Below are 144179 nucleotides of genomic sequence, written 5' to 3' on the forward strand. Positions count from 1 at the left end.
ATTTTTGTTATTGACCAAATACTTATTTTCCACCCTGATTTACCAATAAATTCTTTACAAATCCTACCATGTGAATTCATGGATTTTTTTTTTTTTCACATTCTGTCTCTCACAGTTGAAGTGTACCTCTGGTGAAAATTACTGACCTCTGTCATCATTTTAAGTGGGGGAACTTGCACAATCGGTGGCTGACTAAATACTTTTTTGCCCCACTGTATATAGCACCAAATCACAACAAGCTGTGTCACGATGCTTTACCATTTAACCCTCCACCATTAAAATGAAAAAAATTATCTTTTTGTGAAATCTGGAAAAGAAAAGCATGACAATTTGTTCTATCAATTGTGGGTCATTTCTCAGAGCTTTGAGAGATATTAAACATCAAGATTTTAGAGGAGATAATAATAATAATAGCAATAATAATGATAATACTGCCTTAATATATTACAGCACTGTAACACTAAATAATAATTTAAATGGTACTAGCATTATTTGTATTATTATTAGTAGCAGTCAGTTTAAAATATATATATAGTTTCCAAACATTTTTGTAATTTATTTCTTAACCCTCAGCCCTTGTCCTAATAACTAACAGAAAGAATGAGGCAAAAAATCTACCTCTGTTTTGTCTGACTTGCTGACAATTTGAAATTTTAATATCATTATACGTGATGTCATCTTCTCCAGTTGGTTCTTGATCTGCTGAAATAAATCATAATGAAGAATAATATAGATGAAATGTATAAATAGAAAATACATATAAGAGAGCTGGAAATTTGGGTGAAATAATGCTCTTCCAGACGTTTGTAAATGATAACATGTCCACAGAATGGAGAAAAATTGTCACACTGAACATTGTATATGCATAATCTGAATCTCACCGTCAGGTGTCCTGTGTTACTGCACATGCTCACACCTTTTCAGCACAACAGGTGCAGTTTGGTGTGTTACTGCCTCCTGCTGGAACAATGATGTCATTGTTAATGTATCACTAAACTATTAATTAAACTTGATCTATGTTACTGTTGTCATGAGACCTGGTGTAGAAAGAGATTGAATGCCCTCCGTCGCCTTTATATCACAGCTGAGAGGTTAAAAGGTCTTAACATTTCACCTTCTGTGAGTAAAAATTGCTAAAACAGAGCTTTTCTCTATTTTGTAAAAATTATTTAGTCTTATCAAAGATAAATCAAAAAATAAGTTTGATCAATATTTTAATGAGAAATGTAGTGGTGTGTGTGGTGTAGGATGGGATGTTTGATCTATAAAACGTTTGATTTAATAAAAGACATTTAAAAAAATTCAAATTGATCATTTGAATCATCATTACTATCATTTCTAAGTTTTATTTCTTATTTTAATTTTACAACTTTTTCTGGTGACGTTAAGCTTCTTGTTAATGCTTTTAATGAACACAGCCTTCCAATTGTCAGTCAGGTGGCTCTGTACAAAACCATCTTTGCTTTGTCAATTTCTGCAAACTCTTTATGGATAAATAATTAAACTTGTGCTATTTGATGTTCCTGTCAAAAAGCAGAACATCTATGGAAGTCCACGGGTCTGATTGTCCACCGTGAATACTTCAAAGAGCTTCTTCACTTTTATAATGAGTCAGTGAAAGGAGCGCTGTGTCGTCCATCAAGTGTGTTCCACAAGAAAGGTGAAGGGATGGCAAGTCAGACAGAGAAATACATAAATCGCAGCAAAAAAAAATTTCTGGCACAACTTCACCTGCTTCCAAGGTGCATGGAGAGGTTGAAAGAATTCACAAAGCAGGAACTCCAGCAACACTTGAGGGAAGATGAACAACTTTAATAATTGACCAACGCGTTTCGGCTTGTGGCCTTCATCATGGTCAATTATTAAAGTTGTTCATCTTCCCTCGAGTGTTGCTGGAGTTCCTGCTTTGTGAAGATAGAGAAATACTACAGGAGAGAAGAGCTGCAGAAAGATTGAAATCGGATGGCTTCATTTAAGCAGTAATGAATATCATCTGAATATCATCTTCCTGAATACTATTGTTGTTTATATTTACTGCGGGAAGAAACGGTAAAAACTGCGTTTTTCAAATAATTTGTGTGGCATCAGATTTGATGCAGAACACCTGATTGTTCTGTAAATAGTTTGAAATGTTTGTTTAAAAAAATGCATCAGCAGCATTTTTAGGTAAACAGCTGCAAAAATCTTTGTTGTTTGCAATACTCAGAAATAATAATAAATTGCCCAGCATTGGTCATTATATACTATATTTTGCAGAGAGAGAGTTACAAAGTTTCAAAGTGGTGCTCCATGAGAGTCGTGCACACGGGCAGGGGGGAGAACACATCTGCAAAGCGCTGTTGCAATGCAGGAACATCTGCTTTATTGGAATATGTGAGATGTTAACCACAATGACTCTTAAACACACTGTCTGAAAACTTCATGCCAACAGCACCTTTTTAAGAAAAATCAAACATATAATCCTTGAAGATCATTTTAGAGTGTTTAATTAGCTGCAGGATCCTTGTTCAGTGTGAGTGGAGAACAGCCAAGTCTCTTCCTCTGATATACCTCCACATGTACCACTGAAAACAGTTAAATTACTTTGAATCTGAAATCATGGCTCAAACTACTTGTTCTGAGACCATTTCTTTATTTTTCACACCAAACTGTTTAATAAGATAAACTCTACACAAACTTCATCAAATATAACTAACACTTTAACATTATCAGGATTTCATAATATAAACTTCAAATCAACAAGAAAACAGCTGCAGAACATGTGGATCAAAATTCATTAAAAGACAACATGTGGACTTCAAGGACTAAATACACTAAAGTGAAAGGAGGAGCCAAAAACAGAATTTGAATTAAGTAAAAGTAGTCACCTGTGATCTTTAAAATGGTCCAGATGTGTGCTGCTGTTTTTAACTTTCAACATTTCTTTGCTGCCACTGTGAATACAAATGTGTTCTTTTCCTAATTAAATAAATGTTACACTGACTTATTGCTCCATCTTCTGGTACAAACTGGTATTACATGGAAGTATAGCCCAAAACCAGTTTAGCTTGAGTTTCTTTTTTCTGGACATAAAGTCACAGCAGGTGTTGTTTCAAAGCTGGTGGACAGATTTAGTTCATTTTGGAGGTTTTAAGAGCAACTGCTGTGAAAATATTTGCAGTTTTGGGAGAAAATAATTTAAGAGAAGATTTTACCACAGCAAACGATTAAATATGAATAAAGGTTTGAAATTTAACTGAGGTAACACATAAAATGAATACAACTACTAAACACTACTGTGTCCTAAGGGAACAAAGAATAAAATGTAACAGGGATAACATTTTAGAGAATTAAAATCCCTCAAAGGAAAAAACATAAACTTGATATACATATCTATACATGCAGCTTCCTAAATGTAGCATTCAGGATTATTCACTGCAACTCCAGATATCAGAGCTACCTCATCAGATCCAAGTGTGACATCAGCTGACACTCTTTACAGGAGATTCCATCTGAACTCTGTGGAGCCTGATCTCAAGGTTTTTAAGTCTGACCCTGAAACCAGAAGAGGATCTTTCTCTCTCTTCTGATTCATTGTGATCCAGTGATTTCAGTCCTGCATGATCAGGCTGATGTTTGCACAGAGCAGATAATGAAGGATTTTGCACATTGGTAACAGTGAAACAGTTTATTTACAGCGTGGAATCGTTTGTGTTCGGAGTATGAACTGAGATTCCTGAAGCTCTTGTCACAACTGAAGTTCACTTCCATGTGTGTACGTTCATGTTTGTTACGATGACCTGATTGTGAGCAGCTTTTGTCACAGTGTACGCACTTGTATGGTGTCTCTCCTGCAGTGGTGAAGGATGACCCACACTAGTCACAGATGTGCTTTTTCACCCCACTGTGGAAGAGTTCGTGTATTTTTAATGTACTTGGTGTGTGGAAGCCTCTCCCACATTCCTTGCAGTAGTTCATTTTGTCTCCAGTGTGGCTACGTTGATGTAGTTTTAGGTCCCATTTATGAAGTTTTTCCACAAAGGTCACAAAGAAACTCTTTCCCACCACCACAGTGACGACAGGGTTGAGAAATGGATCTATCTGCGTCGCTCTGCTTTTTTATTTTTATCCTGAATGTCGCCTGAAATAAAGAGCATCTCTGCCAACGTCCAATTACATTTTACTGTTTACATTATAACACTCAGCTTACTGGGCGAAAATGAGTCTTCATTTTTCCAAACAGTTCATTCAGTATAACTCCATAAGTTTACTGAACAAACAATCAGGTTAAAAATACAGGATAAAAAGATAAATACATCCTCACAGTAACTGCTCTTGTAGAGTTACTTTCTGATGTGGATCTGTTGGTGTTTATTCAGGTGATGTGGAGATTTAAAAGTCTTCTCACACAGGTCACATTTGTAAAGGCTCTCCTCAGTGTGGCTAAACATGTGTTGTTGTAACTGTGCATCTATTGTAAACAGTTTCCCACACTGATCACAGCAGGAAACATCATTTCCAGTGTGAATCTGTAGGTGAATATTTCGGTCGTGTTTGTTGCTGAAACTTTTTCCACAAAAGTCGCAGCTGTACGTAGTGATGTGACGTTCTGTATCGAGGCTTCGAAGCTTGTGTCGAGTAATGGAGGGGGCGTTTCCGCGATGCGCGTGTCGAGGCTTGCTTCATTTATGGGAGGAGCTGAAAATGATGACGTCCGAAGCCTCGCTGACCGGCTGTACCACGTGACTGGTTCAGGAAGTGGTTCGAACTTTGCCGCGAGCTATGACAGCGATATAAACCCCTCAGACTTCATTCAAAATGTGGGTGTTTGATGGAAAGTTGTGGTTAGTGAGAGTTTGGAGACAGTTTGGAGGTTTATGAGAGTGAGGAGAGAAAGTCAGGAGAGAATGGAGCCAGCTAAGAAGAGGAGGGTGTCCTCCCCTGTGTGGGAACATTGTGAAAATGTTCACGTCATGTTTGTGTGGATTTTAAAGAGACGGTGGTGTCAGAGGTCAAAGGGCACCTTGATTCAGCCATGACTGTCATGTTTCTGTTCACAGCACATTCATCCTGCTGCCCACAGAAACAAACTCCAGCAGTGAATTAGTAAAATAATACATGGAGCACATGATGAACAGAGGTCATACATGTCTGACTCTACCGCTGCTGAAGTGGATTCTGGGTCTCTGACTTCCTCCCACAGTACAAAAACATAAACGGTTGTTTCTCATTTATCCGTGTATGCTGTGTGTGAATGTGTGGTTCATACAGAACTATATGATCAGTAGGGATGGGTATTGTTTAGGTTTTATCCGATACCGGTGCCAAACCGGTACTTTTGAAACGGTGCCGGTGCTTAAACGGTGCTCAAACCGGTGCTTAAAGAATGGAAAACACAAAATTGGTCCAAAAACCTCTCATGTTCAGCTGTTTTTTTGTAAAAAGATAACAATGTTAGCCTTTTCTGCAGCTATGGGGCATATGTGGTATCATTCTTGGCTGGAAGCAGTGCTTAAACAATGGAAAAAACACAAACTTTGTCCAAAAACCTCTCATGTTTAACTGTTTTCCACTTTTTCTTTGGTCATTTTAGCCTTTTTGGCCAGGGTGAAGGGAGTATCTGCCAACAAACAAGAAGGCAGCCGCATGTAGCTATGATGGTGTTTGCTGGTTCACCTTACATGCATTAATGTAATAACGTGGTTAGCCTATTCAACGTAAATTACACACGAACAACATTAAGCTACTCACACAGAGAAGAACGGCTGCTGCTGCATCATCATCCGTCATCATTTCTGCTACACTGGCAGGGGTAGGGGCCAGGACTCTCCTCTTCGGGTTTTTGGGGGATGATGCTAATTCCGGGTCCGATAACAGGCAACCCACAAGCAGTAGATGTGCTCGGTGTGAGGTCTCGCAGCAAGCTATCAAATACGGCGCATTTCTCGGCTTTAAAAAAAAACCACTATTCGTCGCCAGGTGTTTCATCAGATTTGAGGTGTTACCTCCTTTGACAGTGTCACAGTATCAGCTTAAAGCACTTGTTGCAGCTGCTGAGTTTGCATCTTTTGCTGTGAAGTACAGCCAGACTTTTGACCGCTTCGCCTTGGACATTTTAATCTGTAGCTCTGCTCTAAAAGAACATACGTACCTGGACCCGCCTACTATTCTCAGAAACTTAAAATGATTGGCTAGAACCTAAAGTGTATCATTCCATACCAGTTGGTGGCGGTAATGCACCTTTCAGTTGTTTGCCAACCGCCAATACAAAAAAAAACGAAAGTGTATCACAGCTCAGGAAAAAAAGCACCGAAATGTGCGCTGCTTTTCGGTCTGGTTACTACCGTTTATGTCAGAACCGGTGCTATCATGGCACCGGATACCGGTACCCATCCCTAATGATCAGTGACACTAACATATGAGCATGAGTACATCACATTAGCACATAAAAGAACAACAGTGTGGCATGAATCATTACAGCAGTGAGGACAGTGTGATGAACTGATGCTCTGATCTCTGGTCTGACCAAAGCTTTAACTCTAAACATCTCTCCACTGTTAGAGCTTCTGCACCGACTGTTTCAGGTTCAGTTCAAATCATGGTTCTTATTTTTCTGGCCTCACAGTGTGAAGCCTCCACCTACATCACTGAACTGCTTCACCCTGCTTGACTTCTGTACTCTTCACTCTATGGCCTTCTTTAAACAGCCTGTTTTTGTGTTTGTGGTGTTTTGTTTGGCTGTGCCTTTATCAACACTGTTTTGTTAACTTTGTTTTTTTATATCTCTGTAATTAAGTCTTAAAAATAAGACTTTTCAAGAGAAAGACTTAAAGACTTGTGAATTCCTTCTGTAGATGAATGAAATATAACCAGTATGTAAGTGTTAATAAAGAGTTACACGTATACCTGTTGAATGCTCTTTTCTGAGTCTATCCCTGTGTGGCAGCACGAGGTGGGAATAAAGTAAATACTCTTCACAGTTTAAAAGACAACGCCACCCTGGGAATTTCACCCAAAGAATACTGGAAGAAACACTAATCACCAAGAAGACACTTAGCTTCGCTATACTCAGTACAGAGACGAGGTTCAATGATAAAACAGTTTGACAATTTATTGATAATTATTAAAACAACATATAAAAGCACAATCATAAATATCAATGTACAAATATGCTTAAAAAAAGGTATTCAGAGCTAAGGCTTACCACTGGAGGGGCAGGGATACCACGCACAAACTCAAAAAAAGAAAAGAAAACATCCCAATACACAAGTGCAGCACACTCTCACACACTTACACTGATAAACTAAAAGAAGACAGGTGCGTAACACTCAAAAGTTCCCACCACCAAGGCGCCCCCCAGTCTCCTCCACGTCAGCCCTCTGCATCTGAATAAAAGAAAAAAAGAAAATATAATATATTACAACAAAACTAATATGTAGTGCTGGGGGATAACCCAACTGCAGGACCACACTGGTGATCTGCAGCTAGAAAAAGGGCCGCCCACCAGTGGCGTAACAAAAATCCAAACCGCAAATCAAAACAATAGAAAAACAAAATACAATCTAAATAAAATAAAACTAAATAAATAAATTTTTAAAATCTTTAAAATAAATAAATCAAACTTTAAAATCTGGAGCAGACGGAATCATCGTATTGCTCCAACTTGCCGTCTGCCCGAGTATAAGTTAATCATCCAGTCAATCAATGTGCACACCAGCCGACCTCCACTTTAAAAGGCTGGCAGCAGCAGGAAAAGAAACCTCGCTACAGGAACAGGCGGTAAAAGCAAAGCAGCAGCACTTCAGTTAGCGTAGCGTGGTGTAAAAAAGCTGTAGCGACGTTTCGGTAAAGCTACTGGTCGCTCAATAAGGCCCACACTTCCGAGTAAACAGTGTCACAAATCATGAGCAGAGTGGCTCATAGGAGGCTTCTACAGCTACGACCAGCCGCGATGGAGGCTTCAGAAGGGTAACCGGCAGATGATCTCTGCAACACCAAAGGGAAGTCAGGTGACCAAAAAGGAGATCACAGGTAAGCGATCCAGGAATGCTCAAATGGCCACTATTTATACTAGCGCCCCCCTAATGTGCCAGGCCGAAAGTGGGTTGAACCGAGACATAACATTCATCCTGCCACACCTGCAATAAAGACAAACCTCTATCTTTGAAGTGCCTTTGAGCAACTTAATAGACGTCTTCCTCCGTAACTGAACGCTGTGGGTAAACCTGTCTGTTCTTTATTTCTGTGTCTAAAAACAACTCTGATGTATAAAACAGTGAATGGATGTGATTATGAAATTATGAACCTGTATCTGCTGTGTGGCCAGACCGGTCCCTGGAACATCTTGAGTTTAAGTTTTATCCCCTGAATACTGAGTTTAGGCTCCGCCTCCTACCTGCCAGCTCATCTTGTACAAAAACTTGACTGGATTAGTGAGAATTACAATTTTAGAATAAAGCTGAGAGTCACTGCCTGTAAGAACACATCATGTTTTCAGCAGCTTCCTGTAAATTGCATGACAATCCAGTGTTGGGAAGGTTACTTCTAAAATGTATTCCACTACAGATTACAGAAAACATGATCCAAAATGTATTTTGTAACGTATTCCGTTACGTTACTCAATGAGAGTAACGTATTCTGAATACTTTGGATTACTTAATATATTATCATGCTGTTTACAACTACATGAATGTGATTTATTACTATTACTGAAGGTTACTCACCATACCAATAACAAATAGATTTTTAAATCTTAATATAAATGAGTAACAGTAGGGTGGACATTAGGTAAGGCTGCCCTTTTTACAGCGATCTCGTATAGAAAAGTATTCCATGCATATATAAAACAGGTCCGCGGCTCTGAACCGTAGTAAAGGGACCTCTGGCTAATACGGTGGGTTCTGTGTCGGCTCGTAGCTGAAAACTAGCTTTACTTTGTTGTCTGGGTCAACTTTGCTAGCGAGAGACAGAGAGAGGCGTTGAAAGGCTGCTCCAACAGAACTTATTGTTTTTGGAGGAAAACACGAACACGGTGTACAGTCGAGTCTTAATAGCTTACTTACAACTGGGCTCGTCAGGCACTCTTCTTGGCTGCAGTGGTTATTATTATATTTATATGCTTCCAGCTGATGTTTTTGCTCGATGACAGCTCGTACTTTTCCTTTTTCTCCCTCCCTCGCTCACAGACACATAACGTGTATGGCAGTCCATTCTCCCTGCAGCACGGACTACACAGCCCATGAGGCTACATTGTTTATTTAGTGTTTTTTAACACTCTGCTCATATTGCCTTCATGTTAAATCATTTTTGTGAATATTTTTTTTTAATATTTCTTCACGTCATTTTGTAATCACAGTACAGGAGAGTAACTGAGTACACTTCCTCTTTGTGATGGAGGTGATTTTCTTCTTTATATTGTGTCAGATAAAGTCTAACAGCTTTTCTTGAATTCATTTCATATGATGTGTTTTCAGAGATGAAACCAGCCAACAGTAAATCAGATGTTAACCCCACTTGACCTTCATCTGGAACCAGGAACCACTTCCTGTGTTACCAAAGGATCTCTGAAATCCTCAGAAACTTTGAGTCCATCTACCAGATTTCAGGTCAAATTGTACAGCCACACACCCCATTGTGTGGCTGTAGCTGTATTGTGTTTGTATGTTGTTGTTGGATAGAATCAGCATCATTGTGTCATGTTTTTAAGTCTCTAAATGGATGAGCTGCCTCGTACCTCTCTGATCTTTTAACTAAAAATACTGAAAATAGAACTCTTAAATGAGCTGATAAGTTGCTTCTGATTTTTCCTAGTAGCAGACTAAAACATAGAGGAGACCAGGCCTCTGTGATTGCTGCACCTAAACTTTGGGCCAGTCTGACTCTTCAAATTAGGGTCTCTCCAACACTCAACATTTCTAAATCCTGTCTGAAAACACATCTTTACTGACTAGCTTTTAATTGTAAATGAGTTTTTGTTTTGTTCTCATTGTGTGTTTGTTTTACTTTTTATTTTGTACAGCATAATAATATTGATCACTTGATCTTACAATGCTGTGATAGCAGCCATTCACCAACTCTCTGTGAGTGGTACAATTTGCATATTAATGATCAGAAACTGACCTCCCAGGCCATTGCTCATTCAGTGAGCTGGTTTCAGTCATTGTAAAAATCTACTGTTTATAAGGTTGGAGAAACCTGCAGTCAGCTGAGACTGAAGAAGTCACTTGGATGAGTGACGAAAAGTTTCTCCCACAAAAAATGAACAGAATCAACCTTTTTGGGATCCTTTTACCATGTTAAACATGATTAGTAACAAACAACACACTCAGTGTACAAAACACACTGTGTGCAGGACTTTGTTTGGTGTTTGCATAGATGAAAATTATGCAAACCGCTGATCTGTTGAACCAGCTGACCCAGCCTTTTGTCTGAGCTGGAGTCAGCCACACAAACAGGTTGAACAGGATGTGCTCTGTGCAGCACCTGCATGTAAAACAGAAGCAAAGCTGTTCCTGTGAAATGAAACTGAAAGCCTCTCTGAGCGTCTCCCTGTAGAAAATGGAGGCTGAGCTCAGTCAGATCACTCAGGTTGCAGACAAATGGAGGAGTGTTTGAGACGTGCAGATAAACAGTCACAGCTTTGTGTCGGCCTCTGAGGGCTCAGGGCCATCCTGTTGTCATGGTATCAAGTGCATGACGACTCTCTGCACACACTTTGAGTCCTTATTCACATTTTCTATAAGTCCTCATCAGGACCATGTAGGTTTGTATTTGTCCCCCTTAATAACAAACACCTTCATTTAGAAACTGCATTTTGTGTTTTCTTTGTCTAATATTTAAATGTGTTTGATCTGAAACATTTAAGTGTGACAAACATACAAAAAACAGGAAACCAGAAAGGAAACAAACACTGTTTCACACTGTATGTGTTTGTTTCCATCTTATCTTCTTATGTGTTGTTTGTTTGAAACTTATGATTAGTATTTTAAAGTTCTTAAACTGAACTCAGACATATAAACTACAAACTGGTCAGACATTAGAAATGAATTGTACCTCTGAGTATTTTATCCTGCTGTTGTGTTGCTTTTGTGTGCTTTTGTCACTGATGGCTGCTGCAGCTGCTGTGACAACAAACACAAACAATTTGATGTCATCAGATATAATAATATATATCTGGAAATACTCAGAAAAAAAATCGGTTTATGGTTTAAAGTAAAATTTACTTCCACTCTCCAACACTGTTATTATGTCCTGCAGTCTGAGTGTGTAACAGCACTGCCCCCATGAGGTCAAACTGGAGCATTGCACATGATAATTCTCATCCAGCAAACTGCATTTCCTCCATACACGTCTAACCCTGAGTTAGACAATGAAGTTCACACTATTTAGCTTCTCTGCCAATGACACAAATTAAAAAATGAATAATTTAAACTAAAGTAACGAGAAACTGAGAGTCATTCATGAAATAAAAGAGGTTGCTCCTCTGCACCTTATGTACATTCAGTGATATTCATTTCATTTCTGTCATCCTGTATTTTATGTATATAAGATTAAGATTGGTTATTTATGGTTGGTTTACACAGTGTTGTCTATGTTTGTGCAAATGTATATATCCACGTGTGTGTGTGTGTGTGTGTATTGTGTTGTGTACATATTGTTGTGTGTGGTAGGACTTGACTTAAGCGGTCAAAGTGGAGGAGACTGATGCTGTCCAGTGTAGCAAGTGATTTATTCACCATTTTGTGACCCAAACAATATCAAACCTCCACTACTCCTCTTTACTGGCAACATAAACTCTGTGGTGTAATCAATACATATTACATCAATAAATCTACTTCTTCATAAACCCTCTAAAATTAACTTTATTAAATTATAAGAGTTCTTCCCCTTCTGCACTTGGTCTCTTCCTGTGACCTCAGATGAACCCAGAAGCTATAAAGCAGGAAGTAAAACTACATTTCCTCCTTTTGTTTCTGGAAGACAGGTAGGTAAGGTAAGTTCTAAACAATACAAATTAACAGTTGAAATAAATAACATGTTAACTTAACAAACTTGTAGGGATTGATTTAAACCAAGATGTTATATTATATAACCTGTAAAAGTGCAAAACATAAACAAACCCGGGATAGTAGACGTTTGCCTATTGCAGATTACATGTGAAATATGGTTAAATCAAAACAAGAATGTTAACTAAGAATATGGACAAATGGTCTTCTCATCCACTTTACACTGCTGTGCTTGAGAGTCACCACCTACCAGAACCAAATTCCTCGTATGTGTCTGCACATATCCATGGACAATAAACGCAATTCTGATTCTGATTTCAAACTATTTAAAGGACAATCAGGTGTTCTTCAAATAAGATGCCACACAAATTATTTGTGCCACACTAACTACACTCTAAACACGCAAAATGTCAAACATCTCTCACATCTCAAACTCTCCCTCTCTCTCTCTGTTTTTTTTTTTTTGCTCTATCACTGCAGTCACTACTAAAGCTTCCCTCTCTTCCCAAACACCCAAATGACATGGTTGACATTTTTTTTTTGTAGTATTTCTTTGTAAATCTTATCCTGGTTTCCTGCATTTAGGTCTTTGTTCTCTGTGACCATCAGAGTGAAGAGAAAATCAGCCTCAGAACATCTTCTGGTTTATAACTAAAACTGTTTTACACACAGAAGTAAAGCCTAAGACTCGCCATCACGTTGCCTACAACACTTATTTAAATAAGTAGAGATCTGTCAGTGAGACTCACAGCACTTTTTTAGCCTGTGTATAATTAAAAAAACATAAACATCACAAAAAAACACACTCGTTTCACACTCAACGGGTTTACATGTGAAACGTAGTAAATCTCTAAGGGGCTCAAGGGGCAACCATCCATGACTTCAAGTTTCTTTTGAAAATATTGACAAGTGTGGTCTCCACAGAAACCTTAGAATCTAAGCTAAATGCCAATTTAACTATTTCTACAACCACCAAAAGACAGCAAAAACAAGAGATGATTAGAAGAGTGGTTAACGTAATTGTGCAAAAGTCCGCTACGAAGCCATAAAAATATAGAACTTTACAATAGCTACAAAATTTATATATTTTTATTTTTCCTGCAGCAGAAGTTACGTAGATGATGTTGGAAAATGTCAGAGTGTCAGGATCAGACTGAGAGAAATGTCTGAATCTATGTTGGATTAACTCAAACTAACTCTCTGGATCAACACTCAGTTTGATGAAGCTGTTTGGAGCTCAACATGTCAGAGTGACGTCTTCGCTGTGATGGTTATCTCGTCTGAAAGAGGAAACAACACAGAGCAGAGAGGTTAAAGGTCAAAGTACGTTTATGTTCAGAATGATTGACTTCAAATATTTTTTTTATTTCCTTTGACATTTGAGTTTTTAGTCATGTTGCTGCTGTAAGTGCAATTCTTTTCTGACAAAGTTGTACTTTGTATTTTCTTACTCAGTTGTATATAGCATTTGTATTCTATTTTATTCTATTGTATACATTATTCTATTTTATTTTATTGTATATAGTATTTTATTTTATTTTATTCCATTTCATTTTCTAATTTCTGCTACATAACTTTGCACTTTTGCTGTAACAAAACAAATTTCCCACCTGTGGGACTAATAAAGGTCATCTTATCTTATGTTGGATTTAATGAACCTCTGAACATCCACCAAGTCACCAGTGACCCACTGATGTTGAATGTGTTAGTGAGCTGTGTTGGGCGTCTTCTCTGTCAAACCTGGTTAAATCACCATGGTAACGTATGCTGAACACATAACATGCATTGTAAATATGGAGCTGTACATTGTTACAGAACAAATATAAATAAAGTTTCAATAAAAAGTTATCAGGATAAAGGATACAGGAGAGTATCAGGATCAGACAGAAATCTCTGAGTGTGCAGCTCCATAAATCTGCAGTTTGATAACAATCATAACACTGTGACTGTAAAACACTCTCAGCTGTATTTAACCCTTTAAAACCGGTCAGAGCGGGCACGCTCCGTTTTGCGTAACTATTTTTAAATCCCGGTAGCACTGCAACCACCTGAGCTAGCGCAATAATTTTTTTTGCATATGAAACCGGAGGAGTTGTACTTACATCTTATGCCATCAGCTTGTCCTCGGTCACAGTTTCCTTCCACATATAGCTTTGCAAAAACTGCATAAAAAGCGCTTGCAGCAACAAAAACATAATATTCCAGAAACACGCTTTGCCAATCCGATCAGCTGTTCATAACACTTCCTACGTCCATCAGCACGAACTATCGCATGTCCGCCATGACCTGCCCGAAACCGGAAGTGACGTCATTTTGCGGAAATGTAGTTTTTTACCATCAAGGCCTCATGAGCCTATACTGGTGTTTTTAAAAGTTATGTTTGACTTTATGACTTTCTGTGTCGTTTCTGGGATGCTTAGGACTCATATTGCACTGCTGGAAATAGTTTATTTTGATGCATATGCTGCTTTTTTGCAAATTTGCAGTATAATATTTATTTTAGTTTTTCCTGCAGTATATAAAAATTGGTGTATTTCAAAAATAAAACTATGAAGACTCTCAAAATAAATTTCCTGTGGTGGGAAACTATTTTGTGCAACTTTTTTGTATTTACAGTTTTGGGGGATAAGCCTCTTAAATTTCTCTAACTAGAAATATATGTTAAAAAACAAAAAACGATTTTCAATTTTTTTGTAGTTTATTGCACTTTTTTGCAATTTATGTAATTACTATGCCCTTAATGCATACATATTATTAAAATTTAGGCTTTAATGGTTGTATTGATGTATAGCAACTTGAAATGCTCCCAAAAATGGCTCTACAACATGTAAAAATATAATATAAGCTCTGGCGGACTTGGTTCTATGGTAGGTCTTAAAGGGTTAATGAAAAGATGATGAAACCTACTGAGTGTAAAAATAAGCAGCATCAGTTACAGAGAGGGTTGTTATACTTCCAGTCTGCTGCATTCAACACACAAACAACATTTCTACATCCAAACGGAGTCAAAGCTCATTCATTTGTAGCTGATCAATGATCCTGAACACAAGCAGGCAGATTATTGATCGTCTATAATCCACAGACCTTCATCTACACTCAGATCATCACACAGCGTTTGTGTTGTCACTTCATTCAGTGTGTGTAGCAGCTGATCTCAGGTCTGTGTTGTTCATCTGTCACAGAACAAGTTCTTACAAACAGCTGAAGCTGAAGCTCCAACACAGAAACACTCACTGACTCTGAGATCAGAAATTCATGTATGTTTGTAACACAGTTTGACTTTGTGTCAGTAAATCTCATGAACAGCCTGAAGATGAATAAACTGTAGTTCAGAGTCACTGACAGACAGCACAGACACACACTGTTGGTCTGAGTCTGAACATGATGATCATCAGAGAAATAACATCAGACTCTGAACATCCAGCTTTCTACTGCTGGATGTTCACCATCATTTATTTATCTTTCTTTGTGTTTGTTCATCTGACTCACATTTGTGCTGTTTCCATCTTCTGTAGATCAAAAAACAACAAAAGCAGCAACAAGAAGAAGCAAAGCGGAAACTATCAGACCAACGATCAATCCAACAGATCCTCCTTCCCTCTGACTTCATTTCCTCTATGTCTGTGTTCTTCATCTTTCTCTTGTCCTCCTGTCTGACCTGCAGGTGAGAAACAGGTGTGAGGTGTCAGCTGTCAGGTAGGTGATGAGTGAAGAACAGAACAGAATCCATTTCCTCTTCAAACTGCTGTCAGACATTATCTACTGCACTCTGATCACATCACTCAGACCAGCTGCTTTCTACAAAGTCTCATCAACAACATCTTTAGAAACAAACATCAACAACCAGGAAGCAGCTTCACCTCTGATCACACACACACTCAACTCTACTCACTCACCTGGAGGATCAACATGAAGGTAGATGATGCTGATGAGCTCCCGAGAGCCCATTTCTTTCATGAAGACACGACACTCGTATGTTCCATCATCATTAATCGTCACATCCTTCAGAATCAAAGACACGTCTCCATCCTTCATCTGTCTGTCCTGCAGATCCACCCGGTTCTTAAAAGATGGATGCTGGTCGTCTGGAACAAAGTCACCATCCTGGTACAAGTAGACATAGCCTGATGTCAAGTGAGCTTTGCTCCAATGTACAAATTTGGTGTTGTTTTTTGGAGCTCGACATGTCAGAGTGACGTCCTGTCCAGACTCAGCTGTGATGTTTATCTGGTCTGAAAGAGGAACCAACACATAGCAGAGAGGTTAAAGGTCAAAGTACAACTATGATCAGAATGATTTTCTTTAAATATTTTGTTTATTTCCTTTGACATTTTAGTTTTTAGTCATGTGGGACTTAATGAACCTCTGAACATCACTCAGCTCTAGATTACAGCCCACACAGACTCCATGTATCCTAATGAGGTGGGAGGAAAGAAAGAACAAATACTTTTTCGGGTATCTTTACTTTTGAGGATTTGTTATTTTCTGAATACTTTTTATTTTAAGTCCCTGTATTTTTAAAAATAACAGTACTTTCTAATTCCTTTCAGACAGACTAGCAAGGGTAGGCAACTCCAGGCCTCAAGGGCTGGTGTGCTGCAGGTTTTAGATCGCACCCTGGGTCAGCACACCTGAATCAAATGATTAGGTCATTACCAGGCCTCTGGAGAACTTCAAGACATGTTGAGGATGTAATTTAGTCATTTAAATCAGCTGTGTTGGATCAAGGACACATCTAAAACCTGCAGGACTCCGGCCCTCGAGGCCTGGAGTTGCCCACACCTGGTTTAAAGGCTAAATCAGGTCAGGGTTTAAAGGGTTAAAAATAATTCCTTTTTACGGTTTTTATATACACATTGTGATGTGCTCATTAAAGACTTGGCGCTACGTGTTTTTAAGGGTCAGATTCATTCAGCGCTATGACTGAAGTGAAATAATGGCTTTTGCAACATGCTTACACATCACACTAGTTAACAGTCAGGATGATATTTTCTGGGCAAAGGGAGTCTGAACAGAATGTCACGAACTTTGATAATAAATATAATCAGTAGAATAATATTATTAATCAAAGCTAGGCAGGAATTTTCTCTTCATTTTCTCTTTTCATTTCTCTTCCAGGGAAAGGAGCAAATACGAGGTGAGGTTGGACGTGAATGGAGAAGAAGACTCGTTGGGAGTCAGCAGGACTGCCATGTTGCTTCCAGAAAAAGACAGTCATAATAATACTTGTTATTGTTGAGGTATAAAATGGCCCAATCCAGGGGGTAACTGTCCCTGAGACAGTTAATTAGATGTTGTTTGTTTTACGTGTTTCTGTGATAGACTTATTTTTAATTTAGTCAATTTGTTTATTGGATAAATAATAAAAATGTGTAGCATTGATTTGTTAACCAATCCTCGCTGTCAGTCCGTGGTCGGGAGACGCAAGGGGAGATGCTTCCTCCAGGGCCGAAGTTTTATCCTCCCTTCACTTTTGTGGAGTAGTGAGGCTGACAGAAATCAGCCGAGACACCCAGAAGTAGAAGACATGAGGCTTTAATACCGGTACTGCACATTTCAAAACACACTGCATGGGCTGTAGCCCATTAGAACGCTGCTCCCGGTCGCCGCCTCTATCCGTGACATGCTTTTCACTCACCGCGTTTTTCAAGCGCATGCTCACGTGTGTGTGAGCATGCGCGTGAAAAACTCCACACACAGCACCCAGCCACACACAATTCTGCAGTTCCCACAACAGATTAACACATATCTGATAAATGTGATTAAGAAATAAGGGTTTGTTAAAGGTTTAAAGTGCTGTAAAGTTTGTTTGAGGTAGAGTTTGTAATGGTCACATGACCAGAGTTTAGTTGAGAGCACAACTATGGCATTGTGGGTCAGAACTAGTATGGATACGGAGCTACAGATGCTGTATGTTCAGCATCTGAACATTTTCCTGCTAGCTCAAGACTGTTTATGGGCAATAATATGTGAGACTTTGATAAGATCAAAGACATTTACGTTGCAAACTTTGTGTTTTCTTCAGTGTTCATGGTTTCTGAAGAGAACGAGAGAGAGAGAGAGAGAGAGAGAAACAAACTTGAAAACATCAATATAATGTTTGTTGGAGCCCTGTAGTTACACAGGGTCATCTTTTGTGTGTAGACAGATGGCTGATTTCACAGAGAGGTCCAGTGCTGAAACTTGTAATTTTTCGAAGCAAATTAAATCATTTAAACAACAGAAGTTTCTCCTGTATTGCAGGTGTGCTACATAACAGAGTCATGATAAGTAAGTTCATTGACATTAGAATTTAGATTAAAATATTTGCATCCTCATGTACTAAAGTGATTTTATTATTATATTAATATTGTATAAAAATGGTTAAAATTATTCTTCAGAGTTAAATATGCTCTTTGGACTTGGACTGTAGGACCATCACTCACTCACCTGGGGAAACCCTCAGGTTGATGATGCTGAGGAGTTTCCATGAGTCTGTTCCATTCACAAAGACATGACACTTGTATCTTGCAGCATCATTAATCGTCACATCCTTCAGAATCAAAGACACGTCTCCATCCTTCATCTGTCTGTCCTGCAGATCCACCCGGTTCTTAAAAGATGGATGCTGGTCGTCTGTAACCAAGTGACCATCCTGGTACAAAAGAACATCCTTATCTCTCAGGTCAGCTCTGCTCCAATGTACAGCTGTGATGTTGTTGTTTGGAGCTCGACATGTCAGAGTGACGTCCTGTCCAGACTCAGCTCTGATGAGTTTTGGGTCTGAAGAGGAAACAACACAGAGCAGAGAGGTTAAAGGTCAAAGTACAATTATGATCAGAATGATTGACTTTAAACATTTTGTTTTTTTCCTTTGACGTTTGAGTTTTTAGTCATGTTGGATTTAATGAACCTCTGAACATCCAGCAGGTCACCAGTGACCCACTGAGGGGGAATTTTAGCCTCATGCTAAACATGCAAAGTGTCAGAAACTACAAGATGTTAGCTTCCACAGAACAACAACATGTGCTGATAATAAGTGAACATGATGTGTGAGAGAAAGCAGCCTCTCATTATAAGACACTGTGAGTCTCTTAGTGGCAGATTTAGATACATTTTCTTCAAGAACACGTGTGATTCAAATGTAGTAAGTATACACATGTTTTGTATAAATATGTCACAATCAGCGGGGCTGACTGTGTGTAGAGTGAAAGGTGGACCGAAATGCAGACGAAACAAAACATGAAACGTGACTTGAATAACCAAACACGAGCCGTTTATTGTGGCTGGCAAATTAACTGCAAACAAAAGGCAAGGCTAACAATATACTAAACTGGGTGAGCTAAATTAAATTAAAAACCTACAACAGGAACATGGACCTGACATAAGAAAACTTGACATGAACTCTTGGCCTAGAAACAAAGTAGCCAATCTGACAATGACACACTGAAAACAGAGGACTTAAATACACAGGAGGTGATTAGGGGAAGTGGGATCACATGCGGGAACAGCTGACTGACATGAGGCTAATGACAGGACAGGGGAAGTTAAACTGAATACGATGAACAAAGAACACACAACTCCTTCAAAATAAAACAGGAAACATGAGACACAGACATGACAATACAAACTTGATAACATAAGACATTCAGCATGAAACACAAAGGGTGAGGGAATACAGGGGCAGAAAACACAAGGAGTCTAATAACCAAATGAACTTCACTAATCTAACGAACTTAAACATAAACAACATCCAAATAAACTAAAACTTAAAACGCTGGGTCAACAGAAACAGGAACCTGACAAAATACAGTCTATAATTTATTTATTTTTTCTGTACCCCACATAATTAAACATTCAAGTTGAAACTTGAATGTTGCATCCATGGAACATCCAAGAAATGTGAAACTGCTATCAAATAAGGGGTGCTATGTTAATATGTAACTTGACCTGTTAAGGTGTTTTTTGATGGAAATAGCTTTTGATTTCAGCAAAAATTGATCTATTAATACTGCAAATTAAACAAATGACCATTTTCAATTCTCTACAACCTATAAAATGTTTTTTAAAACTCTGTGCTTATTAATTTGGTTTTTTATTTTTGAAAAACACTGTTTTCATTGTGCGGTTTGTTCAGTAACATTTAAATTATACTCGAATGGTTGACTCAAAAATTATGCTGACTGAATCGACTTTTTAGGAAAATCACAGAAAAATATAATTTGCATAATAATTTAGAACACAGTGTAGATTTTTGCTTTGTATGTCTAACCAGACCTTAACAAAAAAAATATTTGTAACTTGTGTAAATAATTGTTTGTTATTTTTACAAACACGCAAATTCTAGTCTACAGATGCACAAGCATAACATTTTCAGATATTTTGGTTTAAAAGGTTACAAAACTCAGTTCACAACTTTACAAGTACAAAACATTCATGAGCACAGTTTGAGCCCATCCACACATTACACTTCTTTGTCACAGCTGGATTACAGATGTTAAATCCACACAGACTCTATCTAACCTTGTGTCACTTTCACACACATTATTATTAATATATAACCTTCACTTTCTCACATAAACTCACCTGCAGAGACAAACACAAAGACGCTGAAAAACAGGGAATTGTGGCAGAGTGACAGAGTTCCAGCAGACATTTCTGTTTCTGTTTTAAAATCAGAATCTGAGATTCAGAAGAGACTATATGAGATGAGCTTTGAGGTTCAGATAAAGCTGAAAGTCCCTGAGTGAGAGAAGAGAGAGGTCTGTAACGCCACACTTATGAGTTAGAGAGAGAGAGAGAGATGGTGGGCTGGACCGGAGTCCTCCAATGGAAACACAGAAATGGTTCTGCATTAGGTTAACATTAGGACTAACGTATATTAAATTATATATTAAATTATATTAAATTAATGAGGAACAATCTGGATTTATGGCAGAAACATATTTAATAACAGTCATTTGCTTGGATATGACTGATTATAATACACTGGATAAAAGCTTTATTGTCATTCATTTATTGTTCACCAATTTGGATTTGGAAATTATTTTATATTATTTTTAAGTCATCAGTATATATACTATATATAAAGCTGAGAAGATAATTGAAGCTGGTGCATGGAGATTAGACAAAGCTTTTCTTCAAGCTTGTTTTTTTTTCCTGTGTGTCACAAATTATGGCAATGAATATTAATAAAAAAGAGTATTTAAAGGGCATCACTGCTTTAGGTAAATCATTTAAATTATCACAACTGACACGTGTGTTTGTGTAATCCATCTTAGATGATTGCAATGGCTTTTTTTGTTTTCTTTTTTAAACGGGCTTAGAAAAAATCTCAGTTTCACACCTCTGAATGGAAAGCAACCATCCTCTGCCCCTCACACTGGTACAGTAACCCCACCACTTTTTTCCCCAGCATCTTCTAGAATGACATCCTACCTTGGTCAAACTGAACCTCCTCTGCTGCCACCTGTTGGATCTTTACATAGTTTACATATAGTACCTCACACAGGAAACCTTTCTTACACACACACTTTTTTTAGAGTGAAGAAAATAAAATAAAAACTGCTTTTGGAGGAGGAGAACGTATTTGAATATTTTTGTGAATTTTTTCCAAAAGATCAACAATGTCTGATAACTCATCTCAGCCTCCAATAATACATCATCATAGATATTTGATTCCAGTTTTGTGATCATCTGGATTGATTCTTTGGTCATAAGGCGAGCAGGACTCACTAAAGTGATGCTGTTCAGCAGAGAGGAAGTGTTTGTTTCTGTTTACCGGAACAACTGCATTAACCACTAAGATGTGGTGAGACAGATATGTACACTCCAAAGTTCCTTTGGTTTACTTAAGTCTATTTTGTCTATGTCTGTGAAGGTTCTCAGTCATCCAGGTCATCGTAGTCTAAGGAGCTTGGAAAGAAAAGCGTCTGGACTTCTTTAAGTTGCTTGATGACGTTTCACCTCTCATCCGAGAAGCTTCTTCAGTTCTAAGGTCAAATGGTGGAGAGTCCCAGATTTAAACCCAGTGGGAGTTATCCCCACAGAGGGACAATGAACCCCCTATTGAACCTCTACCTAATCACATGAGCCAAGGTGAGAAAACGGGTGTAGCTCACAATCAGCCAGGGTTTTGGGTGAGCTCATTGTGAAACCTGGCCCCACCCTATTATGTGATGTCCTGAGGTCAGATGGCCCAGGATGTGAGTGGGCGTTAAGGCGTCTGGGGAGGGAACTCAAAACTGGATTATAGATGGCAGAGAGTTGGTGTCGTAAACCACCGCCTCTGTTCAAAGATGGTCGCTCACAGTAGACATAGATGCTTCTTTCACTCCTCTTTCAAACCATCTGTCCTCTCTGTCCAAAATGTGAGGTGGCTCTTCTATGTTGTGCAATGCGTTTGTGAAGTTGCTGCCATTTCAGAAACGTTGTTTGTTCACAGTTAGAATAAAAAAAGTTCACAGCTTAGAATAAAATCTATAATTCCTGCTTCATGACTTAGTGAACTATGGTCATACATGGTTGAACACCCATTAAGTTATCAGCAGGCATTCATATATGTAGTTAACTCAAGAGGAAAATACACAGTAATACACAGAGTGGGTTGAACTAACTAGAATGAAAAGTTTGCTATTATTGAACTCAGAGATCAGAAGCTATTTTTCCAAATCTTCCTTCTGGAACTGTTTTTTCAGTACACCTCAGTTATACTCTGTCTGTATCATTTTATGTTGCATTAGAACAAAAGACGCAAAGCAAAACTGGCTGCCCAAGCCAACCTGTGACCATGAGCTGTGGGACTTTTTTACCCAAAATAGTTTTGCTTCTCCAAGTTAGAGAACTGGATGATGACTTTGACCTTTGACCTATGATGACTTTGACCTCAGAGAGGCTTTAAGCTTCATTGAAAGTTTAACAGGACTGAGCTTTGTGCTCATTCAGGAAATGTGATTCAAAAGGAAGTCCAGTCTGAGCTCATGAATTTGTAGTTTATCAGACACTACAACACTCAAGTCTGTGTTTTAATCTTATATTACTGAGTGAGACAATATAAATGTTTCCAAGGACAACAACGGGATACTTGTTGTAAGTTACTGAAGACATAAAACATCTGCATGCCAATAAATTAAGTAACTGATTTCCATTAAGTAGTTCTGCATCATCAGAGTCTAATTCAGTGATAAAAAGACATAAAATCTGTAACATGTGGATGTCCTCTGGTCTGAAGTGCTGGGGGGACCAGTGCGAGACCAGCAGCTGGATGTCAGTGGTTGGACTGGTGGACTACTTCAGTGAAGAGTAGACGACGTCTGGCTCTGGTTTAAAGTCTGAACACAAACACACACAGTTCAAACAACAGGAAACATGATTACAAGCTTTGTAGGTTAACCAATCTCCACCTCTCTGCATCACACACAGTTCCAGTTCAGACTTTACTGGAAACCAGTTTAGATACAAATCAGAACGTCCACAGTGCTCACACTTTAACTGCTTCTTCAAACCTGGAGCCCACAGATCTGTGCTGATCTTTAACTTTGATCACATGATTTCTTCTAGTGTAGGTTTAGTGTTTCTTTCTCTCAGCTTCAGTTCTTATTTTGTGTTTGTCATTAGTTCCCTCTGTGTTCCGTCTGTAGTTTCTCTGCTTCACCTCTCAGTGTTTCATGTCTTACTTCATTTATGCTGCTGTTTCTGATGGTTGTTTGTGTCGATCTTCATTCCTGTTTTACTTTGTCAGTGAGGTTCAGTCTTTGACTGAAAGAGCTGCTCAGCACCCTCACAGACTCATACAGAGGGAGATGTGGGTTGTTCATGATGGACTACTGAGTGCATACATGTGTTCTCACTATAGCAAGAGTAAGTATAGATACATCTAGCACAATATATACCTGGATGGTCTACTGATAACCAGCGGTAATGACAGATGTATGTTCTATAGTTATTCAGCTGTAGTTAACTGGACTGTCAGACATCTTGCTAATATATTTCAATTTATCTCAAAGTCCTAGTGAAACATTTATGGACAGTATCCTACTGAAGACTAGTAACATTTTGCTCTCTGGGTACAAAAACAGTGCTCTGTTTTTTTCTCTCATGCTCAGAGGTTTTACTTTGTAGGTGAACTGTTGTGTGCAGTTTTAGAGAAACAAATAAAAAAAATCTACTGTTTCTTGCAGGTTCAATCAAAAATAGACCCTGCACTATTGTCGGTGTTATTCTATTGCACGTCAACTTCAGCCGCCTGCCTGATGTACCAGCAGGGTTATAAGGAGCGTCACAATTATATGTTGCACCATTTCCTGTATTCGAAGCAACACTATGCTGTTGAAGTTCATGCACTATAACTTGTGTTTTCACTGTACAAGTTTATTTTTGTTGAATCAGATTGTGAAGATTTGTGTTCTGTGTTCATTTCCAGCTCTTTATTTTTATTCTTGGACTTGACTAGAGTACCTCTGCATGATTCACAGTTCAGGGTAATATTTCATTAGCTTACACTGAGCTTTGTTTGAGCCCCTTAGTTCATCCTGTCTAAGACAATCTGTATTAGCTCCTCTCCCTTTAAGGCAACTTTCTACTGATTGGCTTCCAATTACTAATAAAAGGTTGAAATAACAGGTGGCTGGAGCATATGTAACTGAGACCATATTAGGTATCTATGATATCATACAAACCCAAGAGTAGAAAAATCGTTATATGTTTAGAGCAATCTGCAGCCTGCACTTTTGGTTCTCATGGATTACTTTAAACTTTTCTTAGCTTAGCTTAGCATAATGACGGTAAACAGGGTGAACAGTCCAGCTGTACCTGAGCTTTCTTGTCCTGATGGTTGTTTGTCCATTACTGACATCGTCAGAGCCCACTGCTGGGTAGACCACAGTTGTATCAGTCTCTGCAATATAAAGCATATAAAATTACTAAAACTACAGCAACACCATTGATATATTATTACTCAACAGCTGCAAAGTAATTGACAAGATTAGGTGATTAAGCGATTTTTATAATCTGCAGCATTTTTCAGCTTTCCTATGTTAACACCTCTGCTGTGAAACTCATAATGACGAGAAATAGCTGACGGCTCATTCTGTGAAAAACAAGTGTGGATGACCACAAGGCTGCTATAGTCTAATAATACAAACGCACACACTATACCACAAAGCACAAAGCAAAAGGGTTCTCATGACTTCAACACTATCATTAGATCTTGTGGTGAGACGTCTAAACCTTAACCTGGTTCACACTAACTGGGGTCATCAACATGACGTAGATGCTGTGGTTTTACATGCAAGTTTAAAAATGGTTCAAATGTCTGAGAGGCTGAAAACACAGCTAAAGGTCTATGGACTGTTCAATCTGTAACTTAATTGGCTTCACACTAAACAAAAAAAAATTATCTTCTAAAGAACTTTTACAGGCACAACTTTCTGAGAAGATGGAATGATCTGCCTGCAGTCCTGACCTCAACCTCACTGAACACTTGTGGAATGTATTAACAGACCTCTCTGCATTGAATCATATCTGTTATTAACCTCTGTCTCTCTTCCACAGCATGTCTTTATCCTGTCTTCCTTCTCTCACCCCAACCGGTCGCAGCAGATGGCCCCGCCCCTCCCTGAGCCTGGTTCTGCCGGAGGTTTCTTCCTGTTAAAAGGGAGTTTTTCCTTCCCACTGTCGCCAAAGTGCTTGCTCATAGGGGGTCATATGATTGTTGGGTTTTTCTCTGTATCTATGAAGCGCCTTGAGGTGACTTTTGTTGTGATTTGGCGCTATATAAATAAAATTGAATTGAATTGAATCAGCTTGTGAGTACTAGTCATGCCATCATGAACAACACAACCACATACAATCTACATACCTGACTGTGCTGCTCAACTCACAAATTTTCCTTACAAATCTTGTGCCATTTAAGAGAAGAAACAGACTTTCCAGCAGTATAAGATTTATTGCCAAGAAGCAATAAATTGGTGTTACAACAAAGAAATCAAAGAGAAAGTTCCTTACTAATGTCCTATTTCTGAAATATCCTCACCCCTACTTTGCAGTGTTCCTTAATTGTAAAGTTGCAAAAAAGTTGTTTTAGAAACAAATCTAACAACTCAGCAGCCATTTGAAACACGTCACAAAGTTTCGCAATTATATTTAAAATGTTAAATGTCAACCTCAACCCTTTTGATGGAAACACAGTACTACCTTTGCTTTTTCTGATTGGCTGTTGAGGATCTGATAATTGGATGTAGCTGTACATGACATAAGTGATGATGTCATCTTCTCCAGCTTCTTCTTGATCTGCTGAAATGATGCAAAATTAAAAATAATATAAATTAAATATCTAAAAACAGGTTGCATTTAGGAAAGTCGTAACTATAATAATAATGAATGTGAACTTCATTCTTCTAAACAAACACAGACATGAAAGATCAGGAAGTCTGAGTCTCACCTTCAGGTTTCCTGTGAGCACATCGTCTCACCAGCAGAACCAGTAACACCAGTAGAACCACAACACAGGATGATCCAACAGAGGAGACCAACATCATAGAGAGAAGAGGATGAGAGTGTGATGGAGGAAGAGTGATGGAGGTTGAACCAGGAGGAGAGGTGAATGTAGGTGGAGGTGTAGATGTAATGCCATGAACAGTTATTGATGGATATTTGGTGGCAGTGAGTGAATGTGAGCTGGTGGGTGGAGGTGTATAGTTGGGTGGAGGTGTGGTAGTGGTGGATGTAGGTGGAGGTGTGGTTGTCATGCATGGAGCAGTTATTAATGGAGATTTGGTAGCAGTGGGTGAGGGTGTGATGGTGGGTGGAGTTGTGGTGCTGGATGTATGTATAGAGGTGGGTGAAGATCTGACAGTTGTGGTGGTTGTGGTGGTGGGTGTAGATGGAGGTGTGGTGGTGTGTTTCTCTAAAATAAAGCAAACACAGTCATTAAGCTGTTGTCACATTGTGAATGTTGAAAGCTGCAGAAACACAGACAGGTGAGTGTGTCACCTGTGACAGTGATCCAGCTGGATGGAGACTCTCCATGACCGCTGATGTCACACTTGTAGAGGCCTTCATCAGACCTGGAAACCTGCTGGATGGTCACGTGACCTGTAGGCTGCTTCCTGATGAGGGAGCCATCTTTATAGAAAGCAGCTGGAAGATTGGAGGGAGTGGTCTTTGTTTTACAGAGCAGAGTGACGTCATCTCCCTCCATCACAGGGAGGACAGGACTCTGCAGGATCACTGATCCACCTCAACACAGAGACAAACTACAGCATTTCATCCATTTACACACAGCTTCATCAACACTAACTTCACACTGAAAAACTGAAAAACCAGTGTTATTTGTAATCTATCGTCCACCTGTCATGGTCCTGGGTCATTTTATCTAAGCGGTTTGAGTTTTATGTGTTTTTGTCATTTTTGTATTATGTTAAGGCTACTTTGTTATTTTAAGTGTTATTTGGTAAGTGCCTGGGTTTTTCAGTTTAGTTTTGGTTTATTGGATTCTGCTTTGGGGTCATATCTTACATGCACACAGCTGGATTCATGACACCACCTGGAGAGATACTCACAGAAATACTCTGTAAGTCTCATTTTTCAGACTTTATCTGATTTGGTGATCAGCTTAGATACAATAATTGTTGTCATATGCCAGTAATAGTTGTCAAACAGCTAACTGATAATCTGCAGAGGCTTATTTGAAGAGTTTCAGAACCCATTACAGCAACTAATAGACTCCAATTTGTGCATGTAAATGGAGAGTCCTCTTCACACGCTGATGTTAATTATGGAGTTCCACAGGGTTCAGTGCTAGGACCAATTCTGTTTACATTATACTTATCCATAACTTCTTATAAAATACACTGCTGCTCGTCATCTCCGCTCACAGACTCAGAGTCTCTTAGTTGTTCCCCGTACACGACTGAAGACAAAAGGCGACAGAGCCTTTCAGTCTGTTGCACCAAGGCTGTGGAACAGTTTACCACTACAATTACGTTTGCTTGACTCTGTGGATTCTTTTAAAAAACAGTTAAAAACTCTTCTGTTCAAACAAGCCTTTTGTTGATATACATATTTTATATTTTTTACATTATTTACATTTGATCTTTTACATTGTATATAATGTTTATTGATTTTACTGTTTATTTTAATATTTGTGTACAGCGCTTTGTGATTGTCTGTCTGTGAAAAGCGCTTAATAAATAAAGTTTACTTACTTTACTTACTTACATTATACATGCTTCCCTTAGGCAGTATCATCAGAAGACAAAGTATAAATTTCATTGCTATGCAGATGACACCCAGCTCTATCTATCTATGAAGCCAGATAACACACACCAATTAGTTAAACTGCAGGAATGTCTTAAAGACATAAAGACCTGGATGGCCGCTAACTTTCTGCTTCTTAATTCAGATAAAACTGAGGTTATTGTACTCGGCCCTGAAAATCTTAGAAATATGGTATCTAACCAGATTCTTACTCTGGATGGCATTACCTTGGCCTCCAGTAACACTGTGAGGAACCTTGGAGTCATTTTTGACCAGGACATGTCCTTCAATGCATATATTAAACAAATATGTAAGACTGCTTTCTTCCATTTGCACAACATCTCTAAAATTAGAAATATCCTGTCTCAGAGTGACGCTGGAAAACTAGTTCATGCATTTATTACTTCTAGCCTGGATTACTCTGATTCATTAATGTCAGGATGTCCATAAACTCCCTGAAAAGCCTTCAGTTAATCCAAAATGCTGCAGCAAAAGTCCTGACAGGGACTAGAAAGAGAGAGCATATTTCTCCTGTTTTGGCTTCCCTTCATTGGCTTCCTGTTAAATCCAGAATTGAATTCAAAATCCTGCTCCTCACATACAAGGTCTTAAATAATCAGGCCCCATCTTATCTTAATGAACTTGTAGTACCATATCACCCTATTAGAGCACTTTGCTCTTGCACTGCAGGCCTACTTGTTGTTCCTAGAGTATTTAAAAGTAGAATGGGAGGGAGAGCCTTCAGTTTTCAGGCCCCTCTTCTGTGGAACCTCCCTTAGTTATGCTGCAACAGACATAAGCTGCTGGGAGATTCCATTGAGTTTTCAGGCACCTTTCTCATTCAGCATGTGTTAATAGACCTCTCTGCATTGAATGACACTTGTTATTAACCTCTGTCTCTCTTCCACAGTACGTCATTCATCCTGTCTTCCTTCTCTCACCCCAACCGGTCGTAGCAGATGGCCGCCCCTCCCTGAACCTGGTTCTACTGGAGGTTCCTTCCTGTTAAAAGGGAGTTTTTCCTTCCCACTGTAACCAAAGTGCTTGATCATAGGGGGTCGTTTGATTGTTGGGTTTTTATCTGTATGTATTATTGTAGGGTCTACTTACAATATAAAGCACCTTGAAGCAACTGTTGTTGTGATTTAGTGGTATATAGATTGAATTGAACTCGGGAGCCATTCTTGTGAATGAATCAGAAACAGTGTTTGTTTGTTTTTTTTCAACTAATAAATATTTCTAAGTGTCAAACAGTTGTCTCACAAGCTGAATTAGAGGTAAATTTTTATGCTTTTATTTTATCACAGCTTGATTATTGTAAGAGCTGTTTATGTGTTTGAATAAGAAGGATCTTGACCTTGTTCAATCAGCACAGAATGCTGCTGCTGCTAGGCTTTAACAACACAAAAAAGAGACTGCACAAAATTAATATAAAAATCTTTGTCTTTACTTTTAGAGACCTGTGTGGTCAAGCCCCACCATATATTTCTGACCTTCTAGAACGCAACACCTATTCTTGTAGTCGAAGGCTATTAATGGTCCCTGTTACTCATTTTAAGACCAGGGTTGATAAATACTTTGGAGCTGTGGATTCTTTTAAGAATCAACTAAATTCTCATTTATTCAGATTAGCTTTTAACTAGTTTTAGGCTGTATGATGTTATATGTATGCTGTTTTATATTTTTGTTCTCAGTTTTTTTTATTGTAAAGCACTTGGTGGTTTTTGATCTACTTACCAGTGACTCTCAGGTTAACCATGTTACTGATGGTGCCTTCTCTGGACTCACACCAGTAAACTCCACTATCAGATGGGTAAGTATATCTGATGTTACAGGAAGATCCAGCTGGTTTTCCCCACCCATCTGCACACTGAGTCCTCTGTTGTTTGCTTGTGTTTCTCCTCAGAGTCCATCCAGCAGAGCTGTCGTCCTCCTCACAGCTCAGAGACACAAAGTCATATTGAAAGAACTGGGAGCTGCTGGGACTCACAGTCAGACGAGCTGTGAGGATTAAAATGAAACATTTATTATGTGTTATACTCAGTGTTGGGGAGTAACGGAATACATGTACCGCCGTTACGTATTTAAAACACAAAATATGAGTAACTGTATTCCGTTACAGTTACCGTTTAAAAAGGTGGTATTTAGAATACAGTTACTTTGTTGAAATAAATGGATTACACGGCGGTACTTCCCTGTTTCATATTGTGGCGGGTCAGGCCTGTTTGGGTTTTGTTTGACAGCTACGTTCTGTTGTTCCAGGCGGTTGCCATGGTTACAGGGTGACGCTCTCTCTCTGCGTGTTTCCTGGGTGAGAGAGGCCTTTTTGTTGTTGTTGTGCTAAGCTAATAGGCAGAATGCTACAGGTATAGCTCTAAAGAATGTAGCATCATAGGCAGTGTAGTCCGTGCTGCAGGGAGAATGGACTGCCATACACGTTATGTGTCTGTGAGCGCGAGGTGGAAGAAAAAGGAAAAGTACGAGCTGTCATCGAGCAAAAACGGGAGCTGGAAGCATGTAAATATAATAATAACCACTGCAGCCAAGAAGAGAGCCTGACGAGCCCAGTTGTAAGTAAGCTATTAAGACTCGACTGTACACCGTGTTCGTGTTTTCCTCCAAAACAATATGTTCCGTTGGAGCAGCCTTTCAACGCCTCTCTCTGTCTCTCGCTAGCAAAGTTGACCCAGACAACAAAGTAAAGCTAGTTTTCGGCTACGAGCCCGACACGAACCAGACGTATTAGTCAGAGGTCCCTTTACTACGGTTCGGAGCCGCGGACCTTCAGTAACAGTAATAAATCACAGCAATAGTACATTCATGTAGTTGTAAACAGCATGATAATATATTAAGTAATCCAAAGTATTCAGAATACGTTACTCTCATTGAGTAACGTAACGGAATACGTTACAGAATACATTTTGGGGCATGTATTCTGTAATCTGTAATGGCATACATTTTAAAAGTAACTTTTCAAACACTGGTTATACTTGATAAAATGGTCAAAATGGTTTATTGCTTTTATTATTTTATAATTTTCATTCTCAAAACATCAAACCAAACAGATCATATGAATGAGCATCAGAGTTGGCTGTAATCCCATAATTACATTACATTTTCCATTAACACAATAAATTATACTGTACTAAATTCCGTAATTACATTACAGTTACAGTTATGGTGTTGCTTGCATTACAAATGTTCTTCAGTTTTCTGCACACCAGGAAAAAAGAAATATGGCATAGAAACTGAACATTAACAGTGTTGCCTGAAAACTTCTTTGTTTGATCACTTCTTAATGAAATTAATGAAAGCTAGAATAATTGGCCCTAAAAATCTTAGAAATGTGGTATCTAAGCAGATACTTATGGCATTATTCTGACGTCCAGTAACACTGTGAGGAAGGTCTTGTTTTTTTTTTACAGGATATGTCCTTCAGTGAATATATTAAACTAAAATGTAGCTGTATGCTGCAGCAAGAGCACTGACAGGAATTACAAAGAGAGAGCATATTTCTCCTATGTTAGCTTCTCTTCACTGGCTCCCTGTTAAATCCACAACTGAATTTACAGTGTTGTGAAAAAGCATTTGTGCTCTTTCTAATTTCCTGTTTTTGTATGTTTGTCACACTTTCTGTAAATGTTTCAGATGATCAAACACATTTAAATATTAGACAAAGAAAACACAAATGTAGTTTATAAATTAAATTACACCAACGCCACCATGGAAAAAATCCATGCTCACATGGCCCTGTGTGGAAAAAAGTGTGACAAACATACAAAAAAGGGAAATCGGGTAGGGCACAAATTGTCATGGTTCTGGGTCATTAGACTCAGCAATGTTTTGTTGTGTGTTATGGTGATTTCTTTTAGTTATAATGTATTTTTGGTTTTGCTTCAAAGTTTAGTTATTCCTGATCTATATTTTCTTGTTGCTTTGTCATTCCCCATTTCCTGTCTAAGTCTGTCATGTCCTCTGTCTTCGTTCCTTAGCCACTGCATTTAATATTTAGATATTAAATATTTAGATTTATTAATCTCTGTCCGTCTTCCACAGCATTTCTTTTGTTTTATCTCCCCCAGCTCACCCCAACCAGTTGTGGCAGATGGCTGCCTCTCTCCGAGTTTGGTTTTGCTGAAGGTTTCTTCCCACTTTAAGGGAGGTTTTCCCTTCCACTGTCGCCAAAGTGGTTGCTCAAAGGGGGTTGTCTGATTGTTGTGGTTTTCTTTTCATCTTTGTAGAGTTCTCTCTCTCAATATGAAGCATATTGAGCACCTTGAGGTGAGTGTTGAGTCTGTGTTTCCACAGGCCCCGCTAGTTTAGAGAGTTATTCCTCATGAAGAGCGAAATCAAGAAAGAACACCTTCAACCGGTCTTTAACTCGCTAACGAGGAAAGGCTTTGGTCAGAACCAGGCAGTGGAGCTCCTCACCTGTCTCTAGCCCAAATACTTCAAAGAGCAGCTGTCCTCGCAACTTTTTTATTGACAAACTGTTACAATACACATCACAGCACCTCCCTCCGTAAAACCCCCCTTGGTTACGAAGACAAGGCACTATGTGTGTTTATGTGTGTGCACGTGTATGCATGTGCAAGAACTTGTGTGTGTAAAGCAGCAGACAGGCAACCCTCCCTAACTTGTGTCCTCCTGGCGGTTTCTGCCTGAGTTATTCTCTCCCAAATGCTTGCTCAAACGGGGTTGATTGTAAGGATTTTCTTTGTATTATTGTAGAATCTTGATCTTACAGTATAGGGTGGGCCATTTATATGGATACACTGTAATAAAATGGGAATGGTTGGTGATATTAAAGTCCTGTTTGTGGCACATTAGTATATGTGAGGGGGCAAACTCCTCAAGATGGGTGGTGACCATGGTGGCCATTTAGAAGTCAGCCATCTTGGATACAACTTTTATTATTTCAGTAGGAAGAGGGCCATGTGACACATCAAACTTATTGGTAATGTCACAAGAAAAACAACTGTGTGCTTGGTTTCAACGTAACTTTATTCTTTCATGAGTTATTTACAAGTTTCTCTTTGTTCACAGCCATTGACATGTCGATGACATGTTAACACGTGAGGAGCGGATCGAAATTGTGTTAATATCTGGTGAACGCAGTAACCGGGTCATTGCTGCAGATTTCAATGAAAGACACTCTACGAGACCACCCATCTCCCATGCTACAGTTAGCAAACTGCTTGCTAAGTTTTGTGAAACTGGTTCAGTGTTTGATTTGTCAAAATGTGGATGCAAGAAAGCCCACAGTGTAGCACTCGCCGCATGTCACTGGAGAGTGGCATTAGTCGAACATCCCTTCGGCGGATATTAGCTACACACAAATGACACCCTTACAAACTCCAGCTACTGCAGCATCTCAACGAGGATGACCCAGATCAGCACAGAATTTGCAGAATGGGCAAAACAAAATTTGGAACAGGATGATGAAGTTAACAAACAAAACCACTGCTATTGGTCTGACACTAACCCACATTGGATGGATCCCTCCAAGACTGTTGGAACAACAAAAGTGATGGTTTGGTGTGGTATATGGGGTACAATGATAGTGGGTCCATTCTTCATCAATGGAAACCTCAAGGCCACTGGATATTTGAACTTGATACATGATGATGTGTTTCCCTCTTTATGCACTGAAGCTGGCACTTTCCCTGAGTTTTTCCAGCAAGATGGTGCACCACCACATTATGGGCGCCAGGTCCAAGCATTCCTAGATGAACAGTTTCCTGGAAAGTGGATTGGTCGTCGTGGGCCAGTTGAATGGCCCCCAAGGTCTCTCAATCTGACCCCCTTAGACTTTTATCTTTGGGGTCATCTGAAGGCAATTGTCTATGGTGTGAAGATACGAGATGTGCATCACCTGAAACTACGGATACCGGATGCTTGTGCTGGTATTTTTCCTGCGGTGTTGCTATCAGTGTGTGAAGAGTGGGAGAAGAGGGTTGCATTGACAATCCAACACAATGGGCAGCACATTGAACACATTTTATAAGTGGTCAGAAACTTGTAAATAACTCATGAAAGAATAAAGTTATGTTGAAACCAAGCACACCATTGTTTTTCTTGTGACATTACCAATAAGTTTGATGTGTCACATGGCCCTCTTCCTATTGAAATAACAAAAGTTGTATCCAAGATGGCCGGCTTCTAAATGGCCACCACCCATCTTGAGGAGTTTGCCCCCTCACATATACTAATGTGCCACAAACAGGACTTTAATATCACCAACCATTCCCGTGTTATTATGGTGTATCCATATAAATGGCCCACCCTGTATAATGTGCTTTGTGTTTTGACTCTATGGGATTAATATAAAATTGAATTGAAACAGAAAAAACAATCAAAGAATGTTTTTTTTTCTATTAAATTTTCTTTATTTTTAAAGAATTCAATTTTTTTGGCACATTTGTGCTACAGTCAACTAATTTCAGTCCATGGGCAGGAGGAAGAGAATAGTTGTAGTTTTTGAAAACTGTGGCGATTTAGCCAGGAATCCAGAGTAATGTTATAGCTGAGTGAATGCTGACCCCAGCCCAGCAGCCAGATGCTGAACTTCAACAGGTAACAAACTGATCAGCAGTCAGGCTGCAGCCTCCATTTCTACCTGTTCATGTTTCCACAGAGACGCTGTGGTAATCACTTTAAAGTGTCTTTGCACCGGTTTTCATCTTTATTTTGTGTTGTATTTGTACATAAATGCTAAGTGAAATATCACCAATACAAATCACTTAATGTGTCCTCATTAAGTGTATTGGTGTGTGAGGCTGTAGCCTTAGCTTTTATCTTTGTTAAATGGTAATTATGAGACTGTGTATTTCAGGTCATTTTACCTGGTAACATGGTATTATATGGTATTGGTATATACATGTATTGAGTATTATAACAAACTACAATCTGTAATGTGTAATGCATACATTTTTTGATTAACAATCTCAGGACTGGCAAGCATTTCTAGCAACATTTTAAAAAATGACCCACAATCAGTGTTGGGAAGGTTACTTTTAAAATGTATTCCACTACAGATTACAGAATATGTGCCCCAAAATGTATTTATAATGTGTTCTGTTACATTACTCAATGAGCGTAACGTATTCTGAATGCTCTGGCTCGTAGCCCGAAAAGTGTCTTTACCTTGTTGTCTGGGTCAACTTTGCTAGCGAGAGACAGAGAGAGGATTTGAATGACACGAACACAGTGTACAGTCACGAGATCGAGACCCCTGCATTAGAGTCTCTTATTGCATAAAATAAGTAACTGTATTCTAAATACCACCTTTTTAAACAAGAACCGTAACGGAATACAGTTACTCATATTTTGTATTTTAAATATGTAGCGCCGATACATGTATTCCGTTACTCCCCAACTCTGCCCACGAATACTGCGCAAGTTCCCTGTACTTATGTGCATTTTGCGGGCAACAAATCAGGTTTTTGCAAGAAACAATGAAACAAGTACACTGTAAGTACTTACGGGGTTGTGGGCCGTGTTATGGAGTCACTTAATTTCGTCTATTTTAACTTCCAGGTATTTTAAAGGGAAAGAGATACAGATTGTTCTGTAAATAATTTTAAGTATCACAGCAACCCGAGTAATTACTGGTTCTGCTTAAGTAATTTTCTGCATAATGGAAGTTTCACTATTCAGTCTGTCTTATATATTACCTATAAAATTAAAACTATCATAATCACTTTTCTTGTTGCAGGGTAGTTGCGCCTTGTTGCCCACAAATTGCATTGCATAAAAGTGTTACCACATTTATCAGGTTTAAACTGTGACAGAAGAAGGTTACTGACCTTGGTTTGTTGTGCTGCTCAGCAGTGAGATCAGAACTAAAGAGAAATGACACTCAGGTTGATTTGAGGTGAACATAAAGAAGAACTACACACAAACAGCTGACAAACACACAAACTCTGGTATATCTGTTCATTTTCTATTTGATGACAGGAATATGTTTCAAAAACATTTGGACAACAAAATATGGGAATGTGTGTAATAGTAAAACAGAACATCCCATATGTATATTCCTACGGTTTATGCTGTTCATACTCCTCTACTCAAATGTAATCTTTTTTTTTTTTTAATCTCAGAAACAGCACTGAATGTAATTGTTGTGATCATAAATATGTGCACTGACTACACTGTTCATTTAATACAAAATGTCCTCTACTCCTAAAATAAACCCACAGTAAAGTCATGTGTCCACTGTGCAGCTGTGTTGATATAATGAGTGAATGATTTGATCTTTTCACTGCCTGCTGTGTTTCCTCGACTCCTGAGCAAAGATAAAGAGTCAGTTCAGACCTGCAGTTGGTCCTCGTGGTGTTTTGAACTTGAATTCAGCCTGATTTGTTTTTCATGTCTTCTCCTCCATCATCAGTTATCAGGAGAGCAGACAGTCAAAGTACAAGAATTCAAACAAACACAGAGATTCTACTTACAGAGCAGACACAGCACAGATGTTTCCTTCATCGTCCTTCTCACTCATTTGAGCTTTTTTTCATTTCTCTCACTGACACCAAGTAAAGCCCACCCTCTTCCTCCGTTTCTTCCTGTATTTGTACACACAAGGTTGCGTAACTAATGTCTTTAAGATTTATACAGTTATTCTACAATATACAGACAATCACATTGCAGTGCCCCAGTTTTTGTAACATTGTTTAAATGTAACACGCTCATGAGTATAAAATTGTGTGTATGTTAAAGTCATTACATGCCTGTTGTGGTTTCTAAGTTAGAGAAACCAACAACACTGTTTTGATGTCATTTGAGGTTTAACTGAGATGTTTATACGACATTTAAATGCAGAGGATGAATTTTCTATTATTCAATTAAGCTCATCCTACTCAGTGACATTTCTGAGTTTATTAAAAGAAGACTTTATGGAGGATGAAGTCCCCTCTGCTCTCAGTGATCTGTAGTTTGGTTGATGAACAAATCCATGTCCATGTAGTGGACGTCCCCCTCAGTGAGAGAGGCAGATATGAGCTGAAACACAGGAATCAAACCAGGGACGCTGCTGTTATGGAGCTGAACTGGAACCATTCAGACACTGAGGCCCTCTGAACACATTTTAATTACAGCTGTGCAGAGACACACTGATGACTGACTGGAACACTATGATTCACATTTTACATTAACACCATTCTCACACATGGTTTATATATGGCCAGTAGATGGAGATGTTTCACTATAAATACTGTAGGACAAGAGAGGCATTATGGACAAAAACAACACATCCACCATTTTATTTACAATATAATATTTATTTAAAATGTTCTGATTGTTCAAATATGTTATTTTTTATTGTTGTAAAATATTGTGTGCCCCAGTCTCCAATAAGACATAGTGCTGGAAGGGTAGTTATTCCTCCGTTACACCACAAAAGGGAGTATCTCCTGAAATGAGCAGCTCTCACAGTAGTAAACAAGCCCGGCCACTAACCATAATGCAGTGCCTAACAAGAGCTGTGTGAGACTATGTACAAAGGTGTAACAATGTACTATGTTGTTACGTCCCCTGGCTAGTCTAGGGGGTTGGAGGGACGAACATAAAGGTGGATAGAGAAGGAGGAGTCAAGATGGTAATTTTAGTAGGTTTATTGAACACTGGTGATGGGATTTGAGTCCAGACTGAGGTGTAACGTCAGGGAGAGCCAAGGCCAACATAACAAACAAAACATCCCTGATGTAGAAATAAAAGAAACTTACCTAACTCCAAAGAAACAAAATATACAACCTATAACCATAACCTACCTAACAGCACATAAACAGGAGAAAACAGGGTGTCAAAGCAAAAGGCAGCTCTCCCCTACAAGCAGTCTGGACAAGACAACAACAATGCTCATACCAGCTACAAAGGCATGCAAGCCTGCTCAGGTATAGCAACCAAAATGGCCAGAGGGCCCAGAAGCACAGCTCCACAGGCCTTAAATAGTGCTCTGCTGATTACCAATCAGCCAGACTCTGCGCAGCATCCAATCAGGACAGAAGAGGTGGAACCTGGACAAAACAAAGGATTAGTAGGGAGAAGAGACATCCTCCTGGGGGATGTAACAATGTCTATACATTTGCAGGTAAGCAGATACAAGAGAGTAAATAACTTGAGCTGTGTTTAAAGATAAGTCAATGGGGTTACAGAGAATGTAGGACAGTTGTACACTTTATGTGTCATTAGTATATATTCATTGGGAGCAATAACCATGAAGCTAACAATTAGCAGCCAGAGCTAATTCGCCAGTGTGAGTTGAAAACTCGTGGCATTGTTGTTTGATCTATACCTGTATCGGCTGTAATCTCAGTGGATGAAGACTGGGTATCACACTATCTTTGGTTTATGTTTATTTTACTTATGTTAGTGTAAGGAGTATTACCGTTTAAGTTTAAAAAACTAACTAGAGAAGAACTCAAGAAAAGTGTGATGGTAATAGTAGTCCCAGTGGTAATTGGAGCAATAGGTGTGGTGACTCCCAAGCTAGGGGGTTCCCAGGAACAACATTGGAAATTTCTATAAGAGCTAAGATACTTCACATGACCCTCAAGCTCTCAGGCCTCTGGTAGAGGACCAGCTTCTGTGGATCTTGTGCTCAGAACTTTTTCCTGCCCTGCCATGATTAGTGCCTCCCTTTCAGTCGAGCTTCGTCCAGCCACTGGTAGAACTTCTGGATACCACTTCTTCTATCTGACCAAAAGGGTGCAGCAAGAGTACTGACAGGGACTAGAAAGTAACACTGTGAGGAACCTTGGAGTCATTTTTGACCAGGATATGTCCTTCAATGCACTTATTAAACAAATACGTAAGACTGCTTTCTGTTGGGTTTAAGTCAACCCTGCTGGTAAACAGAAACTGTTACTGAAAGCAACCACACAGACACCAGTGTACGTTTCACTTGCAAGGGGAGCATCAAGGAGGGCAGTGTTGCCACTCGCCTGTCCAAGCAACTCCAATTCCTGCATGTCCGCCTCACTCTTTAATTGATAAAAGAGGGTACACACAATTCAGTTAACCACGTGACAGTTTTTGGCCATGTCACCCACATCACTTTGCTGCAAAGGAATATAGTTAGTGAATGTATTAGCAATCATTGTACTCATCATTTATCTTATACATGGTGAAATGCATTCTTCAGACAGACAAAACAATGTCAACTGTACAAAAGACATTATCTGATAATTCCCCAAGAGCACACAGGTCTCCCTTTAGCTGCTTGTCTCTCTTAACCTTTATCTGCCAGATTATGTACATTATTTTGCAAGCTTGCTCCTGTGTTGAGCCATATCTGTTTTTCCGCTCTAGGGGTAGGGGCAGAGCACGTCGTACACCCCTGTAGCCTTCCTCAATGTTACTGCAGGATCACTTTCCAGCTTTTCCACATTTCACTGTTGTTCACAATCTCCTCATGATGATCTGTAGGAAGCAAATGGTACAGCCCTCTGCCTTAATAGAACAGAACAGTCTGGTTTCTATTCAGTTCAATTCAGTTCAATTCAATTTTATTTATACAGCACCAAATCACAACAACAGTTGCCTCTAGGCGCTTTATATTGTACAGTAGATCGTACAATAATAGATACAGAGAAAAACCCAACAATCATATGGCCCCCCTATGAGCAAGCACTTTGGCAACAGTGGGAAGGAAAAACTCCCTTTTAACAGGAAGAAACCTCCAGCAGAACCAGGCTCAGGGAGGGGCGGGGCCATCGACTGTCTGTTATCCACCAAATCGATAGCTAACCGGGGATTCAAGGGTCACTCGAGCCGGTGAGAACAGCTAACTCCCAGCTAGTGATGGAATTTCCGGCTCTTTTGGCATAGCTCACTAAAAAGAGCCGGCTCTTTCAGCTCCCAACCGGCTCTTCAGGTTGTTTTGTTGCTTTAATTAATTTATTATTAACAACAATATAAAATTATGCACAAAAGGAATTACTAATGTAAAAAAAATTGGTTTTATTTATATATGTTTATATATAAATATATACAGTGGCCCCTAGAGACAAAGAACATACAAACTCCAAAGCATGTACAAACTCCAAAACACATTTCTAGCGTTAACTGAACTTCCAAAAAAGAGCTACCTATTGAATATATATCAATTGTGTAATAAATTACACAAATGAAAGGATCAGTGAAAGCGGAGATTTTTAAGAACTCCTGCTAGGGTGGAGATTTTCAAAAAACTCAGTTTTTAGTGTTTACATGTGGACATAGATATTTTTCCAAAACTGTACGTGTAGACGGGATTAAAAAAAAACCCCAAAAAAACAAAAACGGAAAATCTCCAGTTTCAAAAATACCTGTGTACGCGTGAACGTACCCATATGGAAAAGATATATATAAATCTTATAAAGTTTGTATCTGTCTTGTGTGAAACTTGTATGAAAAGCATACAAGAGTGAAAACAGATATAAGATCCCTTGAAAAATCATATAAATGAAACTTGTATGTTTTGGATACTTACTAAAACAATATATGAAAGTAATGAGAAAGTGGCCACTTTCATGAGTAAATCATATAAGGCTTATATGATTCACTATATGAAGTAGGCCCTATCTTATTTTATAAGTTTTTTTTTTCTATTTCTTTTCCATACAGGTTTAAACACCCACAATTCAGGTAACAGTTCTGTTGCAGCTGATCAATTCCTTAAAACTTTCAGATTAGTTATTGATCATCTATAATCCACCAGACCTTATCTATACACCATCACACACTTCAGTCAGTGTCTGTCAGTGTCTGTAATTAAACTGTAAAGTGCTGATCCTGAAGCTAAAATACGAAAAAACTATAGTTGATTCTGAGATTATAGCACATAAATTCATTCATGTTTGTAACACAGTTTTATCTAATGAACAGCCTGAAGATGAATAAATTGTAGTTCAGAATCACTGACAGACAGCACAGACACAGTTGGTCTGAGTCTGAACATGATGGTCAACAGAGAAATAACATCAGACTCTGGATGTTCAGGATAAGATGATCTTAAGTCCGAAGAGGTTGTGCACTCTGTTGATCAGCACGATGCTCATTTGAACCTGGAGACTGTTTATATTTTTTGTAGATCAAAAATCCAACAACAGCAACAAGAAGAAGCACAGCAGGAACTGACAGACCGACAATCAGTCCAACAGATCCTCCTGTTTGACCTGCAGGTGAGAAACAGGTGTGAGGTGTCAGCTGTCAGGTAGGTGATGAGTGAAGAAAAGAACAGAATCCATTTCCTCTTCGAATGCTTATGTCTGATCTAATGATTAGGTAAAATGTAAGTTGGTCAAAACGTGAATATTGTGTAAAATTTTACATAGTCAGTCAGTCTGCCGCAGTCAGGGCAGGTGTGGCTACAACTGTAGCTTGCCTCCACCAGTGTGTGAATGTGAGAGTGAATGAATAGTGGAATTGTAAAGCACTTTGAGGGGTTTATATAGCGCTTTGGGTGCCTTGAAAAGTGCTATATAAATCCAATCCACTATTATTATTATTATTATTAATATGGGGATTTCTGAGCTCTGAGCTTCTTTAAAAAAAAGATGCATATGATCTGAACAAAACTGTTAAAAATTGCTGCAATAAAAGAAAACCTAGCCAGGTTATACAGGGTCAAAGGACGGCTGAAGCCTTGTTCAGCTACTGCAGGGTGAGAGGCTTCCCTGACACTCACAGGCAATTTAGAACGACCAGTTAACCAAACCCCACTAACTAAATGTCTTTGGACTGTGGGAGGAAGCGAGGAGAGAACCCACACAAACATGGGGAGGACACGCAAACTGCACACAGAAAGAGCCCAGCCTGATGGTGGAATTGAACCCAGGACCTTCTTGCTGTGAGGCAAATGCTAAATATTACGCAACCATGCTAATTATTAAAAATCACATTTGTTTTTTCAAAGCACCAAAAATGATAACTTAAAATTCCATTAGTTTGAGGGTTTATGTATTTATGAATTTTACTCATTTGACTTAACCAGAAGGGGAAAAGACCGAAGATGGAGTTTCACAAAGCAAAAAAAAAAATTAAATGAAAATAAAATAACACAAATACTGCTTTCATCCAAAAATATAAATTTTTTACTGGTTTGGTGCCTATTTTGTCTTTTTTTCCCAAATGGCAGCTTTATGGCGTAAACCATTTTGGTCAGATCATTTGTATCTTATTTTTAAATTATAGGTTAAACATGAATCTGCTGCACTCTGATCACATCACTCAGACCAGCTGCTCTCTACAAAGTCTCATCAACAACATCTTTTCAAACATTCACCTGGAGGAGCAACACTCAGTGTGACTCTACTGATGGTTTTACTGTCCTTGTGGTTTGTTCCTCTCATGAAGACACGACACTCGTATGTTCCAGCATCATTAATCGTCAAAACCTTCAGAATCAAAGACACGTCTCCATCATTCATCTGTCTGTCCTGCAGATCCACCCGGTTCTTAAAAGATGGATGCTGGTTGTCTGTAACAAAGTGATCATCCTGGTACAAAAGTACATATTCTGTCTGGTCAGCTCTGCTCCACTTTACAACTTTGTTGTTGTTTGGAGCTCGACATGTCAGAGTGACGTCCTGTCCAGACTCAGCTGTGATGGTTTTCTGGTCTGAAAGAGGAAACAACACAGAGCAGAGAGGTTAAAGTTCGGAGACTATAGATGTTCGTCTATAGAAGACGTTTCGGTAAGGAACTACAGAGCACTATGTACGTTTTCACCAGCTATGTCACCGGCAGGATTCACTTTCACAGACACCCAATCACCAGCTTCACCCCTCCCCTCCCCCTCCAGCTGCAGGCTCTAACATTGAGTTTCCCCACACATGTTTACAGACGAGTTAGAGAGCAAGAGAAGAAGAGACGGATTCATAAATGTCTTTGTTTCTGCTCTAACCTTACCCAAACAATGCTGCTCTATAACTCTAGACTACCAGCCACAAAGACAACAGCTGGAGGAACATCTGTCTACCTCTGACATCCACCAGCTCATCCATACAACAAACAAACATCAACAACCAGGAAGCAGCTTCACCTCTGATCACACAGTCAACTCTACTCACTCACCTGGAGGAACAACACGAAGGTGGATGATGCTGTGTTTCCATGAGCGAGTTTCTTCCATGAACACTCGACACTTGTATGTTCCATCATCAACACTTGTCGCAAGTTTTAGAATCAAAGACACGTCTCCATCCTTCATCTGTCTGTCCTTCAGATCAACCCGGTTCTTAAAAGATGGATGCTGGTGATCTGTAAAAACTTGCTCATCTCGGTACACAAGGACATATTCTGACTCCAGGTCAGCTCTCCTCCAATGTACAAATTTGATATTTTTATTTGGAGCTCGACATGTCAGAGTGACGTCCTGTCCAGACTCAGCTGTGATGGTTTTCTGGTCTGAAAGAGGAAGCAACACAGAGCAAAGAGGTTAAAGGTCACCAGTGACCCACTGAGAGGGAATTTTAGCCTCATGTTAAACGTAGACAGATATTAAGAACGAGATCTGGCCTATCAACACCTACGCCCTGCCCATGATCAGGTACCCTGCTGGCCAAAGAAGGAGATAGAAGCGACTGACAGTAGGACAAGGAAGCTCTGGACCATGCATGGAGGGTTTCACCTGAATTCCAGCACTCTGAGACTGTATGCTAAATGGAAGCAAGGAGGCTGGTGACTAGTGAGCATCAGTACATCAAGAAGATGACCCAAACCGAAAGTGTGCTCAGCGAATACCTCAGGCAGCAGAAACCCAAGAAAGAGTTGGAACCATCATGGAAGGACAGACCCCTGCACAGTAGTATTACTGACCGATAGAGGAGGTCGCGGATATGTGTGTGTGTATATATACAGTGGCTTGCAAAAGTATTCGGCCCCCTTGAACTTTTCCACATTTTGTCAGATTACAGCCACAAACATGAATCAATTTTATTGGAATTCCACGTGAAAGACCAACACAAAGTGGTGTACACGTGAGAAGTGGAATGAAAATCATACATGATTCCAAACATTTTTTACAAATAAATAACTGAAAAGTGGGGTGTGTGTAATTATTCAGCCCCCTGAGTCAATACTTTGTAGAACCACCTTTTGCTGGATTTACAGCTGTCAGTCTTTTAGGGTCTGTCTCAGTCAGATTAGATGGACAGCGTTTGTGAACAGCAGTGTTCAGATCTTGCCACAGATTCTCGATTGGATTTAGATCTGGACTTTGACTGGGCCGTTCTAACACATGGATATGTTTTGTTTTAAACCATTCCATTGTTGCCCTGGCTTTATGTTTAGGGTTGTTGTCCTGCTGGAAGGTGAACCTCTGCCCCAGTCTGAAGTCTTTTGCAGACTCCAGGAGGTTTTCTTCCAAGATTGTCCTGTATTTGGCTCCATCCATCTTCCCATCAACTCTGACCAGCTTCCCTGTCCCTGCTGAAGAGAAGCGCCCCCAGAGCATGATGCTGCCACCACCATATTTGACAGTGGGGATGGTGTGTTCAGAGTGATGTGCAGTGTTAGTTTTCCGCCACACATAGCGTTTTGCATTTTGGCCAAAAAGTTCCATGTTGGTCTCATGTGACCAGATCACCTTCTTCCACATGTTTGCTGTGTCCCCCACATGGCTTGTGGCAAACTGCAAACGGGACTTCTTATGGTTTTCTTTGAACAATGGCTTTCTTCTTGCCACTCTTCCATAAAGGCCAACTTTGTCAAAATTCAAGTTACGAAGGCACTGAATTGCAATATTTCTGCCCGTGTTACGGCAAAATGCCCGAGTAACGAAATCTGGTGGCTCTGATTGGCTGAGCCTACAATGCCCACAATGCCTTCCAAATCATGTGACAATCCCTTGGCTTCCATACTTGCGCTTCGCTGTTCCACTTGAACGACGTACTGTTGTTCTAGTTAGCAATTAGCCTATAGCCTATCGTTCAGCATTGCCTCACCCAAAACGCGCAATGGGTGCTTCGACTTACGAAAGACCCTCAGGAATGAATTAATTTAATTAATCCACTGTATATACATATATAGATAGATAGATAGATAGATAGATAGATATACACACACAAACATGCAGGCTATGTCTACACTAGCCTGGATAAATTTGAAAACGGCGTATGTGTCTGAAAACACTCCACGTCCACACTATCATTTTCATGCATTTCATCCACATTGAAACAGCCAAATGTGAAATGCAAGAAGATTCCACCTGCCTCATTTCTGTCTGCCGTTTATTTACTTTCCAACTCTTTGAAACGTGGCAGCAAAATGTTGAGGAAAAGCACAGAGTTTTTTAAATGAACTAACAATGAGGTGGAGTTGTTCCAGGGAGTAACACAAAAGTACAAAATTGCAAAAGTGAGTGGGAGTTAAAGAACTTGAACGAATGCTATCTGGAGCACGTACAAACTGATATTAACCATTAGTAGGGCTGTCAAAATTGAGAGCAAACAAAACAACTGTTTTGTAATGTTCTGCGCTATCTTGGTTTAATTGGTCAGATGACTGCATCACATGACTAAGATGTGTAATCGTTTTCGAAAAGGCTCCGGGTTTGCTGTCCACACTGCAACGCGAAAACAGTGTTTTAAAATGTTTCTGCTCTGGAGAGCGTTTTCAAAACGCTCCGTTTCTCTTGACCGAAAATGCTGCCTCAGTGTGGACGGAGGGCCAAAATGAGAGAAAAGGATCCGTTTTCAAATGAAAACATATTAGTGTGGACATGGCCATACACACACAGCCAGAGCAAACCTTACCTATCCACACACAAAGCCTGCACCCTCACTCTGGCAATCATTTTAACAGTCTCTTTGGGACTCCAAGTAAATGCCATAGTACTTTTACCTATCCATACAGCCCCTTTCCATCCAGGGGCTGTATGGATAGGTAGTCTCTCAGACTACCAACTCTCTCCATCTGAGAGTAGTTGGAGACTTTGGTTCTCATTATAGCTGTAATCCTTCTGTGTTTAGTCCTTGCTGCAGATGTCCTGGTTGGTTTTCTCTGTGTTTAGTCTTTATATGCTTAATTCTTTTTTGTTTTATTAAAACAGTCTAATTGTTTTAGGCTATTTTTTTTTTTGTATTCTATCTTGTTTCTGTTATGGTAAATGTACTGATTCGTATATAATGCTTTTTTACTCTTCCAGGCTACTCAAAGTGCTTTATAAAACATTTTCACTCATCCACACCCTATCAGCCAAGCATTTTTTCTATGCTTAAGTGCTTTCTATCTAACATGTACACTCCAATGGATGTAATAATGGAACAGTTTGGGGTTAGCATCTTGCTTGAACCACCAACCTTCCAATCAGTAAATGACCTATGTTCTAAGACAAGCCACCCCATCTTAATGCCTTCTTGTGAAGTCAGTCTTGTCTTCATGTTTTTTTTAACCTTCTTGTCTTTGTGTCATGTCTGCATTTGTTTCCTGTCCTCTGTTTCTTCCTGTTTTATTTTGGTGACCGATTATCTTGTGTGCTTTGAATTTAGTTCTACTTTCATCACTTTATAATTAGTTTATAATTAGCTGTTCTCCTGCCTGTTTCCTGTTCACACGTGATTCTGTGTCTGTGTTTGTGTATATATATTTTTTTCTCTCCCTTTTGTCACATTCTCTCTCTTCATTGTGTCCCTCTTTGTTATATGATTTCTAAGAAGAGCTATTATTTCAGATTATTTGCTTCTGACTTTGTATTTTGTCACTGCTCAGAAATAAAGCTGCATTTTAGTTCACCCTTCATTTCAGAGTGCTGCACTTTTGGTCCAACACAACACAAGCTCCAACACCTTGAAAAAGACTGGACATCTCTCTCCCAATGTGCTGATTTTGGTCACCGACTATAGAGAAGGACATCTAGGACTATGTGCTGGCTTGCCTTGTCCGTGCATGCAACAAGTCAGGAAAACAACCACCTGCCATCCAAGGTCTTCCTATGCCAAGCCATTCCTTGTCTATCAAAATCATTGATAAATTTGTGTAATTTCCATGTCCAGTACATGTCATCTGATATAGTATCTGATATTGGCTGACAGTTTATATCACAAGTTTGAAAAGCCTTCTGTGCAACTACATGTATCGGCTGCCCTATTTAAACTGCTGTCAGACATTATCTACTACACTCTGATTACATCACTCAGACCAGCTGCTTTCTACAAAGAACATCTTTAGAAAAAAACACTACTCACTCACCTGGAGGGACAACCTTGAGGTAGATGCTGCTGATGGGTTTACTGTTCTTGTGGTTTGTTCCTCTCATAAAGACATGACAGTCATATGCTCCAGCATCATTAATCGTCACATCCTTCAGAATCAAAGACACGTCTCCATCCTTCATCTGTCTGTCCTGCAGATCCACCCGGTTCTTAAAAGATGGATGCTGGTTGTCTGGATCAAACTGCTCATCGCGGTACAAAAGGACATATTCTGTGTCCAGGTCAGCTCTGCTCCACTCCAAAACATCAATGTTGTTATTTGGAGCTCGACATGTCAGAGTGATGTTCTGTCCAGACTCAGCTGTGACGTTTTTCTCATCTGAAAGAGGAAACAACACAGAGCAGAGAGGCCAAAATACTACTGTTCACTTCTAATGAAGAAAGTCCACTGAGCTTTATTTCCAAATTCATGGTATATTACACATATCATACCTACTCATACGTACTGTATACTATACTTTAAAAACAATGTTTCTGTAATAAGAAACAACTAGTAGGTGGGGTGCTCACACTAATGTAATTCCACACCAAACTTAAAATAAAGTGTATCATAATTTTTTGGACAGCTTCAAATCTCTAAAATCAGACCCGCATCATATTTGATGGTTTTCCGGGTGTAGAGTTACAGGATTCATATAACGAAAACAGCAGCTCTACTAATCACATTTGTATATTCAGCATTGTTTATTTAGTCTTTTCTTGTATTGATTACATTTTGTCTTACTGTTACCGAGGGTCTGTTAACCTGTTTACCAAGGATATGCTCTGTTCCCGCTGCTGTTTGCAAAGGCATGAACCTCCTCAGCCAGATCATTAACAACAGTCGCTATGAATACTGACTATGGATACCATCAGCCAACTAGACACTGATTCACTGATCCACACCAATATGATCTACAGTAAAGAAATCCAAATGTCATTCAGTCATTAAGACTGCAGAAGTGACGTCGGATGGCAAAAAAGAGAGGGAAGGTAGCCAGAACAAACGGGATGGCACGACTAGAAGGCAACATTGCAGATAGTGAGGACAGCTACAGGTATCTTGAAATCCCACAGGCAAACGATAACCATAAAGAGGCCACAACCAATAAATACCCGCAGGAGTCAGGTGAATGGAAAGAACAAGATCCAGCCAATTAACACCTGTCCCCTGCCTGTTGTCTGTTACTCTACTGGGATAATTGGCTGGCCAAAGGAGGAGATAAAAGCCACTGATATCAAGACAAAAAAGCTGATTGCCATAGATGGAGGGTTTCAACTCAAATCCAACCCCCCAGACTGTATGCTGAGGTCCATGAGTACCCCAGAAAGATGGCCACAACTGATCACATGCTTAGTGAATACCTCAGGCAGCAGAAACCCGAGAAAGAAGAGGAACAATCATGGAAGGACTGTATGGTAGTCCACCAACAGACAGAAGAAGTGGCTGGTATAGAAATACTATCACCCACACATGTTTACAGATGATTTAGAGACAATAACTCACTTAGAGAAATATTCAGGTTGATGATGCTGAGCTTCCATGAGCGTGTTTCTTCCACGAAGACACGGCATTGGTAGGTTCCATCATCAGCAGTATTCACGTTTTTCAGAATCAAAGACACATCTCTATCCTTCATCTGTATGTCTTGCAGATCCACCCGGTTCTTAAAAGACGGATGTTGGTTATCTAGAAGATACTGCCCATTACGGTAAACAAGTAGATATTCCGGCTCCAGGTCAGCTCTGCTCCAATGTATGAATTTGATCTTTTTGTTGTTTGGAGCTCCACATGGCAGAATAACACTCTTTCTAGACTCAGCTGTGATGTTTTTCTGATCTGAAAGATGAAACAAGACTGAGCAGGTCAAGGTCAACAAGACAGGTCAAAGGAATCAAAGTACAATTATGACTAGAATTGTTTACTTTGCATTAAACATCCAAAGTTTCAGAAACTGCAAGATGTTAGCTTCAGCAGAATATGTGCTGATAATAAGTGAACATAATGTGTGAGAGAAAGCAGCCTCTCATTATAAGACACTGTGAGTCTCTGCTGCCTTTATGGAGCTACAGCTGTTTGTATACACTGAACAAAAAGCTTTGTAGCTGCATACTGACTCCTGAAACTACAACACATCACACTGACACACACATTACACTTCTTTGTCTTTGCCATTTCTGGATCACTGTAGAGCTGGGCAATATCGTTATTTTTTAATAACATATCACTATTGTTAATGTTATGTTAGTGATTAAACTATTAACATATGAATCAAATCCCTTTTGTATACCCTTTCTTCCTGTTTCCTTAGAAGAAAAGCATCCACAAAGGATTATAGTTCCACCTCTGTGCTTGACTGTGTGGGTGGTGTCATCTGCCAAAATTCATACAGGCCTAATGGACTATTTTTTTATTTTTAGCTATAAAATGAGAAAATAATTATAATCTTCTTATAGTTCTCGCTTTATCTTATATTCAAAATAACTACACTCAGGACAGGCAAGTGACTGTTTTCACTTCATTAGCAAACAACGATGGTAAATCCATCATGTGGCTCCATCATCTGCTTGTTAATTAGGATTCACTTTCACAGACTCACAACAACCACCAGCTTCACCCCTCCCCTCCCCCTCCAGCTGTAGGCTTTAACATTGAGTTTCCCCACACATGTTACAGAGCAAGAGAAAAAGAGACTGACTCATAAATGTCTTTGTTTCTGCTCTAACCTTACCCAAACAATGCTGCTCTATAACTCTAGACTACCAGCCACAAAGACAACAGCTGGAGAAACGTTTGTCTACCTCTGACAACCACCAGGTCATCCATAAATAACATGAAAGCAGTGTCTGCACTCCTGTAACTCACCTGGAGGAACATTCAGGTCGATAATGCTGATGGATTTCCATGAGCGTGTTTCTTCCGTGAAGACACGACACACGTATGTTCCATTATCAGCAGTGTTCACATTGTTCAGAATCAAAGACACATCTCCAGCTTTAATCTGCCTTTCATGAAGAGCCACCAGATACTTAGAAGGCTCATTCTGGTTATTTGGAAGAAACTGCTCAACACGGTAAAAAATTAGATATTCTGGCTCCAGGTCAACTCTGCTCCAACGTACAGCTTTGATCTTGTTGGTTGGGTTTTGACATGGCAGAATGACATTCTGGCCAGACTTAGTTGCAATGACTTTCTGGTCTGAAAGTGGAAATAACACATAGCAGAGACATTAAAGGACAAAGTACAATTATAACTAGAATTTTCATCTTTACCTAACCAAATACCCGAAGTACCTCTACTGGTTCATTTTGAAGCACAGTAGTGACTCTACTCTGAGCCCCTTTTGAAAGACTGAACTGTTCACCCTACTTCTAAGGGAGAGGCCAATCACCTTTTGGAGAAATCTCGTTCATGCTGCTTGTACCGCAATCTTGCTCTTTTGGTCACTACCCAGAGTTCATACCTTAGGTGAAGGTAGGGATCATAGATTGGCCAGTAAATTGAGAGCTTCGCTTTTATGGTCAGTTCTTATAACTGCATACGCCGTCCCAATCTGTCTTTTCATCTCTCACTAACCTTTCTGCTTGTTCTATTCAGCAGCACCCCACCTCCACTGTATATCGTGTCAGTGGAGCACAATTTCACCTGACGATTGGCCAGAATTGCTTCGAGGCACTCTAAAAATCTTGTTCCATACACCCACTGAACTCATCCTACAAATGAGTTTTTGCATTAGTTACTACCCAAGCCATGTTCTGCTTGGCCTGTCAGTACCTTATCGTCTGTCTTTGAAGTCCCACAAACTAACCAAGACTAATAGGATTCCTCCTTCAGCTTGACAGCTCTCTTCACCTCCAGTATCAACCATCTGGTTCATGGATTACCACCACAACAGGTACTAACCACCTTTTGGCCGCAGCTCCTTGCAGCAGCCTGAGCAATAGAAGTGCAGAAATGAGTCCATTTGCACTCAGACCCACGCCTTCCTCAGAACACTGTCAAAGTCCTGCTGGTGGTGAGAGTTGATCTCCCGGACTAGACCCTCGCTATACTTAGATGTTAGATGTATCAGGTCTGTCCAGCATGCTCCCACACCAAGATCCATCTCACAACCAGGTGGTGATCAGTTGACAGCTCGGGTCCTCTCTTAACCCAATTGTCCAGGACATATGGATGCAGATGCAATGATACGATTACAAAATCAATTATTGACTTGCGACCTAGGATGCCCTGGTGCAATGTGCACGTGGGTGGACATCCTTTGGTTTGAACTTGGTGTTTGCTATGGACAAACTGTGCTCAGGAGTCCAATAACAAAACACCACTCAGGTTCAGATCAGGGAAGCCCTACATGAGCACTGAAGTCTTCCAGTAGGACGACAGAGTTACCAGACAGAACACCCTAAAGTACCCCACTAAGTGACCCTAGGAAGCCTGGGTGTTCTTAATTTTTAAGCATAAACAATAGTTAGGATCAGTTTGCCGACCTAAAGGCACAGGGAAGCAACTCTCTTGTCCACTGGTGAGAACTCCAACATACTACTGACACGATAATATCCACTGCTGTTGCTGCCTCTGCTTCTCAATGAGGACCGCTCTCAACTTGAATAGAGTCCAGTCACTCTCTAGGAGACTGGATCCAAGCAGGTGTAGCTCCCGGGTGTAGCACCAGTAACCCTATGACCCTATGAAGGATACACAGGTCCCTTGATTTTATTCTTTCCATAGGGGCACACTGAAACACTTTTTTCAAATTGCATGGGGAGATGCTCTCAGGGGGCAACAAAACCCTTAAAAAACAAAGCCCCTGGGATCACGGGGACACACAAATCACTCCACCATGATACATGGCCATTTCCAGAGCGGTGCATTTTCTAATCTCTTTTTTTTAAAATTTAATTTAAAGTTTTCTTATTTCAGTTTAGTATTAGTTAGTTGTTTAGTTTTAGTTCATTTATTACTGGTCTCAGTGTTTATTTCAACCTTTATAACTAATTTTGTATGGAGGGTATACATTAAAATCAAGATTCAGGAAAATCTATACAAGTACTGCAGTTTTTCAGTCTGTTATATTTGCGATGCTGTCATCAGACAGCAGTGAAGCAGTGTTTGAACTGTGCTGACTCACCTGGAGGAACACTCAGGTTAATGATGCTGATGGTTTTCCATGTCCGTGCTCCTTCTGTGAAAACACAACACTGGTACGTTCCCTTGTCAGCAGTGTTCACATTGTTCAAAATTAAAGACACGTCTCCATCTTTAATCTGTCTCTCCTGCAGATCCACCCGGTTCTTAAAAGATGGATGCTGGTTATCTGGAAGAAACTTCCCATCCTTGTACAAAACAAGATATTCTGGCTCCAGGTCAGCTCTGCTCCAGTGAACAAATTTGATGTTTTTCTTTGGAGTTAGACATGGCAGAATGACGATCTGTCCAGATTTAGCTGTGATGAAGTGTTGCTCATCTGAAAGAGGAAATAACACAAAGCAGACAGGTTACAGGGATCCAAGTTCAATTATCACTACAACTATTATCTTTAAATATATTGTTTATATTCTTTGAAATTTTAGGGTTTTGTTTTTTTTCATCATTTTGAATTTCATTTACAGCCTAACATTTGTGTTATCTCCCAAAACATGAATGGAATGAATTCTATTGACTTTACAGATGCAATTTTTTTTTTTGCACTGTTCTGAAATGTAAAAGTTTTGTAAAACATTTTCCAAGTGCTTCTATAACAGAGTAAGGGAAACTTATTTAAACATTAGGTTTAAAACTTAACATTTTTAAACATAATAGTTTCCTTTTAAAAAGCATGACTTATATCTATTTGCATGCAATAACAGAATTATTTCAGAAAATAGTGCCATGGTTAATACTAAAAGCCCCTTAAAAATGGACCATTTTATTGAGCCATGGCACAAACCACTCCTGTGCAATCATGTATTTTAACTTTGTAATACTCAGTTTGTAAAATTTATAAGTTTGTAAAATCAAATTAAAACCGAGGGATTTAAATGTTAAATGGCCTGTATTTGTATAGCACTTTACTAGTCCCTAAGGACCCCAAAGAACTTTACACAACCAGTCATTCACCCATTCACACACTGGTGATGGCAAGCTACATTGTAGCCACAGCCACCCTGGGGCGCACTGACAGAGGCGAGGCTGCCGGACACTGGCGCCACCGGGCCCTCTGACCACCACCAGTAGGCAACGAGTGAAGTGTCTTGCCCAAGGACACAACGACCGAGACTGTCCAAGCCGGGACTCGAACTGGCAACCTTCCGATTACAAGGCGAACTCCCAACTCTTGAGCCACAAAAGTGTACATGGCCATTTAAAATTTGTGTTTCAGTCTTAGAAATACTACACTGTACTGAACACAGCAGACTGGAATAAGCAGCCTAAAGTGAAGTGAAGTTGTCAGCACAACTGAGAACAATATACCAAGGGTACACACACACACACACACACACACACACACACACACACTTACACTTCGTATGAAACTATTAAGAAGTATGACAGACTTGTGAATGCAAGATTTCATAGGACACAGTAGTAAAAACACAATAAACCTATTCGTGCACAGCTGACCAGAACCTGTCCAGGTATAGATAATCTTTTTCTTGGCCCAAAAGCATGGTCAAGTGCCCTTTTGCAAGAGTGTGAAATTACTCATCAGTCATCATGTTAAACCAGGTTATAGTACACCAAAATATCACTTGGCGCTCAGAAGGTTCCCCCCACTGGTGTTCAAACTTTTCAAATGTCTGTGAGGACATTCATCAGAGACAGATGTGCGAGTCCCTTCCATACCGTGGTGAACCATGAAGGTGATTTTAATCAGAAGTTGGAGGATGATAAGGAGGCCAGTATGAGGACAATTCTCAGAATTTCCAGGGGTATGAAGCATCTCATTATGGTATTTTTACTTGTTTATCACACATTTTTACAGAAAGTATGGAAGTAGTGTTTAAAACATTTTAAACATCTAAAGCTATCTTTTTTGTATATAAAAGGGAGTGCAACAGAGGTTACTGCAGTTACTGCAGCACCACCGCTTCCCAAAGTTCAGAAAGAAGCTTTAGGGAGATGTTTGCTACGTTCTACTGTAGGACCATCAGAAATGTGTGCAGTAACAAAACAGGCAGCACTGAAAGCAGCTCTAAGTGTTTGTGTTGTTCAATGATTTGTGCACAACAACAAAAATGGGACCTCTCTCATCCATCAGTCACCATGTGGACATTTTTCTGACACACTTTGAAGCTGATGGACGTTTTGTGTCTGCACTAAGTACGTTTTCACAGCTATGGCACCGGCAGGATTCACTTTCACAGACCGAATAAAAACGGGATAGCTGGATAAACATCTGTCTACCTCTGATTACCAGGTCAACCATTAAAAAAATACAAGAAAATAAATAAATCACAGATCAGAAAGTAGTGTCTAAACTCCACTCACTCACCTGAAGGAACACTCAAGTTGATGATGCTGAGCTTCCATGAGCGTGTTTCTTCCATGAAGACACGGCATTGGTAGGTTCCATCATCAGCAGTATTCACGTTTTTCAGAATCAAAGACACGTCTCCATCCTTCATCTGTCTGTCCTGCAGATCCACCCGGTTCTTAAAAGATGGATGCTGGTTGGCTGGAAAAAACTGCCCATTCCTGTAAACAAGAAGATATTCTGGCTCCAGGTCAGCTCTGCTCCAATGTACATATTTGATGTTGTTGTTATTTGGAGTGTGACATGTCAGCGTGACGTCCTGTCCAGGCACAGCTGTGATGGTTTTCATGTCTGAAAGGGGAACCAACACAGAGTGGAGAGGTTAAAGGTCAAAGTACAATTATGATCAGAATGATTGACTTTAAATATTTTGTTTATTTCCTTTGACATTTGAGTTTTTAGTCATGTTGGATTTCCTGAACCTCTGAACATCCAGCAGGTCACCAGTGACCCACTGAGGGGGGATTTTAGCCTCATGCTAAACATGCAAAGTGTCAGAAACTACAAGATGTTAGCTTCCACAGAACAACAACATGTGCTGATAATAAGTGAACATAATGTGTGAGAGAAAGCAGCCTCTCATTATAAGACACTGTGAGTCTCTGCATGCTGCCTTTATGGAGCTACAGCTGTTTGTATACACTGAACAAAAAGCTTTGTAGCTGTATAAGTTATGTGAAGGCTGTGTGCAGGCAGGAAAAGGACCTAAGGTGCAGACAGTCGGAGACAAAAGGTGAACTTCAATACAGCTTTAATGCTGAACTACAAAAAGTAACAAAACTGAGACGCCAAGGTAAATTTATGCAGACAGACCACAGAGGTAGATAAGGTTAGATCACGACACAGACACAGAGAAACACAAGGCTTAAATACACAGAGGGAGCAATCTGTGGAATGAGGTAACAATGAGGGTAACAGGAGGGAAACACAGCTGGGGCAAATCAGGCCTAACGAGACGAAGGAAGCAAAACCAGATGCATTTATATGCAGTGTTGGGGAGTAACGGAATACATGTACCGCCGTTACGTATTTAAAATACAAAATATGAGTAACTGTATTCCGTTACAGTTACCGTTTAAAAAGGTGGTATTTAGAATACAGTTACTTTGTTGAAATAAATGGATTACACGGCGGTACTTCCCTGTTTCATATTGTGGCGGGTCAGGACTGTTTGGGTTTTGTTTGACAGCTACGTTCTTTTGTTCCAGGTGGCAGCGTTACGGTTGCCATGGTTACAGGGTGACGCTCTCTCTCTGCGTGTTTCCTGGGTGAGAGAGGCCTTGTTGTTGTTGTTGTGCTAAGCTAATAGGCAGAATGCTACAGGTATAGCTCTAAAGAATGTAGCATCATAGGCAGTGTAGTCCGTGCTGCAGGGAGAATGGACTGCCATACTCGTTATGTGTCTGTGAGCGAGGGAGGGAGAAAAAGGAAAAGTACGAGCTGTCATCGAGCAGAAACGGGAGCTGGAAGCATGTAAATATAATAAGAACCACTGCAGCCAAGCAGAGTGCCTGACGAGCCCAGTTGTAAGTAAGCTATTAAGACTCGACTGTACACCGTCTTCGTGTTTTCCTCCAAAAACAATAAGTTCCGTTGGAGCAGCCTTTCAACGCCTCTCTCTGTCTAGAGAGCGAAGTTGACCCAGACAACAAAGTAAAGCTATTTTTCAGCTACAAGCCGACACGAACCCATCATATTAGCCAGAGGTCCCTTTACTACGGTTCGGAGCCGCGGACCTTCAGTAACAGTAATAAATCACAGCAATAGTACATTCACGTAGTTGTAAACAGCATTATAATATATTAAGTAATCCAAAGTATTCAGAATACGTTACTCTCACTGAGTAACGTAACGGAATACGTTACAGAATACATTTTAGGGCATGTAATCTGTAATCTGTAATGGAATACATTTTAAAAGTAACCTTCCCAACCCTGTTTATATGAGACACAGACTTTCAAAGTAAAACAGGAAACATAACACAGAGACATGGACTTGACAAGGGGAGACAGCAACTAGAGAACACAGAGACATAAACCATAAGACAGAACTCTAACAAAGAAACCAAAGACTAGAAATGATAAATAATGTAATAAACTCAAAACCCTGGGTCAACAACCCAGGCATCCTAACAGTATACCAATACTGATGTATAAAATAAACTAAACTGTCTAAATCTTCAAGTGTTACAGAAGAACACACTCAAAATGGAAAATAAATTCAGTTCCAAATAAGTAAATTAGATATTTATCTAAAATAAAATGAAAATTCCTACAAGTATCCTCAACACAAATTCAAAAAACATTTTAAAAAAAGGAGAACATAAAGAAGACTGACATATTCACCCAGCTCTAGTCCATATATGTTGTAAACTAATCAATCAATTAATACATTTTCAAAAAAGCCAAAAGAAGTGCAGTAATGGCTCGATGATGTGGGGAGTGAGGCTTGCATAAGAACCAGATGTGCAACTTAAAGTATGACAAATATTTTCAGCTGTCATATATACATATTTACATTGTTTGCGCAGTGGGAAAGGGTTAGGTTATCAGGAATACAGGAAGTAACTTTAATTACACCAGGGACAGTCATCTGCTGGGACTGGTTGTTGGTGTGAGAAAAAAAGAGAGTACAGAGAAACAGTACAAAAGGCAAACTATAGGAGAGATCTATTTTAATAACTGCTAATAATAAAGGGACCAAGCAGCCCAAGTCTATTACATCACAACTAAGGCATAGTTCAGGATCACCTGCTCCATCTACAGCTACAGTCTGGGAAATAATTATTTCATCCTCAGCTGAATTCCTGTGTTTGCCTTCTTAAAAAATGAGCAGTCTCTGTTTTTATGGTAGTAACATTATAATGGAGAGAGAAAGAAAATCAAGCAGTGTCTGAGCTCACTCACCTGGAGGAACATTCAGGTTGATGATGCTGATTGGTTTCCATGAATGTGTTTCTTCCATGAAAGCACGACACACATATGATCCAGTATCAGCGCTGCTCACATGCTTCAAAATCAAAGACACGTCTCCATCCTTCATCTGTCTGTCCTGCAGATCCACCCGGTTCTTAAAAGATGGATGCTGGTTATTTGGAAAATGCTCATCCCGATAAACAAGGAAATATTCCGGCTCCAGGTCAGCTCTGCTCCACTGTACAAATTTGTTTGTATTTTTATTTGGAACTCGACATGGCAGAATAACGTCCTGTCCAGATGCAACTGTGATGGTTTTCTGGTCTGAAAGAAGAAACAGCACAGAGAGGTTAAAGGTCAAGTACTGTTCACTTTTAAAAATTGATTAGCTTTTAAATAAAAAAAAAAAAACATTAAAAAAAATCACACATTACAAAAGAAAATATTTATAAAACAAAAATTTACACAAACTAACAGTATTAGGGCTTCATTGAGGTGGTCAGCACTGTTACCTGACAACAAAAAGGTTCCTGGTTCTAACTGAGCAGTGAGCTTGGGCCTTTCTGTGCAGAGTGTACATGTTTTCTTGAAAATGGTGATACTGTAGTGGCTGCGGGTGTTACTGTGTACAGTCATTGTTTTCTCCGTATTAGCCATGAGACAGGCTGGTTACCTGTCCCTAATGCTCAGATTCATTTTAAACATAACAATCAGAAACCAAAGAGTTAACAACAGCATAAAATCTACATCTTAAATTCATACATGATTCCTACAGACATGATCTTGGCACTAGCACGAAATTAATTCTACTGTAGTTCTTACTCTTTATCTTAGAGAGAAACACCGACAGATTTATAACAGGTAAACCTCACCTGCAGAGACAAACACGAAGACTCCGACAAACAGCAAAGTTAAGAATATCGACGCAGTTACAGCAGACATATCCGTGTTCTTGAGTTCCAACGATCAAACTCTGTTTGTTATAGATAGCCTTGCATCAGCAAACAACAGAGAACCTGAGTTTAAAAACTTTAATTTATGGTTTAAATAAAGCCAAAGGCCACTGACTGTGAGAACAAACTACTCATGTACATACAAAGTCTCTTAAAGACTTTGTGTTAGAGTGACTTTTGGACTGTAGAATCATAAAGTGTTTAATAATTAACCAGGTGAAACCGCAAGTGATTTCTGAGTTTGACAGAGGATGATGGTAAACTGAGCGGTGGGTTCATTTGAGTTGTTATTTGATGATATGACTGGTATTACTGGAACTGACTGACTGCCTGTTTAGGTCTGGACAGATGTCTCATTTCTGGAAAGTTCTGCCAAGGAAGTAACCACTGTGTATCAGTTGGAAGTAGTTGTGTTTAAACAATAAATGTAAATTAAAAGTAAATGAGTCCTTGGCCTATAATCTGTCACACATGTCTTTCATAGATAATCTAAAGCGGACATTCGTGTCAAAAAAGGAAAAGCCACAATCAGTTTTTTCTGGTAAAGTGACATTTAGATTTCCTTTATTTGTATGTCTTAAAAGGCGCAGTGACATTAAAAATATATTTTTCAACAAACATAAAATCAGAGTTCAGCCTGAAAAGGACGGGATTCATTATAATGTCGTTACATACAGAACCATAAAGTTGTTTTTGAAATAGTTGTTATTTTTTTGTTGTTCATCCCTGGGATTTTTTGAAAGCAACTCACATTATGTTATTTTTATTTATAACATCTTCCTATCTCCTATTGACTACAGTCTATTTACCAATACAAGCAGAGATATATCACACATTGAAAAATAAATAACGACCAAAAAAGCCATCAGAAATGACTTGATGGACAATCACATTTTGACACAACACCAGGATGGGTGGGCAAAAGAGTGCAAAGACTGCAATGATAAACACGGAGAGGAACACTCAGGTAAATGTAAAAGGAAGAACTTGGACAGCAGCTCTGGCAATATTGGAAGTGGGCTAGATAACTGGGAAATGACTAACTTAAGTGCAAGAAAAGAGGCTGAGACATTCTTCTAAAATAAAAAAAAGTGGAAAGTCCGTAAACACAATTAAACTGACTGAAAGACTAAAATTGGGGAAATTAATGCATCATTGCGTAGAGATGTTAATGAGCTCTTGAATTTCAGAGCAAGAGAGCTAAGAGACTGGTGCAAGTTGGAAAATAAAAAAATGTGCACATGTTGTAATTATTAAAGGGAAAATAGACACTAAGGGAATTTTAACGTGCATAAAAATAAGGAAGGATATAGAAGCTTATATGAAGCTTACCATGAATTTGTATCGAGGAAAAATAGTGAGGTCTACTCGGATGTATAAAATAAGAAAAAGGAAAGCAAAAGCCTGTCTGATCATTTTTGTTCACTTTGATGAAGGGTGCCAGAGGTTGTGATTATTGGCATTATGAGGTATCTGATAAGGGAATGCAGAACAAGGCCACTATGATGTTGTAACGCCCAGTTTTACCAGGAGGTGGCAGCAGACTTTCAATCTATTTTGTGGCCATTTCAAACTTTACAGAGAGGCGTAATAGGAGGACATCTGTGCTGTTTCAGGAGGTAAAGTGAGCCAAGTCCCGTAAGATTATAGTGTATAAGATACCAAAACACTTCAGCTCTCTGCTTTCCAATGAAACTGTGGAGTGATACTCAATGAGTGCTTCAGACAGGTGGGAGTAATAAATAAAATATGCTTTGTAAATAAATAAATATAATACAGTACTGTCAATTGGGACACAATAATCTACTCTTGACAGCCCCATGGTTACACAAACAAAATGTTGAATTTGTAATTATATACAACTAGAAGAAATGACCAAATATTCATGTTTGCTATTACCAGTTAAAAACAGTGAAATAACAGAACATTCAGGAGGTTTACATGAAAACCTTTATTGACACCGAAAAGATGAAGAGAAGCAGAGCATGAAGAAGTTGACATCATTAAGCTTATATCTGTATGTAGCTACAAAGCCAGGATTAGACTCTGCTGTAGACACAGACACAGTCCTTCCTGTTGGACTTCTTTGAAGTGCCCTGCCTGGCTGCACAGTTGGGTCACTGTAAAGTAAATTCTCTGCAGACTCTGCAGGTAGTTGGACGTCCACACCAACACTCGCTCTCACTGCAGCTACACAAATCTGTACTTTAGATATTTCCATCCCGTGAAAATTCAAACGAATCATCTTAGGACAACTTAAATGTCCAACAACCCCAAAAAACATGAAAACTGCACCAGAACAACAAAATAATCCACATTAAGGCCAAAGTAACAAGTCTTCTCATCCAAGAAGAGGATATCAGGCCCTTGTAGAGTAAAATTTAGTATTGTGGTCTAGACCAGCGGTCCCCAACCTTTTGTGCGCCACAGACCGGTTTATGCCTGACAATATTTTTAAGGACCGGCCTTTAAGGTGTCGCGGATAAATACAACAAAATAAAAGTAGTACCGGTACCGAAAAAAAGAAGATTGATTGAATCTTTATTTTGAACATGTTAAAAAAAGTACAACAACATAGAATTAAAAGAGACAAATGAACAAAGCAAAACAAAAGGAAAACGAGCAACCACAACTACAAATAACTTTCATGTTCTAAAAGGAGCAGGAAGAAGCATAAGCCTATTTAATCCCACCCCTTTTCCACTATCTAGCAATCAATAGACTACATGTGTATTATATATGTGTATTTTTTTTATTATTCATTATATATATATATATATATATATATATATATATATATATATATATATATATATATATATATATATATATATATATATATATATATATATATATATATATATATATATATATATATATATATATATATATATATATATATAAATGAATAATAAAAATTATAGAAAATGGGGCGGGGGGTCTCTTCACCATTTTCTCTTTAGAACTGAACCTTTTTGGATGAGAGGTGAAACGTCTTAAAGAAACCTAAAGAAGTCCAGATACTTCCCTTTTCTTACGAAGCTCCTTAGACTATAAACAGTATTCTATTTACTTAGTGACAACTTTGCTTTTAACCTTTAATCAGAAAGCCTTAAGTTGGGTCAGGCTAACATTTAAAGCTTTTACTGTACAGAACTGAACTGTCAGTTTCTGTTTGATAATGGGCTGTTGTGGTGAATGAAATAGTTACAAGTCCATGCAGTTTTAAACACCAAATCTGAAATTGCTTTTAAGTCTGAAGAGGCTGTTTGCTGTGTTGATCAGCAGGATGCTCTTTTGAAGGTTGATGTTTGATTTTTCTGTAGATCAGAAAACCAAGAATGACAATAAAAATAAAAAGCACAGCAGAAACACTCAGGCCAACTATCAGCCCAACAGATCCAGCCTCCTTCCTTCTGTCTTTGTTGTCTTCATCCTTCTCTTGTCCTCCTGTCTGACCTGCAGGTGAGAAACAGGTGTGAGGTGTCAGCTGTCAGGTAGGTGATGAGTGAAGAACAGAACAGAATCCATGTGCAGGAGGTTAAGTAAAAAATAAAGGTGACGGTTTAGTGAAGATTTACCTGCTGGTGGAATTTTCTGTGCTTTGATTTAAAAAAGGACATCTGACACAAAACTGCAGCCACAATCTTATTTTTAAAAATGGCAGCAGAGTAAGCGCTCATATTTGTGACGTCACTGTGTCAAACAATGGTGAAGCAGTGTCTAAACTGTACAGACTTACCTGGAGGAACATTCAGGTTAATGATGCTGACGAGTTTCCATGTCCGTGCTCCTATAAAAACACGGCACATGTATGTTCCATCATCAGTAGTCGTCACATCCTTCAGAATCAAAGACACGTCTCCATCCTTCATCTGTCTGTCCTGCAGATCCACCCGGTTCTTAAAAGATGGATGCTGGTTATCTGGAACAAACTTCCCATCGTCATAAATCAGGACATTTTCATCTCCCAGGTCAGCTCTGCTCCACTCTACAACTATGATGTTGTTGTTTGGAGCTCGACATGTCAGAGTGACGTCCTGTCCAGACTCAGCTGTGATTATTTTCTTGACTGAAAGAGGAAACAACACAGAGCAGAGAGGTTAAAGGTCAAAGTACAATTATGATCAGAATGATTGACTTTAAATATTTTCTTTATTTCCTTTGACATTTGAGTTTTTAGTCATGTTGGATTTAACAAACCTCTGAACATCCAGCAGGTCACCAGTGACCCACTGAGGGGGAATTTTAGCCTCATGCTAAACATGCAAAGTGTCAGAAACTACAAGATGTTAGCTTCCACAGAACAACAACATGTGCTGATAATCAGTGAACATAATGTGTGAGAGAAAGCAGCCTCTCATTATAAGACACTGTGAGTCTCTGCATGCTGCCTTTATGGAGCTACAGCTGTTTGTATACACTGAACAAAAAGCTTTGTAGCTGCATACTGACTCCTGAAACTACAACACATCACACTGACACACACATTACACTTCTTTGTCTCTGCCACAGCTGGATTACAGATGTTAAGGGACAAAAACTCAGTCAATATGAAAATAATTATTAGAGAAATATTATTAACATGCAAACAGGATGATCATCTTTATCTCTGATATAAACACCATTTAGTTTATACCAGCTGAATTTCAAGCAGAGTGACACAGTTACAGTAGATATCACTGTGATTCTTGTACTGCTGATGTTTTTATCATAACTGACCATTAGGAAACCTGAGTTTAAATGTGATGAGATGAAGTGTGAGGTTGTGAGAAAGTCTCTGACTGCATTCATAGATGTGTCCTTTCAGCTGCTCGCTCTGATCCAACCTTTGGTCTCTAAGAAGAGGCTCCAGGGAGATGTTTGCTACGTTGGACTGTAGGACCATCAGAAATGTGTGCAGTAACAAAGCAGGCAGCACTGAAAGCAGCTCTAAGTGTTTGTGTTGTTCAATGATTTGTGCACAACAACAAAAATGGGACCTCTCTCATCCATCAGTCACCATGTGGACATTTTTCTGACACACTTTGAAGCTGATGGACGTTTTGTGTCTGCACTAAGTACGTTTTCACAGCTATGGCACCGGCAGGATTCACTTTCACAGACTCACAACCACCAGCTTCACCCCTCCCCTCCCCCTCCAGCTGTAGGCTTTAACATTGAGTTTCCCCACACATGTTTACAGACGAGTTAGAGAGCAAGAGAAGAAGAGACGGATTCATAAATGTCTTTGTTTCTGCTCTAACCTTACCCAAACAATGCTGCTCTACAACTCTAGACTACCAGCCACAAAGACAACAGCTGGAGAAACATCTGTCTACCTCTGACATCCACCAGCTCATCCATACAACAAACACACATCAACAACCAGGAAGCAGCTTCACCTCTGATCACACACACACTCAACTCTACTCACTCACCTGGAGGAACAACAATCAGGGTGATGTTGATGAGCTTCCACGAGTCTGTTTCTGCCATGAAGACACCACACATAACATAACACTCGTATGTTCCAGCATCTTTGATCGTCACATCCTTCAGAATCAAAGACACGTCTCCATCCTTCATCTGCAGATCCACCCGGTTCTTAAAAGATGGATGCTGGTTGGCTGGATCAAAGTGCCCATCCTGGTACAAAAGTACATATTCATCTCTCAGGTCAGCTCTGCTCCACTTTACAACTATGATGTTGTTGTTTGGAGCTCGACATGTCAGAGTGACGTCCTGTCCAGACTCAGCTGTGATGATCTTCTGGTCTGAAAGAGGAAACAACACAGAGCAGAGAGGTTAAAGGTCAAAGTACAACTGCTCATTAAATATTTTGTTTGTTTCCTTTGACATTTGAGTTTTTAGTCATGTTGGATTTAATGAACCTCTGAACATCCAGCAGGTCACCAGTGACCCACTGAGGGGGAATTTTAGCCTCATGCTAAACATGCAAAGTGTCAGAAACTACAAGATGTTAGCTTCCACAGAACAACAACATGTGCTGATAATAAGTGAACATAATGTGTGAGAGAAAGCAGCCTCTCATTATAAGACACTGTGAGTCTCTGCATGCTGCCTTTATGGAGCTACAGCTGTTTGTGTACACTGAACAAAAAGCTTTGTAGCTGCATACTGACTCCTGAAACTACAACACATCACACTGACACACACATTACACTTCTTTGTCTCTGCCACAGCTGGATTACAGATGTTAAGGGACAAAAACTCAGTCAATATGAAAATAATTATTAGAGAAATATTATTAACATGCAAACAGGATGATCATCTTTATCTCTGATATAAACACCATTTAGTTTATACCAGCTGAATTTCAAGCAGAGTGACACAGTTACAGTAGATATCACTGTGATTCTTGTACTGCTGATGTTTTTATCATAACTGACCATTAGGAAACCTGAGTTTAAATGTGATGAGATGAAGTGTGAGGTTGTGAGAAAGTCTCTGACTGCATTCATAGATGTGTCCTTTCAGCTGCTCGCTCTGATCCAACCTTTGGTCTCTAAGAAGAGGCTTCAGGGAGATGTTTGCTACGTTGGACTGTAGGACCATCAGAAATGTGTGCAGTAACAAAACAGGCAGCACTGAAAGCAGCTCTAAGTGTTTGTGTTGTTCAATGATTTGTGCACAACAACAAAAATGGGACCTCTCTCATCCATCAGTCACCATGTGGACATTTTTCTGACACACTTTGAAGCTGATGGACGTTTTGTGTCTGCACTAAGTACGTTTTCACAGCTATGGCACCGGCAGGATTCACTTTCACAGACTCACAACCACCAGCTTCACCCCTCCCCTCCCCCTCCAGCTGTAGGCTTTAACATTGAGTTTCCCCACACATGTTTACAGACGAGTTAGAGAGCAAGAGAAGAAGAGACGGATTCATAAATGTCTTTGTTTCTGCTCTAACCTTACCCAAACAATGCTGCTCTACAACTCTAGACTACCAGCCACAAAGACAACAGCTGGAGAAACATCTGTCTACCTCTGACATCCACCAGCTCATCCATACAACAAACACACATCAACAACCAGGAAGCAGCTTCACCTCTGATCACACACACACTCAACTCTACTCACTCACCTGGAGGATCAACAACAGTCAGGTAGATGATGCTGAGCTGCCATAAGCGTGTTTCTCTCATGAAAACACCACACTTGTATGTTCCAGCATCATTAATCGTCACATCCTTCAAAATCACAGACACGTCTCCATCCTTCATCTGTCTGTCCTGCAGTTCCACCCGGTTCTTAAAAGATGGATGCTGGTTGGCTGGATCAAAACGACCATCCCGGTACAAAAATACATAATTAGCTCCGTATTCAGCTCTCGTCCACTCTAACACTATGATGTTGTTGTTTGGAGCTCGACATGGCAGACTGACGTCCTGTCCAGACTCAGTTGTGATGTTTTTCTGGTCTGAAAGAGGAAACAACACAGAGCAGAGAGGTTAAAGGTCAAAGTACAATTATCCTCAGAAAGATTTCATTTAAACACAATGTTTTTTTCTTTAACATTTGACTGGGAGTATAAAATATTTCAAACGTGGATAGAAATCACCAAACTCTTTGTGTTTGTCACCCTGGAATCAATCATTTGAAAAATCCCAATTTACAATTTCAATTTACAAATTGGTCACCGTATTCCAAAATATCCACCATGTCCAACACAATAAAAACACATACAATCACTGTTTTCTGTGTCTATGTGCTTTCTATCCAACATTCACACTCCCATTAACACATTAGGAGCAAGTCTTTAGCATCTTGCCCAAAGATACTTTGGCATGGAGGAAAAACCACTAACTTTTAGAAGATAACCTGCTCTACCTTCTGAGCCACAGCCCCAAGTTTACCAAAGGTACTGGTGTGTAGGTATGCTGGAGCCCAAACATTTGTATGTTTGCTACAGAACAGCTGGAAACCTCTACACCTATGACAACAAATATATCAGTTTTTGCATTTTTGAGTATTTTATTTTATAACTACTAACTAAGTGAAACAGCCTCATATGCTGAAACACACTTTACAGTCGCAGCTTGCCGTTATTTTTAAATTGTTAAAATATTCACTGTCAATCATCAACAATTCAGACACTGTGAGTCTCTGCTGCCTTTATGTGGCTACAGCTGTTTGTATACACTGAACAAAAAGCTTTGTAGCTGCATACTGACTCCTGACACTACAACACATCACACTGACACACACATTACACTTCTTTGTGTCTGTCACAGCTGGATTACAGCCAACAGACACATTGAATCCACCCAGACTCGTTTCTCCTTTGCAGACGGACAAACTGAATCAATATGAAAGTAATTATTAGAGAATACACGTGACTGTCAGTGTGGTTTACTTGTTACCAATTCGCCCCCAAACTGTGAGATTTCTAACAGGTAAACCTCACCTGCTGAGACAAACACGAAAACTCCGACAAACATCAAAGTGGAGCAGAGCGACGCAGTTAGAAAAACCATTTCCGTATTCCGTACTTCTGTTGATCTGACTGTTAGTTTGTCTGATCCGACACGTAGCTTGGTCTACATGTCTGTTGCTATTTTCTGTGAATTAAACAACCTGATTTTAAAATCGGACTCCACGAGATTAAATTTAAGATTTAAATAAAGTTTTACTCGCTCGATCCTGAAATGTCCGACTCGTCTCACAAGTATGGAGCTCTGTTTACGAAGGGTCACGTGATCAGAGTCACTGTTGCTTCGTAACTGGTTAGGTGGTTTATAAGGAAGTGACTCAATATTGGCGGGTTTTGTGCTGTGTTTTGGTGATTTTGTGCGGGAGAAAGCGAAAAAGGTGTGCGACATGATTAGAGACAAGAGAGTCGTTAAATTGTTAAAAAAAAAGCATACTGCCAACCTATTATTAGAGGTTGTTGTATTATTATTATTATTATTATTATTATTATTATTATTATTATTATTATTATTACTATTTAAAAAATCAATAAGACACAAGCAAAGAGAGAACACAGCATGGCACATGTTTAAACAAAATTATTTATTCATCAAATAGATACAACATTTTTATCCAAAAAATACATGTTGAAAGCCCCACAACGGTACCCTGATGTCTCACAGAAATGCCACATCATATCAAACAGAAGCTGGCAACTCAGCTCTGCAACTCAGCTCTGCAGAGTGGACAATCATAACGAAGCAGTTCATTTCCAGTTTTAGATTCAAGCTGCTTTTTATACTTTTGGCCACCAGATGTCACCAAAGAGGACTGTGTTGGAAAGTTTGGAATGAACCTTTTTTCAATTGCAATCTTCAGAAAGCTTCATTTGGTCATCACTACTCTTAAGGAAGTTGAAAGTCCACAGGACGTTTTACATCGTATGGGCGGGATGATCATACATGCAATATAACAAAAGTACGTAGTGAAAAGCCCACATTATAAAAAAAATATTGATGAGCATTTTGAGAAGAAAGTCAAAATTTCTCAATTAAAGTCGAAAATGTCTTTTGAGAAAAAAGTTGAAATGTGGAGGTTAGAGTTGTTTTTTAAATGCAACAACTGTCAAGGTTGCTAGATCCTCAGAGTTAGTGAAATCATACTTCAGAATCAGTTTTTAGCAGTGACGACCAAATAAAGCCTCGTGATGCTTGTATTGAATAAAGTTTCATTACTCTAAGTTTTCTTTATTATCAGACTCAAATACCTTCCTGTTATTCTTTCAATTTTAATCAATTTTTTTCCTGTATTAAAATATCATAAGATGGAGGATAAGCTCAGTAGTTTCACTTTCTTTTGTAGACAAGAAGGAGGATGAGCTCAGTGGTCTTATTGGTTTCACTTTTAATTTTACACATGATGGAGGAGTGTTTGAAGAGTGCAGTTGTAAAATCAAGAAAATCAAATATAAGCTCTGGTTCACGTCCAGTGTTAGTCACAGCTTTGAGGTGTGTTGTGATCAGTCTGCTGTACAATCTTCAAGTTTCTGATGGCTTTCTTACAGACATGCACGGATCTAGAGAAATTATCTTAGGGATATCAATGGGGTAATATCCATTATGTATGGTTAAAATGCATCAGACACGCACACATTTCATATAAATAAAGTCTATAACTTAATTTTCTTTAGCGCAGATAAATAAATACATTTAATTAATTAATTAAAGGTTTCAGTTACATAAAACGTGCATTTTGTAAACTGAAAAAGAAAATAATATTGCACAATCAATGGATATAGTGAGTGCATGTCACTGAGACAACAAGCGATAAAATGATGGCGGAGCGTTAGCGAATGTAATTTGAAACTGTGAACAAATGTAAATATAAGGATTCTTTCTGCATCATGAGTCCAGGCTGGTCTTCCTTAGATCACATTGGGACAATAAATCTATGAGAAGGTCATCTTCTGATGTTATTATTCTGATATATGTAGTCCTTCCAACACGCATCACTTTTAATCCCTGCCATGAATTTATCATATTTCATATATCACATTTTTGGAACTTTTCTACCAGCTCAACAGTTCTGTCACCACACATACACACACACACACACACACACACACACACACACACACACACAAGTTTCTGTGTGGTTTGGATCACAATCTGTATGTCTGTTGGCCAAAGGTGCAACAGGGTGAAACAGGGCGAATGTGTGATGATGATTTTCAGAGATGAAGAAGCAGGAACGGAGTTCAGAAAACAAGAGGGAGATTACTTTCAATGATAAAGGCTGCTGATCATGTGATTTTTGATAAAGTTGAAATTTGATCAAGGCTCTGTGTATAATGGACATTTTTCTGGTTTTATTTTGTGGAATTATTTGTTGTTGCTCATGACAAACTTTACATGAAACATTCAAAAGTTACAAATGGAAGCAAAAACAAAAAAGCATGAAAAAAACAACGTTGATGAAGACCATTACAATACTGATAATACAATAATAAAATGACTTGCTTCAAAGCAACAAATATGTAATACGCTTTGTGATACAGATTTAGAGAAATGAATATCTGACTCTGCAACTATAAAGTTTAAGTTTATTGCCCAGAATACTTTGCAAACTGTAAAATTTGATAAACTGGCTTCACTTAAAAACATCCACAAACTTATTTATTCAGTTAAAAAGTAACATCATCTAAAGGTGAAGAATATAAAGAAAGAAAAGACCACAAAACCCAAAAACATGTCAAAGGAAAAAAGCTCTACCTAATTTTATGTAACAAAATTTGTTTGAGATGTCTTTCAACTGTAGCAGATCATCATTCACACTCCGATTATTGATTCCCTATAATTCACAGTATTTGCTTTGTTGTTCAGATTATTTTATACAGTGTTTGTCATGTCATTTGATTTAGTCAGTGACTCTAATTATTCTGTAACAGCAGATCTCTACCCAAGCAACAGTTTGTGCAGCTCAATCCTCACAGAATAACTTTGATCTTACAAACAGCTGCTGAACATAAAGATGAAACAAATATATTGCACGTGTATATAATATTTTACAAAACTGTAAAATCGTGTACATTGAATTCTTGCACAGTGTAAAGAAGCTGTATTGTAACGCTAATTTAAGTTGATGTTAACTTTGTAATACTGTTTTAAATGGTGTTAATTAATCCTGTGAAAAATGACACTGTAGATCACAGAGTCGCTGACAGAGAGCTCAGAGAGACAAACTAACATAGTCTGAACAGGTTTGATGAAATGAAAAATTAAGTATTGTGAAACTTTCTCATAACCCTGTCTAATAAATGTAAATACACAATGTAACGAGTACGAGCAATCTGCCTACTTATACAGTACATGCTTTCATAAACAACAAATGTGAGGATTATCTGGACGTTTTGGTAAAAGTTGGATCTTGTTTCTAAACCAACTATTTGTGAAGAAGTAAATTTCCTTCTAGTTTCTCATTCGCTGGTGAAATTCAGTTCAACAGGACTGGAGCCGATCCCAGCTGTCACTGAGTGTGAGGTTTAGTACACCAGGACAGGACCAGCAGTAAACATTAATACATAGAGTTAATGTTTGTTGTCTATGAATTCTGATTTTATTGTTTAATGATAACTTTGATGAACTTAAGGTTAAATAGCAATTCATAATTTATTAATAATGGTTATTACAAAGTGTTACCTGAAACTAAATTCGGGACATATTTGAACGCCAAAGCTGAATCTCACTTTCTTTCCACATTCTGAAAGTCAACACTAATGGTTTGAAATAGCAGCAGGAGTCTCACAGTTATCTGTACGAAGCCCTGAGACGCCTGAAACAGGCTGATGTCCAACAGAATACTGAGCCTTTTCTATATTTTCTGTAGATCAAGAAAGCAATAACAGCAGCAACAAGAAGCACATCAATACAACAGGTAAATCCTCCTTCTTCCCTCCATCCTTCTCTTGTCCTCCTGTCTGACCTGCAGGTGAGAAACAGGTGTGAGGTGTCAGCTGTCAGGTAGGTGATGAGTGAAGAACAGAACAGAATCCATTTCCTCTTCAAACTGCTGTCAGACATTATCTACTGCACTCTGATCACATCACTCAGACCAGCTGCTTTCTACAAAGTCTCATCAACAACATCTTTAGAAACAAACATCAACAACCAGGAAGCAGCTTCACCTCTGATCACACACACACTCAACTCTACTCACTCACCTGGAGGAACAACATGAAGGTAGATGATGCTGATGAGATTCAAATGCGTTGTTCCTATCTGGACGACACCACAGTTGTATGTTCCAGCATCATTAATCGTCACATCCTTCAGAATCAAAGACACGTCTCCATCCTTCATCTGTCTGTCCTGCAGATCCACCCGGTTCTTAAAAGATGGATGCTGGTCGTCTGGAACAAACTTCCCATCTCGGTACAAAAGCACATATTTATCTCCCTGGTCAGCTCGGCTCCACTCTACAACTATGATCTCCTTTTTTGGAGCTCGACATGTCAGAGTGACGTCCTGTCCAGACTCAGCTGTGATGGATTTTGGTTCTGAAAGAGGATACAACACAGAGAAGAGAGGTTAAAGGTCAAAGTACAACTGATCACTTCAACAGCAAGCGATCAGTGAGAGAAACTGTAGAAAGTGAGACTGCTGATCTCGCTCAGATCGGTCATCAGTGGTGTTTCAGTCAGTCAGTTGTAAATATAATGCTTATTAATGCATAAAAACAATCATTTTACGGTAGGAAACAACAATAATACAGGCGATCGAAAAGGTTCAGTCAATGCTAATGAAAATGAGTCTAAACGCAACAAAGATTGTGTCATGTTGTGTTAATGAATATTAACACTGATAAACACTTGTGGTCCATCCTGAGAATCTCCAAAACACAGAACCTAAAAACATGAACAGGATTGTTGCCAAGAAAAGATGCGAAACATCCAGCTCTGGCAAAATGGTGAATGTTTTGACTTGTTATTATTATAATATTAGTTAAAAGCACAAATGTTATTTATATTTTCATGTTTTTGAAGCATGCTTATATTTTGAAATTGCACAATGTTGACAGAAGATTAAAACATTTTAATTTATTTTAAGTTGAAGTTGATTTATTTTGGAATAATATTGCAACCGGTTTGTTTCAATGCATATTTAAGTAATTCTTGAGAAAAGGGACAAGACATGTCTGTCAGATAAAACCCAATTTTGGCATTAAAAATTTGAATACGCAAGTGACTAAAAGACAAACCAAGGCAATGTTTATACAACAAAAGTATGATTTTGCATTCAATAAATGCTCATGCTCTTCAGCAGTAAAATTAAGTAAAATTGCTGTGACAGGAACCAGCCCTCTCATTATAAGACACTGTGAGTCTCTGCATGCTGCCTTTATGGAGCTACAGCTGTTTGTATACACTGAACAAAAAGCTTTGTAGCTGTATACAGACTCCTGACACTACAACACATCTCACTGACACACACATTACACTTCTTTGTCTCTGTCACAGCTGGATTACAGCCACAGATGTTACATCTACACAGAGTCTATCAGGCCTCTGAATCAAAATAAAACTAACTCTTTGTGAAATATTGTTGACTTGTAATACAGGTTCATTCTCTTTGTCTCAGAAGCAAATATATTTTTGTTTATAATGGTTAAACCTCACCTGCAGAGACAAACACGAAGAAGCCGACAAACAGCAAAGTGGAGCCGAGTGACGCAGTTACAGCAGACATGTCCGCGTTCTCAAGTTCAGCTGAGCGACACTTTAATTGTGAAAAATGTCTGAGACTGTTAGTATTTCCAGTGAATGACCCAAGTATCTCGACTTCATTCGATTCAGGTCTAAATAAAACTAAATGTTTTGTCTTTTCTGCTACTCAAACCCAACACCTTCGCTTCAATCTCGTTTCAGGAAGTCACATGACATTTGATACTTCGGACTGTAGGACGATCATAAATAAGTGCGTCATAACTAAAGCAGTGAAATCCAAAGCAAGTCTGAATGTTTAACAGGTTCAATTCTTGAATGATCAACACAACACACAATGAACAACACAAACATAACCTCATAATCTCATCATCAATAATCAGCTACACACTAAAGACCATCATCAGCCAAAGCACTTCAAAATGACGTCACTGTATAAAAATGTATATTGTACTATGGAGGAGGCAGCATTTAGCTGTAGCCTCCATAAAACCACAGAGAACTTTGTCCACCTTTGATTGTCTTTAAGTTGTGTTGGAGCAACAGAGAGCAAATCTTTGTTCTTTATGGAGAACCAGTGAGGCTGTTTGGACTTTCCTATGAAACATCAGTGCAGGAGTCTCTCAGTACATGTTTACAGTGAGGACAAAGAAGCAGCAGAAACACATACGGAGGAAACATGGAAAAAAACGTTTGAATTCTTTACTGAGTAAAAAGAAAAAGGAAGGAAGTACAGCTGCTGAAATTGTTGGAGCCTAAAACTAGAATTAAATTAAAGACATGCTCTACATATAGGTCTAGTCTAGTTCTGTCCTGAGATTGAAAAAGCGTTGAAACAGGCACACACCCTATCTTTGAGGAGGCTTGTCTGTACATGCTTGGGTTCTTCTCCTTTTCTTCACTGTAAGCAATTTCTTTTCTCTCATTTTAATCAAACCAACATTCAGTAAATGAGTTACTCAATTAACTTCTGTGTGAAATCGTCAAAAAACAAAATGAGGTAAAACGAATCTTAATGCCAATTCAATCATTGTAACCTAATTAATATTAGCAACGCATTGCTTAAATAATAATTTGAACTATACAAACCAGACGGTGTCAGATCACTTACTGTTCTCGGGGTATCAGGACAGTCCTCAGTTTCTTGCTGCTCATCTTGATGAGGAAAGAGCAAGATGAGATCACATTTTTATTCTTTCTCAGTCACTTTTCTGAGTTAGAAGTAGTCCAAAGCTGACATAAGTGTTAAATTAATTCATGTAAAACAGTAAAGTAAAGTAAAAAGAAAAATCCAGAAATAAGTACTGATAGAAATACAAGACACTAACTTCACCAAGTTACTAACTTCAGCTGTGAAAACACCATCTGACACAGAGACAGGGGAGCACAACTATTTTACACCGTCAGACAGACAGGATCAGACATGTTTTGCTATGTTGTTTGATGCAGTGATGAACATGTTGAAACTTGGAGCTAAAATTGACATCGCAAACGTGCTCAGATTTTGAGGAGTATTCATACTGTGTGGCAGGTTGAGGCAACATTCAGTGATGCATAAGATCTGTGTGGTACGCATTTTCACCTTTTTTCACCAATATTGTTGTGTTTAATCAAAAAAGGTGATTGACTGATTAATTAATTAATTAATTAATTAAAAGGTGATTAAGAAAAAAAACAATGGAGGAAAAACCAAGACAAGGGTTCAGAGAAATACAGCAAATTGCTGTATTTCTCTGAACCCTTGTCTTGGTTTGCACACCAATTATTTCAGGAATAACTTTTATCTATTATTTATTTAACTATTTAACTATTATTATCTCCAGTAGGAGACATCAAGCATACCTTAAAATGCCAAAGCCATTTGCAGTTCTTTGAATGTGACTAAATGTATTTAGTCGTTTAAAGAGCATCAGGCCACACAGATGTTTAGTGGGATGTTTACAAGATTTAAGTTTAAGGTTATGGTAGAGTCAGCTTTTCAGAAGCTCCTAAATGCAAAGCAGCATTTTTGTGTTTGCACTTTTGTTATAAAATAACTTGTTGGGACTGATCACAGCTCCAGTGTCTTCTGTTGTAGACTTACAGTGATTCTTGTTTTCAGAACTAAACTCTTTGTGAGATGCACTTCACACACGTACACACACACAGTTCGTTGCCAGATGCCATGTTTATTTTGAGTTTTCATTTGTTGTGACAGTCCGAAGCTCCGGTCTCATCTGATCCCAGCTTCCCCTAGTATATATATATATATATATATATGGATGGAGAAGGAGGCTAGAGGCTAAGATCAAGGTAGCACGGAAGGAGGTTAGCCAGCTATCGGAGTTGCAGAAAGGCGCGATGAGGAAGGTGCCTAAGAAGTACAGGAAGCTGTCCATACCTGAGGCCTTGGAAACTGCCAAGCAACGACTCACAGCCTTGGCCAGCCGCTTGAGGAGGTACACCAGAGAAGAAGAAGAAGAAGGCAAGAGAATAAACCAGCTGTTCTCCACGGAACCAGCCAGCCAAGCCGAACAGGGTCCAGTAACCATCACAGTGGCAGATATCCAAGAAAGGGTCTCCAGTATAAAGAGTTGGACAGCACCAAGCCCTGACATGGTTCAAGCCTACTGGCTGAAGATCTACCAAGGAGATGCCCTGTCCCCACTGCTGTTCTGCATAGGCCTCAACCCCCTCAGTGAGATAATTGACAAGACTGGCTACGGATACCGACTACGGAATGGAGCATTTGTCAGCCACCTCCTGTACATGGATGACATCAAGCTGTATGCCAAGAGTGAACGAGACATCGATTCACTGATCCACACTACCAGGATATACAGCAATGACATCGGAATGTTGTTCGGGCTGGAGAAGTGTAGTCGGATGGTAACAAAGAGAGGGAAGGTAGTCAGAACGGACGGGATCAAACTACCAGAAGGCAACATTGCAGACATAGAGGACAGTTACAAGTACCTGGGGATCCCGCAGGCGAATGGGAACCATGAAGAGGCCGCTAGGAAAGCTGCAACCACCAAGTACCTGCAGAGGGTCAGGCAAGTCCTGAGGAGTCAGCTGAACAGTAAGAACAAGATCCGGGCCATCAACACGTACGCCCTTCCCGTGATCAGGTACCCTGCTGGGGTAATAGGCTGGCCAAAGGAGGGGATAGAAGCCGCTGACATCAAGACAAGAAAGCTCCTTACATTACCTCCTTGCATGGAGGGTTTCACCCCAAGTCCAGCACCCTGAGGCTGTATGCTAAGCGGAAGGAAGGGGGCCGGGGACTGGTGAGTGTCAGCACCACAGTCCAGGATGAGACAACGAATATCCATGAATACATCACGAAGATGGCCCCAACTGACAGCGTGCTCAGTGAATACCTCAGGCAGCAGAAACCCAAGAAAGTGGAGGAAGGCGAGGAACCGTCATGGAAGGACAGGCCCCTGCACGGTATGTACCACCGGCAGATAGAGGAGGTGGCTGATATCCAGAAATCCTACCAGTGGCTGGACAAAGCTGGACTGAAAGAAAGCACAGAGGCACTAATCATGGCAGCACAAGAACAAGCTCTGAGTACAAGATCCATAAAGGCTGGAGTCTATCACACCAGGCAAGACCCCAGGTGCAGGCTGTGTAAAGATGCCCCTGAGACAATCCAGCACATAACAGCAGGGTGCAAGATTCTAGCAGGCAGGTCATACATGGAACACCATAACCAAGTGGCCGGCATAGTATGCAGAAACATCTGTGCCGAATATGGCCTGGAAGCTCCGAGGTCAAAATGAGAGATGCCCCGAAGGGTGGTGGAGAATGACCGAGCTAAGATCCTGTGGGACTTCCAGATACAGACGGACAAAATGGTGGTGGCTAACCAACCGGACATAGTGGTGGTAGACAAACATGAGAAGACGTCCGTAGTGATCGATGTAGCAGTTCCGAATGACAGCAATATCAGGAAGAAGGAACACGAGAAGCTCGAGAAATACCAAGGGCTCAGAGAAGAGCTCGAGAAGATGTGGAGGGTGAAGGTGACGGTGGTCCCCGTGGTAATCAGAGCACTAGGTGCGGTGACTCCCAAGCTAGGCGAGTGGCTCCAGCAGATCCCGGGAATAACATCAGAGATCTCTGTCCAGAAGAGCGCAGTCCTGGGAACAGCTAAGATACTGCGCAGGACCCTCAAGCTCCCAGGCCTCTGGTAGAGGACCCGAGCTTGAAGGATTGACCGCCCACAGGGGTGAGTGGGGAATTTATATATATGCTAATAGAAATATGCTCTATTTGCTAAATAACCTTAAGCTGTCATCTCCTTAACAATGTGGTGCTAGATGTCTCGTATGTTAAAACTACAGTGTGCAGAAGATTGACTACAAAACACATCTAAAAAACACACAAAAAACACACCCTGACTGCATGAGATTAAATTTAATTGTTTTTCACACTTCTGCTTCAACATCTGTGAGGGAAGTCATGTGACAGATATTTGGTAGATTGGAGTGTAGGACGATCATGAAGTGTGTTACACAGAAGCAGTGAAATCTAACACAGGTCTGAGTGTTTTAAAATGATATCACCAGTGTTGGGGAGTAACGGAATACATGTACCGCCGTTACGTATTTAAAATACAAAATATGAGTAACTGTATTCCGTTACAGTTACCGTTTAAAAAGGTGGTATTTAGAATACAGTTACTTTGTTGAAATAAATGGATTACACGGCGGTACTTCCCTGTTTCATATTGTGGCGGGTCAGGACTGTTTGGGTTTTGTTTGACAGCTACGTGCTGTTGTTCCAGGTGGCAGCGATATGGTTGCCATGGTTACAGGGTGACGCTCTCTCTCTGCGTGTTTCCTGGGTGAGAGAGGCCTTTTTGTTGTTGTTGTGCTAAGCTAATAGGCAGAATGCTACCGGTATAGCTCTAAAGAATGTAGCACCATAGGCAGCGTAGTCCGTGCTGCAGGGAGAATGGACTGCCATACACGTTATGTGTCTGTGAGCGAGGGAGGGAGAAAAAGGAAAAGTACGAGCTGTCATCGAGCAAAAACGGGAGCTGGAAGCATGTAAATATAATAATAACCACTGCAGCCAAGAAGAGTGCCTGACGAGCCCAGTTGTAAGTAAGCTATTAAGACTCGACTGTACACCGTGTTCGTGTTTTGCTCCAAAAACAATAAGTTCCTTTGGAGCAGCCGTTCAATGCCTCTCTCTGTCTCTGGCTAGCAAAGTTGACCCAGACAACAAAGTAAAGCTAGTTTTCGGCTACGAGCCCGACAACGTATTAGCCAGAGGTCCCTTTACGGTTCGGAGCCGTGGACCTTCAGTAACAGTAATAAATTACACAGCAATAGTACATTCATGTAGTTGTAAACAGCATAATATATTAAGTAATCCAAAGTATTCCGAATACGTTACTCTCATTGAGTAACGTAACGGAATACGTTACAGAATACATTTTGGGACATGTATTCTGTAATGGAATACATTTTAAAAGTAACCTTTTCAACACTGGATATCACTGTATAAAAATGTATATTGTGTGTATATTGCTGTAGCTTCTATAAAACCAAAGCTATTCTGGAGAACTTTGTCCACCTTTGTGAGGAACAAAGACGCAGGAGAACGAACAGCATCAAATAATTAGTTTCATAAGAGTCGAGTAATGGAATACATTTTGTCTTTTTGATTGAGTAGATTTTCTTCTTTATATTGTGTCAGATAAAGTCTGACAGGTTTTGGCTATTCAGATGATAAAACACATTGAATTAATTTAATATGATGAGTTTTCACAGACTTCAGTCAACCTGTCAGATTACCTGAAATAGGTAACTTTAAACACTTACAGTTTTTTCTGAAGTATCTCTGAAACCCCAAAACGCTCTGCTGATCATCAGGATGGAAAAAAAGAAAGATAAGAAAGGTTTGGATCCATTTCCCCATTTTGGTCTTGTGTTGTCTAATATTGCATATTCTGCCACCGTGACCAATGTCGTAATCATCATTATCAGTACTGTGTGTCTTGTTTCTTTATGTTGTTGTGGGTTCTCAAGAACGACACCATTACTTGAAGAGAAGGTATTTTATCGAACTGTGGTTCACATGTAAACAAAGCTTCGCCATCACAGTCCGCTCAGAGGTACCTTCCTCTAGCTATCTAGCTCCCCCTACAGTTGTTAATACTCCTAGACTGTAGCTCCCCCTACAGTCTAGGAGTATTAACAACATAAAACATGATACTAGGCAAATAAGGATTTGCTGTTATCATTACACTGTGGACTTACTGCTTGGGTAATAGTGATAAACTTCAGGGGAGATCATGATGGCAGAAAACTGCAAACAACTCTATGAAGTCAAGCTGCCTTCATTGTTTCTGTAACCTCAACATGCTGACAGACTTGAAGTTGCTAAAGATTTTAAAAAGTGATAAATATAGGGAAGAAAATTCTCTTTTTCATCCATTTAATCAAACATTTGATGCCTCAGCTGTCTCAGTCCTATAGCGTTCTGCAGCTGCAACTAACAAGAGGCTTGGATTTGGCTGCAGGTACCCCTGTACATCCTTCTCAGCAGCACACATGTGGGTACCATTTAATCACACTTCTTCCTGAGCTTTGTTTCATAACAAGACCAAAGGTGGCATCCCGTGTCACGGTCATATCATCATCCAACTCAAGAAGAAACATTTACGGGCCTCCTGGTTTTGTTTTCTAATCCTGCAAAAGGACTGAGGACAACAAAGCCCAGAGAACACAAGATACACAACATCCAACATTCAGACTCAAACAGACTCAGGTTGGTCCACTTATACTAGATATGAGCATACTTCACATTACTGTGTATGAATAACAATCAAACTTTGGAGATGCAGAGCATGATGTCCCATCATCAGCCTGCAAACAAACATCCAGCAGGCTTTGTTGGCAGAGGTGATGATTCTCCCACCAGGGATCAGAAGAGTGAATTAACCTGTGGTATAAGCAACAGTCACTGAAATATTACTGTTTCAGATAAGAAATCTACCACATAAAGGTCAGGGTGGGAGGGATCTGTTGGAGTGATTTGGTTAAAAGTGTCATTTTTGTGCTTAAATTTGTAAACCTTGTCTAAAACAGCATGTTTACATATTCTATTGTTCTCCTTCCTGGCCTGTTGAATGGTGGGGAGGCCGTAATGTTTAAGTGAGTTTAACTAAGTTTAAGAATATAATCCACCCACTGTTAACATCTTCAATGCTCATGGAGCAGAGCAGCTACCTGAACGCTACCCCATCAGAGGTCGATTATCTTGTTAATAATTTTACCTCCTCAATACGTATGACTCTGCATACTGTAGCTCCTGTGAAAACTAAGGCCTCAAATCAGAAGTACCTGACTCCGTGGTATAATTCTCAAACATGTAGCCTAAAGCAGATGACTCGTAAGCTGGAGAGGAAATGGCGTGTCACAAATTTAGAGGATCATCATTTAGCCTGGAGAAACAGTTTGCTGCTTTATAAGAAAGCCCTGCGCAAAGCCAGAACATCTTACTATTCGTCACTGATTGAAGAAAATAAGAACAACCCCAGGTTTCTCTTCAGCACTGTAGCCAGGCTTACAAAAGTCAGAGCTCTGTCGAGCCAACCATCCCTTTAACTTTAACTAGTAATGATTTCATGAACTTCTTCACAAATAAAATTTTAATCATTAGAGAAAAAATTACCAATAATCATCCCACAGATGTAATATTATCTACAGCTACTCTTAGTACCATTGATGTTAAGTTAGACTCTTTTTCTCCAATCGATCTTTCTGAGTTAACTTCAATAATTACTTCCTCCAAACCATCAACGTGTCTTTTAGACCCCATTACTACAAAACTGCTCAAAGAAGTCCTGCCATTAATTAATTCTTCAATCTTAAATATGATCAACCTATCTCTAATAATTGGCTATGTACCACAGGCCTTCAAGGTGGCTGTAGTTGAACTTTTACTCAAAAAGCCTCTCTAGACCCAGCAGTCTTAGCTAATTATAGGCAAATCTCCAACCTTCCTTTCATATCAAAAATCCTTGAAAGAGTAGTTGTCAAACAGCTAACAGATCATCTGCAGAGGAATGGTTTATTTGAAGAGTTTCAGTCAGGTTTCAGAGCTCATCACAGCACAGAAACAGCTTTAGTGAAGGTTACAAATGATCGTCTTATGGCCTCTGACAGTGGACTCATCTCTGTGCTTGTCCTTCTAGACCTTAGTGCAGCGTTCCATACTGTCGACCATAATATCCTATTAGAGCGATTAGAACATGCTGTAGGTATTACAGGTACTGCGCTGCAGTGGTTTGTATCATATCTATCTAATAGACTCCAATTTGTACATGTAAATGGAGAGTCCTCTTCACACACTAAGGTTAATTATGCTGTTCCACAGGTTTCAGTGCTAGGACCAATTCTGTTTACATTATACATGCTTCCCCTAGGCAGCATCATTAGAAGACATAGCATACATTTTCACTGCTATGCAGATGATACCCAGCTCTATCTGTCCATGAAGCCAGATAACACACAGGAACCTGCAGTTCATTTTTAGTCTATTCTAACCCTTTAAGACCTACCATAGAACCAAGTCCACCAGAGCTTATATTATATTTTTACATGCTGTAGAGCCATTTTTGGGTTCATTTCAAGTTGATATACATCAATACAACCATTATAGCCCAAATTTTAATAATATGTCTGCATTAAGTGCATAGTAATTACATAAATTGCAAAAAAGTGCAATAAACTACAAAAAATTGAAAATTGTTTTTGTTTTTTTAACATATATTTCTAGTTAGAGAAATTTAAGAGGCTTATCCCTCAAAACTGTAAATACAAAAAAGTTGCACAAAATTGTTTCCCACCACAGGAAATTTAATTTGAGTGTCTACCATAGTTTTATTTTTGAAATACACCAATTCTTATATACTGCAGGAAAAATGAAAATAAATATTATAATGCAAATTTGCAAAAAAAAAAAAAAAAAAGCAGCATATGAATCAAAATAAACTATTTCCAGCAGTGCAATATGAGTCCTAAGCATCCCAGAAACGACACAGAAAGTCCGTGAAACAAACAGAAAGGCCCTGATGGTAAAAACTACATTTCCGCAAAATTACGTCACTTCCGGTTTCGGGCAGGACATGGTGGACATGCGATAGTTCGCGCTGATGGATGTAGGAATTGTTACAAACAGCTAATCGGATTGGCAAAACGTGTTTCTGGAATATTATGTTTTTTGTTGCTGCAAGTGCTTTTTATGCAGTTTTTGCAAAGCTATATGTGGAAGGAAACTGTGACTTAGGACAAGCTGATGGCATAAGATGTAAGTGCAACTCCTCCGGTTTCATATGCAAAAAAAAATATTGCGCTAGCTTATGTGAAAGATATGCAGTGCTACTGGGATTTTAAAATAGTTATGCAAAACGGAGCGTGCCTGCTCCGACTGGCTTTAAAGGGTTAAACTGCAGGAATGTCTTAAAGACATAAACACCTGGATGGCCGCTAACTTTCTGCTTCTTAATTCAGATAAAACTAAGGTTATTGTACTCGGCCCTGAAAATCTTAGAAATATGGTATCTAACCAGATTCTTACTCTGGATGGCATTACCTTGGCCTCCAGTAACACTGTGAGGAACCTTGGAGTCATTTTTGACCAGGACGTCCTTCAACGCACATATTAAACAAATATGTATGACTGCTTTCTTCCATTTGCGCAACATCTTGCACAAGTTAGAAATATCCTGTCTCAGAGTGATGCTGAAAAACTAGTTCATGCATTTATTACTTCCAGGCTGGACGACTGCAATTCATTATTATCAGGGTGTACAAAAAACTCCCTGCAAAGCCTTCAGTTAATCCAAAATGCTGCAGCAAGAGTACTGACAGGGACTAGAAAGAGAGAGCATATTTCTCCTGTTTTGGCTTCCCTTCATTGGCTTCCTGTTAAATCCAGAATTGAATTCAAAATCTTGCTCCTCACATACAAGGTCTTAAATAATCAGGCCCTATCTTATCTTAATGACCTTGTAGTACCATATCACCCTATTAGAGCACTTCACTCTCGCACTGCAGGCCTACTTGTTGTTCCTAGAGTATTTAAAAGTAGAATGGGAGGGAGAGCCTTCAGTTTTCAGGCCCCTCTTCTGTGGAACCAGCTTCCACTTTGGATTCGGGAGACAGACACTATCTCTACTTTTAAGATTAGGCTTAAAACTTTCCTTTTTGCTAAAGCATATAGTTAGGGCTGGACCAGGTGACCCTGAATCCTCCCTTAGTTATGCTGCAATAGACGTAGGCTGCTGGGGATTCCCATGATGCATTGAGTTTTTCCTTTCCAGTCACCTTTCTCACTCACTATGTATTAATAGACCTCTCTGCATTGAATCATATCTGTTATTAATCTCTGTCTCTCTTCCACAGCAAGACTTTATCCTGTTTTTCTTCTCTCACCCCAACCGGTCGCAGCAGATGGCCATCCCTCCCTGAGCCTGGTTCTGCCGGAGGTTTCTTCCTGTTAAAAGGGAGTTTTTCCTTCCCACTGTCACCAAAGTGCTTGCTCATAGGGGGTCATATGATTGTTGGGCTTTTTTTTTACTGTACAATATAAAGCGCCTTGAGGGGACTTTTGTTGTGATTTGGTGCTATATAAATAGAATAGAATAGAATAGAATAGAATAGAATAGAATAGAATTGAAAAGTGCAGGCACATTCCTTGTGAGATTCAGGTTTCCTTATCTTCTGAGGGATACCCCTGGCCATTTAGGGGCTCGCCTATGCTTGAATATGGTGAACCATTAAAGTTAATCCGTATACGGGTGTGAGGAAATTACCTTTGAATAACTAGGAAATGTGGTTAAACAGTTGTAAGCATATATTGTGTGGCAGGAAGTCATGTATACAGAGACACGCACACACACACACACACACACACACACACACACACACACACACACACACACAGTGCCTTAGTTTTTATGGCACGCCACAGGGGTTTTATGGTGGGGGGTTGTGTAACTGGGCTGAATAAAAGACTGTGAGAGGAGACTGAAGTTTGGAGCTGGCTACAGGTGTGCTTGTGTTAGCTTTTTGAGCGCAGTCTCCCCTTGGAAGTAAAATGGCTCTTGAGTGGCTGTTGTGTTGTGTTCTGCAGTCTCTCATGGTCTAATTCCAGCAGGGTCGCATGTTTGCACCCAACAGGATCTCTGCAATTTGACTTACCTCTGCAAGTGTGAGGCTGTTCCTCCAGCCTCAACAAACATCTGACTGTCCAGTCAAAGACAAACAAAAAACTGGGAAAAAGCTGGGAGATAGAAAATGCTGTATGGGTGTTGCTGGATGTTGTTGGTCTGAGTCCACACATTAGCAGAGTGCTTCTTGGCCCCACTGACCCATGTGGACAGTGACTGTGGAGAACTGTTCTGGCAAAAGATGGTGCCGGTGAGGTCGGCTGCCATCACGACTGCTCCGACCACCTTTTCTTTGTTTTTGTTTTTTAAGTTAGTTTTCAGCGTTTTTAAATCGGCAAAATCATCACCATTGGATACATTAGGTATGACAGTGTCACTCTTGTTTCAATTGGTATACAATGTACTCACAATTCGAAGTTTTTAACTCCGGATCCGAGCTGGCAATGTAGCCGAGGGAGACCTTGAGGGAGAACAAAGGACGAGACGCGAAGCGGCGGCCTCGAGGGAAACGAGCCGGCGTCAGGAACAGGCTGAGAGCTCGTGCACACCGCACACCTCTGCCTAGCATCCTGCTTGCCAACATCCAGTTACTGGAGAACAAGCTTGATGACCTCACGGCCAGGATAAAGTTCCAGAGAGACATTCGGAACTGCAATCTCCTCTGCTTCACCGAGACATGGCTGAACCCAGCGGTGCCGGACCACGCCATCCAGCCGGCCGAGTTCTTCTTGGTTCACCGCATGGACAGGACACGGGACTCGGGGAAGTCAAGGGGAGGCAGCGTGTGTTTAATGGTTAACAACAATTGGTGCAACAGTGCGAACTTTGTTCCTCTCACACGCTCCTGCACACCAAATCTGGAACTACTGTCCATCATGTGTCGTCCTTTTTATCTACCTCGAGAGTTTACATCGGTCATTATAAGTGCCATTTATATTCCACCACAAGCGGACACGGTCACCGCCTTATGCGAGCTGCATGAGGCACTCACACAGCACCAGACACAACACCGGGACGCCGCGCTTATTGTGACGGGGGACTTTAATAGTGCCAAACTCAAACGCGCAGCGCTGAACTTTCATCAACATATCACCTGCCCCACCAGAGGTGAAAGGACACTGGACCACTGCTACACTACGGTCAAGGACGGCTACAAGGCACAATCTCGCCCTCCGTTTGGCAAATCCGATCACGCCGCCATCTTCCTCCTGCCAAAATACAAACAAAGGCTGAAACAGGAAGTTCCGGTTCAGAGGAAGGTCGCGCGCTGGACGGACCAATCGGTGACCGCGTTACACGACGCACTCGACGACGCAGACTGGGACATGTTCAGAAACAACTCAGATGATGACGTCAACGTGTTTACGGAAGTGGTTGTGGGATTCATCGGGAAACTAGCGGATGATACCGTGGAGACAAAGACTATCACAACGTCTCCCAACCAGAAGCCATGGGTGGATAAAACCATCCACGACGCGCTGAGATCCCGCACCGCTGCCTACAACACGGGACTCACGACGGGGGACATGGACCCGTACAAAGCCGCGTCATATGACGTGCAGAAGGCGGTGAAAGAGGCGAAGCAGCGCTACGGGAGGAAACTAGAGTCACAACTCCAACAGAGTGACTCTAGGAGCCTGTGGCGGGGACTAAGGACAATAACAGATTATAAAGCACCAACAACCAGTATGATGAATGCGGACGTGACTCTGGCAGATGAGCTGAACACTTTCTATACTCGATGCTAGTGCTAGCGGCGCTAACGGCTGCAGACAGGAAGATACTACCAACACCGGAAACGTGCTCGTCATCTCCGAGCATGACGTGAGGAGAGCCTTCAACAGAGTGAACACCAGGAAAGCAGCAGGACCAGACGGCATCCCAGTCGTATCCTCAGAGACTGCGCATACCAGCTAGCTCCTGTGTTCACTGAGATATTCAACATCTCTTTATCGCAGTCGGTGATCCCCACATGTTCATTGTTCCTGTCCCGAAGAAACCCCACCCTGCTTCTCTCAATGACTATCGCCCTGTAGCCCTCACCTCAGTAGTGATGAAGTGCTTTGAACGCCTGGTCAGAGACTTCATCATTTCTTCACTACCAGACACACTGGACCCACTACAGTTCGCTTACCGTCAAAATCGTTCCACAGACGATGCCATCTCTCATCTCCTCCACACATCACTTACTCACTTGGACACCAGAAAGGGGGAATTATGTTAAAATGCTCTTCATAGACTACAGCTCTGCATTTAATACCATAATTCCCTCCACACTCACCACCAAACTGGAGCACCTGGGACTCAGCTCATCTATTTGTCAGTGGATCTTCCTAACTGGCAGACCACAGGCAGTAAGGATGGGTGGACATGTCTCAGCCTCCACCACTCTCAGCACTGGAGCCCCCCAGGGGTGTGTTCTGAGCCTCGTGCTGTACTCTTTGTACACATATGACTGTGTGGCCACTACCAGCTCCACCACCATCATCAAGTTTGCAGACGACACCGTCGTGGTGGGCCTGATCTTTGACAACAACGAGACGCCCTACCTGAAGGAGATTAGGAATCTGGAGAACTGGTGCCAGAGGAACAACCTCCTTCTAAACGTCAGTAAGACAAAGGAGTTGATAGTGGACTTCAGCACTAAGCAGGAGAGGAACTACCAGACCCCCGTCATCAACAAGTTCCCAGTGGAGAGAGTGGACAGCTTCAAATTCAGAGTTCACATCATGCAGGACCTGTCATGGTCCTGTCACATCAACACCGTGGTGAAAAAGGCCCGACAGCGTCTCTACCACCTCAGACGCTTGAGAGACTTCCAACTGCCCTCCAAGGTGCTCAGGAACTTTTACTCGTGCACCATAGAGAGCATCCTGACGGGAAACCTCTCAACCTGGTTTGGGAACAGCACCATGCAAGACAGACAAGCTCTACAGAGGGTTGTGCGTTCAGCTGAGCGCACCATCCGCTCAGAGCTCCCTGACCTGCACTCAATCTACAGCAGCCGGTGCTGGACCAAGGCCAGGAAGATCGTGAAGGACCTCAGCCATCCCAACAACAGACTGTTCTCTCTGTTGAGGTCAGGAAAGCGATTCCGCTCTCTGAAGACCAACACAGAGAGACTGAGGAGGAGCTTCTTCCCGTAGGCGATACAGTCTCTCAATCACACCACCACACAGTACTGACCCACACATATAGTTCTTACACACACACTGAACATTCTGGACTTTGTTTTCACTTCATCACTTAAATCACTTTAAGCATATTTGCACTGCACAAGACACTTACAAATGTGGATTGCACAACACTGGACATTATATTTCTTCATTTCCATTTAATACTTGTACAGCTGCTGTTATTGTATATATATATATATATATATATATATATATAAATGGTAAATGGCCTGTATTTGTATAGCGCTTTTACTAGTCCCGCCTAGGGACTCCAAAGCGCTTTTACACGTCCAGTCATCCACCCATTCACTCTCACATTCACACACTGGTGGAGGCAACCTTCCGATTACAAGGCGAACTCCCAACTCTTGAGCCACGATCGCCCCTATATATATATATATATATATATATATATATATATATATATATATATATTTCTCATACATTCTTATATATTTCTATACTGTGTATTGTGTATTTTGTTGTACAGTTATTTTATTTTCAACTTTAATTTATATATTTTATTTTATTTTATTCCTTCCTAGTTAAATTTACCCTTTTTAATTTTCATATTTATTTCCTATCTTATTCATAGCCTTTTCTTTTTTTTCTTTAGGTCACGAGCAGTTGTGTAAGCATTTCACTGCATATTGTACTGTGCATGACTGTGTATGTGACAAATAAAATTTGAATTTGAATTTGAATTTGAACTGAAAAGAGAATTAAAATGACAAAAAGCCAAACAGGATTTCCATATTGGAATCAGCAATCAAAAAAACATTGGTTCGTATTTCAATTAAATATGAATATGTTGCTTAACTATGAATGGTTAAGATCTGGTTTGATTTACATCCTTCACACAGCACATTTGTCCAGGCCTTCAGGTAAACATAGAATTAATCTCAGGTAACATGACTCAGAGTAGAGATTCTGTAAGAAAGATTGCTAGCTCTAATATTATTACCACAAAATCCAAGGACACACCAACAGCTCAGATTTCTAGAAGTATTTAAACAAATGTCAGTCTATCCTAATTCTAGCTTAGAATTGAACAAATTTCTTTAAGCTTCAATTTTACCAAATACACTTATCAATTGTCTTATAACTAACAACATTTGTCTAAATCATCTCCAACACCCTGGTGAACAACGGGGAGGAAGCTCTCCAACATTAAATGGATCGGTGCTTCCAGGATCTCGTAATGTCGAAGGCTCAGAGTCTTCCCGGGGCAAAACTGAGACACCGTCATTGAAAAGATGTTGCCTGGCAGACTCCCCCGGCACAACATCGCCAGCCGACAAAGATATTGCAGACATCCTAGAGTCAATCAACAAACGATTGTCCAGTTTCGATGCAAGGCTGTCCTTGGTGGAGACTCTACAGCGGGAATTTAAATCCTTGTGAGAATCCCTGGAGTTCAGCCAGCAGCAGGTGGAAAACGCTCGCTGCTGAAAATGCCACGCTAAGGGAGTCGTCAAATGTCTCACTGAAAATGTTACAAAGCTAAATAGAGAAAATAAAAAAATAAAAGAGTTATTGATCTCGCTCGTGGCATACGAGGTAAACTTGTATTTTCTGGTATTCCAGAATCCGCTGGAGACGCGTATGCACTGCCATAATTAAACAATTAAATCAAGGTCGTAAATTTGGCATGGACGGAAGGGACATGTCCGCACCAATAATTTGATGTCTTCGAGTAAAGAAAAACAAATCCGATAGAAAGGAAAAAACGATCTGTCAATATCTCATTCACCCAGTGGAGCAGAAAGAGTTAAATTACGTTCTCTACTGGAGTCCTACGTCATGTGACAAATACGGCCAATGTGATTGGCTGTGCCTTTCAGAGAGCTCTGTTTAGTTTTAGCAGCGGCAAGCCTGCGCTGCGGGTCGTGATGGTAAATTCGATTCTTTTTACTGAATCGAGTTTTAATGAGTCACTCACCAAAATGAATCCGGTTTCTTGAGTCATTTGAGTCACTGAGTCAGTTGACCAGAGAGTGAAAAAATTTACATTTTCACTCAAACTTAATTTGTTTCTCTTTTCATGTAAATCCCACTGCTAAGATGAATGATTCTAAAAAGAACAAGTATTTTATAGAGCAAAAAAAACCCCAAAACATTTCTAAAATTAAGCAATTTCCTATCAAAATTGCTTAATAAACATTTATTTTGTTTATTTGTATTTTATTAGTATTTTCATTAAATGTGTCAAATATATATTTTCTCATCTAAATGTCCACAGAGCTGTGAGCCAGGGGGCGGTAACGCGCCTTAACATTGGTTGCCAACCAAAAAGAAGAAGAAGCTGTGACCCAGGAGGGAGGGGGTGAGTGAGTGAGTGATTCGTTCGCTCGGTCTATGATTCAGCACAGGAGGGAGGGGGTGAGCAAGACCTGAGTGATTCGCTGTAATAAAAATGTATATTAAAAAACTGTAAAATGTATATTTTCACTCAAACTTAATTTGTTTCTCTTTTAATGTAAATCCTACTGCTAAGATGAATGCTTGTAAAAGAAAACAACTATTTTATAGAGCAAAAAAGAGCAAAAAAAATTCTAAAGGGAACATTCATTTATTTTTATTTTATTTTATTAGTATTTTCATTAAATGTGTCAAATATATATTTTCTCATCTAAATGTCCACAGAGCTGTGAGCCAGGGGGCGGTAAAGTGCCTTAACATTGGTTGCCAACCAAGAAGAAGGGTTCATTGTACCCATGATTTGCATAATGACTGAAACCAGCTCACTGAGGAACAATGGGCTAGGAGGTCAGTTCCTTAATTTTAATTATGCAAATTCTCATTATTTATAAGATTGGGGGAACCTGCAGTCAGCTGAGACTGAAGAAGTCACTTGGATGAGTGACGAAACGTTTCTCCAGCAAAACGCTACGTCCAGATGAACAGAATCAACATTTGGAGGTTTTGGAGATTTACTTACCCGGATGGTTGAGCATGCATCAAGACATTTTAAAATGTTCAAAGGGAAATGCTATCATTGCTCCATGGAGAAGACATCAGAAAATTAACAATAATAATGTCCTCAGAGCAAAGAGTGAACATTCAAATAAAAAATAAAACCAACATCCAGTGTGTGTCCTTTGTTATGTGTGACAAATGCTGGGTAAAACAAAAAGAATCCACGATGCTGATAAAGCTGTTGATAAATCTGGCAAAAAGGTCACAGTCTTTGTTAATGTTTAAGTTAAAATTCGCATCTATAAGCAGTCTGGATAGCTTCATGGAGGAGGATCAATGTCACTGAACTCCTTTAAGGAGAAACCATTTATAGCACAGCAAAAACGATCATGAAAACCAAAAAATCCAAAAACTGCATTAAAATTTTATCAGCCTGTGGAGTAACCACCTGGACAGAGAATATAAAATAGTTCAGTTAGTGAATACTAAGGGTTTGATCTTTGAAATTAGTGAATTGTACTCACCAAGAGGAGTCTTTAACTAAAACTAATTGACTTGACAATAAAGTGTTAAACTATTGTCAGTCATGAGGCAGCCATTACACTGTAACTTCCAGTTTTACCAGTAGAGCGCAAAGATTTTAATTTTGACTAATGGCCATTTCAAACTTCAAAGGTTTAACAGGAGCTCTGAGCTGGTCCAGGAGACGCGAGCTAGAGTCACATGTTCATGAAATTTTGTTTTATCAGACACTTCAGTTATGTTTTCTTCTTAAACTACTACAAAAGACACTATGAATGTGTCCAAAGGGGAGGAGCAATAATTAAAATACAAAGCTTTGTGAAAACTAAAGTCAACTATTCAAGAACACTGGTCACCCGTTCTTGCCATAGGTTTATCACCTCCTTATTTATGTAATTTCATAAAGCACAACTGTAAAATGCCACTGTTATTTTAGTTAAAAAAGTTGTTTATTCCCTGTGCCCAAGTTGCTATATTGCTTTAATAAAAAAAAAAAGAAAGAAAAAAAAAAGATGCAATTTAACTACTAACAGAATTATCTTTATTTTTATTTTTTGTAAGAAAAAAATTAAAAAGTTACTAAAATTCAACTTTTCGCCATGTCAGCAGCTGCCAGTTGTTTTTTGGGTGACAAACAGCTTAAACTCTTTAGTCTCAAGCACAAACATCCTGCAATGAAGGTTTAAAGACACTGATTGATGCTCTGGCTTCTTTTGGGTTGTGGTTTAATATTTATTCTTTTTTTTCTTCAGTGAAAAAACATGTGCATCGGTTAGCCACAACCAGACCAGAACAAGTCAGATTTTATCTGTGACACCTTTGTGAAACCCACAGAACCACACGAGAGAAACAGATGGGGCTAATGTTTGTTAATCTTACAGGGAAACTAAACTGTTGATCAGCATTTGACAAACAAAGACAGTAATTTTACTGAGGACACAAAACAAGAGGACGATTTCATTATAGAGGTGTGTGTCTATATACCTGTATAATACACATTTAAAAATATTTTCATCACTTTTTTGTGAACTATATGAATCTAATTTGGTGATAGAAAGACATAAGACATGGAAAAATCTGTAACATGTGGATGTCCTCTGGTCTGAGGTACTGGGTGGACCAGTTAGAAACCAGCAGCTGGACGTCAGCGGTTGGACTGGTGGACTACTTCAGTGAAGAGTAGACGACGTCTGGCTCTGGTTTAAAGTCTGAACACAAACACACACAGTTCAAACAACATGAGACATCATTACAAGCTTTGTAGTTCAATCAAGACCTCCAATCTCCACCTCTCTGCATCACACACAGTCCCAGTTCAGACTTTACTGGGAACCAGCTCAGATACAAATCACAGAGCTTCCATACTGCTCACACTTTTTAAGACGTTCATGAAAAAGCTAGTAAAGTCATAAATCAAAAGAGATTTGGTTAACTGATGATTCAAAATTGCCCATAGGTTTGACTGTGGTTGTAAATGGTTGTCTGTTTCTCCGTGTTAGCCCTGCGACAGACTGGTGACCTGTCCAGTGTGTATGCAGCTTGTGTATTTAGTTTATTATGCTAAGCTAAGATGGCAGAAGAAACATTACATTAGCTTAGCGTGCTGGCTGGCTGGAAATGAAGTAACCATAAAGCTCATCTCTGTCCAACGTTAAAGTTAAAAAGCAGCTGTACCTCTGGTCTTGTTTGGTCTGATGGTTATTTGTCCATAACTGACTTCGTCAGTTCTCACTGCTGAATAGACAGCAGCTGGATCACTGTCTGCACAATAAAATCACACTGCAGTGATCCCCAACCTTTTGTGTGCCACGGACCGGTTTAATGTCCGACTATATTTTCACGGATCGGCCTTTAAGATGTCATGGATAAATACAACCAAGACAAAAACTGTAGTATTTGGTAAATTTAATAATAAATGTGAATTCACTGTGTAAATGTGTTTCTTCCTGAAATGCATCAACAACATTGACAGTAACATTCTCCTCTCTGCCACTTAATGCTCCCTGGTCGCTATGGTAACACATAAATATTTCTTTCAAAACAAGACACACAACTACAACACAGGAAAACAAAGTTAAGGACAAAACCCCCGAAAACCTGTTGATCTCCATTTGTGTGGTCAGCAAATGGATTCCTGCACAACTGTTTACCGTTTACTGGCAAAAGACAGAAACAGCAATCAAGTTGTTTTTTGTCAGTGATGAAGCAGTAGAGAAAACAATTCAGAAGGTGTCCAAGATGTGCCATCAATTCCATCTACTATAAGGATACATCAGGCAGTGACCCTTACCTAGGGAGAACTGACATATAGGGATATCAGCTGCCTGTGCACAATAAATCAAATTTTGACCTGTCAGTGCTTTCATGCAAAGCATTTCACATTCAATCATCAATAGACAGCACCCACAGCCACAGAAATTCAGTAGCAAAGTCCTGAAGTTGTTGGTGAATGGTGTGTGGTAAAGTGTGGTAGTGACCTCTACCCAGGTGTCATCACAGATACAAGTGAAACACTTGCTGAGGTCAAAGGAGCTTGCAAAGAAAAGCGTCTGGACTTCTTTAAGTTACTTGAAGACGTTTCACCTCTCATCCGAGAAGCTTCTTCAGTTCTAAGGTCAAATGGTGGAGAGTCCCAGATATAAACCTAGTGGGAGTGTCCCCCCACAGACTCCCATCACCCTCTGGAACACAAACTTGGAGTAAATAGGACCCTACACCACCGGGCAGAACATGTTCCCTCTAAGCCTGAAGGGAAAAAGAAGGAACACACACATGTAAAGGAAGCACTCAAAACGTGCGGCTATCCTAAATGGGCGTTCTTAAAGTCAGCAAAGAGGCACAGAAAAGAAGATCAGACACCAGCGAGGGAGGATAAGAAGGACAGACGCAACAACATTGTCATCCCCTATGTAGCCGGTGTATCAGAAAAACTCAGGAGGGTTTTCTCCAAGCATGACATCCCGGTGTACTTCAGACCCAGCAACACACTCAGACAAAAACTGGTTCACCCGAAAGACAAAACGCCAAAACACAGACTTAACAATGTGGTGTTTGCTGTACATGCAGGGAGGAATGCCCAGACCTCTACATTGGAGAGACCAAACAGCCACTTCACAAGCGCATGGCACAACACAGAAGAGCCACCTCCACAGGACAAGACTCAGCTGTCCATCTGCATCTAAAGGTCAAAGGTCACTCTTTCGAGGATGCCAATGTTCACATTTTGGACAGAGAGGACAGATGGTTTGAAAGAGGAGTGAAAGAAGCATCTATGTCCACTGTGAGCGACCATCTTTGAACAGAGGCGGTGGTTTACGACACCAACTCTCTGCCATCTATAATCCAGTTTTGAGATCCCTCCCCAGACGCCTTAACACCCACTCACACCCTGGGCCATCTGACCTCAGGAATTCGCATGATAAGGTGGGGCCAGGTTTCACAATGAACTCACCCGAAACTCTGGCTGATTGGGACCCACACCCAGTTCCACACCTTGGCTCAGGCGATTAGAGGATCATCAGGGGGTCCTTTTGTCCCTCTGTGGGGGGACACTCCCACCAGGTTTATATCTGGGACTCCCCACCATTTGACCTTAGAACTGAAGAAGCTTCTCGGATGAGAGGTGAAACGTCTTCAAGCAACTTAAAGAAGTCCAGACGCTTTTCTTTGCAAGCTCCTTTGACTACGATGACCTGGATGACTGAGAACCTTCACAGACACTTGCTGAGGTCGGTTGCATACACAAAATTGGGCTCAACAAGTTTTTCTGGCCAGTCAATGAAGAAATACTGTGGTATCTCTTTGAGAATATTTTGGGTGTCATCACACCACTGAAGCCAGCCACAGCTGATTTCAGCTGATTATGTTAGCTTGAATGAATAAACACTCCCAAGTCTATCAATCTAACTATCAGAATCCTCGAAGCGCAGGCCGAGAAGCTGGTGTGGCAGCAATTAGGTCATTGTCTGACCCAGTGTTTGTGTTTCAGTTTTTTTCAGTTTTTATTTTTTTCATTTATTGTTATTCATGGTTCTGGTTCTCTTGATTGTTTTTATGCTTGTACTTTAATAGTTTCTAGTTCCTATGTTTCTATTATTGTCCCTTCCATGTATTCCATGTTTTATCTCTATCTCTACTGTCTCCATGGTCGTGCATCTCCTGTATCCATCCCTCTGTCTCCCCAGTCAGTCATGTCTCTGTGCCTGTCTCATGTTTCCTGTTTTACTTTGACAGTCTCATGTCCTCTGTTAGTGTATTTAATTTGGCATCCTCCTCATCTTGTAGGTTCAATCTCTTCAAGCTGTGTTGCTCGTGTATTCCTACTTCCTCATTACTCCTCTGTGTATTTAAGTCGTGTGTTTTCCTCTGCCCATTGTGTACCAAGATTGCTGTGTATTTCCCCACGTGGCCTGTCTAGATCTACCTTTGTTGTGATCTGGTGCTGTATAAATAAAATTTAATTAAATGAATGTGTGGTTTTTGTGATTTTTTTCCTTGTATCATTAATTGCTTAAAACTGCACTTTTAAAGTAATGCTGAAGAAAACTAAAATATTACAATTACCAACATTGTAGTTCCTGGATATTCTCTGCGATACCACGCTGCATGCAGCATTAAGTGATGCCTATTATAGACTGCAGCAGCTTCAGACTGTTTTTTTTTCTCATCTTAACACCTCAGTTGTAAAATAGCACCTGTATACAAAGAAATGGGGGTGCTTTCTGTGTAAAAGACGTGTGGATAACCACAAAGCTGCAGTTAAACACACTGACACCTTTGACCACAGGGCACAAGACAAACATGTTCTCACAACAAGAACGCTCACCCACGTCGGACTGACTACAGTTAACAACAGGATGTCGCTCCTGTGGTTTTATATGCAGAACAGTCAAAGTCTATAATTGTAATAAAGATACTTGTTTTATTCAACCTGTGTCTTTATGTCTCATATATGCTGAGAACTTGTGTTTACTAATCTCAAATATTAGACCTAAATGGGTTATATAAGTTTATTGTTATTTGCTGCTCAGTACTGCTGAAGTCACAACACACCTGAGATCCCAGTGATATAATAATATTAGATTGCATTATTGCACCAGTAGGCAGTAGGGTGAAGTGTCTTGCCCAAGGACACAATGACCAGGACAGAGAGAGCTGGGGGATGGAACCGGCAACCTTCCAGTTACAGATGAGCGTCCCAGCCCCCTGAACCACGGTTGCCCTGTAATATGCAGTGGACCTGTAGCTGAGCTGAAGCTCTCAGACCCACTGCATGCATATGCATATGCAGCCCAAAGAAAATACAGATCATTCACATTTGGACAAAAAAAAGAGATATTTCATTCCTCCTAAAGTACATCACTAAAGTCTGAAATAGTCCTGCTTAGTTATTTCTTCTTCACCATGTGAACACACACAGTCATTTCTGACTCAAACATCATAATGCTGCCACAAGCACAAATGTGTATTAATCCATGACTGATAAAGTCTCCAACAATCACCATTTCTTGTTTGTTTGAGAAAACATTCACAGAGCAGCTGTTTCAAGAAATAATAATAACAACATAATTATGATTGTGAGGTGTGATTAAAGTTTGATGGATTTAGTAGTTGGTGGGAACTACTGTGTTTGTGTTTATAAGTCAATTATCATTTCTCCTGACTTAAAGTAACCAATACAACAATGAGTAAAACTCTTGATAGGCCATTCAGCCTGGTGCTAAACTATTTGGCTTGTACTATGGTGACCATTAAACTTAATATTAGCATGTACAGTGGATATAAAAAGTACACACTCGTGCTAAAATACTAGGTTTGTGTGATGTTAAAATAAGACCACAATAAATGTTTTTAAAACACTTCCTATGATCATTGTAACGGTCTTTTGCATTTGATGTTTGTTGCATTTGATATTTGTTTAGCTGTATGTCTGGATTTTGTTCCTTTGCGCCCTCTGGTGGTGAACTATGTAGGGTACAGCTTTGCTGTTTGGGTCTCCACCCAGCCACTTGTCTTTTGCTAGCGCACACGGTGTCTGCATGCGGCAGCTCACAGTTAGCTCCACACATGGAGAAAATGTTGTTTAAAGAGTGGAAATAATTGACAAAGAAGATGGAAGATAAGGCAATAAGGCCATAAAGGATTATTTAGCACCTCCTGGATGTCAGCTCACGAGGTTTGTGTATTTTAAGTGTTTTATTTTCTGTAATTAAGGATTTTTGATTGATTGACACTACGTACAAGAGCGCATTTTGATGTGATGTTTTTGTTTTATTGTTTTGTCCGTGAGCAGTTCTCACGGGTTGCCAAGACCAGAATAAACCCTGTTCTATACTACATCGTGCGTACGTCAATCCTTGAGGGTGCTACAATCATCATGAACCTTTACAATTCAACTGAAAAACAAAAAAATCTGTTGGGGGACAAAAATTCCAATAAGACTTTTGTATAAGACCCTCAAACTAATACTTTGTTTGTCACTACCTGCGTCTAGGGAGCCAGTGCTCTCTCCCTGTGTGTGTTTACGTTCACTCTCCCAGATGTTTTGGACATGGAGTGACCTATGACAAGGAAGTGCCCTGGTGCGGGAGACAGCTCATCAAGCCATCAGCAACTGTCAGATAATGCTTAAATAAACATAAAAATAAGAATTAAAAGTGCTAAGTAGATAAATATATACATGAGTGCAGGTGGTGATCAGTGCAAACGTGGAATGATGCAGTGAACACAGTGTAGGGTCATGTGTTAGTGGTGGGAACAGTCATATGGTTATTGTTCATGAGTCCACCAGCAGAGGGGAAGAAACTGTTCTTATGGCGAGAGGTTCTGGTGCGAATGGACCGGAGCCTCCTGCCTGAGGGGAGCAGGTCAAACAGACTGTCTCCAGGGTGAGAAGGGTCAGTTGTGATCCGAGCTGCACGCCCCAGTGTCCTGGTGGTGTACAGGTCCTGCAGAGATGGGAGTCTGCAGCCAATCACCTTCTCGGCAGAGCGCACAACACGCTGCAGTCTCTGTTTGTCCCTGATGGTGGCTCCAGCATACCACACGGTGATGGAGGAGGTGAGGATGGACTCGATCATTGCCGTGTAGAATTGCATCATCGTCCGTGTTGGCAGGTTGGATTTCTTCAGCTGCCTCAGGAAGTACATCCTCTGCTGGGCTTTCTTAATGACGGAGGTGATGGTGGGCTCCCACTTCAGGTCCTGGGTGATGGTGGTACCCAGGAAGCGGAATGAGTCCACAGAGGTGATGAGGGTGTCAGTCAGGATGATGGGGGGGAGTGGGGCTGTGCGCTTCCTGAAGTCCACAATAATCTCCACTGTCTTCTGGGCATTCAGCACCAGGTTGTTGTGGCTGCACCAGGACACCAGATGTTCAACCTCCCTCCTGTAGACAGACTCATCCCCGTCCGAGATGAGTCCAATAACAGTGGTGTCATCTGCAAACTTGATTAGCTTGACAGACTGGCGGGTGGAGGTGCAGCTCTCCTGTCTGCCTACCTGCTCACCATTGGATCAAAGTTGCCACTATTCACCCAGACCTCCCTGGAAATTATCTCCTCCTGCTTGCATATAAGTTGTTATCATTTGCATAGAATTCACCAGTGCAGGCAGTCATTGGAATCCCATGCGGACACGCTTCTCCTCTGTTGCAGTCTTACAGAATGCCTTTGTCCACCCCGTTATTGTGCCCTGCTCCTGGATTCACCTCCCCAAATGCCCTGGCTTAGCGTGTACTTCTTCATTGTGTTTTGTCACGGGTCATAGTTCATAGCCTCAGAGTTCATCACTGTATGCTCTCCATAGCTCCTCGTCCCTGTATCATAGTCACAGCCGTAGAATACATCACAGTGCAAAAACCCATAGTGTGTAACTCGTGTCCTGCTTTATTTTTTGTTTAATCATTGAATTTTTGTCCCTGTAAATAGACCTGTGCTTTTGTATTCTAGTGTGTTGTATGACCCAACTTATTGTATATATCCACTGCCTCACTTGCACTCAGCACTGTCCTGAGATCTTTAGTATTACGACACTCTTACGCACTCCTTCGAGTCTGTTGTCTGCTCCACGAGTCCTGCTGCCATCTGAAGGCTTATGCCTGAACCAGGCTTGGAAAGAAAGCTTTTGTCTTGCAATCATTCCCTCTTAGTCCAGACATGTTGAAAATAGATTATTACATTTAGTACACAACAGTACTTGCCAGAAATTCCAGCAGCTCCCTCAGTGTTGCCGCAGGTGTCTTAGCAGGATCACTGAACAGTTTCCGCCTTAACTAACTAAAGCCTTTCAACAATGAGATCCCTTTGATGGCCAAGTAATTGTCTGGAAAGTCTTATTAGCACAGCACACTGTTACTTGATTGATTGACTGTAATTGTGTCTTTAATTCTCAGCAGGTGTTTACCCAAGAAGACTGGATCCTGTGATTAAGTCAATCGGTGCTTCAGCAAAAAATTAGTTTAAGGGTGTACACACCAATGCAACCAGCTTACTGTACTTTTTCCTTATATTCATAATGTGTTAAATTTTATTTATATTTTTTGCCCTGCTAGACTTATTTGTTTATTTTTACCATAATGTATAGGTTTTCCACTCATTGCATTAAAGATGGGAAAGGTTTTCAAATAATTTATTGTGATCTCAGTAGTTATAATCACAAAACTCTTTTTTAAATATTTTTATATTATTTGTATTTTTATCATATCCACTGTAAAATAAAGCCAAGCCTTGCAGTAGGTAAAGGTAAATATTGATGAACACAAAGAAGAGCAGCTGTACCTCTCATCTTTGATTTTTTCTTCTCATCTTTGATGATGATTGGTCCATAAGTGACATCGTCAGTTCTCACTGCTGAGTAAACAGCAGCTAGATCACTGTCTGCACAATCAAACACACACAAAGGACATCAGTACAGGTAAAACAGCTGATCATATAGAAAGTGATGAAAAGTGTTTAAGAAGTAGAATTTAGAGTCAGTGAAAACATGGCTGCTGCTGTAAAACATAAACAGACCTGATACAGGAGGAAGTGACTGAGCTGAGCTTTCAACAACAAGGATGAAGGTTCAACATATCAAGAGGTCAAAAACTACCAAATTATTAACTTCAAAAATGTTAGATTTACAATTTGAAATGGAAAAAAAAACTATTTAATTTGGATGCAACTAAAAATGTAGGTAATTCTGAAATATGCAGCAGTCAAGAGGGTTTAAAAAAGAATACTGTTATTATTAAACATGATTTTATTTGTAATGAATCTCATTGAGATTCATAGTCTGTGTGCAGACTGTTTACAGCTTTTAGAAATGATTTCTACATTTTTCTTCCTCATCTTACGACCAGCAGCTCTGTGGTAAAACACTCGCTGCCTACATGTGTTTCTATAATGAGAAACAGGATGCTGGATGACTGCAGAGCTGTTTGTTTCAGTTAACCACAGACCACAAACACACAGTCCAGCTCACAGTGAACAACACTCAGTAAGTACAGACACATGGTTACATCAAACTAAGGTTTCACATTTCAGATAAAGAAATAAAGAGTATAAACTTAAATATTGTGATTTCAGGGATGAAAGACATCTGATTAAAAGGATCACAATCTGATGTGTTGCTTATCGAAAGTTTCGTTTAAATGAAAATTTAAACATTGCACTCTGCATTAATAAAGCTTTTAATATAATTACTATTATAAACTGTAAAAATAAAGAATTGTGATTTCAGGGTTAAACTCAGCATCAAATCAGGAAAAGTTGGAATATTTTTTTTTCATATTTCCAAGCTCTCTGTAATGTCCTCATAAGCCTTTATATAAACCATCCATAAAATTAATTAAATAAATTCTAACCATCCTCTCTGAACTATTTGAATGGTGTTGTGACCCAAGTCATCATTTTGTGTATAGTATTCACTTCTCCATACGTTGGGGTGTTTTCGTTTATCTAAGTTCCAGGTAGAGGGTGATCATTGCTTGAAAGTGACTGAAGACATGTCAAGACTGGCTGTTTCCTGCCTACTTCCTGTTTCCAATGAAGCTGTGCTGTATGTTTAGTTGTGCATTGTTTTATGATCAGGTTTCTGCATCTAGAATAGCTAGTTATTATTTTTGTACACATTGTAAAGATTTTAAATAATCCTTATTTGAAGGGAATAAGCCTGTTTTCTTGGTGGGTGTGAAGCCTTTTTCTTTAAACACCTTTTCCCCCTAGGGCAGGGCAGACTGGGTCAAAGGTCAGAAGAAATGCCATGGACAGTTATTTTGAAGCCCATGTAAAAATGGCAGTGGACAAAATGCAAACACCTAGGCTTTACCGGTTACAACATCTAAAGCCAAAAGTGTCCCAAGGGTTTCTTCATATATATATATTTTTCATTTCAGTGTGATCGGATAAACATTATACTAGCTCATGCTGGAAACACATGTAACCCAAGTTTTTGAAATTCAACATACAAGATTTTGTGAGACAGTGTATCTCTAACAAAACAGGTGGAATAAGAACAAAAAAAAAAAAAACAACCTTTAACTAAGTGCTTATTTTAAAATAAAAAAATAATAATAATAAAAAAAAAAAATTGGACCAAAGCTTTCAAAATAAAAATCATGCATTCTCGGCTGTTTCATTTATCTTCCAAATGTTTGTAAATGTTAAGTCCACAGAACAGAAACACAAATAATCACAATTGACAGTATTTACAGTGGGTACAGAAAGTATTCAGACCCCTTTAATTTCCCACTCATTTGCCCATTTGCCAAAATTTCATTTTTATTCCTCATTAATGTATGTATCATATTGACAGAAGAACACAGAATTGTTGACATTTTTTGCAGATTTATTAAAAAAGAAAAACTGAAATATCACATGGTCCTAAGTATTCAGACCCTTTGCTCAGTATTTAGTAGAAACACCCTTTTATCTAATACAGCCATGTATGAGTCTTTTTGGGAAAGATGCAACAAGTTTTTCCACACCTGGATTTGGGGATCCTCTGCCATTCCTCCCTGCAGATCCTCTCCAGTTCTGTCAGGTTGGATGATAAATGTTGATGGACAGTAGGGGTGGGCGGTATAAACGGTATACAGTAGAGATTTTGACTATACCGCTCTGCCACGTTAGCGCATGTTGATGATGTCATCAAGCTGTGCCTGTTTGGTCAAAAGCATGGCAGTGGCTACAAGCATTATCAACTACAAATTATGCCGGTAATAACAAAGAGACGAAGCACTTTTGAAATATGGGGAAAGCCAAAAACTGCACTTCCTCCACTTCCTTAACATTAATTCATTAATGTTGAATTCTCTCGCAGCTGCTCTATTCCCATGTTGTTGCAGTATATTAATGACTAACCTCGTATTGTGGATGAATAATCTCAGTTGTTCTCCTGACTGAAGTTTGGTCCTTGTATAGCATCCTGACATGCGATTGCATTTGTCCCTGACCACCAGAGTCCGTCACGTTAACTTTAATCGAGTGGAAAAACAGTTGGTGTTCATCCTCCAGCTTCACTATACTAATGTCATGCTAGCTGTGTTGCTATGGTTGCTACCATGTAGCCCAACTTCAGTAACCTTACAAACGCCACTGCTGTTTAGTTTTCTGTCTTCATTTATGTTGGAAGTGATAGCAGAGCTGTACGTTTTAATTTGTTACATAAATCTCTCAGTCAGAACACGGTATGTCATGTTTAGGTGTAAACTAGCGAGCTAACTTCCTGCTAACTTCTAACTCTGTTAAATTAAATGCATTCTGTTTTCATGGATGCCTAGATGTTTAACTTAATTGTTACACCTGATCATTTTACTAAAGATAAAAGAATTTAGACGGTTTTAAACTCTCAGTGTTTGTTTGACTTTGAGACCTGAAGCAAACAACATTTTGGATCCAGATTACTCCACGAAGCACCTCAGTACGGCAGCCGTAATGCTCCGACAATCCATCAAGCAGTGCAGCTTCGTAGTTACCAAACTCGTACTAAAGCATTTTTGACAGATTTCTGCACATAGTGTACCACAAAAAAATCGATTCGAGGTCAGTAAGCACAACCAGAATTCATACATCAGGCGCACTCTCGATTTTTGAGGAAATTAAAGGATTTTAAGTGTGCCTTTTAGTGTGGAAAATACGTTATTTCACAATATATATCGTTAACGCACGCGCTTCAAGTTATACCGCGATATGGCTTTTAGGTCATATCACCCAGCCCTAGTGGACAGCCATTTTTAGGTCTCTCCAGAAATGTTCAGTCTGGTTTAAGTCAGTGCTTAGGGTCATTGTCTTGTTGGAAGGTAAACCTAGGCCAAGTCTGAGGTCCTGAGCACTTGGGAGAAGGTTTTTGTCCAGGATATCCCTGTATTTCCCATTCATCTTTACTTCAATTGTAACTAGTTGTCCTGTCCCTACAGCTGAAAAACACCCACATGATGCTGCCACCACCATGCTTGGCTGTTGGGACTGTATTGGACAGGAGAAGAGCAGTGCCTGGTACCAAAAAGTTCTATCTTGGTCTCATGAGAACACAGAATCTCATTTCTCACCATCTTGGAGTCCTTTGGGTGTTTTTTTTAGCAAACTCCATGTGGGCTTTCATGTGTCATGCACTGAGGAGAGGCTTCCGTCACCCCCGACTAGTGGAAGGCTGCAGTGACGGTTGGCTGTCTATAACTTTCTCCCATCTCCCGACTGCATCTCTGGAGCTCAGTCACAGTAATCTTTGGGTTCCTCTTTACCTCTCTCACCAAAGCTGTTCTCCCCCAGTAGCTCAGTTCAGCCAGATGGTCAGCTCTAGGAAAGGTTCTGGTCATCCCAAACATCTACCATTTAAAGATTATGGAGGATTATGGAGGCCACTGCACTCTTAGGAACCTTAAGTGCAGCAGAATTTTTTTTTTGTATTCTTGGACAGATCTGTGCCTTGCCACAATTTAGTCGCTGAGCTCTTCCGGCAGTTCCTTTGACCTCATGATTCTCATTTGCTCTGACATGCATTGTGAGCTGTAAGGTGTTATATAGACAGGCATGTAATATGACTAATCAAGTCCAATCAGAATAATCAAACACAGCTGGACTCATATGAAGGAGCAAAACCATCTCAAGGATGATCAGAAGAATTGGACAGCACCAGAATTAAATATATGGGTGCCACAACAAAGGGTCTGAATACTTAGGACCATGTGATATTTCAGTTTTTTTTTTTTTAATAAATCTAAAATCTAAATCTGTCAATGTGGGGTGCTGTGTGTACATTCATGAGGAAAAAAACAACTTAAATGAGTTTTGCAAATGGCTGCAATAACACAAAGAGTGGAAATTTTGAGGGGGTCCAAATTCCTTCCATACCCACTGTATATCAAACTCATAATTCTGAGTCTCACCTTCAGGTTTCTTGTGAACATATCGTCTTACCAGGAGAACCAGTAACACCAGTAGAACCACAACACAGACTGATCCAAAAAATGTCAACACAGAGAGAACAGGAGGAGAGAGTGATGTAGGTGGAGGTGTGGATGTAGGTGGAGGTGAGGTGGTGTGTTTGTCTAAAATAAAGCAAACACAGTGATTAAGTTGTCGTCACATTGTGAATGTTGAAAGCTGCAGAAACACAGACAGGTGAGTGTGTCACCTGTGACAGTGATCCAGCTGGATGGAGACTCTCCATGACTGCTGATGTCACACTTGTAGAGGCCTTCATCAGACCTGTTAACATGCTGGATGGTCATGTGACCTGTAGGCTGCTTCCTGATGAGGGAGCCATCTTTATAGAAAGCAGCTGGGAGGTTGGAGGGAGTGGTCTTTGTTTTACAGAGCAGAGTGACGTCATCTCCCTCCATCACAGGGAGGACAGGACTCTGCAGGATCACTGATCCACCTCAACACAGAGACAAACTACAGCATTTCATCCATTTACACACAGCTTCATCAACACTAACTCCACACACTCAGCTTACCAGTGACTGTCAGGTTAACCATGTTACTGATGGGACCCTCTCTGGACTCACACCAGTAAACTCCACTGTCCCATGGGTACATGTATTCGATTTTACAGGAATAACCAGTTGGTTTTCCCCACACATCTCCACACTGAGTCCTCTGTTCTTTGCTTGTGTTTCTCCTCAGAGTCCATCCAGCAGAGCTGTCGTCCTCCTCACAGCTCAGAGACACAAAGTCTCCTTTGAAGAACTGAGAGCTGCTGGGACTCACAGTCAGACGAGCTGTGAGGGTTAAAATGAAAAACTGATGATCTGTTAGACTTTACATTGTGAAACATAAAGCCCATCAGGTCATATCAGTGAACATTAATCAGGTTTAAACTGTGACAGAAGAAGGTTACTGACCTTGGTTTGTTGTGCAGCTCAGCAGTGAGATGAGAACTAAAGAGAAATGACACTCAGGTTGATTTGAGGTGAACATCAAGAACAACTCCACACAAACAGCTGACAAACACAAAGACCTGTCTCTCTCTGATACATCTGCTCATTTTCTATTTTATATCAGTAACATGTTTCAATAAAGTTTGACAAAAGACTAAAACATATTTAAGATTGAAAAAGAAGAAGAAAGAGCATCATTCATCTTTTAAACTCATTTTTCATTTTTTCTTTGAGGAAAATCTGGAGCCCAGTTTTTATTGTTTGAGCAGCAGTGTAACACAGAAAAATAAAATAATAATAATCTCAGATTAATTTCAAATGTTAAATGGACATGTTTTAACATTTTACACCAAATTTTTTTCTGTTTGAGGAAACAGATTTTAAACAGTTTCTGCTCCTTTTTATCTAAAGAACTCTTTAAACCGTCATTATTGTTACTGTAGCTTCACTGACTGCACTATGGAGATAAAAGAAAAATATGCACTAATTATGAATATTACTGTTACACTGTGCAGCTGTGTTGATATAATGAGTGAATGATTTGATCTTTTCACTGCCTGCTGTGTTTCCTCGACTCCTGAGCAAAGATAAAGAGTCAGTTCAGACCTGCAGTTGGTCCTCGTGGTGTTTGAACTTGAATTCAGCCTGATTTGTTTTTCATGTCTTCTCCTCCATCATCAGTTATCAGGAGAGCAGACAGTCAAAGTACAAGAATTCAAACAAACACAGAGATTCTACTTACAGAGCAGACACAGCACAGATGTTTCCTTCATCGTCCTTCTCACTCATTTGAGCTTTTTTTCATTTTTGTCACTGACACCAAGTAAAGCCCGCCCTCTTCCTCTGAGCACCAGCTTTGTATTGGTTCAAACACAGAAGCGAGAAGTATTTCCTTTCCATGTAGTTACGTCCCCCTCAGTGAGAGAGGCAGATATGAGCTGAAACACAGGAATTAAACCAGGGACGCTGCTGTTATGGAGCTGAACTGGAACCATTCAGACACTGAGGCCCTCTGAACACATTTTAATTACAGCTGTGCAGAGACACACTGATGACTGACTGGAACACTATGATTCACATTTTACATTAACACCATCCTCACACATGGTTTATATATGGCCACTAGAGGGACTAGAAAAAAAAGATAAGAACAAACAACAATACTGAAACTCTTGGTTGTTTTGCTTGGATTATAGTTATTGAATTTAATTTAATGTATTCTCTATTTTTTTCTATTGTTTTTCTCTTTTTCTTCATGCTTGATGTAAATCAGCTGCTTGCTAAATGATCTTTTGCTAAAAGTGTTGGCATACTAAGCATGTACTTCAGCCAATACCTTTTTGATTATTCTTATCTCGTGCTTTCTTGTTTTGTAAAAAATCTTTCTTCTGTAGTCACAGAGAGATTTGTAATGATAACCAAAATAGCAAAAAAAAACATGTTGGACTTTAAGTTGGACCAACAAGAATACAAGCAGATCATTGGTGATGCTTCTCTTATTTCTCTTCCTGTGACCCAGAAATCAGGGTCAGTAGGTCATGTTGAAGGATATATTAGAAACACATATGGAGGACAGAGAAGAGAGGAGGCTGCACAGGTGATCCTTTCCAGAAGCTTCTGTGGTGGAGTTCTGGTCTCTGGTTTCAGTGGAGGAGTGGTGCAGCAGATTTAAGAGGGAGGCCTGGATGCAAAGGTGGTCCTTGAGTAGTTTGTGGAAGGGATGCCCAGGGGAAATGACCAACAAATTGGCTGGGGTTTAATTACCTTTTCGGGCTGTATGTGGACATGTGATCATGACTGTTAGTAGCATGTGATTTCTGCGGAAAGCCCAGACAGCTCTGGTGATTTGCCCCACGGATGATTTTCCACTGGAGCAGTCTTGTGACGACAGTTTACACTCAGCCTTTGACCAAGTGATAGGAATTGATGGTCACCGGGTGCGGCCTGAAGCCACACGGACCTACCCATGCTCTGTTATTATTGAATGATAGGCTTTATTGGGTGAGTCGTGACACTGGCACAGAGGACGAACAGACCCAGTTGTTGAAGTCTGAAAGCTGCCAGGAAATTATTTTCCAGGTGGCTCATTATAACTCCATGGCAGGGCATATGAGATATAATAAAACTCTGGAGCGAGTAATGGCCTGATTTTATTGGACAGTCATCCAAATGGGTGTCCGTGTCTTGCCCAGAATGTCAGCCAGCAATCCTAAAAGTGCGCCCACTGCCATTAATGGGGGTACCGTTTAAGCTTACTGGCATGGACCTCATCAGGCCATTTCATCAGGGTCCTTTTTTTATACAGTGGCTTGCAAAAGTACTTTTCCACATTTTGTCACATTACAGCCACAAACATGAATCATTTTTATTGGAATTCCACGTGAAAGATCAATACAAAGTGGTGTACACGTGAGAAGTGGAACGAAAATCATACATGATTCCAAACATTTTTTTACAAATAAATAACTGCAAAGTGGGGTGTGCGTAATTATTCAGCCCCCTGAGTCAATACTTTGTTGAACCACCGTTTGCTGCAATTACAGCTGCCAGTCTTTTAGGGTCTGTCTCTACCAGCTTTGCACATCTAGAGACTGAAATTCTTGCCCATTCTTCTTTGCAAAATAGCTCCAGCTCAGTCAGATTAGATGGACAGCGTTTGTGAACAGCCGTTTTCAGATCTTGCCACAGATTCTCGATTGGATTTCGATCTGGACTTTGACTGGGCCGTTCTAACACATGGATATGTTTTGTTTTAAACCTTTCCATTGTTGCCCTGGCTTTATGTTTAGGGTCGTTGTCCTGCTGGAAGGTGAACCTCTGCCCCAGTCTCAAGTCTTTTGCAGACTCCAAGAGGTTTTCTTCCAAGATTGCCCTGTATTTGGCTCCATCCATCTTCCCATCAACTCTGACCAGCTTCCCTGTCCCTGCTGAAGAGAAGCACCCCCAGAGCATGATGCTGCCACCACCACATTTGACAGTGGGGATGGTGTGTTCAGAGTGATGTGCAGTGTTAGTTTTCCGCCACACATAGTGTTTTGCATTTTGGCCAAAAAGTTCCATTTTGGTCTCATCTGACCAGAGCACCTACATGTTTGCGGCAAACTGCAAAAGGGACTTCTTGTGGTTTTCTGTTAACAATGGCTTTCTTCTTGCCACTCTTCCATAAAGGCCAACTTTGTGCAGTGCACGACTAATAGTTGTCCTATGGACAGATTCCCCCACCTGAGCTGTAGATCTCTGCAACTCGTCCAGAGTCACCATGGGCCTCTTGGCTGCATTTTTGATCAGCGCTCTCCTTGTTTGGCCTGTGAGTTTAGGTGGACGGCCTTGTGTGCCATACTCCTTCCATTTCTGAATGATGGCTTGAACAGTGCTCTGTGGGATGTTCAAGGCTTGGGAAATCTTTATGTAGCCTAAGCCTGCTTTACATTTCTCAATAACTTTATCCCTGACCTGTCTGGTGTGTTCTTTGGACTTCATGGTGTTGTTGCTCCCAATGTTCTCTTAGACAACCTCTGAGGCGTCACAGAGCAGCTGTATTTGTACTGACATTAGATTACACACAGGTGCACTCTATTTAGTCATTAGCACTCATCAGGCAATGTCTATGGGCAACTGACTGCACTCAGACCAAAGGCGGCTGAATAATTACGCACACCCCACTTTGCAGTTATTTATTTGTAAAAAATGTTTGGAATCTTGTAATGTGACAAAATTTGGAAAAGTTCAAGGGGGTCGAATACTTTTGCAAGCCACTCTATGTGCCCTTTTTCACATCACTCTGTGTGCATGTTGTTTACATGAGATGAATTGCAGAATGGCAAAATACTGTTAATGTTAATCTTACCATCTTCAGGTTTTACACGCTTACATATAAACACGCAGTTACTGTGTCTCCATTTAGAAAGGCAGAGGTGGCATGGTGTAATTCTTTTACATGTAGTTGTTTTTTTTTTTCCTGTGTAATCATATTAAACATTGCTATCAATACATTTCTCAAAAATGCCTCTTTGTAGAACCAGACAGAATACTATATTGAATCAGAGCACCCATCATCTGTTGGCACTAAAAGAATTACAAAACAAGAGCACATATCCCAGCAATAATAGCTACACGTGGTAAAGTTGCAACAAACCCCCATCTATTAATACCACTTTTACATCGTTTTTTGAACATCTGTATAAATCAGAGATCAATCAAGGAGTCTACTTGTAAGAGTTTTCTTGATAGTTTGGAACTACCATAAATCTCACAAGCAGATCAGGACAAGTTGGAGGACCCATTAACTCTAGATGAGCTGCATAGAGCTTCGAAAGGTCTAAATAAAGGCAAATCACCTCGATTAGAAGGCCATCCACCTGAGCCATTTCTAGAACTTTGGGATATGATAGACTCACTTATGCTTGACTCCTTTAATAGAATAGAATAGAATAGAATAGAATAGAATAAACCTTTATTATCCCACGAATTAGAAATTTGGATGTTACACAGCTCTTACAGCAAGGGGAATATAGAAGGAAGACACAAAGTGGTCCTATATACATAAACAAGTTCGTATATACAGGTAACAATGTACAGGAATATGCATCAAAAAATTGTACAGAGATTTGTATAAAATGTACCAAAACAAACAAGCTGATGAGGGAGATAACCCCCAAAATGTAAAACAGTGTTAAGCTGTGTTATAGAGTCTGACAGTTGCTGACAAGAATGACCTGTGGTAGTGCTCCTTCCTGCACTGTGGGTGTAAAAGTCTACTGCTGAACGGGCTGCTTGGTGCTCGTACAGTGTCATGCAGGGGTTGGGAGATGTTGCCCATGATGGATGTTAGCTTAGACAACATTCCTCCCCATCCTGCTCCATGCATACATATGCATATACATATCCTGCAGATGGCTATGAAGATCCATGTGCAGTATTCTCACTTGAGTCGGAGAAAGCCTTCGACAGAAAAGGGTTTAGTGCCAGATGTTGAGCAGATTTACAACATTAGGAAATTGCTGCGGTACTTAGTGTGAAACATACTATATGATAAAACACTTAAATAAAAAATAAATACAGATAAATGTACTTACTTAAAGGATATACATTCTATGTTGTCTAAATTTATTTGGAATGGGAAAAGGCCTAGGATACATTTGTCAACACTGCAGCGGCACAAATTGCTTGGTGCTTCGGCAGTACCAAATTTTGAATTTCACTATTGGTCATTCCAAATCAGGACGCTTAGCACATGGGTTAACCCAGAGACTAGTACTTCATGGAAAATGATTGAATCTGCTAAGGCACACCACATAGGTTACAAAGACCTCTTGTTTTCCAAAATACACACCAAAATCCTCAACAACAACAGCATATTTGGGCCTATTATTGCAAATTTTATACAGGAATTTGAAACTATAGTGCTCCTTCAGCCCTCAGTGTTAAAGTAAAACAACATTTAAAAAAATGCAAATGTAATAGATTCTTTACAGACCCAGGCATGACAGGGGCCCGCCCGCATATCTAGCAGCGGCAGGGATGAGGTGGGTCCAGGGACAGCCCGTGGGGCCCCGGTGGCGGTGTAGCAGTCGCGGCTGTGAGCTGAGGCTCCCAGGTGATGTGGCAGGTGTGCGGCCTGCAGGACTCGGCGCACTGGTCTCAACCAAGCGCTGGTCTCAACCAAGCGCTGGCCTTAACCGAGCGCTGGCTCTGTTGGGAATGAGGCGGGTCTGGATGGCATGCTGGACTCTGGCGTGGATGTTGCTGGACCACCTGACACAGTGTCCTTCGGCTCCATGTGGGCAGGACTCTGCTGCTCGCTGTCCAACAGCTCCGACTGCGCCAGTCTCTCTCATGCGCTGTTCTCCAGCTCCAAATGTGCAGCAGGTTCTGCAAGCTCCCGAGTTTCAGCCCCGGCAGTCGGATCTCTGCAACTCCCTTGCAGTCAAGGGTTGTGGGTGGAACCGATCTGAGCTGCCAGCCGCTGCATGTGGCACTCAGTCTGGTCCTGCTCCCTCAACATGGCCACCATTTGGGCCAGCTAATCCCTTGGCTGACCTGTCCACAAATTAATGCTTTTCAGCATTCATTCATTACTCTTGGTTGCTGTCACTTTTCACACAAACACAGAGCTTTAGTTTTCCAGCTCACAGCTGAATACTTCCCCAACAACAACAACAAAGACAATTCAGACTGTAAGCCGCTCAGGTGCATCTGCCTCCCCTGCCGTGGGCCAACTGAGCACATCCCGTCACAACAATATAATACAATCTTATTTTCATGAGAGATGATCTTAAGTCTGAAGAGGTATTGCACTCTCAGCAGGATGCTCATTTGAATCTCGAGACTGTTTTCTGTAGATCAGAAAAACAAAAACAGCAGCCACAAGAAGCACAGCAAAAACGGACAAACCAACAATCAGTCCGTCAGATCCACCCTTTTTCACTGCATCTGTGTTCCCTCTGTCTCCTCTTGGCTTACCTGCAGGTGAGAAACAGCTGTCAGGTAGGTGATGAGAGAAAAAAATAACAGAATCAATTTCTTTTTCATGTGCAGGCATTAATTAAAAAGTAAATTGTGAAAATTTACCTGGTGGTGGAATTTTCTGTGCTTTCAATTAAAAAAGGACATCTGACAAAAACTGTGGCCACAATCACTGTTCTAGGTTATTTAATTCTAGTCATGTTACACTATCATAAATGCCTGAGTCTGTAATCTCAGTGACTAACAGAGAACCTGAGTCTAAATGTGATGAGATGAAGTGTGAGGTTGTGAGAAAGTGTCTGACTGCATTCATAGATGTGTCCTTTCAGCTGCTCGCTCTGATCCAACCTTTGGTCTCTAAGAAGAGGCTTCAGGGAGATGTTTGCTACGTTGGACTGTAGGACCATCAGAAATGTGTGCAGTAACAAAACAGGCAGCACTGAAAGCAGCTCTAAGTGTTTGTGTTGTTCAATGATTTGTGCACAACAACAAAAATGGGACCTCTCTCATCCATCAGTCATCATGTGGACATTTTTCTGTCACACTTTGAAGCTGGTAGACGTTTTTGTGTCTGCACTAAGTACGTTTTCACCAGCTATGGCACCGGCAGGATTCACTTTCACAGACTCACAACCACCAGCTCCACCCCTCCCCTCTCCCTCCAGCTGCAGGCTTTAACACTGAGTTTCCCCACACATGTTTACAGACGAGTTAGAGAGCAAGAGAAGAAGAGACGGATTCATAAATGTCTTTGTTTCTGCTCTAACCTTACCCAAACAATGCTGCTCTACAACTCTAGACTACCAGCCACAGAGACAACAGCTGGAGAAACATCTGTCTACCTCTGACATCCACCAGCTCATCCATACAACAAACAAACATCAACAACCAGGAAGCAGCTTCACCTCTGATCACACACACACTCAACTCTACTCACTCACCTGGAGGAACAACAACAGTCAGGTAGATGATGCTGAGCTGCCAGAAACGTGTTTCTCTCATGAAAACACGACACTTGTATGTTCCAGAATCATTAATTGTCACATTCTTCAGAATCAGAGACACGTCTCCATCCTTCATCTGTCTGTCCTGCAGATCCACCCGGTTCTTAAAAGATGGATGCTGGTTGGCTGGATCAAAACGCCCATCTCGGTACAAAAAGACATAATTAGCTCCGTATTCAGCTCTCGTCCACTCTAACACTACGATGTTGTTGTTTGGAGCTCGACATGTCAGAGTGACGTCCTGTCCAGACTCAGCTGTGATGTTTTTCTGGTCTGAAAGAGGAAACAACACAGAGCAGAGAGGTTAAAGGTCAAAGTACAATTGTGATTAGAATGTTTTATTTTATTTTTATTTTTTAAACATGGATAGAAAGAGCCCAAACATATGTATGTTTGCTACGGAACAGCTGCACTTATATCATTTATACTTATATATTACAAATATATCAGTGTTTGATTTTTATCTTAGTATTGAGTATTTTATCTTATATACATGTTCGCTGTGCACTGCACTAAAGTACTAACTAAGTGAAAGAGCCTCACATACTGAATCACATTGCTCTGTGCTGTCACGGCTTGCCATTTTTTACAGTATTATAAAAATATAAAACAACACCAAGTTAAACATTTTTTCTCAACTGGTACCAGCATAAATATTTCTGCAGTTAGCGAGAAGCATAAACCGTGTGTTCACATTCATTTACTCTGCAAGCAACTTCAGTCTGTTTGTTTGCATTTCCTTTGGAGAATCTGAGTCAAAAAGAAGAAAAACAAACAAAAACACACTTTCAGTAATGCAGATTGAGTTGACAAAATTAACTGCATTTAGCTGTTCCTCTAACTTGACATTTTATTATTCTTACACACCAAGCCAGGTGTCTCTCTTCTGTTTTCAACACAAACAGAGCACTTTTTATCAGTATAATACTCTGGGGTATATATGGTTAACGAGCGATTTCCACTAGTCTCCAGAGAGAACAACAGCTTATCTATACTTTAGCCCACAAGCTGCAACGTACAGAGTCTGCCAAAGCCTCACACTACATTTTGCTCCATAAACAGTGGTGGGTCCAAATTGTGACTGTAGCCACGCTGGAGTCTAACTTAACATCAATGGTGCTAAGAGTAGCTGTAGATAATATTACATCTGTGGGATGATTATTGGTAATTTTTTCTCTAATGATAAAAATTTTATTTGTGAAGAAGTTCATGAAGTCATCACTAGTTAACGTTAAAGGGATGGTTGGCTCAAAAGAGCTCTGACTTTTTGTCAGCCTGGCTACAGTGCTGAAGAGAAACTTGGGGTTGTTCTTATTTTCTTCAATTAGTGATGAGTAGTAAGCTGTTCTGGCTTTGCGGAGGGCTTTCTTATAAAGCAACAAACTATTTCTCCAGGCTAAATGATGATCCTCTAAATTTGTGACACGCCATTTCCTCTCCAGATTACGAGTCATCTGCTTTAGGGTACGTGTTTGAGAATTATACCATGGGGTCAGGTACTTCTGATTAGAGACCTTAGTTTTCACCGGAGCTACAGTATCCAGAGTCGTACGTAGTGAGGAGGTAAAATTATTAACAAGATAATCGACCTCTGTTGGGGTAGCGTTCAGATAGCTGCTCTGCTCTGTGTTGGTACAGGGCATTGACGATGATAACAGTGGCTGGATTATATTCTTAAACTTAGTTACAGCGCTTTCAGAAAGACATCTACTGTGATAAAGTCCACTCTCCACTGCTGTGTTATCAATTATTGTAAATGTAAATGTTATCAGGAAATGATCAGACAGGAGAGGGTTTTCAGGAAACACTGTTAAATGTTCAGTTTCTATGCCATATGTTAAAACAAGATCTAGAGTGTGATTAAAGTGGTGGATGGTTCCTGTCTGAGCAGTTAAGACACTGTGAGTCTCTGCTGCCTTTCTGTAGCTACAGCTGTTTGTATACACTGAACAAAAAGCTTTGTAGCTGCATACTGACTCCTGACACTACAACACATCACACTGACACACACGTTACACATCTTTGTCTCTGTCACAGCTGGATTACAGATGTTAAGTGTCCACCCACAGTCTGGTTTCTACTCCCAGGTCCTAGCCTGTTTGGAGCCCTGTCCATCTTCCATTGGTTTTTAATTTTGCACTCCAGTATGAACACCCATCCTTCAACCCAAGGATCACCATAATATAACCTAACACACATACACCTTAGTTCACAGATTCACTTTGTCTAAGGTGCACTTCTGGGATTTCACACAACCCAGGACTCAAATCATGAATACATAATGGGCTTGGATTTACATCATTATGAATGAAATGTGCTCTATTTGGAAGCAGCAGGTCTCCCTCCCCTTTCGATGTGTTGTGTGCAGTGTTGGGACTAACGCGTTATTAAGTAACGCGTTACAGTAACTACGTTATTATTGTGGTAACGAGCACGGTAACTAGTTATTATGCCAAAATCAGGAACGCGTTAGTCGTTACTGGGATTTAGATAGGGTCGTTACTCGTTACTTCGTGTGGTGGCTATCGCGGAGCTTCCACAGATTCTGTAACATTGGCAAGTGGTGGAGGCCAGCAGGTGGATGAGGGAAAGGGGACGCAGAAGGAAAAGAGACCCGAGGCGGCCGCCGGTCCAAGTGTGAACTGAACTTCAGGTAAGAAGTTATGACCTGCAGTCTATCTGGGTCAGATATAAACCAAGTTTAGGTGGAGTTTATTTTCGTTATTCTGACTTTTTCCGTACTGCGTACTAGCTAGCATGACGGAGTTTCTATACAGCTGGGTGGGTGCTATGAAGTTAATGATGTTGAACTTTATTTTGTTCATAAGTTATTAGAGTTGCCAACCGTCCCGTCTGGTATTCAGAGAAAATATTACGCGTTTCTTATTGAGGTGAAAAGGAACAGTTTGTCCCGGACTTCAGCTACAATGAAAAAGACACAAAGCTGGAGATATTCTGTCGTTACGCTGCACAGCTGCCTCTTCTTCTTTCATTCTCCCCCCTCCCTCTCCCGTTTCTACTTCAATCATGAAAACTGATCAATAATCAGCTGATCGGCTCTCTTGTTTGTTTATCGCCCACTTTGCGCCAGAAATAGGAAACCAGCCGATGTCGCGTTAAACAACAGCAGCACTTTTAAGCTTGATCAGCTGTTGTTAGAATTGATTTAATATTAATTTCTAGTATCAGCTGATGTTTGCTGGAGCCACAGCTGCAAAAAAGCTGCTGGTCATGATATCGGTTTGGTTATCTGGTGAGAGGGAAACATGAAGATGAAACCAGGAGATGTCCTTACTGAATCATCAGAGCTGAACAGGTGATGGAGAAACAGGTTTACCTTTTAGGTGACATAAATGAGTTGAAGGGAAGTTATGAACTGTTTCTGAGAGACAGATAACCCCAGGATCCTTTTTAGGTAGTTGACAGCTGGTAACTGTGCAGGTGCGGATCTAGCAAAGTTTTGCCAGGGGGGCAGGTAGGGCATTAACACGGAGAGGTGGGCACAAAGAAATACTTTTCTTTCTTATTCTCATTTAAAATGTCTAGCTTTTAAAAAATAATTATCTCAATCTTACAACAAACGATTGATGCATATATACCATCAAAACAGTGAACATCACTGTCACAACAGCGTTTGTTTTCATTCAAAGGCTTTATGATTTTTCCTATAATGGTGGGCCAGTCTCTAGTCAAAATGCCCGGGCCGATTTTTTTGTCCCAGTCCAGCCCTGTATGCAGCTCATCTGCAGTCTGGTGTTACCTACATCTTCCTATTTAGAAGGCAGAATTTCCGAGTTACAGTACAGTAAGTTGAGTACAATCAAAGCATCACGACTGCAGTTTTTGTGTTGGATGTAAAAGGCACACATGACGCTGTGACGTAGGCTAGAATCATGGCAGCGGTCAATGACGGTCCAGGCATGGGATTTCTCTCGTGGAAATGTGCACATTATCTTTTCCTTTCTATTGGTAGGTGGCACAGTGCACTTGTGGCAAGTAAGCAAGCTAGAAGACTGGCAAAGTTGTCGAAGCAACACATTAACAAGAGAATTCTGAGTAAAACCAAAGTTACTTTCCCTAGTAACTAGTTACTTTGAAAGTAACGAGTAACTTGAAGTAACTGAGTTACTTTTGATAGAAGTAACTAGTAATGTAACTAAGTTACTATTTTAAAGTAACTTACCCAACACTGGTTGTGTGTGAGACTTTAAATCATCAAACTATAAATTATAAATAGTTATTGATCCCTTTACCCCGAGTCCTAAAGTGTATATTTATTTTTTATATTTTATTTTCTTACTCTTCTTATATTTATTGTTTGTTTACTTGCACTGCTGTAACTGGAGCCTCGTCGTCTCGTCTCTCTATATACTGGACTGTATGTAGCGGAGATGACAATAAAGTTTACTTTGACTTCAGCACCGAGCAGGCACACCGAGGGCTCTGGCGCTCACTTTTCGCGTATAGAATTGCATGCGTTTTATAAGTTTTTAAACTATAAGTCTGTATCATGATGTCTGGTGTTTTCGTGTTTTTGGTTTGTTTTTATTTTGTTTTATTTTGCGAGTTGGTTATTAGATGCTGCTCCAGCCAGCCAGAGAATCCCCCGCCCCGCCCTCTCCTCCCCATTCCCAATATGCGCGACATGAACTCGGGGCAGCAATTGTTTTTGTTTTTTGTTTTTTGCCGATGCCCGTGATGCCGCCTCCACCACGATGCCGCACGGTGTCGACCGTATCAAAAAGCGCTACCGCTGACTCCTGAAACTACAACACATCACATTGACACAGGCATTACACTTCTTTGTCTCTGTCAAAGCTGGATCACAGCCAACACACGTTAAATCCACTTTGACTTATATCACAGACAAACTTAATCAATAGGAAAATAATTATTAGAAAAGACAAGTCTCGTTTACAAGTTACGAGCTCTCCCCCCAAACTAACAGGTAAATCTCACCTGCAGAGACAAACGGGAAGACTCCGACAAACAGCAACGTGGAGCAGAGCGACGCAGTCACAGCAGGCATGTCTGTGTTCTCTAGGTCAGATGATCCGACACTTTAATGGTGATAAAAGTCTGATTCTGTTGGTATTTTCACAGAATAACCGAACCTGAGTTTAAACCTGACATCATGAGATAAAGCTTAAGGTTAAAATAAAGTTTTACTCGCTCGATGCCAAAATGTCCGACTCGTCTCTCACACACCGACGATCGATTAACGACGCCCACAGCCTCACCCAGTCAGTACCTGCCTCAGTACCTGACACGGTAGGAAGTGACGCGTCAGCGGGTTTTGCGCTGTTTCGGCGCAAAACCAAACACAGCACGAAACAGTGTCCGACATAATTAGAGACGTTTAGCCAGGAAAAGAACTTGAATAGAACTCCTTGCTAAGTAATAATAATAATAAACAGTTCATAACATAACCATAGCCATAACCCTAACGTTAACCTGATATCTCACAGAAATGCTACATGATAATAAACAGAAGCTGGCAACTCAGCTCTGTAGAGTGGGCAATCATTCCTTCAAGTAATGAACCTTTTCATTACTTGAAAGAAGTTGAAAGTCCGCAGGATTGATGTTAGGAGAATCATACATGCATTATAACAAATGTACCATCACTAGCAAATACTTTAACTTCTACTTTCACTGTAAATAAACTCACTAAAGATATTTTTCCATTTCCTGTGTTTGAGTCCAGCCTGCCTATAGATCATGACAATAAAACTCTATTTCAATTAATTAAAAATATGCATATATATTATACTATAATCTAGATTATGAGCAGTTAAATGTTGCATCACCACCACAATAGAAAACAAATTCTTTGGTAGGTTTTAGGTACATAAACTAAGTTTTAATACAAAATCATTTGATGCTGCAGAGAGCATGCAAAACATGACATGACTTCAAATGTAATACAGAAAAAGTGAACTGAAAAATACACTTTTTTCTTTAATAGTTGGTATTTATTATAATTGCACCAACACAACTGAGCTTTTAAAAGATTGCAACCAGGGGCGATTCTAGAATTAGAGCTTTGGGGGTGCTGAGCACCCAGAGAGCTGCCCGGCCAGGCAAGATAAATCATATGATTCTTAAATTCATCAAGTCTTTCTGTGCCTGGGTCCTCGTCTTAAAACATGACATCACTGTTTTGTACATTTTAACACAATTTAATCCCCACATTTGTGAAAGAAAAGCAAAACACTTTTTTGAAAATTCTGTAACAAAACCATCAAATCTGATAAAGGTTATTTAAATGCTGCAAAAGCTTAATTACTGGGGGAGAATAATGAATGATGCTCATAGTAAAAAGTAAACTGAGTGCATTTTTTGGACAGAGATTCACTTTTAATGTGTATGTATAATATAATACAGATACATAAAAAACACTCCCAAAACAGAATAAATTATTACAAATAAAAATCTTTACTGCAGATACTAATTTTGTGTTGTAAGATTTATGGGTTTCATGCTTTCATAGTGGTACTTGGGAGAGCTTGACATTTTATCAGGTGGTACACACTGTAAAATGTTTAAGAAACACTGATAAGTTAAGTGTATGTGTGCTTTTGGAAATCATTTAATGCTGCAGTACAGAATCTTTGAAACAAGCTTAAAACATTTTTAGAAACATAGCACTGCTTCTCTTTACAGCTTCTCACGTACGTATTGCGGCAGTCATACAGACAACTGGACGTTCCAAAAGTTGGCCTACCTATTACTGGCTGAGGTTTTAGTAGAGTTGTGGCTGAACCACATAAAAATATATTATTAATTTTAATCTCCCCAATCAATTACAATGTTAAGTTGGAAGGTTGTTAAAGAGGCTCAAAAATGTTTCAAACCAGTTTGTTTTGCAGATTCTGTATAGCAGCTTTAATATAGGGAGGACACAACTTCCAGACTGTATGAATAAAATCTTTTTTTTTCTCTTTGCCAGTTTAACAGTTTCTGTTTTGCCTGTCACTATTCCCTGTCTGTTTTCTTACCTGGTTCTTCCTGACTTTGTACTTTCTCCTCACATTCCCCTCTTTCCTCTCTCCCTCTTTGGACTGACAATCATACACAAATAGATTGTATTCAATTAGATGATAAATTACATTAATATAAAAAAATACTATTAAGATCACTAATGAAAAAGTCCTCTCTCAGTGTACTTTCAACCAAAAGGCAAATAACCAAACCACATGAACATCTAATAAAAGATATAAACATTGAAACACTGATCCAACATTATTCTTGATTGATGGATCATTTGATTTTACACTTTTACCTGAATGTGGCTCCTTTTAAAACAAACAAACAAACAACTTCCTTATATCCATTATGAACCTGTCTGTCTGTCTGTACAAAAAAACTGGTAAATGTCCTGTATTTGTATAGCGCTTTACTAGTCCCTAAGGACCCCAAAGCTATTACACATCCAGTCATCCACCCATTCACACACTGGTGCTGGCAAGCTACATTGTAGCCACATTCACCCTGGGGCGCACTGACATGTGTGCGCCCCAGGGTGGCCCCAAAACACACACACACACACACACACAACAGGAGTTATAAGGTTAATGGGCATTCAGTCAGTTAGCTAGTTAGTATCGATTTAAAACAGGGTGGTAACAACAGTAGGCTACGGAATATTTTAAGTTTTAGGTTTTAAATAGGCTATATAAATTTCAATGGGAGCAACAGGACGGTCATATGTTGCTGAATTTACTGCAGTGTAGGACGAATTGTAGGGTAGCAAACATCACCGGAAAACAAGTTTTTTTTACACCCAGGTTACCTGGTGTAATGCTTTTCAGCTACAAAGAATCATGGTCTGACTCCTACCTAACTATATAAAGAGTAACTGAAGGTTAAATGCAGCTAATATGTCCTGTTTTAAGACAGGCACTTACACCTCAGCTTCACTGCTTCTCAGCCAGCATCGCTCTGGCAGCAACGGCGCCACAGCCAGAGTAGGGGAGAGTGGAGCTGGAACAAACCATTTTGGGAGGGGGGGAGGGGGGTATCTATACTTTTGTTGTTAAAATGTTATGTCTCAACCAAGTACTGTATGCTTTTTATATTTTTAGCAGTGTGTCACACAAACAGCAAATATTGTCAAAAAAGTAAGAAGTCTTTGGGGGTGCTTCAGCACCCCCAAAAATGGGCTAAAATCGCCCCTGATTGCAACAAACTTTGCAAGTGGTGATCCACTGACAACCAAGACATTCATACTAGTCCCAAGCAAACATCTCCCTCTAGTGGTCACATGAAGGACAAAAATGGAAAATGTGCAGCTGGTCTCTTCACTCATCTTAATTATCTCAATTCAAATCCTCAAGATTTTTTATATTGTGAGGTAAAGACCTACAATAAAACAGAGAAAACCCTAAAATTTAGATGATCCCCTATGAACAAAGACTTTGACAACAGTGGGAAGGAAAGGGTCCCTTTTACAGAAAGAAACCTGTAAAAAGATTAATAATAATTAAGCCTCGGGGAAGGTTAAAGGCTGTTAAATGTTCAGTTTCTATGCCATATGTTAAAACAAGATCTAGAGTGTGATTAAAGTGGTGGGTGGGTTCTTTTACATTTTAAAAGAAACCAATTGAGTCTAATAACAGATTAAATGCCATGTTGAGGCTGTCATTTTTAGCATCAACATGGATGTTAAAATCACCCACAATAATTATTTTATCTGAGCTGAGAACTAAATTAGATATAAAGTCTGAGAAATCAGACAGAAACTCTGTGTAAGGCCCAGGTGGACGATAGACGATAACAAGTAAGACTGGTTTCTGAGTTTCACAGCTGGGGTGGACAAGGTTAAGCATCAGGCTTTCAAATGAATTAAAAGTCTGTCTTGGTCTTTTATTAATTAATAGACTGGTGTGAAAAATTGGAGGTAGGGATGGGTATTGATAAGATTTTCACAATTCCGATTCCATTTTTCGATTCTGTTTAAAAAAGGAGAACACTAAGGTCGATTAGCTTAGAACTTTGTTTTATATCTTCTCTTTAAACAAGACAGACATTTAGGAGTAACACGGCCTTACAAACCCAACAGTGAGATCTTAAGAGATCCACAGCCTACGGCTCTTCAATGGGGTGTCACAGGGTCCCCGGGAAAAAAAAATTGTAAATGTAAAATAATAAAAACTCTCTCTCTCTCTCTCTCTCGCCGTCACTCCTAAAACTTCCCCTGTTTTGTTTTTTGCTCATAAGCAGAGAGGTCTTGCTAGCGCTGTCTTTAGACAGTACACGTGACGGAACAATTGAGGAAAAAACGCCGCTAATATATTGTTTATCATGACTCTGGTTTTACGTGGCCTATCAACACAATTTATAAACTGGTATATATCACCTTGTTGCTTTGTCTTTAAGTGGTCACGTGATTGGCTTACCACGAATCCTTTATTCTTCCTCAGTCAAACAGCAGCACTCAAGCGATTGTTTTGTCCCCTTAGCTCCAGGTGTTGTGCTAGCCAGTGATTGTGGTTACCGTCCGCGGGAGAGCGCACAGCTGCTTAAGCTGTGCGCGTCCAGATTACTTACAGCTACTTCTGTGCAGCTGATATAAGCTGCGGTAATGTGAACACAGCTTCAACCGTCTGTTTGTTGAAAAATAGTAACAGACCGCATTTTCTTGTTAGTAACTGTAACGGCGTTGTAACGATAGGAATAGTAATTAGTTAGATTACTCGTTACTGAAAAAAGTAACGCCGCTAGTAACAACGTTACTTGTAACACCGTTCCCATCACTACTGATAATACATTAATAATATTACTAAACTTTACAGCAAAAAAAATGTAACATCAAGAGAGGGGAATAATATTAAGTGGGACAAAACCCAAAAACATGCCAACGGAAGAGAGCTCTACCTTATTTAATTTTAAGTAATAAAATTTGTTTGAGATGTCTTTCAACTGTAGCAGATCAGCGCATCCTTCACACTCCGATTATTGATTCCCTATAATTCACAGTATTTGCTTTGTTGTTCAGATTATTTTATACAGTCTTTGTCGTGTCATTTGATTTAGTCAGTGACTCTAATTATTCTGTAACAGCAGATTTCTACCTGAGCAACAGTTTGTGCAGCTCAATCCTCGCAAAACAACTTGAAAATGTTGTTTATTTGTTTCGGTTCATATATTGTGTTCCCAGATGAATCTTGAACAGCACATATAGTTGTTTTTTCTTTATTTATTTTTAGCTGGTTTGCTAGAAATTGACCGGATTTATTACTATGTTCATAATTTTGTAAGCGTAGTCTTTGTACTAAGAATTTTGTTTTTTTAAATCAATTATCTCATTCAATTCTAGTTTTATTTTGTGTATTTTGTTCAATGTTTCCTGATCTTGGTGGGACGCATAGGCTTCTTATAGTGATTTGATGGTTTTTTCTAATTCCTGAATATTTTTGTTTTCTTTTTTCTTTTTATGTGATGAGAAAGAAATTATTTTACCTCTCATCACAGCTTTCCCTGCTTCCCATAAAACAGAAGCTGATGTTCCGGGAGTGTCATTAAAGTCTAAATATGAAGTCCACTCTTTTTTAAAATATTTAATAAAGTCTTCATCTTTAAGCAGTGATGTATTAAATCTCCAGTTTTTACTTGGCGTAGTCTTATTCTTGTGCATTAGTGTTAAAGATACAGGAGTGTGATCGCTGACAGCTATAGGGTGAATCTCAGTGTCTGAAATGTCACTCAGCAGTGAGCTGCTGACCAGAAAATAATCCAGACGAGAGTAGGAGTGATAAACATGTGGAAAAAAAGTATATTCCTTACTGGTGGGGTGAAGGGAGCGCCATGCATCGCAAAGACCAAAGTCGCTCATATACTGTTTGATTATATGTGTGGACTGCCAATTACGCTGAGTTCCTGCTGTGTTGAGCCTATCCATTTCTTCATTTAGTCCAAGGTTGAGGTCGCCTCCAAGAACAAGTGTGCCATCTAAGTGTTCAGAGAGTGCACTGAAAAAAACGTGAAAGAATGAGGGATCATCAACATTTGGACCATATACACTTACAATACATAGCTTTTTATCAAGTATAGATAGTTTAATGATTAAGAATCTGCCCTCTGGATCTATAACTGTATCGTTTACTGTGAAATTAATATTTTTATGTATTAAAATTGCTACTCCCCTTCGTCTAGAATTATAACAAGCTGAGAACACATTAGGAAACTCAGGTGTTTTAAGTTCATTCGAACCTCTAAGAGGTCTGTGGGTCTCTTGTAAAAGGACAACATCTGCCTGTAGTTTTTTGCGTTGGTTAAATATTTTTAACCTCTTTTCTCTGGAGCCAGCTCCATTTACATTCCATGTAACGAACCTCAGTGCACCCATAGATGTTTGTGTATAACTAGGGGTGTACGCTGTGTGCGTTGCTTATACAGGTGGAGAGAATACATCACTTGTTCATAAATAAAGAGAAGGAGAGAGAGAAAAATGTGTGGCGAGATGCTCCCTGAGTCTGACTATGTGTGTGCATATTTACTAATATGAGTAGGCTTGGCTTAAGTGTGTGTATCCTATATGACTGTGTGCGCTGTCTGACTGATGTAAATGTGCTGCCGTTGAGCACATGACTGTGCGTGATCGTGCGGTGCATATGTGTCGAAATAAAGGATGTTGTTTGTGGATGAGTGTGGAAGCAGGTGATCAAAGCAGTGAAAGAAAAAAAGAAAGAAACCTAGGACGAGGGTGAGCAGCATAAAAACAAGAGGGGGGAAAAGAGAAAAAAAACGAGAAGAAAAAAAACCAAAAACGGAAACATTCCAATCAAACCACTGACAGAGAGTGTTGACGGTGTTAATTCTGCTATGAAATCACACTTAAGATGCGATTTGATACCAGTAAGTTAAACTGATGTTAATGCAAGTTAGTGTGAGTGGATAGGGAAAGGGTGTAGCGGATTCTTATCTGGTGTGAAGTTAATACAGCCACGGAGTGATGTTGGGGTCGCGGTGGAGCTGTCCATCCACGTACAGCCGGTCCACAGCGATGACAGCGCGGGAGCCTTTCTGGATGAAGCCGTGTCGGATTGGGAAGAGGACCCTGCGTCGTTCCAGGATCTCTTTGGGGAACTGGTCATTCACGCTGAAGTCCGTTCCTTTTAATTCCCTGCCACGTCTTTTCACATGTTCCTTTTGTTTGAAGTGGCCGAATTTGGCCACAATAGGACGTGGTCTCCCGGTCGCAGCCCGCATGGGGCCAAGGCGATGTACCCTATCGAAGACGATGTTCTTCACCATGTCCTCTGGCAGCTTCAGGTGGGTTTTGATGAAGCTTTTTACTGTAGTCTCGGCGTCCTCTCCAGCGGCTTCTGGAATACCAGAAAATACCAGATTATCACGCATGCTACGAGCTTGTAGATCAATAACTGTTTCTTTTATTTTTTTTAAATTTTCTCTATTTAGCTGAGTAACATTGTCTGTGAGACATTTCACCGACTCCCTTAGCGTGGCATTTTCAGCAGCGAGCGTTTCTACCTGCTGCTGGCTGAACTCCAGGGATTCTCGCAAGGATTTAAATTCCCGGTGAAGAATCTCCACCAAGGACAGCCTTGCATCGAAACTGGACAATCGTTTGTCGATTGACTCCAGTATATCGACAATATCTTTGCCGGCTGGCAATGTTGTGCCAGGGGAATCTGCCGGGCGTTGTCTTTTCGACGACGGCGTCTCAGATTTGGTCGGGAAAGCTGCACTCTTGGCCGTCTTCATTACAAGATCCTGGAAGCACTGGTCAATGTAATCTTGGAGAGCCTCTAAACTCTCCCCGTTGTTCTCCAGGATGTTGGAGATGATTAAGCAAATGTTGTTAGTTATAAGACAATTGATAAGTGTATTTGGTAATAATGAAGCTTAAATGAATTTGTTCAAATCTAAACTACCATTTGCTTTAATTTTCCGCCAAAATCTCCGGCGTATGACGTCAGTTACAACATGAGTTGCTTACCTTGTCCGTCCACTTCTTTCACACATCAGCATTTCCGCAGAGCAAAATGTGCAGGAAAACAGAAACAGGAAGTTGTACTTGTAGTAGTTAACTTGTACTTCTAAATTGGAAGATTATAGTGATTATAGTGATTATAATAATGATTATAGGGCTTAAATAAATATAAAAATAAAATTCTATTCTATTTTTTTTTTTTTTATCGCTCAAAATAGGCGTCACACTCGCAGAAGCCAGTGTACCTGCAGAAACGCAGTGCATTTATCAAGACTTTCAACCCCAGATGGATCTTTGGATCCACATTATGTCAGCAGCTCCACCATGAACTATGTTAAAAACAAACACCGCTCACGCCTCACAGACGACAGCTTACAGTCCTGCGTAAAGATGAAAGTCACTTCGTATAGCCCCGATTTGCAGACGCTGTGCGCAGAGGTTCAGGAGCAGAAGTCCCATTGTAAACATACCACGGCAGACCCAACGATGTTTGCATTAACACGCTTTTCAGCATTTCTTTATTGACCACTTTTCACACACGGTAGCTGTACGCACACAGCTGGCTGTAGCTTTTCAGCTCACAGCCAGACATAAGGCAGCGAGGCGTGATTGCGGGTGCCGCTCAGGTGCGTCCGCCTCCCATGCAGCGGCACTGCAGACCACGCCCCGCCACACACATTAACCAGGTAAAAAACATATTTAGGCAGAATTTTGCAAATATCTATTTTTAATTTTTTAGCAGCATAGTGCTTTTTTTTTCAATTAGGTTTTAAAAGTCGGGTTGAGGCTCCAAAAGCCCAAAGGCGATATGAGGGTGGCGGCTCACAAGAGTTTTTGTTTGCTACATGGATCATTTTAGTTCCTTTTGTTATATCTCTTTAAGAGTTCAAAATGTGTTAATTAGCACTTCATGGATTTTATAAGCAACACACCTTAGTTGTTCACACAAAGCACAAAGGTAAAAAACAATATATACAGTATCTTCATTTTAGATGTCAGAAAGTATTTGCAGCTGCCAGTGTTTTCTTTTGCGTGGAAACCGGGTCCAAATGGCTCTTTGGGTGTTAAAGGTTGCTGACCCCTGGAATAGGAAGTCAATATTTCCCCTATTTAACATATGTGAAGGATGTTTTGAGATTAAACTGTATTCATTTGTAAAGCAGCTGCTCTCCTGTAACACACCCACTGAGTGCATTGTCTACCCAGTCGTCAGGGTGTTTACACCTCCTGCTGCATTCTTAAAGCTAATAGTATCATGGCTGGCCCGCATCACCCCTCCCGCCAACTGTTTACTCCTCTTCTATCCAGAAAACGACTCTGCATCATTAGGAGCAGGTCGGCGAGATTGTGCAATCGTTTTCCCCCCAAACAGTCTGGCTCCTGAACAGCATGCTGCCCTCTTCCACACTGGACTCCCCTCTTCACACTTTTTGGACCACATAACACTGTACATGTACCATCTCCTCTCACTTCCAATAGTTGCACTTTTCTGTAATGCACTGTTCCACGCCATGTATGTACTATCGTATTTATTCTATGTACTGTTGTATTTATTTATTCTCATTCCATCCATCCATCCATCCATCCATTCGCTTCCGCTTATCCTTTTCAGGGTCGCGGGGGGCGCTGGAGCCTATCCCAGCTGTCATAGGGCGAGAGGCGGGGTACACCCTGGACAGGTCGCCAGTCTGTCGCAGGGCCAACACACAGGGACAGACAACCATTCGCGCTCACACTCACTCGCACATTCACACCTAATGGCAATTTGGATTTTCCAATTAACCTAACCCACAAGCTGCATGTCTTTGGACGGTGGGAGGAAGCCAGAGTACCCGGAGAGAACCCACACAAACATGGGGAGAACATGCAAACTCCACACAGAAAGACCCCGGCCTGATGTTGGAATTGAACTCAGGACCTTCTTGCTGTGCGGCAACAGTGCTAACCACCGTGCCACCGTGCTGCCCCTTTATTCTCATTCATTTCTATTTTTTATTCTTAGTTTATCTTATTTCTGTATAGTTGTATGTATGTATATTTTATTTTGGATTTTTGTTTGTTGCATTTTTCACCTTCTAGGTCTAGGAGGATGATATTTCATGCTGCCGTATACTTATTGGGCTGACAATAAAACTCTACTTGACTTGACACAGTTTTACCAGCAGATGGCAGCAGACATCAAATATTGTTCCTGAACTTTTTAGTTTTTCACTGAAACGTTAAATGGTAGGAGCTCTGTGCTGGTTCAGGACATATGAAGTAAAGGTGTTAATGCCGTGTTCCTGTTAAACCATAGAAAGAGACTCTATGAATGTTTTCCACAGGAGGATGTATAAACATTATAAGCCCAGAGAAACACGAGAAGAACAGAAACTAAACTGCTGCTGTAAAAACAAGAGGATAAAACATAAATAACAGTGACATTTTCTACCCACAAGCGATCAAGCATTTGAAATGCTGACATTCTGTACACACCATTAGACACTCACTACAGCTACTGGACTCTACACACTTTAAACCTCTTTAAATGCTCACTGCACAAATTTTTTGCAATACTATAAATATGAAACAACTGTAAATACCAAACAATTGTCTTAAACTCTCTTAATATTTAATACTTGTTATTTTTTCATCATTATTATTATTATTGTTATTTTCTTCTTTAATATAACTGCACACTTCTATATGTTCATGTAAAGCTGAGGAGCACAAATGTTTTTCATTACGTATTTCATTACGGGTATATGTGGCTACACTGTTTATCTATACGTGACAATAAGACTTGAAACAGAAACTGAAGACTTACTAGTCCCTGTCTATCCATTTCCTCCTTTGGACAGCTTATTATCGCAGCAGGGTACCTGATCACGGGCAAGGCGTATGTGTTGATTTTTTCTTATCATTCAGCTGACTCCTCAAGACTTGCCTGACTTTCTGCAGGTAGTTAGTGGTTGTAGCTTTCCTGGCAGCATCTTCGTGGTTCCCATTTGGAAGAAGGAACTGTGTTCATGTCTAAAGATTCATGAGGTAGAACACAAATCCTATAGCAAGGGGGAGATAGGATGACAGGTTAGGGGTGAGATATCATCACGCCCATTAAAACCTATTGCTATGCCAGCATCAAGCTTTGCTTAACAGTGCGTAGAAAAGAACCCAGTGACACATAATCCCAAAAAGTTTCAAAATCCACCAAACAGATCTAAACTTTGAGGGTTGTGAGTAAAACATGAAGTAGACTGAGCCCCAAAATAACTGTAAACCTGTTTGGCAGTCTGGTATAATAAGTAGCTTTGGAAGTGTGCAGTGCTTGTCAGCATCATTGTTTTACAGAACAGTATTGTGAAACTGTTGTGAAATCCATGTTTTTTTGTTTTGTTTTGTTATTTTTATGCCTGCTTTGCATCTCCAACTTCTCACCAGGTTTTCCACACTTAACCTTTTCACCAAGTTGTGTGAGACTATGTCGAAAGTAGGGTAGGGGCCAGTTGATTATGAGATTTGATTGGACAAACCGATGACAGTGATGAATATAACAGAAAGGGCTGCTGTCAGTGGTTGTAAGGAAAAAGGTCCTTACAAATGTGCCAACTAGCAGCCCACCCCTGCATTAGTGTGTACCTGCACAGCTGTACTTAAAATATGTTCATGCAGTCATTTCACAATAGTCAAAATAGAGTTATGCTTCTGATTTGTGTTTTCATCTGTGTGACTCATCTCGTCTGAGAGCATCATAGAGATAAAATCAGGTTATATTCCAAGAGTAGTTACATACTTTTATCTTTTTATTTACATTTATATTTAACTGATAAGGTTTATGTAGCTAGATTTAGCTACAGTTTTTAAATTCAAAGTGCGTTAAGAGAAAGATGTATTTCAGTGTGTTACAATTGATGAAACTATTTAAAATTATATCTTTACAGAATGAAAAAAGTGCTCCAGCGCTGTCTAGAATAGGAAGGGGAATAGAAAAACTCCTGCTCAGAGGAAGAGAGCGGGCTTTACTTGGTGTCAGTGAGAGAAATGAAAAAAAGCTCAAATGAGTGAGAAGGACGATGAAGGAAACATCTGTGCTGTGTCTGCTCTGTAAGTAGAATCTCTGTGTTTGTTTGAATTCTTGTACTTTGACTGTCTGCTCTCCTGATAACTGATGATGGAGGAGAAGACATGAAAAACAAATCAGACTGAATTCAAGTTCAAAACACCACGAGGACCAACTGCAGGTCTGAACTGACTCTTTATCTTTGCTCAGGAGTCGAGGAAACACAGCAGGCAGTGAAAAGCTCGAATCATTCATGCTGGGATGTATCGTGGTTCAAGAGTTGGCAGTTTGTCTTGTAATCAGAAGGTTCGAGCCCCGGCTCCAACAGTCTCGGTCGTTGTGTCCTTGGGCAAGACACTTCACCCGTTGCCTACTGGAGATGGTCAGAGGGCCCGTTGGCGCCAGTGTCCGGCAGCCTCGCCTCTGTCAGTGCACCCCAGTGCAGCTGTGGCTACAATGTAGCTTGACATTACCAGTGTGTGAATGGGTAAATTACTGAATGTAGTGTAAATGGTAAATGGTCTGTATTTGTATAGCGCTTTACTAGTCCCTAAGGACCCCAAAGCACTCTACACATCCATTCAAATTCACACACTTGTGATGGCAAGATACATTGTAGCCACAGCCACCCTGGGGCGCACTGTAAAATCAGTTCTTCATTGTAACCCTTGCAGCTCATCTGACTGTGAGTCCCAGCAGCTCTCAGTTCTCTGAAGGAGACTTTGTGTCTCTGAGCTGTGAGGACGACGACAGCTCTGCTGGATGGACTCTGAGGAGAAACACAAGCAAACAACAGAGGACTCAGTGTGGAGATGTGGAAGGAGAAGCAGCTGCTTCTTCCTGTAACATCAGTTACATGTATACATGGGACAGTGGAGTTTACTGGTGTGAGTCCAGAGAGGGTCCCATCAGTAACATGGTTAAGCTGACAGTCACTGGTAAGCTGAGTGTGTGGAGTTAGTGTTGATGAAGCTGTGTGTAAATGGATGAAATGCTGTAGTTTGTCTCTGTGTTGAGGTGGATCAGTGATCCTGCAGAGTCCTGTCCTCTCTGTGATGGAGGGAGATGACGTCACTCTGCTCTGTAAAACAAAGACCACTCCCTCCAACCTCCCAGCTGCTTTCTATAAAGATGGCTCCCTCATCAGGAAGCAGCCTACAGGTCACGTGACCATCCAGCATGTTTCCAGGTCTGATGAAGGCCTCTACAAGTGTGACATCAGCAGTCATGGAGAGTCTCCATCCAGCTGGATCACTGTCACAGGTGACACACTCACCTGTCTGTGTTTCTGCAGGTTTCAACATTCACAATGTGATGAGAACTTAATGACTGTGTTTGCTTTATTTTAGGCGAATACACCATCACACCTCCACCTACATCCACATCTCCTCTATCCTCTTCCTCTCCTCATCATTCTACCGGTGTTACTAGTTATGCTGGTGAGACGATGTGTTCACAGGAAACCTGAAGGTGACACTCAGAATTTTACATAAACACTGTTCAGTGTGATAACTTGTTTCCATTCTTTGGTCGTGTTATAATTTAGAAACACTTGGAAGCTGAAAAGTTCAAACAGTGACTGAATAAAAGATGGACTTCATGGCTTAGCTTCCTTCCATTCTACAAAATTTAAGCCAAATTTCCTGTTTATGGGGGCCACTTACTTGAGGTGGAGTCACTAGATTAAACACCCACTGAACGTGACTGAACATGCCTTTCTATACTTTATACGTATCCACAGTGGCAGTCCTAGCCTGATTGGCGCCCCGGGCGAACACAACCCCCCCCCCCCCCCCACACACACACACACACACACACACACACAGCTCATTAGCTGTCTATCACAAGTCATTAGTGAATGAGCATGAAGTTTCATATTTAAGCCCACCCTTCCTCAAAGCACTTTTTTTGCATTTCTGTTGTCATCATCCAAGATGGTGTTACAGATTCAAATATTGGTGATGGATACAAGAGGAAAACCAAAAAAAACAACACTGGTCCGGCCGGGTTGAGTCAAACGATGATTTAATGAACACACGCGTGGGAGATGGACACCATACAGCAGACAGCATCAGATCTCAAAATGGTGGAGCCTTGATCAAACTCTTATAGCCTCTAGTGGCCCCCACCTAATCATAAAAGCCTAAACATTCACATTCTTTTCTCACACAGCGCCTAAGCTACGACCATGGCTCCCTGTTTATCTGCTCCTGCTGAGATGGGGCAGTATGCTCTGTTCTCTTCTAACCAGACAAATAAGGCGATGACTTTCTGTGAACAGTATTTCTTATAACTCAGCAGTATAATGCATCATAAAACAATATCATTCATTCACAATAAATCAACAGTCTAATGTAATGCAGATCAGTTTAACCAATGTAATAGTTATCACCTTCTTCTAATTCAGGAGAATAATGCAAACTAAAACTACATAGTAATTCACAATCTTTAATTAGGGGTCTAACATGGCATAAAATAATATTATAATCCGACAATTCCCCCTGATGAGCTCTTTAGACTTAAAGAGCTCACTTACACCCTGCAACCCAGTGTTGCCGGGTTCATTTCTCCTTCTCTCCTACTCTTTATCCCCCTGTTGGGTGAACCCTATGTGAGATGACCTCTGTGTTTGCGCAGTTCAGATGCAAGAAAAACTATTATTACAACAACAATAGTAGGTACAGATTTATTTCGGTGCTACCTTATACCCTTCAAACGTACTCAGACTAGAACCTCTGTCCGAGGAGCTTTTAACCTTTATTTTATGGCTGTAGGCACCAGTGTCTTCCAGTCGGGTGATCCTCTGCTCTCCTTTCTTCAACCTCAGGGGTTAGACAACCCTTCAGTCGTTGCACAGATCAGGGGATTATTCTGCCCCGATTTCAAACAATGATCTGTGTATTCTGGGGTCACCGCTGTGTTCCCCAGAAAAAGGAACAGGAACGTGTCCCCCTTATGACCAAGAGCCTCTCGAACGTCGTTGGTCTGGTGTTCCTGGATTTCCGCCAACCCCTTCATGGTTATTGCTGTGTTTATGGGATCCATCCTTTTGAGGTGACTAGCTGGAGCCCAAAATGCCATGACACTTGAACCTAGTTGATGTTTCCGCAGTCACCGTGTCTGTCTCTGCTGCGAAGGATCCTTGTATATCTGTGACCTCATCTGGTGTCTGTTCCTTTCTCTGTAAGAGACAGAAAACCAAAACACCTCCCTTCCTAGCTCTAACAATCTAATGTTGTTGTCTACTAATCTTTTGGTGGTTCAGAATTTGTTTAAAATATTCAGAATGTCTCAAGGACTTATCCTAATTTAGTGTATGTGTGTGTAAGCGTGTTTGCATTTAGCCCGCTGCACTGGCATTTCCTACACTTTATCAGTCCGGACTATCGCCGAACGATGCTTCAAAAGACCGAGTGCCAACTCATTATAAGCACATTTGCAAGGTATGTATGAAAATGATTAAAACCACTCATTCTAATAAAAGACATCAAAAACAAATTAGCCATTTCTAATTCTAACATGTGTCCCCCACTTTTCACAAAAATCCTTTCCTTCCGCCTACCGTCCCACGGTTTCCTCTCCAGTGTGGTACTCAGCTTCTCGTGAACACAGGCATTTGATCTTCTATACGCTATTCAGTTCATTTCAATGATTAATGCTTAAACATGGAAATAATGATTCATGCTTCTCACGGGTTCTCTAAAAAATCTGGAAACCTTTTGGGTTATTATTAGCTTAAGTTTTACCATACTTAAGTTATTAAAACACAAATGAAGTCATAAAAATGTTCATATAACCCTTGTTTGATGTTAAAACTCAACTCCCCCCCCCCCCCCCCTTTTTTTTTTGACAAATTCCCATGTGTCAATTCAACGGAGCTAGAAAATTAAAAGAAAAGGTTAGTGACCTCATATCTTAGAAAGTATCAGACTTTCTCCTATCCAGTGTCGTTGCTCCGGTCTTGTTATCCTGTGTTAGGGAATGAAATCAATTTAATTGTCCTGTTAGATCTGTTCAATTCCTGGCTTCGCCCAGAGCCTGTGTCTTCACAATTGTCTACAAACAAAACCTGTATTAATATGAACTTCACTTCAGCATGAACTTGTTGACTACTTTTGACACCTGTAACTAGAAGATTAACCTGAGGTTATAACAATCACTGTAATGCAAATGTTAATGTAATATCAATAGCTTCAATAAATGTTCAATGCAATGCTTGTTATATGATTCTGATGTAACAATAATGCTGATGCTACAATAACAGTAAAACACACCCTTTTTATCCCTTACTGACCACAGCAGGGGCATCTATGTTTTGATTCAGCCATGAATCCAGCTCACCTGATTCATCACTGAGCCCCACCGGCACTGGCATTTGACAGGGTGGCGCTGCATATTCTTCCTTTAATGTCACTATTTTCAATCTGTTAATTAGAGTGTTTAAACATGAAGTAGACTGCGTCCACAACAAGTCAATACAAATGTAAATGTGGCCAATTATCAATCTATTACCAATCAATAACAAACGATAGCTTTTATTTTATGCATGCTTTTAGTCAACCACTCACCCACAGGATCTCCAATCCCAGAAAATTCCTTCTCCTCATTTAATGAGTCTGTCCTCCTTCCATGCCCTGGTAACTGGTCCATCCAGAGCCATATCATCTTGAAATATACATACAACAAGCCAAACCACACCTTGGTCACACCAACCCTTTTCCGCCCTGAAGATGTCCAACGCCATCTTAGTCTGGACTGTCAAAGGTGACTTTAACGCTGACTGTTCCGACAATCCATTTTATAACATTTCCTGGTCAGATTAGCCAATCTCTGCACACTGGAATAAACATAATCAACATGGTCAACATTTTTCCTGCGTGTTATTTCACCATCTTATTGATTCCAACGCTCCATCCTTATGTGGTTTGCTACATTATGTCCATCTAGAACTCCACTCTGTATCTAAATGTCTGAAGAATTTTTCCTGTTAGGGGTCAAGTTTTAAGAATTTGACCATACGTGAAATTAATGATGTTATCACCCCCATCGGGGCTTACCTTTCCCACTTCTGATGATATTCCTCCCTATTCTTTGCAAGTACCCCCTTTTGGTGGCGAGAAACTGTTGGTGTGGTCAAGTGGGTGCTGTAAAAACAAAAGCTCAGGACAGAACAGTTATCAGTCATGTACGTCATACAAAATTAGCATATATTGAATTTCATATTGATCCTCTGAATGTAATGGTACATTTTAATTTGAATTTATCAAAGCTAAACAAAATAATTTTTCTTTATTTTGCTCTTGTTCTTGTGCAGCACCACATCTCAGCACATGCCCCTGTCGGTTCTATCTTACTTTTCTAAATTATTGACTATTTCAATAGAGAACCTAAATGACGTGGACCAGGGTTTGTTATTACATATCTCTATTTTGAATGTGACACGTCTATCATTCCCCTGTTATTCATAGACATTAATAGAGTTTTTTGGCTTTTTTCTTTTCTGTACATAAGTTAATTGACTTTTTACAGTGGCCTGCTATGGTTAATAATAACATGTTCAGTCATGAGTGAAATCAAAGCTTTTCTTCACGTTAGCATTTAACATTCCCAACAATATAATGTGATACATTAATCGAAACACAGCTAATAAAACAGAATTTTCTTGATGCAAACATCAGTAACTCAAAATTAGCAACCAAAGGGTTAAGTCTGCAGTTCACACTCATGTGAAACTACAGCCTCCCCCTTTAGTCTCTGTCATCCTTCTGTTCCTGCAAAAACAAAACAAAGCGAGACAAAACATCCACCCTTCTTTTACAAGCTGGGTGAATTGTTTGTGGACATGTACTAATCCTAAAGTCGGTACCGTTTTTGTCTCAGTATCAAGTCAGTTAAAACTTTTAGTCGTCAGTCCATCACAGTCCAGTCACATAAATACATTCACACACATTTATACCAGATATTGCTGATAATGGAGTCTCACACGCAACCTATTTGAGGCTCCATCACCAGCAAGATGACGTCATCATTTTAAAGGAAAACAGTTCCTTGTTTTGTGGACTGGATTGACTCACTGCAATCCTTTTAGCCTCAGGACTTCTCATGTGATCAATGTCCCATATAAGTGAATTTCTCCAGAGCCCATTATAATCATGGAGAAAAATACTTTGCGACTGTTTTCAGTAAGAATATTTTATAGCGCTTTAAAGTTCAATCTCTCAGGCCTGGATTAAAGAGCTGATTTGTTAAATCAGGAACTCACAAAATACCAAAATATCACCACCGGTGGATCACTCCTCTCAGATGTTCTTATTTCAGTGCACTGTAACAAAAGCAAAAACAAACGTAACCAATAAGATACTCATATAATAACAAATACTGGGGCCCGTTAGAAACATGTCCAAGCATAAAACCATCTTTCTCTCTCTTAGAGAAAGAAAACAATCCAAACCTCACTGATAAAATCAACCTAGTGTTAAGCAAAACCCAAAAATCAACCAAAACTTCACCAGAAAGTTTTTCTCCGTCCCGGGACAATATTGTGTAGGCATACAGGTACCGTAACTTCTTTTCGCACTGACAAAAAATATGTTGGACTTATTTGATTCAATAGTGGACACTAGTTGCACACAAATGTTTTGCTTTGATAGAAACTTAAACAACTGAGTTAAATCAACACAACCTTTTCATATTCAGTAAACCTGTACATTTTGTGTTCATAAAACACGATTAAAACATGTTCAGATGGAGTAAATTGAGCTCCTGGAATATTTTAATCCTTCACAATTCTGTCATTTTATTTCAACACTATTCAATAACTTTTATCAAAATTCTACTTGGTTCCTTAAATGCTACATGTTGTCTTCATATTGCCTACGGTTCAAAAAAGTCTAGATTCTGGTTACCATAAAAATTGAATGGGTCTACACCAACTACCATCCTCCTATCTTATCCTGGTTGCAGGAGGGCTGGGAAATAACCCTGAAGTGATAGGTTACGAGGCAGGGTGCACCCCGGACAGGTCACAAGTCTATCGCCTAGAAACAAACAACCATTTACACTTACATTCACGGATAATTTAGAATCATCAATTAACCTAGCTCTAACAGCTGCATGACTTTTCACTGTGGCAGGAAACCAGAATACCCAGAGAGAAACCACTGCAAACTAGCCAGACTGTGGACTTGCACCCAGAACCTTCTTACTGTGGAGCAACAGCACTCACCAGCATGCCAAATATGTAGGAAATACAGGGAAGCTATAATTTCCTGTATTTGAGGCAGACTTATTTTGTGCTTGCCCTTGACAGGTTAATCCACAATAAATAGCAATAGCATGCATTTGGTGTGTGTGTCGTTGTCTGCCTCTTATAACTCCAATGATTTTTCTGCAGTTTGAAATCTTATGCGGTCTTATGAATTCCGTTAGTTCAGCAACTAACCACTCTTACTAGATTGTAAATCCAAGGGCTGGCCCCCTTTTCTTTTTTTTCCTTTTTTTTTTTTTTCAGTGTGTTCCTCCTTCAATTAAATCTCAATCACAAAAATGTGGCGCTCCGAAATAAGGCTCACACCGTTAATTCATCATTTTCACTCTTTACCACTGCTCCTTATCAGGCTGTGTGAAGCACAGTAAACAATTCAGTCCAGGCCTTAAGCCATGAACAGACATCACTCACAGACATTGTTTTCATAACCAAACTGCTCTAGACCCTGTCCCCTAAACTACACAAATGCCCTCTGGGTGACATGAAATGCATTTAACCAATAAACAATCAATGGCTTCTTGTTGTTGTAACAGATTCTGTATTTGGACATTTGTGTGCAGCATTTTGCGTATCAGCATAGCATTTGTTAGTAAAGCATTCTTCATTGCATCAGCGTGTGTGTGTATCACTCTTCATTGCACAAACATGTGTATGTGTGTGTGTGTGTGTGTGTGTGCGTGGATCACTTCTCAGTGAATTGAATCAGCATTTCGATTTGTGTGCGTGTGTGTGTGTCATTTCTCAGTCAATCAACGAGTGCATATGTGTTCGTATGTGTGTTTCTCTTGATTCTGAGTCAGTGTATGTAGATGTGTGTGTTTGCGTGTGTGTGTTTGTGTTCATCACTTTCCTGTTCTGGTGTTCTGGGTAAACCATGGCCTGAAGCGTGGCCTGGGGTCCTGCCTCCCCCTTTTCAGTCCGTTCGCGTCCATTGGTGCTGCTGCCCAAAGTTCTGTCCATACTGGTTCTGGCCCCAATTGAGGCAGTCCTTTTCTCCTGTGTCCTGCACCTTCTCCTTGTCCAGCTCCTCCTTAACTTGAACCAACCTCCTGCTCCAGCAAGCTCCGGCCTGATTTCAAGTCCTGTATCTGGAACTGTAAGCCTGACTGATGGGTTCGATTAGCAGCCAGCTCCTCCTGAGCCATGCTCAGTTTCTGCTCTGATGCCTTGAGCTCTTACTGAGGGCAGAAACCTCAGAGTCTTTTCCGTACACGTCAGATTGAAGTTTATTGATGTTTTCCTTGCTTTGCTCCATGGCCTTCTGCAGCTCTGCAGCTCTGCTGTTCGGCTCTTCTCAGAGGTCAGCTCCTGGCCGAGCCCCAACACCTGTGTCTTCAGCTTATGTTCTTCTGCTGCTTTTGTCCAATCTGAGGTGCCTTCTGACCTCAGTTACTCCTCATGTCTCTGGCACGCCCTTTTTGCTGCCCGATCATCCGTGTTGGTCCGTCACTGTCCTGCACAGTTTTAATGCAGAGTTGTTAAGGTCAGCATTCTTTTGCTCGGCCTCACTTTTCATCCGGGCTTAATAGGTGTCTCGTCACAGCTCTGTCAGCTGAAGCTGTCTGGAAATCTCCCCCGTGTAGTGAAACTGGCCTTGGATTTAACATTCTCCGTCTCCGCTGCATGAGATCTCTTTCCTGCAGCACTGTTGACATTCTCAGGCTGTTGTTGTGGGTCCAGCTGCTGTAGCATTTGGTCAGGGTCACATCAAAGATGGTAGAGGGGAGAGCAAAGATGGTAGAGGGGAGAGCAGGAGTCCAGGTCAGCCTCGGCTTTCCGGGCCGACAAAGCAGCCTGTAATCAAGCATAAAGAGAAAAAACAAAAACAAAACAAAAACAGACGAACAGGAAAATGATGTTGTTTTGGCTGTGTTATTCAGAGAGGGGCCATGCCCTGTGTCAGCCTTCTCCCCCCCTTTTTTTTGTTTTTTCTCACTATATAATCAAGTCATAACCCACCAAATTGACAGGACAACACAGTTACATGTTAAAATTCTAAAGATCATGTTTAATAACTCAAAAAAGGAATTTTATTTCATTCAGTAATCACTTGTATTAATCAATCAGAGGAAAACATGTCACAATTTGACTCTTTTAACCACTTAATTTGTTGTTTCATCACTGGTTGGTCATACCAGTGTCTTTCTTTTTGAAGTCAAGTTGTTGTCCTGCAACCCAGAGAGTTTATTTGTTAGTAGTGGATAAACTTTATCATTTAACATCAGGTGTATGTTAAGTTTCGCTGCTTTAGCCTTGCTGGAAAATTTTCACGTGTTCATGAATGTAAGCTGTTTCTTCATTGCGTGTATGTGCGTTTACGGGTGGGTTATTGTAACTTTTTCTCAAACAAGGCATTTCTCTAATTGTGTGTGTTTTTAATTTTGTTTCCCAAATTTTGATTTCCCACCTTAAATAACAGCATTCCATGTCTTCAGCCAAGAATTAGAGGTTGCTTGTGAGATTCAGGGACACATGGTGCCAAAAACAATTCAGTGAAAAACTTGCCTGAAAATTTCCAGTGATGGTAACCGATAACTGGAGGAGAAGATGTCCTTTAAGCTTCTTTTTCGGGTAGGGACAAAGTGAGAGGTCAAGCTGTAAAATTTTGAGCCAGAGCTTGGCCTGTCTGTCGTCCCAATTTTGTTAATCTATCCTTTTGCCGCTGTACTCAGTTTTCCAGGTTGAGAGAAATCCACCTGTATTAAGAGACTAAAACATTCATTTACTATTTTTCTTAAAACATCTATTTGGTTCATCTGCCTAGATTTTACTCTCTCTATCTCTTGGTGCATAGTTCACACAGTCAGGCAGCTGCCTTTTATGGGCATGCACTTTCTGGTCACAGACACTCACCCCCAGCAACCGCAAAGCCGTCTCTCCTATATCAAAACCCAGCCAAACATTAAACATTCACCGTAGTCATTCAAAACTTTATTTGTAATATTATAATCAGCAAAATCAGCGTTTTAATTACAGGCATGTATCATTGTTTGCAAATCATACTTATAAAACTCAATAACACGCTAAACAAGAAGTCCTCTGTGGGCTTCACAGCAGCCACCTCATTTGCATGTTCACACACTGTCTAAAAATAGCTCGCAGCGCTGCAGCACGCTGTCGTCACACACAGCCTCGTTTCACACTCAACTCTCTATCTTATATTTACAAAGACGTCTTATATTTACAATCACTCTCAGGCCTGAAAGTTTTAGCGCCTACACAATTTTTACAAATTTAAGATAACGGGTCCAACCGAAGAAAGTCCAACTTTTTTGTAATCAATTAACCAGTATCAGACTCTAACTGTATCTGGCCTCATCTCTAAAATGCCTAACTCAATTTAAAGTGTCCAAAAAAGCGCAGATACCGTTCAACACGGTAAGGAGACTCTAACTCCTAGCTTATTCCAGGATGCCCTGTACCCCACATTCAAGCCAAACTGAACTAACCCTGTTCACCGACAGGTCAAGGTCGCGCGTCCGCGGCCAGGAGGGAGCGTAACCTCTGGGCTATGAACCTCTTAGCTATTGCCGTTCTTAGAAAATTTATAATAATTTTAAACAACAGACAACACTCAAAAAAAGAGTATGACTGAGGCAGATGCAACGTTATGGACACTGGAGACTCTAACTCGCAAAATGACCAACGCAGATGCAATTCTTAGTCCAATGGAGACTCTAACTCACAAAATGACCAATTCCCTATCAAACTACCTGGGACTCGAACCCAGTATTATTTTCCTTTCTCTTGGGACTCAAACCCATTATTATTTTCCTTTATCTTGGGACTCGAACCCAGTATTATTTTCGTTTATCTTGGGACTCGAACCCAGTATTATAACTTATAAGCTTACTTCAAGTTTCAACACTCATGAGATTTTTCATCAAAATCAAAACAGGTCTTCACCAGTAATTTCAGTGAGTAGACTTTTAATTTATACAGTCCAATTTGGCACAGTTTGGATTTACATTCAACAGGTTGTGCCTCACCTTTAGATGTGCCGGCTTGCCCACTCACGTCAGACCACTGGCTCGTGCCTGCCCGTTCAACCACCTCGCACCGTCCAGACCCCCAAAACTTCCTCCCCAATACCACAGGACGAGCCTCCAAAACTGTTACGGATTCAAATATTGGGGATGGATACAAGAGGAAAACCAAAATAACAACACTGGTCCGGCCGGGTTGAGTCAAACGATGATTTAATGAACACACGCGTGGGAGATGGACACCATACAGCAGACAGCATCAGATCTCAAAATGGTGGAGCCTTGATCAAACTCTTATAGCCTCTAGTGGCCCCCACCTAATCATAAAAGCCTAAACATTCACATTCTTTTCTCACACAGCGCCTAAGCTACAACCTTGGCTCCCTGTTTATCTGCTCCTGCTGAGATGGGGCAGAATGCTCTGTTCTCTTCTAACCAGACAAATAAGGCGATGACTTTCTACAAACAGTATTTCTTATAACTCAGCAGTATAATGCATCATAAAACAATATCATTCATTCACAATAAATCAACAGTCTAATGCAATGCAGATCAGTTTAACCAATGTAATAGTTATCACCTTCTTCTAATTCAGGACAATAATGCAAACTAAAACTACATAATAATTCACAATCTTTAAATAGGGGTCTAACATGGCATAAAATAATATTATAATCCGACAATGGTGACAACAGAAACGCTAAAACTGGCTTTAAATGTGGTCTTTACAAACCAGCAGGTGTCTTTTCAGTAGCTACATCAACCTGGTATATTGTGTTTTATACTATTGTTTTGCTTATGAAGCTTCAGTGTTAGCATTTTGTCCACTACCATTTAAACTTCAAACACAGCATTACTTTCTCTTTGGCTCTCGGAGGAGGCGGACACACTTTTTCTCCTCTCCCTTATCTTCCCTGCTTATGTCCTTGTCTAGTCTCGTGTTTTTTTTTTTGTATTACTTTCCCTGGAACACTCTCTCACAGTCTGTTTCTATAACCTAAAGAGAATTATGGATTTGATCAACTGATCTCTGAATGCTATTGACATCCTTTTCTCAACGAGAAGTTTGGGCTCGGGAGAGCCCGAGTGCCCTGGAGGGACTTTCCCTGCCGGATACACGATGGACGGGTGGCAGAAATGGAGGGTTGTGTGCCTGGCAGGACTGTTGATCGAGGACGCTGAAGATATCTACCTATTCGGAACCATGATAACAGGGTTCTTGCTGATCGGAGCTGGCTTGGCCCTGGCTTATCGGAGAATTAAGACAGCGGAACGATGGGACGAGGTGCGACTTCTCAGAACGGGCTTGAAAGCAGAATGGTTAAGACCTTGGAGACGCTTACAGCTGCCGTAAATACTCAGTATAACACCTCTGAACGTATATTGGGATACATCAAGGAGAGGCCTGCTCAAAATAACGCACTTGAGCAAAAGTTGGATTGCATCGCAGAAAAGCTCACCGAAGTTGTGAGTTCTCAGAATCGACTGTTTGGGCAAAAGAATGAAAACACCAGCAAGTTTGATACCATCATCGGGAAGCTCGCGGTTCTCCAACGGGAGATTGAGAGACCAGTGTCGGAGTGTTAAAGAACAGCTTTGAAATTCTCATGAGTTGTCGCAAAAGAAAAATTACCATCATAATCCGGCTATCAGTAAGATTAATTTGTTTTTGCTATGAATGAACAGACCAAATGTCATCTAAAATAATTAATCATTCTGACTACTTCAAAGTTCTACACATAAAACTTCTTGTTTATTTGTGTTACCTCTAGTTTGAAGCTGGTGAGACTCACTGTGGTGTGCCCTAGTTTTGCTAAGAGAAGTGTTCAGTTTTTTTTTTTTTTTAATTCTCTGTGGTCTCTGTGGCAGACTGACACCTCTGCAGTTCAACAAGATCTTCAACATCTTTGATGTTGTCCATCTTCCTTTTCTCAGAAACACCCCCACGTTTTTTGTGGTCACAGAATTTCTCAGTAGAGATGTTAAGAATGGAAAAAGAATGATGGAAAGTGTCTACAGTTTATAAAAATTGTTACTTAATCTCTTCATAATACCACAAACGCTGCCAAACCTATAATGAGGACATGGGCCCATACTGAAAGGTAGTGATGGGCAGATGAATCTTCATGAAGCACTGAAGCTTTTCATCCAATTGGTTCACCCCAGCGCAAAGCTTCTTGAAGCTTCATTTGCTCTAGCAGGGCATCTACTGGACGTAAAAATATTAGTTGGCATGAATTTGAAGAGTGTGGCCTTTTGCACACAGCCTGTATATGTCAACAACAAAAGGAGTGTGTAAAACATGTATATTGTAGTGATGGCAGTATACTGTATATATTTATACTGGCAGCATGGAAAATGATTATTTACTGTGAGGTGAGGTGTGGTTGGGGTGTGGACAGTGGTTGTAATTTTGTAACGTTGAGGTATGGACAGCTACACACCGAGGCTCAGTCCTGCCCATATTTTACTCTGTAAAAACTAAATTTTCACTGCTTTTATGGCCTTTTTAGTGGGGAGAACATAGCTAGGATTTAATGATTTAACAAATCTTTTAAATCCTTTGTCCTCCACAGTGCTAAATGGTCCTCAATCACCATGCTAACCAGGTCTTCATCTTTTTGAGATTGTTCTCCCGAGGAAAGACAACAAAGACAAAGCACAAATATAAATATCACACATGTAACTTATTACAGTTGTATAATATTGTTATATCATTTAGTAACATTACTGCATGCTATACTATCATGGCATTTGATGGCTCACCTGGTCTTGCTCCACAATCGGTGTTCACCTCATTCTCATGCAAAGCTCTGTAGTGCCTAAGCATGGATATGGTGTTGTTGTTATATCCCAGCTCCCTGGCACATAGCAAACACTTCACCTTGTACAAAAGTAAAGACAGCTTAACATAAATTGTATTGCACCATCAGTATTATGAAAATGCATCTTCTGTAGAAATTTACATACCTTGTTGGGAGGAATAAGATCAAAATGTTCCCACACAGGGGAGGACATCCTCCTCTTCTTAGTTGGCTCCATTCTCTCCTGACTTTCTCTCCTCACTCTCATAAACCTCCAAACTGTCTCCAAACTCTCACTAACTGCAACTTTCCATCAAACACCCACATTTTGAATGAAGTCTGAGGGGTTTATATCGCTGTCATATCTCGCGGCAAAGTTCGAACCACTTCCTGAACCAGTCACGTGGTACAGCCGGGCAGCGAGGCTTCGGACGTCATCATTTTCAGCTCCTCCCATAAATGAAGCAAGCTTCGATACGCGCATCGTGGAAACGCCCCCTCCATTACTCGACACAAGCTTCGAAGCCTCGATACAGAACGTCACATCACTACTGAAAGGTGTTCAATAATTCCACCATTAGAGCTCTTAGA

General features: G+C 40.2%; 6 protein-coding genes and 1 pseudogene across 8 annotated transcripts; all 7 read right to left on the bottom strand.

Moving 5' to 3' along the window:
- Positions 1-15500: 15500 nt before the first annotated feature.
- LOC148103340 (polymeric immunoglobulin receptor-like) lies at positions 15501-49032 on the bottom strand. Its single transcript, XM_087838092.1, has 7 exons — positions 48900-49032; positions 47391-47732; positions 43275-43607; positions 42484-42819; positions 18414-18746; positions 15877-16216; positions 15501-15582 (listed from the first exon to the last, which is right to left on the bottom strand). The coding sequence occupies exons 1-7, from the start codon at positions 49030-49032 to the stop codon at positions 15501-15503; spliced, it is 1899 nt and encodes a 632-aa protein (XP_087694218.1).
- Positions 22948-36725, bottom strand: LOC148103341 (uncharacterized). Its single transcript, XM_087831981.1, has 8 exons — positions 36674-36725; positions 36029-36064; positions 29958-30221; positions 26955-27200; positions 26404-26868; positions 26157-26255; positions 24774-24858; positions 22948-23293 (listed from the first exon to the last, which is right to left on the bottom strand). Exons 1-8 carry the CDS (start codon positions 36702-36704, stop codon positions 23287-23289), a joined length of 1233 nt encoding a protein of 410 aa, XP_087688107.1. The 5' UTR covers positions 36705-36725; the 3' UTR covers positions 22948-23286.
- A 3448-nt stretch (positions 49033-52480) lies between the features above and the next one.
- LOC148103342 (junctional adhesion molecule-like) lies at positions 52481-57885 on the bottom strand. Its single transcript, XM_087838093.1, has 3 exons — positions 57813-57885; positions 54865-55197; positions 52481-52857 (listed from the first exon to the last, which is right to left on the bottom strand). The coding sequence occupies exons 1-3, from the start codon at positions 57868-57870 to the stop codon at positions 52481-52483; spliced, it is 768 nt and encodes a 255-aa protein (XP_087694219.1). The 5' UTR covers positions 57871-57885.
- Positions 57886-61715: 3830 nt separating this feature from the next.
- On the bottom strand, positions 61716-117734 carry LOC102795541 (myelin-oligodendrocyte glycoprotein-like). Of its 2 annotated transcripts, XM_087832045.1 has the most exons (4): positions 117494-117734; positions 112472-112807; positions 64195-64530; positions 61716-62233 (listed from the first exon to the last, which is right to left on the bottom strand). In XM_087832045.1, exons 1-4 carry the CDS (start codon positions 117561-117563, stop codon positions 62025-62027), a joined length of 951 nt encoding a protein of 316 aa, XP_087688171.1. In that variant the 5' UTR covers positions 117564-117734; the 3' UTR covers positions 61716-62024. The 2 variants fall into 2 exon arrangements, with proteins under 2 accessions (XP_087688171.1, XP_087688174.1); XM_087832048.1 differs by lacking the exons at positions 61716-62233; positions 64195-64530 and adding an exon at positions 110766-111527.
- Positions 65857-67462, bottom strand: LOC148103343 (myelin-oligodendrocyte glycoprotein-like). The gene is made up of 2 exons (XM_087832172.1): positions 67188-67462; positions 65857-66200 (listed from the first exon to the last, which is right to left on the bottom strand). Exons 1-2 carry the CDS (start codon positions 67255-67257, stop codon positions 65857-65859), a joined length of 414 nt encoding a protein of 137 aa, XP_087688298.1. The 5' UTR covers positions 67258-67462.
- LOC148103344 (butyrophilin-like protein 2) lies at positions 70209-74266 on the bottom strand. Of its 2 annotated transcripts, XM_087832162.1 has the most exons (3): positions 72867-73092; positions 71412-71747; positions 70209-71173 (listed from the first exon to the last, which is right to left on the bottom strand). In XM_087832162.1, exons 1-3 carry the CDS (start codon positions 72934-72936, stop codon positions 71079-71081), a joined length of 501 nt encoding a protein of 166 aa, XP_087688288.1. In that variant the 5' UTR covers positions 72937-73092; the 3' UTR covers positions 70209-71078. The 2 variants fall into 2 exon arrangements, 1 of the variants encoding a protein (XP_087688288.1); XR_015716802.1 differs by lacking the exons at positions 70209-71173; positions 72867-73092 and adding an exon at positions 74023-74266 and having other exon boundaries at positions 71618-71747.
- On the bottom strand, positions 97572-98787 carry LOC148103345 (uncharacterized; annotated as a pseudogene).
- Positions 117735-144179: the final 26445 nt, after the last annotated feature.

The sequence above is a fragment of the Neolamprologus brichardi genome, chromosome 3 (genome assembly GCF_056152115.1).
Source record: "Neolamprologus brichardi isolate AB-2024 chromosome 3, ASM5615211v1, whole genome shotgun sequence".
Taxonomy (NCBI): domain Eukaryota; kingdom Metazoa; phylum Chordata; class Actinopteri; order Cichliformes; family Cichlidae; genus Neolamprologus; species Neolamprologus brichardi.

What these genes read in the sequence shown, in the direction of transcription:
- LOC148103341 (XM_087831981.1), bottom strand. Translation starts at nt 36,704, where the DNA reads ATGAAGGAAACATCTGTGCTGTGTCTGCTCT. An exon ending in GAGCAGCACAACAAACCAAG is followed by an intron (nt 30,222 to 36,028) that starts GTCAGTAACCTT and finishes TAATCCTCACAG; the next exon opens with CTCGTCTGACTGTGAGTCCC. An exon ending in GCCAATCAGAAAAAGCAAAG is followed by an intron (nt 24,859 to 26,156) that starts GTAGTACTGTGT and finishes TTTATATTGCAG; the next exon opens with AGACTGATACAACTGTGGTC.
- LOC148103340 (XM_087838092.1), bottom strand. Translation starts at nt 49,032, where the DNA reads ATGAAGGATAGAGATGTGTCTTTGATTCTGAAAAACGTGAATACTGCT. An exon ending in ACTGAGTGTTGCTCCTCCAG is followed by an intron (nt 18,747 to 42,483) that starts GTGAATGTTTGA and finishes TTTCCTCTTCAG; the next exon opens with ACCCAAAACTCATCAGAGCT. An exon ending in CATGTTGATCCTCCAGGTGA is followed by an intron (nt 15,583 to 15,876) that starts GTGAGTAGAGTT and finishes ATGAAGTCAGAG; the next exon opens with GGAAGGAGGATCTGTTGGAT.
- LOC148103342 (XM_087838093.1), bottom strand. Translation starts at nt 57,870, where the DNA reads ATGGAAGAAACACATTCATGGAAACCAATCAGCATCATCAACCTGAAT. An exon ending in CAACCTGAATGTTCCTCCAG is followed by an intron (nt 55,198 to 57,812) that starts GTGAGTGAGCTC and finishes TTCCCCTTTCAG; the next exon opens with ACATGAAAACCATCACAGCT. An exon ending in CAACTTGAGTGTTCCTTCAG is followed by an intron (nt 52,858 to 54,864) that starts GTGAGTGAGTGG and finishes TTCCTCTTTCAG; the next exon opens with ATGAGCAACACTTCATCACA.
- LOC148103343 (XM_087832172.1), bottom strand. Translation starts at nt 67,257, where the DNA reads ATGGTTTTTCTAACTGCGTCGCTCTGCTCCACTTTGATGTTTGTCGGA. An exon ending in TTTCGTGTTTGTCTCAGCAG is followed by an intron (nt 66,201 to 67,187) that starts GTGAGGTTTACC and finishes TTCCTCTTTCAG; the next exon opens with ACCAGAAAAACATCACAACT.
- LOC148103344 (XM_087832162.1), bottom strand. Translation starts at nt 72,936, where the DNA reads ATGTCTGCTGTAACTGCGTCACTCGGCTCCACTTTGCTGTTTGTCGGC. An exon ending in CTTCGTGTTTGTCTCTGCAG is followed by an intron (nt 71,748 to 72,866) that starts GTGAGGTTTAAC and finishes ATCCTCTTTCAG; the next exon opens with AACCAAAATCCATCACAGCT. An exon ending in CCTTCATGTTGTTCCTCCAG is followed by an intron (nt 71,174 to 71,411) that starts GTGAGTGAGTAG and finishes TCTCACCTGCAG; the next exon opens with GTCAGACAGGAGGACAAGAG.
- LOC102795541 (XM_087832045.1), bottom strand. Translation starts at nt 117,563, where the DNA reads ATGCCTGCTGTGACTGCGTCGCTCTGCTCCACGTTGCTGTTTGTCGGA. An exon ending in CTTCCCGTTTGTCTCTGCAG is followed by an intron (nt 112,808 to 117,493) that starts GTGAGATTTACC and finishes TTCCTCTTTCAG; the next exon opens with ACCAGAAAAACATCACAGCT. An exon ending in GACTGTTGTTGTTCCTCCAG is followed by an intron (nt 64,531 to 112,471) that starts GTGAGTGAGTAG and finishes TTCCTCTTTCAG; the next exon opens with ACCAGAAGATCATCACAGCT.